Genomic DNA, 144,179 nt, shown 5'->3' with positions numbered 1-144,179 from the left:
TGTTGGGCTCTCCCATCCTCAAGGTCAAGGTGTGCCACATGTTGTTCTCCCACATGTGCTCCTCACATTCATAATTAACAGACCAAATAAGACTAAACTTTAACACAAAAAAGTAGAGGTGGAAGGAGTTCTACAGTTTGAGGTCACATAAGCAGTTCTGCCCTACTGGGAATAGGCAGCCTTGAAAGAGTTTGACATGAGCTGCTGTCCCATGCACTTTTATAGTCCATCATGTCCAATCCTAAATAATTTCAGGCTGCTGATGGCCAAAAAGCCAGAGGGAAATCAGTCCTATTTGCGACAGGCATGTTGCAAAGACCTGAGCAAAATTTCACAGGTTAGTGTAAACTGCAATTGCACAGAAGACTGAATTTGTTTTCAGCTCTCTGTGCTCTTAAACGTGATTTTAAGGAGTGCATGAACATCCCCTCTGTAAATGAATGATCTCATAGTAAAGGGCATGTACAGAGAATTGTTTGATTAGAGAGAGGTTTCAAGGGAAATCAAGAACAGCCAATATATGTTTCCCTTGTTCTGAGGATAGCTGGAGGTCATACTGCAGAAAGCCCAGACTAACCTCAACCAGCTGAAAAACTGCCTGTGCTCACCCCAGAGAAAAGATGGTCCATGGATAAACAACTTACCATCTAACCCAACCAAATCTCAGCTTCTTTTATGAATCAGGACACAATTTAACCTCGCAAAAATATTTTAGCATTATGTCTTGAGAAACTCTTCAATCCACCTGAAGACCAACTCTCAGGACTCCCTTCTTTCCAGCTGGATGATAAAAAGCTGTACCCATCACACACATGGATGGAGAAAAGCTCAGGCCTCGTGTCCCACTTGCAGCAGAAACAGAGCCAGCGAAGTCCAGACAAATGAGAGTCACCCTGGGATGGGGAGACATGAGGGTCTGTCCACTGAGGGGCACAAATGATTCATGACAAATCTGGTTCATGACCAAGCTGTGTCAGGGGAGGTTTAGACTGGACTTTGGGAAAATTTCCTCATGGAAAGGGTTGTCCTGTCCTGATACAGCTGCCTGCCCAGGGCAGCCATGTGGATGTGGCAATTTGGGACATGGGTTAGTGGTGGCCTTGGAAGTTGCGTGAGAATGGTTGGACTTGGTGATCTTAGAGAGCTTTTCCAACCTAAGTAATTCTGTGATTCTATGGACTGGCTCCTGAATCTCGTGCACTTTTACATCTCCATTGGGGTCAGTAGATCTTATTAATGCAGCTGCCAGCTATTATGAATGCTCTCCTCCCCCACTGCTTTGGTAGGACATCAGACACCCTCAGAGTGACCCAAAACCCACAACACTCAAAGGAAAACAAGCACCTGACTTCAGTTTTGAGCTGGTCCCTTGCATAAAGGCTCAGCCACAGTTATACAATCCTAAGGTTTCATAAACTCAAGTGAAGCAGCATAGAGCTGAACAATAGCCCTTCCTTGTAATTAATACCTGTAATGTAAATTGATCCAGGCTGCCAGTAGCAGCTGCTGGGTAAATAAGAATCTGTGACACTACCACTGTCAAAGGGCCATTGGCATATGATGCCACGGATGTGAGTACAGGGAATAGAGGATCATTCAAACAGGAACACTTAAAATGTAACTTGTTCTCCTTGAGAAATGTGTGGCACTCTACAGGGAACCTGATGGGAGACATTTTTCTCAGATAAGTAAATGCAATCACTCAGGCATCTGCAATTGCTAAGTAGTGCTGCCATTCTTGGTAGCTCTATTTGGATCATAGAAAGTACTTTACTTTTGTTTTTTTGAGTGTGTGTGTCTGTTTTTTCCATTATATGTTGACTGGTTTTGCTACATATTATTTTCTGCATTTTTTGATAACTCCTCTGCTTTTCTCTTTAAATTAACCTCTTCAAAAATCACAGTCCTGCAGGGATTCTCTGGTTGGCCTGTGCTCCTCACCAAGAAAGAGGCTGAGTTTCCCCATAAGCATGATCTGTTTTGGTCCAAACACCTTTCAAATATGCTTGAGATGCCTCTTCAACAAAGGAAAAATACGACCAAAAAAAAGCAGTTCATTTTTCTCAAGTCCTAATTTATCTCACACATAGCACAGAGAAGATGCACGTCCCAACAGTGACCTCCAGTTCAAGGGAGGAAGGAAAATGCTCATGAGAAAGATGGGCAAGTTCTCAAGAAGATCAAAAGCTGAAGGTGCTGCAGGAGAGGGAACACAGAAGAAACTTGTTTGATTACCTCCAAAAACATTCCTGACTGTGACAGCAAATGGAGCATGAAAGCAAAGCATGAAGCTAAGTTTGGCAGCAACAGTGACTGGGTAGTTTATAAAGAAAAACTAAAGAAAAAAGGGAAACAGTGATTGAAGAGACATAGCCAGAAAGGAGAAGAGTATGGCACACAGAGCACTGCTAATGGGAACACAGACTTAGGAGAGAGTTACTAATCTTTCTTTACAGGCACATAAATCCACGAAGCCACATAATTATTCAGTTATCTAGTGGCCTAGAAAATATTCATATGTAAAGAGTAAATACCATTATTTTAATCCATTGGGGAAAAAAAAGAAACAAACCCCAAACAAACCCAAACCCAACCAAATTTAGGGCACATTACTTGTATGTACAGAGAAAATCATATCACAATCTCATTTCAGACCTTTACTGATCCAGAGGGAGGCAAATTAATTCAGATACATTTACATTTGCAGCTGACAGTTCACCACAGCACTCTGGGAATGTTTATCTTTCATTAATTATGGTTCAAGGGGAACTGCAACCTGAGATAGCAGAGCTAACCCTCTCCTCTTACAGATTCAGACCTACCACCTGGAAGGCTTCCAACCCTTCACCCGTGGCTCTGGCCCCAGCCCCGCTCCCCATATTCGCACGGGCGGCCGCGGGGCACCCACTGCCACTCAAAAGTGGGCTCTTCTCTCTGACAAAGGTGGTGAGAACAGATGCCCTTCTGACAAATGCCTGGTGAACCCTTTTCTTTCACCCTCGGGAGACAATCTTATTTGTATTTATCCTGTACGAAGCACAGAGTGAGCAGTTCATCTGTAACCCAAAACCACTCCTCCAGAAGAGCGAGCGCTCAGGACTTGCTGCCTGGCTGGTGAAATGCAAAATTGTTCCAGAAATTTCAGTGGAGCTGCGCTCTTTTGTACCAGCTGAGGGTTTAGCCCACGAGTCCTTTCCTGCTGTGAGACAGGTGTTGAACAGGATGGAGGAAATCACATGCGTTCCCTTGAATCATCTCTCCCAGGCAGGGGCAATAATAAATTCAGATAAGACGTTGTGTCATTTAAAGATCTATTAAGATTGAATAGTTGACTTCCTCCTCAAGGGAACCTCTCCTTAATTGTGTATTGCTTTCACTCATTCACTACTTTCTCCAGACCCTCCCTGCCTCTTAATTCTTAACATTAAGACTGTCCCTAACTTCTCCATTTCACAAACCAATTGGATGAAAAAAACAGCAAAATACTTCAGTACACACAGCCCCAGCAGTAACTGGGTGGGTTTTTGGCAGATAATATCTCCAGACGTTATCTCATTCCCCTGTGGCAGCCACCCTGGGGATGTCTGCATTTCTAAAATGCTCCCACCTACATTTCCTGTCAATGAATATTATCTGTGCACACTAGTTCACACACAGTATCTTTTAATACCTACATATCCAACATGCCAAAACTGTTTTAGAAGGTTGTATCTCAGTAGGGCAAAATTACTTAACAATTCAGGGTCAATTTGGTTTATTGCTGCAGTGTTAACTTCAAACAGGACCTCAATAAAAATAACAATACTTTGCCCTTCTAGAGCATCTGTCAACGCTCACAGCACTGTATTAAGGTTGGCAACAAACTGGTTGCACCAAAGGGTTGCTCCTAAGTGGTCGTGTCAGCACATTATTGCAAGAAATCTACTACCTGTACTCAGCAAGATGAGATACTAGAAAAAGCACAAGTTTCTCCTTTTTAGCACCAAACTATACACCTCTCTTTTCCCACGGACCTGCAGCTGGTGGCGGGTGTACTTCAGTTCCATGCCCAGAACCAAGCTTCCGGAAAAGGAGCAGTGCACTGATGAGGCCATCAGGAAAACACCACTCGTTTTCCTCATTAGCTCTTGCGGATAAACCGCTGACATCGCACCTGAGACTGGTTTGCTGGCTCCACTTTCACATCTTGATCGCCTTCCCACTCACGTTACAGGCAGTATACATCACCACATGGCCTACACGCTGATACCAATTTGAGTTTGCAAGCTGTCCTGGCTTTGTTTCAACATCATTAGCTTAAAACCACTCTGAAAAAACAGGCACCAGCTCAATAGCGATATCATACACATACAGCAAACTAGCGCAGAGTTACAGCAAGAGGGTTTGTTTGCTTCTTTGCAGAAATTTCGTGCAGGACATCACCAGAGCCTGGAAACACTCAGTTTTATGCAGGGGACTGCAGCCATGTTGCCTCTTCGGATAGCACTCGAGGATACCAGGGTAGGATGCCTCTCGTCTACATGTGACCATTTAATCTAATTTAATGTTGTCGTCATGGATCCTTCAGTATTCAACCAACAAGTGGAGCTTCTCCAAACAGTGATTTATCCCACCCTAAGCTGTCAGATCTAACACTGGAAGAAGAAATTACCCTCTGGAGGTATTTTGCATCTTCCTATGTCTCTCTCCACTGGCTATAAAGAAAACTCAAATCAGCTTAGACTGTGCAATTACTTTTCATATAACAAAATCATCTCAAAGCAACCCTGTCCTTTCTTACAAAGCACGGGAAAGCCAAGGTTTGGTTTTTTTTTTTTTTTTAAAAAAAAAAAACCACCTTACTTTTGGGCACATCCATGGGGTTGAGGCTGCCGACGAGGTCTCTGACATACAGTCCATCCCCATCCTCCTTGCTCAGCCAGTTGTTGCAGGGGAAGTAGAAGCGGAGGTGGGGTCTGTTCATGTCGGTCACGATCACACGGTCGAGGAACCAGCCCGCGTTCAGTCCAGTGTTGTCGTGCTCAATCCTAGAGGAAGAACAACCCTGGTTTTGGTGTTTTGATTAAGACTGGCCACTAGCACCGTAGATTTTGTGGAATGTTGTGTATTAGGCAGGGCTTAGAGCAACTATACACAGAACGCCTGTTTGTAGCCGTCTACCCAAAGTGTTTCAAAAGACTTACAGGAAATACAGGGTATTTTTTGCAGGGTATTTTAAAAGTAACAGTATAGTTGTGGATGGATATCGTAGGTGAATCTGTGGGCTGTTACCTGCAAGGGGATGCACACAAACGTACACAGCTCTCTGTGTTCAGCACATGCGTTCATTCACCTTGCACTTCATATCTAAAACATAAGGGACTCCCTTCCCACCCTGTATCCCTTCTGCTCTCTTCTCCCTCTTACTTTGTTTTAACCACCTCTTCACAGCTTTCTTTGTACTACTTATTAATTTTTAATTTTATAGCGGTTGGTCACATGGTGGTTAAACATTATAATCATCATTTACATGACACTAATTCAGCAAAAGTGGATAGCAAACCCCATTTACCTCCACTGGGACATAAAAACAGTCCTAAACGTTTTTCCCCATGATTGCACATGACAGAAATACAATTCTTGGTGGGGAGCATGGATAGTTATAAGCAATACCGTAGGTGATTTCACGCTTCAGTTCAAATCTTCGGCAGTAAACAAGCTTTTACCACCCCTTAACTTCACCTTGATGGGAGCACGTTAACGAATGATGAATAAAACATGGCAGTGCTAAAACCTCTACAGCCTGTCATCCGATTAGCACCTCGCAGAGAAGGTGCTGTGGTAGCAACTGTTGCGCAGGTACCTTATTTTCTTTATTTGTCCGACGTTATTGGTTTTCACTCGGAACACGTCTGTTTTGCTCCTCTCAAAGGCCGTGCTGCTCCTGTAATGCACATGCATCAAAAGCCGTGGTGAAAAACCAGCAACCTTGTCAGCAAGCACGCGTGGTGGCCTGACAGAGCACTAGTGCTTAAGGATGAAGAAGTGTCATTCCTAGTACTGGAAAGGCCTGCTTTTCAGTACCCTCTCTCTTGTGAGACGTTTTGGATGCTTTAAGTCCTGACACGTAACAGATTTTTTCCCTTCTCCCTTCTCAACCGCTAAGAGCCCTTATAGAAGCTGAGAATGGAAGCTTTGGGGGAAATGCAATATGCTTTTCACCTCAAGTTTCCCACTCCCAGGCACGTCCTCTCCTGCCATCTCGCCTCCAGACATCAAGCAGACCCGCTCCTGGAGTTGGAGCAAAGGGGGTCCACAGCCCAGCAAGTTCCCTGTGGAGCCACAGATATGCCCAGAGCTCAGCCAGAGAGAAAAGCATCCAACCACATCCAACTTTACGGGTCCATCTCCCATCAGTTTTTTAACAAGTTCTAAAACTTGCTTCAGCGCTTTCTCCTGTGATTTGCATCTCACCCAAAGTAAAATGATGGTAGGACTGGGAGTAGTTGGACTTTTTTGGTGAAGTGTTAAGCATGCTGTTTGTATTTCACAGGCACAAGTGGAAAAGCAATATGAAGTCTATTTGCCCAGGTCAGGGGATGTAGAATTTAATTCCCATTTCTGCCTCTAGCCTGCGGCGTGATCCTTGGCAAAGCACCTCCATCCTTTTCTAAGCTCGTTCTTTCCACAAAAACACTATGAATAACATCAAAGCAAAGCCCAGCCTTGCTCTGAAGACGCAGCCTCTCCCACCTGCCCTCCCTGGGCCGCTAAGCACGGCTACGGATGATTAAACACAGCAAAATCCAGAAGTCATATTAAAATGAACAAAAAGCCACAGCACTTCAGCAGCAAAAAGCCGCAGTGACAAGAAGCTTGTGCTCAGAAAGTTAATGAATATTAATACTCCCAGCAAGGAGGTTCGGTTTTGCTCCACATCACGTGTGCCTTGTTTACAGGTTATTTTGTGTTCCCCACACCCCCATGCCCAGCCTTCCTCCTTCTCCTCCTCCTCCTCCTATTCCATTCTGCTGTTTCAAACACCACGCCAGGAGCATCGCCCAAGTATGGAAAGGCTAAAATGGTTAACCTTGCGAGAGACAATTAAACCTGGCTCAGCCTCCCCCAGCCTGGCTGTCGGAGAGAAAACAGCCAGTGAGTGCGAGGCAATTAGTCTGTCAGGCTTGAATGAGCATCATAATGACAGCAGCTTCTCCCCGCATTGGCTCCCGAGATCGATGCAGTGCTGCAGGCTGCCACTGAGATGGCACAGGAGTATTAAGTGAGAATAATCAGCCCCAAGCTTTCAGTGCGCCAGTGGCTGCTGGTTTGTGACAGTCCCACCGCTGTGCTGGGCTCCTTTAGTTGCTGGGACGGATGGTGGGGAGGAAACCTCCTTTTGGAGTACATCTGAAAAGTGCTCACTGAGCAGATACTTTGTGCATCCTGAAATAGCTTGGAGAAGCATTGGAAAATGTGACATAGTCCAGGACTCAAACCCCTGGAAAGTCTTGCTGTCGAAAGGTAGGAAGAATTTGACAAGTCTCTTCCCTTGAGATGGACCTGCAGCATCAATAGTACAGAAAAAAAAAAAAAAATCCAATCCTTCCTTCTAGCGTGTTTCAGTATTGCCAATTACATGGGGAGAGAGTGAGTGAGGGAATATCTCACAGTGAGTGGCTATACTGAAATTTAGCCTAAAAAAAAGTAAGAGTGAGAGAAAAAGGGAAATTACAGCTGGGTCATGTCAGAGTCCGGTCCAGGCTAGGGCTTGGATAAGACGTTCACAGCCTGATTACTGTAAGGAGCTCATTACACAAAACAGTGCAGCACACTGCCTTGAACAGCCCAGTGACAAATAAAGCAGGAAAAAACCTGACTTGGAAATTGCAGCACTAAATTTCCAACATTCAGGCTTGACTGGATGCAAACCCAGGGACCTTAAACCATAAGCTTAGTTAGTCTAAGGATCTGCTGAATTTCATGTGAGCGCTATCATTAATCTGAAATACCAGGCCAAGGCAACAAGTGAAATATGTTTTGCTTGGATTTGTTATTTCACATATTTGATTGGCCTTCACAGCTCTATTTTCTTCATAGTCTGTTGTAGCGTTTTTTCCAATTGCTTTGTAAGAAACATCCAAGGAACTTCATCGAAGAGTAGTATATGAAATTCTCTTTTTTTTTTTTTTTGTATCTGAAGTTGTTTTCAGATTCTTTCAGTTGAATAATTGCCTGAAGGCTGCACTGCTCATAGAGCTGCAAATGTACAATGATTCAGAACACTTTGTCCCCTGGTTGGGTAAGTCACGCTGTTAAAAATCACCGCAAGAACTGGTGCATATTCAAGTGTAGTATTTATAAATCACTGCATCCCTCTCTTCTGCAGGCCATGGACACAGGCAACAGACCCAGTGCTATGAGGGTTTTGCTACTACTTGGTGTGTTGACAGCAAAAAATTCTCAATGATGCAGTTTTATATGCAAAAGTACATAAAATAAACATTTGTACTAGTAATTCACTTTTTTTTTAAATAAAGCTGAATTAACAAGAGCAGATCCCACCACCTAAATGAAAGTCACATTTGAAATGGAAATTTTGAGTGTTTGTGGAAAATAGTCTTCAATTCTGATCAGCTAAGAGCACCCTTTCTACTGCTGAGCTCTTAGGAACAGGGGGAATACCTGGGTACTGATCACAGCAGAGGCATAAAAATAACAACCTTCAGCAGTGATGGAGTAACCTAAACCAATTTAGCTTTGAATCCCTGCTTAACAATAATTTAAACTGCCTTTCCATTAGGTGTTTTACCTGAAAATGCTTTTTACACAGAGAACTGCCTGAAAAAGCACCGTGGATGAAGGGCTGCACAGAAGCACAAAATGTTATTGTGGATGTCAGTTCTAACAAAATTTTAAAGATGCTCCATTAAACTGTTAGAAAGAGTCAGTTTTTGGTTGCATCTCCCTGAAACGCTGCCCACAGGTCTGCCTGCTCCTGCCACTGATGTTTAGCAGCATTAGGAGGAGTTGGGTATCGGGGATGATTTCGAAGGTCGCACAGCAAAAACCATCCTGCAGCCTGCCACTCTCTAGAAAAAAATAAATGCCATTGGGTTCACCTCAGCCAAAGCTCATGGGAGATGAGTTTCTCTTGGACTACAGGGGGAGCAGCATACTTTTAACATATCATAGAATGAGATATTAAGTCATTTGGGTTGGAAAAAGTCCTCTAAGATCATCAAGTCCAGCTATTCCCCCAGCACTGGCAAGCCCATCACTAACCCATGTCCCCATGTGCCACATTCACAGGGCTTTTAAATCCTTCCAGGGATGGGGACTCCAACATTGCCCTGGGCAGTCTGTGCCAGGTCTGGACAACCCTTTCCATGAAGAAATTATTCCCAACATCCAACCTAAACCTCTCCTGGTGCAGCTTGAGACCTTTTCCTTTCATTCTGTCCCTTGTTCCCTGGGAGTAGAGCCTGACCCCCACCTGGCTCCCCCCTCCTGTCAAGGAGCTGGAGAGAGCCAGAAGGTCCCCCCTGAGCCTCCTTTTCTCCAGGATGAGCCCCCCCAGCTCCCTCAGCCCCTCCTGCTGCTCCAGACCCTTCCCCAGCAACACTGCCTTTCTCTGGACTTACTCCACACCCTCCCTTTCTTGTCATGAGGAGCCCAAAATTGAACATAGGATTCGAGGTGAGTTAGAGCTGAATTGAGAAGGACAGGAAGGAAATGAAATTTCTTCCCAAAAACACAGAATGAACCCTTGTCCCTCCCCATATATTTGCAATTGCTGTAATGGGCTCTCTCCACATCCTGTTTTCATGCAGCATTTCCACTTCTGTCCCTCAGGCAGCACCGTCTGAAAAGGTGGCAGGAATGAACACTAGGCAATCCCTGTTGTTTTGCTGGCTTGGAAGTACAGACAGCTTTGCTCATCCTCAGGTTGTCCAATGTACATTATAGGCTGGGTGAATCTGTGTTATCAGGCTCTGGATAAGATGGCAGCTTGCCAGAAGATGCAAAAGCTATCTGAAAAACGCTGACAATGTGTTGGCCTCATCCCCCTGTTCCTCCCTACACATCCACTATCGATCACTCCTGGAGAGAGGACACTGGCCTGTGCAAATTTACAAACAGCCTAACTGCAAAAAAACCCATACGTTCAAACCATATTTACTCTTAACACAGAGCTCCAATAGCAGCATCATTAACCTCCTTCTTGGAGCAACAAATACTCCAGGGAGTTTGGTCTGCAAATATTTAGCCAAGACTGCTGTCATGAGCTGACAACATCAGTCAGCGGGTGGCTGGAAATACCACGAGGCAGCACACGTCCAAAAACACTCCAGATGGAAAAGAAACCAGCAGAAAAGCACAGCCACTGTGGGTGTCTCTGTACCAAGGACATTATTGACCAGCAGAAGAAATCCTGCTTAAGCAGAAAAATCAGTGAAAAAAATGGTCCTACTTGAAAGGATTTGATTGGGTGAGATGAACTGCTCTGGGGTGTAGCAGCATGGTGACACCCAGGAATCAGACAACAGCCCAAATTCCTGGAAGCCTGTGTCTGAACTTCCCCTGAAACTTTACAGGTGCATTGAAACAGCCCTGCCTTATCCATAAGCATTACAGGTACAGATTTAGACAGCCTTAATGACAGACATCGGGTAAGTGCTCCTTCACTTTGTACTGCGAGGAGCAGCAGCATCTTAATACCAGTTTTTCATCTTTGGTGGTGTGATATGCATAAACAAAATAAAGCAGTGGTGTTTAATCTAGATAATCTTGGCTATGCTTTATCACAGAATTCTAGGATGGCCTGGGTTGGAGGGGGCCTTAAAGATCATCTTGTTCCAACCCTCCCTGCCATGGGCAGGGACGTCTTCGTTGTCTGCGGTTTGGTGCTTGTTTTCTGGAGAAGCTGTGTACAAAGCAAACACTGCCAGTGACAAGACTGCAAAGTTTCCTCATCATTTCCCGATATCAAATTACATTTTGAGTTGCATTCACTTCGCCAAACTTGGGGGCGAATTTTACTCTGCTGAAAATTTTCATCCCATTCCCAAGGAGAAATATTTTTAAATTTTTCACAAGAATGAGCTCATGCACTTTTAAAGCTTACATTAGTGAGTTGGGATAGGGGCAGGATTTTGAGCAAGACAGGATGGTTGAGTTTTTTCAAGGAGGACACCTTATACTCATCCTGTGGGGAAAACTGGGCATGTTTTACAGTCTGAAAAACGCTGCTGACACTTGATCAGCAGGGACCTAGGTCTAGCAGCTGAATTCCCTAAAAAGTCTGGCTATTTTAAGCAATTTGCTGTTTTTCTCTCAAAGGCTTGACCTTCCTTGTAGTTGTACCACCAGCTGCTACTTGCGTAGGTGCCGATGGATTCATACAGAGGCCAATTCTACAGGCTTCTGTATTTGGGTTGTTCAACGCTGCTATCTAAGTGCCGTCTCAGGTATTTTGTTCCTGAAATGCTAGACACAGGCTAGGTAATAAGCCTGAGCAACAGAGGGAGGGGGAAAAAAAAAATCCCACCTAATCTCTTTTTCAGAAGGGAATGTGCCGTCACTTAACACCGCCGTCCCAGATCATTAAGTCTTCAGAGCGCACTGTAAGTGCTGCAGATTTGTATGGGTGTAAATCAGAGCACAGTTAGATACATAAACAGCTTTAAGATGGGAAACATCCCGTGGCATTAGAAGAAAAGCATTGCAGCTCATCTCTGAAGAAGCACTTTGGCAGGAATGTGAGAATCCTTCCCCCACCCAGCACTTGGGGTTCATTTGCTTCCTAGCCTGAACAGGACCTTCTGTACCAACTATCTAACCCTTCCTAACTTATTATATTAACTACTCAGAGTAAATAAGCCTGCTTTCCTCTGTTTATTTACTTATCCCAGAGCCATTAAACAACAAAATCAGATCTTCTGCAGCTGGGGTTGGCTTAACTGTATCAGAGCTACAAAGACTACCATCCTCTAAAGACCATCACATACTTACTCTGCAATTCACATGTATTTGCTGGCATTAGGAACAGGAAAAGCTCTGTATAGCCAGCCAAGACCAGGTAGAAGAGACTGCCAATTAAAAATATTCAGCATCAGAAATTTAAAAAAAAAGTATTCCATTGTATAGTCCTTAAATTCAGTAAGAAGCCAGCTGTCACCAATTATCTTCCTTCCAGATTGGCAGAGCTGCTAAATCTTCTCTTTTTCCCCTTTTTTTTTCCCCTCAAAAGAAAAATCTCACCATGAATATTAATTGCAGTTGTCAAAAGCTGGACCAGGTAAGCCTGCCACTGAAAAGTGGCTTCATTAGCACTAGCAAGAAATATAGAAATTTGGACTAAACGCTGTGAATGAGCTGGTGGTGGCACTCCCAGATGACTTTTGTGTTTGTTCCTTAGCCTTAACCTGTTGGAAAGCACATGAGCATGGAGAGAGAAAATATTGTGGAGGATCAGCACTCCTTGTTCAGTGTTGGACCCCAGAGAATCAGTTCATACCTGTAGAAAAGGTCTTGGAAACTGCCAAAATGCCACCAAGCAATGCCTTGGTGTTCAGCCGTGACGGAGCCAGTGGAAAGAAACTCATTTGTGGTAGTGCTTTTTAGCTTCTGGCTGAGCTGTGGCTGGTGCAGGGTGGCAGGTGGGGAACTGGAGAATTGTGTGAGCTGGGTTTGAAAAGGGATTTCTCCAAGAGCTGCTGGGCCCAAGAGGCACTTCGCCAGCACCCATCCACCACCTCCAGCAGCAGTGTTACCATCCCCCAAAAAGGACAGACGGTGACTGCAAAAGTGGAGTCATTCCAGTCCCTCCCAGGCCCTAAAAACTACCTGACTAAACCTCCTTGCCTAAATAAATCACAGAATCATAGAATGGTTTGGGTTGGAAGGGATCTTAAAGCTCATCTTGTTTCACCCCCTGCCATGGGCAGGGACACCTTTCACTAGACTGGGTTCCTCTGGCCTTGAACCCTTCCAGGGATGGGGCAGCCACAGCTTCTCTGGGCAACCTTTGCCAGGGCCTCACCATCTTCATAGTCAAGAATTTCTACCTAATACCTAATTCAACCCTGCCCTCTGTAATTTAAAGCCAATCCCCCTTGTCCTCTCACTCCATGCCCTTTCTTGTAGGCCCTCTTTAGGTGAGCATGTTTTGAGTGCTGCCACTTCCAGAACTTATGTTCCTCCTGACAAGTCAGGACAAAGATTTGTGCCTTTCACAGTTACCTTATTGCTGGCCAATGTTAGAAACACATAATAATTCATGTCTTCCCTTTACCACGCACGACACAAAGACCTGAAATGTCATGTATTTCACTACCAGCACACAGTCACGAAAGAAATAAGAAAAACCTATTCTAACCAGAAGCTGAAATGGTAGTACCATCTTTAGGCAATGCATGATATTTTAGCTGTCTGTCATACATGAGGAAATGTAAGCTCCCATAAAATGTCATGCATTTGCAGTCATAGGTGAACTCGTGTAAACATTTAGTTGAAAGATGCATGAGATTCCATCCTTTTGCCATATTAACAAATCTCCACAACAAGTTTTGGGGGGCAAACTGACTACTTTATGGTTTGCATCATATTTATGAGACAAGACTGTCAAATAAGCTTGTCTGCAGACACTTCTACTTCCGGACTACCTTTTTTCTTGCTGTTCCTCAATGAAGCACTGCAACGTGCCAGACTTTGCTTAGAGACACAGAAATTTTGCTGATGTTTGGGAAACCCCCTGTGGAAAGCTGTAGTTGCAGTTCTAGCGGTCACCTCCTACGGGACCACGTTTGAGAGCCCTGAACTGCAGAAGGTTGCCTTCCCGTGCCTTTCATCCTTGCTTACCAACACCTCAGCCATCTGCTTTCTGCAGCAACAGGGACCAAGACCAAAATGCTAACCCAGCTCTGAACAAGCTCAGAGCGCTGCTGCTGCAACCTCAAATAATCCCTGCGTGTCCTTTCTTTTTTTTGTTTCACAAAGTGAAAGCGGTGAGAGCAGGAGGAAAGAGCAGGCATTAACCAAAGTGCCTGTACAACCAGTAGCTTGTTTAAGGCCACAGCTGATTGAGAAATCTGTTATGGAGGTCTCTTGACTTCTTCTCTAAAGGGCATACATTATATATATATATATTTTAAGTTAATATTTGCATTCTTTCCATAGCCACAAGCAGGTGACCACTTTCCCGGTGAAATGGCTATTTATGTAAATGCTGACCACAAGAAAACTCCCTGGAAAGCAGCTCTTGTTTTGATGGCTTTGCCAGACACTACGAGGCAGGTTTGGGTTCTAGAAGCTCTTTCCTCAGCGGAGCTGCTGCTGCTCCCAGCTCTGTCACTGACCTGCTGTGGTTCCACATCATCTTTTACCTCCTTGCCTCGGTTTCCTTCTCTGTTAAGCCAAGGAAAACAGAACTTCTTTTTGTAAGTTCGTTGGGAGGTTTGGATGAAAACCACAGAATAGAGACAAAGCATTTTGTACACGTATATAAAATACAATCAGGAAGCTCTCCCTGATGTTTCTAGGGATTCTGGATAATAAAACTCCTTTGCCTAGCTGTGATTTCTAAATTTAAAATATGGCAAACAGGGCTGAAATTTCATGTATTTTCTTTACCATTCCCATATCATTTTCTTTACAGACTCTCATGTTTGAGTTGTTTCACTGGGAAGAGAAGCTCTTTTGAGGGTAAAATTTAAAATAGCTGCAGGTACCTCTTGTCGGTGCTGTAGAAATGGAGAAAATGTGAAGTTACCGTGTGACATTAGCACAGGATCAATAACTTTGAAACATATTTTCAAGAAAACCAAAACAATAAGAACACTGAAAAAACTGATGCACACAGCCTCTCTTACACCCTGTGGAGAAGGGATTTCTGCTTTATCTTAGTGCAATTGCCTGGCTAAGGAGAAATTAGTACATGCAGAGCTGGGACTTTATTGAAAGTCATCTTGCTTTTATGGGAAATGAGCACCTGCTGGCCCTGATGCTCACTTCTTAAATTAAAAATTAAAAAAAAAAAGCTATTTAGAGAGACAAAAGTCTCTTAATAGGTTCTTAAATTATAAAATATTGCTTCCACTAAGTTCAGCATGGTGTTACGAAGCGGGAAGTTGCATCCACAGGATGGCATTGGCATCAGCTGGAGGAAAATAGAACAGGGCCACCACAGTGATGTTCAACCACAACAGTGGGCAGCAAGGCATACAGCAGATAGGATGGAAGCAGTCTAAATTAGGAGTCAGTTTAAATTCTTCCATTTCTGCTTGCCTCAGATTTCCTATGCCTGGGTGTGGGTGGTTACCTATCAACATTACTTCAAACTCACTGAGTTACTCTTTAGAATCATTCAAGGACATTTGTGTCTGTACCTGACTAGCATGGAGACCTCAGTGGGATTTAGGCATGGGAATGTAGCCCATCATGCCCACTCCAACAAGCAATGAATATTCTCAGCTCCTAAACCGGGAGGTCCTAAAATAAGCTTTATGAGAAGCAAATATCCCCACACCTTGCAAGTGTGAGTGTTATATAATATAGATTTCCACCTACAGAAGGGAATGCAGGTTTGCAAGGGGTTGGGTAAGAAACATGCAATGGCAAAAATTCAGATTTCCCTGGTGATCTCAAAATACCTTTTAGATTTATTCCCTCTGCATCCATCAGCATCATATTATGCTACATCAAAATGAAGTAATAGTCCCTGAAGAACAGACCTCAAAGATACAGATTTCTTTCCAGATACTCACTTGCTTGTGAGGTGGGTCTTGGGAGTAATCCCGTGTTCTCCAAAGAGAGTAACAAAGACATTGGCGTCTGTTCCTGCTCCCCGGACATCTCCTGTCACTGTCACCACCTCATAAACTGTGGAAGTAGAAAAGAAAGGTCAAGACAAGAGGAGAATGCCCTCACCCTATACGTTATAGGTACAAGTCATCCCCAAACCTGATCTGTAAGACAGAGATGGGCCTGTGCACCCACTACCCAAACAAACCCGTTTCTTGGGCAGGGCGTGGTCAACCCGACTGCTGAAAATCAGCACATCAAACCAAAACTGATGGAGATGCTTTATATGGGCAGAGAGGGATTGGGTAAGGACAGATTTTTGCTGCAAATAAAACACTTCTCTGTGAAAACGTTGCCTCCCCTACCATAATGCATGTGCACATGTTACAGATGAATTTATGTGAAGTGTTAAAGCTGTTGAGCCACTTTTGATTAATGCACATGTCAATGCAATGCACACTTTGCTGTTTGCTCGGATAGGATATTTGTATCAGAGCTGAGACATCACTACAGCCAGAAATTTTGCATTTCAGTTGTTCTGCAGACTTTACCAAAGGCAAAATGGTAAATCATGAGAAGAATCATAGAATGTTCTCAGTTGGAAGGGACCCACAAGGACTGTTGAGTCCAGCTCCTCCTCCTGTTCAGGGCAAACAGGGCAACGCCAAAACCCCACCCACTTCCTGAGAGCACTGTCCAAAGGCTTCTTGGGCTCTGTCAGCCTTGGTGCTGTGACCATTGCCTGTTCAGTGCCTGACCACCCTCTGGGGGAAGAACCTTTTCCTGATATCCAGCCTAAACCTCCCCTGCCAATAGGTAGGAAAACACTTAAATTAAAGTCTAAAAGCTCTATCTATTTATCTTTCCAAGTACTAGATTGAGTGACAACTTTATTTACACAAAAATATATCTCCTTGAGAGACAAACTACTTAAAAAGAGCCTTTTACTCAAGTGGCATGACAAGATCCAATGGCCAGAAGGTAGCATTAGACAGATTCAAATTACAGTCAGACACATATCTCTTAGACAGGATGATGAGTGAAGTTAGAACAAGACTTGAGGCTTGAAAACAGGTTACCTTTGTGAAGGACATGTCTTGGTTGGCTCAGTACAGAAGAAACTGGAAGAAACTGTAACACTTTGCCTGTGGCCAAAACAGCATCCTCATGGCCCTTTTTGGCTTCAGACAACATGAGGGACATTAGCTAATAACAATATTTCAGCCTCAGACCTGTAAAATGGAGGACAGGCTAAACTTTCATCATTTCATCCTGCACAGCCTGACTGCTAAGTATGTGATTTCTCAGAACTGATGCTGTAAAAATGTCCTTCCTGAGTGCATTAGAACTGTTACACATTTTGTTAGCACCCATCTTTCCCTTACTACATCTCATGTCTATTTTATTCACATATATATTCTATATATATTCAAAAGAGACAAAAAATGTATTGGAACTCTGGTTTGAGCATCAAATGGTTTTCCCCACTAACAGCTCTTCCCTCAAAACAGCACCAAGAAGAAATTTAATCACTGTTTCAACCAAAAAGCATGGAGACAGAGCAAAATCCAGGGCACTCCCGTAAAACTGATTGAAAAGTATTCCTCATTTCCAGCAGCTCTATTGCATTGAGTCAGGAAAAAAAAAAAAAGGCAGTATTTTGCTAACCTCACCTTTCCATTGATGTAAATAGGACAGAAAGGGGGGACATTATTGTAATAAATACAGTAAGTTGTGATGTGTGCTCGGCAACATTTTAAGAATCCTTTGGCTTGGCATATTTCATTTACGGGAAGAGGAGACTTGTTTTCAAAAAAAAAAAAAAAAGAGAAAAACTATATATTCTTGGGTTGATTTACAGACTATCATTGAGGCTGCAAAAAAAAAAAAAAAAGAAATCCACAGCTTGCACATGAGTGATATGTATGAACAGTGTTTTCATTTCACCTTCCTCCTGTTAGCATTCCCACATGCCAACGGGAGATGTTTGGCATAGCAGGGAGAGACAGACAACGTGTTTGCATTAGCCATTAACGGGAGGGAGATTTGTAATCCACCCTGCCCCGGTGAGTCAGCACCCTTCACTCCGTGGTTTTCAGCTGTATTGACTCTGCTTTGGAAACAGGGAGCTCACATTATAATATTGCTGCACTCATTTATAGCAGCCTTTTATGTCTGATCATCTCAAAGAGCATTACGACTTATCCGTACCGTGGAAGTACTTATCACTGTCAGAGCATCCTACAGGCACTGCCAGAGTGGTAGCTACAGATGAGCAAGACTCAATGCCTGCAGCAAAACATGCAGCAAAGTCTGTCGTAACTCAGTCCCTCTCTGCCCAGCATCCCTCTCCAAGATTCAACAACTGGACGTGGCACTCAGTGCCCTGGTCTTGGTGACAAGGTGATATGACCAATCACAGGTTGGACTCGATGACCTTGGAGGTCTTTTCCAACCCTAATGACTCAGTAATTCTAAGCTTTGATTTGGGGAAAGAGCCTTTAAAGCATCCTTCCTCCTTTCCCCACAGAGGCTCAGCAAAATTTGACCCTGTCTTTTCAGGGGCGAGGTCAAGTTGTGCTCTGCTTCATACTGGCAGGCCGGCATGTGGCTAAAAGCATTTTTCCTGTGAAAAGGCAGAAAAATCAGCCATCACAACACTCTGTAAGTTCTCAGAAACCTTTCAAAAGTTCAAGCAGATTTTCTAATGAGGTTTTTTTTTTTTTTTTACTGCAAGAGAAATGCTAGGACTTAACACGTTATATGTGCAAGCAGAGTCTGTCGTGTTATATCTGCCTATCAAGTGAAACCCATTCCTAAACTGGTCTGCTGCATCTCTACAGGTATTGACATCACCTCTTCTATACATCTAACCTTAATTTTTTTACAAAAGTTTTAAGTCAGATTGATCTACTTCAACTTTCCAACTCCAAACAAGTGAGGTGATGGGATACAAGAAAATTGTCTAAGATGACGCCATCAACAAGCCACAGTTTTCCCCCCACAAAAATCAAGCCCCTCATCTGATTTCCACAGTGGGAGTCTCACAGTTTGAAAAAACCACAACCCATGAGCACATACAACTTTGCACTTTAGGTTCACGATCCCAGACTCAGCCTCCAGGCAGCACAGTGAGCAGGTAGCACACGGATAAGCAGATTTTACTGGGACAGATGTGCTGAGCGCTGCTCCATTAGCACCTGTCATTACCAAGCATACGCTGCAGTTAGCTCCATTTTAATTAACTTTGCACTGAGTGGGAAAAGGAGGGTCTGGGTTGGTGACACCAGCACATCACTGCATGTGACAAGTGTCACATTGCACCTGTGGAGGTGGGGGAAAAGGCCCTGCTACCCCTGTAGTGCCCAGCACTACAGCTGGCTTGCCAGCTGTGCAAACAAATGATGTTACAGCTTTCCAGTGATGTCATGGATGCAGGGCCCATAATTTACTTTGCAGGAACCAAATAAGACTATAATATTAATATTGGTATTAACTCTTTCTGGAAAAGGCACCTGGAGACAAATGTAACTTATTTAACCATTTCCTTCGAATGTGTGAATGTTCAGTGGTCTGGATTTGGGATTGTTTCCTTTCTTTGAATGTCTTTTGTTTTTGATCAGCCCCTGAGATCTTATGGGGATCATATTTGCTTGCAGCATCTCTGCATCTTGAGGACCCAGTAGGCAGAAAAGGACACTGTGCTGGGATGAAGGTCAACATTTTGTACCCCAAGCCCCTTTGCTGGGAACAGCATCCATGACATAAGCCAACAAGAACCGTGGATTAGTGACATTTCTTAACCACCCCATGAGGTTGTTCCTCAGTATGTAGTGGCTTTGCTTTTAGATGTTTGACATCATTGAGGGTTATAGCAGGGAAACTTTTGTCTCCTCAGAACAATCTGCCCTCAAAGTGGAGTTTGGGAGGGATGGTTCAATCCCATTGACATCTCCTCCACAGTTCTAAGCAGACACTGCAGTGTTCTATCAGCTGCACACCTCAAGAGATCATGGTTTCCCCACCTTAGCCTGCAAGTATTGAAACATGAACTTCCTTCAGAGCTTTACAAATACCTTTTGTCTCCCATGATGTAAAAACCAACTCCTTGTATTCCTGCTGTTCTTACACACTGAGAGGTACTTTGGCAGAGATCTTACCCTCTCCATGGATGGATAGCTTTGCACCCACAGTGCCCCTATTTCCTTCTTGGTCGAACACAAAGTGCAAACCATGACATTACCATGGTTTCTCCATGTCATATATTGGCTCTGGTCATCAACCTCCCTTCAGACATGGAGAGGATGCCCCAAAGGTCTTCACTCAAGCTGCTGTGTGGTCAGCTCATTAGGCCAAATAAGGATGCTCCTGCCATGGGGCTTGGAGCAACCTGGCTCCAGGTTCCTGGCTCCGGGTTATCCCTGTCCATGACAGAGAGTTGGAATTAGATGGTCTTAGAGGTCCCTTCCAACCCAAATCATTCTATGATCCCTGCTACTCCTTTATGCTTTTCCTAACAGTGTTGGCTGAGTTTATCACATACCATGGGTAGAAGAGGCCCAAAGAGTGGCCAGCAAACAAAAGAGAGAGTACTGGATCCCAGTCTGAATATCATTTTCCTGCATGGGCCACTGCTCACAGGAGTACACCTACATTTAGGTGCTTTTAAATGGCAAATAACCCCACCCCAAGGTCAAGGTAAGTCTATTCTGAGTGCTCAGAACATGGCCAGGTTACAGTAATCTAAAGTGTTAATATGGGAACACTTGACTTTCAGCCCAGTCTCTAAATCTGGCTTCCCTCCCAATGGACCAGGCAGAGTCAATACAAAGCTTTAATACAGTTACTGATACAGACCCTTTTGTTCCAAATATTATCTCTATCAAGTGGAATTTAGTTCACTTATCTCCTCTGGTAGATATTGAATCCCCATCTGACTGCACTGTTCAGCTATCGAGCACAAAGGCTGCAGAAACCAGTGAAAGCTTCAGCAAGCTAAACAGGGCTGATTTACTATGCACTGCAATTCTGTTACTGCTTTTCTCAGGCATATACAAGCTCAATAAAGGAAATTACAGACACTGGTTTCTTTGCCGAAAATAAGCACTCAAAAATGGTCATTTCAAGTGCAAGATACAGACAGCATAAAATCAGTATTGAGTTACATTGCAGCATCGTTGGAAGAACTTACATCCATTTCCCTGCCTTGCAGAAAGAGCTGAAACTATAAATTCATCCATTCAATGGAGAAACGCTTCAAAATGACTGCCAAAATTATTGTAAAGCTGTAGAGACTGACAAGTGGAGACTGAGATCCTTTAGCCAAGAGCAAGCAAAATTCCCTTAGCTGCATAAGGAAGGAATATCTCCAGGGCAGAAGAGTGCTTTGGCTGATAAATTCAGGTTTTCCTGACTTCAACAACATGGAACTGCTCAGCACCAATTATGGCAGCGACTACAAGTCCTGTTCTCACACTTCTCATACGGAGAACTGAGCTGGAGCTCATGATGGTGCCTTAACTGCTGTTGGTAGGGAAAAAAATGAGGGTTATGCCACAAGAATGATTAAGCAGATGGAATAAGACAGAAAAGTTAGCAAGAAGTCATGGAAGAGTTTGATAAGGAAGAGGGAAAGCAGAAAACAGGTTTCTGAAGGGAGAGTATCAGAGGATGGACCAGGCTGTCCTTGGTGGTGCCGAGCAATGGGACAAGAGGCAACAGGGAGAAACTGACGCCTGGGAAGTTCCACCTGAACATGAGGAAGAACTTCTTTCCTGTGCAGTAACAGAGTACTAAACAGGTTTCCCAGTGAGGGTGTAGAGTCTCTTCACTGGTGATATTCCAGAACCATCTGGACACAATCCCGTGCCATGTGCTCTTAGATGGCCCTGCTTGAGCAGGGAGGTGGGACCAGATGACCCACTGTGGTCCCTTCCAACCTCACCCATTCTGTGATTCATCTTGAATATAAACCCGAATCAATACCAACTGCTTTGAAGCCATGGCTCTCAGAGCTGCTGTTGGATGCATCTCTGTAGCAGGATGCATTTAGTTCAGCAGCAGTAATGGATGTTTGCACTTCACTGCACTTCCAGTTGGGAATTCACTGATTATTCTCAATATTCACTTCATGTTGATTCATGCAAAGCACCAATCACTCTGGCTCCTACTGAAGCACTTCAGAGTGTGTTTGTCTTGGAGCACCTGAAGAGCACCTTGACATTTATGCAAAATACTTGGAAGCTTTTAAGGGTCTGTGCTGACTGTTACGGGTTATGTTTGCCAAAAAGATGCTCTATGCATGTGAACACACCAGTTAAATACTTATTATGGTTACAGTTAAGTCAGGACCCTTTGCCCACCATGAAGATGGGCCTCTGAAATCGGAGCCTGTTTGTTTTTAGCAAGCCACAGTTTGGGCAATAATCTCTTGTCATATAAAAAATGAGTCAAATTCTCCTCTCATTCACTCTAGGGCAAATCCTGGCTAACTCCATTGACTTGAGCGCAATGGCTTTGGATTCGTACCGGCAAAACTGTGAGCAGATTTGGGCCTCCCACATTAAGAGAGATTGCTTGCTTTTTATATGCTGTATGGAAAGCAGCTTTTGAGTCTGGCATGGATGCCAAATTAATTATTCAAAGCAAAAGAGAGGGATTTTTTCCACAAGTATTTAGACCAGTTGCACACTGTTACACATCTTGCTATTCATAGATTATATAAAGAATTGCAGAATTAATAGTATCTTGCATTTTGAGGCAAGTCACAGACATGGATTAGGGAAGTTTCCTGCAAACTTACTGCTAATACACACAAATTTCATTATTTTGAGCTCTGAAACATCATTTAGTTCTTAAAATACAAATCCAAAACTGAACACTGTCCTGCCCATTACCACAGGCAGAGTAGTTGTGGTTTGGAGTTTGTTTCACTTCATCAGCTATTGCAAAATCAACATTTCATTCTTGTGCAGTATAGGAAGCCAAACTTGATTCATCTGGTGCTCCAGCTATCACTTAAAAGTGCTTTTGCCTGAGCACCACCAGGAAAACCGTCTCAGTTCTTTGCTGCAACAGCAAAGTAGAATTAGCTTAAAATAAAATCGACATCTTTGTTATTCAAGTTTAAATTGTGTTGGAGGAAAACACTGTGCCTCAGGGGAGAGAAACATTAGCAGGAGAAACCTGTTCCATTTCTTTCATCATCTTTCAGAGGCAAGAAGGGCCTGCCAGGACATGCCATGTCTCTGAATCACAACTATTGACAAGAACATTAGGCACTGCTGTCCAATGGGAAGTGTATAACACAGCCTGGGTAAAATATGGAATTGATTTTATCTGCAGCACTGAACAAAGTGTATGGTAGAGCAACGCATCTGCAGAATGCAACGGGAAGCAATTCCCTGCTGTTCATCATGTCTGTGATTAGAGGGATGGAACAGCTCTCCTATGAGGAAAGGCTGAAAGAATTGGGATAGTTCAGCCTGGAGAAGAGAAGGCTCTGGGGTGACCTAATTGCAGCCTTCTGGTACCTGAAGAGTGCCTATAATAAAGCTCAGCAGTGACTTTGGACAAGGGTCTGGAAGGACAGGACAAGGGGGAATGGCTTCCTACTGACAGTGGGCAGGGTTAGATGGGATATTGGGATGAAATTCTTAGTTGTGAGGGTGGTGAGGCCCTGGAAAAGGTTGCCCAGAGAAGTTGTGGCTGCCACATCCCTGGAAGTGTCCAAAGCCAGGTTGGACAGGGCTTGGAGCAACTTGGTCTAGTGGAAGGTGTCCCTGCCCTTGGCAGGGGGTGGAACAAGATGACCTTAAAGGTCTCTTCCAACCCAAACTGTTCTGTAATTCTGTGATTCTATGTCACCAGACTCTAACAAGAATCCCCACTTTCTTCCAGTCATCTAGGCATCACAAGAACCAAGGCCAAAGGCCAAGGAGAGATGCTCTCCTTGCTGCCAGCCCCAACCCCCAATAAGCAGGCAGGACGAAGAGCAATTTCACCAAATATTTTTTTTTTTTTTTTTTTTTTTTTTTTTTTTTTTTTTTGCATATACACACCCAGCATCCTTGGCCTGGGGGCACTGCAGGCGTTGGATCCTGGATGTTCCCTGGCACAAGCAAGGCAAGGCATTTCTCACAGTCTGTTCCTGGGGAAAGGCTGAGTTGTTTTCCCAGGGAAAAACACACCGACAATAACACGTTTCAAAACTGCTTGCCCCCAGGACAGCGAATCCAGAAGGAATGTATTCAGGAGTGAACAGCTGGCGAAGCCACCAGCAGGTGAGGACTGGGTGGTACTGTGAGCAGGGACAGGCACCCCACGATTGACACACCGACTGCAAGCTGGGGGGTGACACAGTGCCCTTGGCAGCTCTCCGATGAGGAAACCAGCATATTTTGCTCCTGGGAGTTGATTTCTAGCTCTGTTTCAAGTTGAAGCTTGGCATAAGCAGGGACTGGTGCCTGTCAGAAGCTCGTTATAAATATAAGTTATGTGTGTTGCTTGTATTTACGTGTGCATTGTTCGATGACGTTACGAATTTGTTGGATGGGGTTTGGAGCAACCTGGTCTGGTGGAAGGTGTCCCTGCCCGTGGCAGGGGGTTGGAAATAGGTGATCTTTAAGGTCTCTTCCAACCCAAACCATTCTAAGACTCTATGATTCTATGAATTAATCATAACTCCCCAATTTAAGCATTCGAGATATACAGATTTATATATATATACACATACATATATATAGTTGTACTATCCAAATAGCACCTTAAAAATAATTAATTAATAAAATTAATTTATATAACCTATGACTTTCCCATCCCACACCTCTTCCTTCTTTACAAATATGCCCTAATTAGCACTGACAGTTCACAGAGAAAGTCTGAATGAGACACTACTATGATACAGATGAAAAGTGGAGAGCAACAAACTAATGCTGAAAAATACAGCAGGTCTGAACATCAGAGGGCGAAGTGCCCAAAAGACCTATTTTCCAATAACCACATTCAATTACAGCAACAATGCACAAGTACTTTGTGATATGTGTCTAGTGTGTCTTGGAGTACGTGTAAATCCATCAACAAAAGGCACAATTATTTTTTTCAATCTTTCTTTAAGTGTTTCCATTTTGTGTCATCGTGTTGCACAGCAGTGTCCAGCAAGGAAGAAAAGCCTCTCTGACAATGCCTGGGGTACTATCTGCACCCAAAAGGCATTGAGAATAAATAAATATTTCTTGGAGCAGCAATAGTCAGCCAAGAAGAGGCCTTAACCAGACAAAAATACATTGTGAACCTGGAAGTCATACCCCGGCTGCATGTCCTGGACAGCTGAAAGAGAAACAAACCCCCAGTAAATCACCACATCCCAGCACCAATCAGAGGTTCTTGACACCAAACCCACCACAAGTCTCTGGTTTCCTATTCAGATGAATAAACCACCTCACCTGAGGCTGTGGGATTGACCTAAGCAGGAATAAAATACTGGTTTGCCCTGGTTCCCTGCTTGTGCTTAGTCACTTACAGCTCAGTACTATTTTCTGCCTACACTTTCCATTCAGATTGAGGCACTGTTACCATTTTAATGGAACAGTATTCAGATACTAGTCCAAATTCCTGGGGACAGGATGATAAACAGCTTTGCAGAGGGCCTGGAAGATGTATATTTAACAAAATATAAATGGGAACAAAACTAATGATCCTTAAAATATCAATGCAGTCCTGAAACTGGGAATTTGATGCATCAGTGGAGGGAATTGCTGTACCTGTGAGCAAAGGCAGCTCCTCAATTCTCTTTCTGCAACCAGGGAATGAAAAACTACCCAAAAGCTTGGATAAAGACATATGAATCTCAATTAGTTTCTTAAGGAAGGAAAGGGGAAAAGGGAAAAGGAAAAAGGGAAAAGGGAAAAGGGAAAAAGGAAGAAGGAAAAGGGAGAAGGGAAAAATGAAAAGAAAAAAAAAATCCTCTAATCTTCTTAAATTATTCCAGTCTGACTAAGTTCTAGTCCTGCATCCTCTAAAGGTCACTTTCCTCAGAAAGGACACTTTCCTCAGAAAGGACACCTTAGATGCTACAGATAATTTAATCCACGCTGATGGGATACATGGGCTGGGGGGGTACACATCTAGAATTGAATATATTGATCTGCATTTAACATCTGCTTCTCAGTGAAATCCTGTTCAGTTTCTCTTCAGGTACTCTCAGATATTTTCTGTTCGAGACCAAACCCAAACATTCAATCTAAAAGGTAGCCACAGGCAATTAAGCGTATAAAACTGAGCTTATAAAACTGAATTTGCCATTCCATTCAGATTTGAGTATTTTGGGTGTGAGGAGAGCAGCAATGCTGGAAAGCTGCAGCTCCTGCTCTGGGGTGTGGGTTTTACAGGCATCAGCTGTGCCATGCCTTTGGCAGCCTGGCACCTACAGCTGTTCCTCAATGCTGTTTTTGGTGCTGCCAGCTGGACTGAGCCATCCCAAGTGGATCATGTGTGCCTAACAAGAATGAATTCTGCATATGCTTGGGGCTGCAAGGTCCTGCCTGGGCAGAGGGAGACGTGGGCGTACACAAGTGCTCACTCCCCCCAGCCCTGTGCCTGCACTTGCTAAACACACATCTGCAAACAAAAATTGACATTTGCAAGGGTCTAAACCTTCAGATACCAGCAAGAGCTTGCTCCAAAATCCTTATTTGCACTCATGGCTTTATGGTACTGACTTTCCGTACCAATGACTAGGGGCAGCCCTGCTGCAGGTCGATAGCTGTTCAGGGACTATGAAGAGCTGGTGGGATCCCTTGCAAAGCCCCATCTTCAGCATTTAATCACTGATTTCCAATTTGTAAGGCCCTGTTTCGGCATGACACCTCCAGGTGGGACTGCACAGCTGTGTGGTGAGGGGTGTCTAACAGCCAGGCACAAAGATTTTTGATGCCTACATAAAAACATTAACAAGTGCTCCTGAAAATACTCAACACTTTAGTATCACAACTAATTTGGTATTGGCTTGTTCTGCCACACAAGCTGAGAGTTCATAGAATCACAGAATGGCCTGAGTTGGAAAGGACTTTAAAGACCATCTTGTTCCCACCCCCAGCCATGGACACCTTTCACTAGAACAGGTTTCTCCAAGCCCTGTCCAAGCTGACCTTGGACAGTTCCAGGGATGGGGCAGCCACGGCTTCTCTGAGCAACCTGTGCCAGGGCCTCACCACCATCACAGGGAAAAATTTCTTCCTAATATCTAATCTAAACCTGTCCTCTTTCAGTTTGAAGTCATTCCCCCTTGTCTTATCACCTGCTCTTGGAAATAGTCCCTTTCCACCTTTCTTGTAGCTCCCTTCAGGTACTGGGAGGCCCTGGTTAGGTGACCTGGAGCCTTCTCTTTTCCAGTCTTGTACACTTATCTGACAAATGCTAAAAATTATCTAAACTTTTGAAAATTTGTGTTTCACGTGGTCGTTTGCAGATATGGAAAATGCTGGGAGGCAAGCAGGCAAGATCCACCACAGCTCCAAGGAGGGTTCAGCGTCGCCTTCTCTCGGTCGTGTGGTTTGCATCTCCCTCCAGATCATAAGACATGAAGTTGCTACTGGCAATTTCAAAACTCTCCTCCAAATGTTTTATGCCAGAAACCCAAGTTCATTTGAGTGGTGAGGAGGAATTAAAAATATCTGTCTTATTAATCAAAGCCTCGTCTGGGGAAGATCAGTGGGTGCAGGGTGCAGATGAGGTGATTTTGGAACTGATGATCATCTGTGATAAAAGTGTGAGAGACCTCTCTGCAGATCTGTATAGAGCACAGAGGAGAGCTGGTGACCACACAACACTTGTTCTCCTCCTCCACTCTGTTGCTAAATTACATTAAACAGAACTTAGCAATAAACTCAGTGTGTCCTGAATGCTTTCTCTGTGTAACCCTTTGCTGCAGTCGCCAAAGGAACGTGATGTGATAAATATAGCACAATAAATTGGATGGCACACATCAAAAGAAGTGATGAGCAGCTTGTATATCTATTTACAAATCAACAGTGGCTGTTTCTCCCTTCCATCACCGTTTGAAGCAATGTGTTAACAAAAACATGCATTTCTTGAGTAGCTTTCTTCATTTTATAATTAGTGTCAGCACTGCTAAGATCACTGAAGTCTGGCTTCACCCACTGAGCAAGAGGAACAAACCAGCAGTGTGGCGTGGAATCACAGAATCATTTAGGCTAGAAAAGCCCTCTAAAATCATTGAGTCCAAACATTCCCTCAGCACTGCCAAGGCCACCACTAACCCGTGTCCCCAAGTGCCACAGCTTTTTGAACACTTTCAGGGACAGTGACTGCACCACTTCCCTGGGCAGATAATACCCATATCTGAAACTCATTACGAAAGAAACCAGGTGTGAAAGGAGGAGAATTTTATCATGAGTAGATCAGTAGGACCCAAAAAAAGAAGACTGTTTTCCTCTGAAACGAGATATGCCTCTGGGTGAGCTACATCAAAGAGAGAAGCTTGAAGATCTCCTGAGTCAACACTTTACTGTGACACAGGACAGGTGGGAGCTTTCCACCATCAGCCACAGCCTGTGCATGTCTGGGGCTGGAGTCACCACGGTGGCAGCTACCAATTCAGCCAGAGGGAACACCCATTTAAAGGCATAAAAGCAAGTTTGGAAAAGGAAACATTTTCTTTCTTCCTACCAACATAGAGATATCCGCAGCTTTGGCAGGAGTGACACAGAAAAGAGAGAGTGACATTTCGTCCCTTCCTTTGTGATTCTATGACCCCAGACCTGAGCAGAAGGATAAACAATCATGCCAGACTCACTCTTCTCAATCACAGACAAGATCTGAGATATGAAGAGAAAGGCATGGAAGAAGAAAGAGAGAAGTTCCTGCGAAGGGTTGATTTCGGGTGTCAGACACCCACTCTGAACCTGAGATATCTGGCACGTGTAAAAGCTTTAATGATGGTTTGGGTAGACAGGGTGCTGTGTGGACCCTCTTTGGATACCTACTGCACCTTAAATCCACTGATTGCACTGATTAAATGTATGTTATGCTCTATTGTTGGCAACTCAAAACCACAGAATGGTTTGGGTTGGAAGGAACCTTAAACACCACCTTGTTCCACCCCCTGCCATGGGCAGGGACACCTTCCACTATCCTAGGTTGCTCCAAGCCCCAACCAACCTTGGCCTGAACACTTCCAGGGATGGGAGAGCCACAGCTTCTCTGGGCAACCTGTGCCAGGGCCTCACCACCCTCACAGACAACAATTTCTCCCTTACGTCCAACCAAACCTACCCTCAAAGCTTAAAGCCATTACCCCTCATCATGTCACTACAGGCCCTTGGTAAAAAGTCTGTCTATATCTTTCTTTTAAGCCCCCTGTAAATATTGCAAGGCCACAATAAGATCTCCCTGTAGCTTTCCTTACTGTACTGTAGAAGTAACTTTGCAAACACTTATTAATAAATAACTAATCTCATTAACACCAGGATCACAGGAATGGACAACAGCTGCAATTTAGTTAAAAATGCCTGCTATCTCTGCTTTAATTTTCTCGGACACACTATCGCCCAGTCACTTGATATCTTTTGTTTTCCTGTCCCCAGGAGCTGGATTTGCCTTGTTCCTCAGTCATCGATTGAATGTGATGGGGGATCCCTTTTCCTGTTTTTTAATACAGTAAGATAAAGAGAACATCAGATGACACAGGCACCACTGACTCTTTGCTGATAAAACATTTATAACATCTCTCTTTTCTTTTTTACAGCAAAAGGAATCACAGCTTGTGGACTGAAATATACCTCTACTGAATATTGACCAGTACCTAAGGCACTGACAACCTCAAAGCTTCTGGGAGGCTTTTGCAGAGGTTACAGGATTCTTCAAGGCCTGACCAACAACAGTCATTTCACCCAATGGTCCTTTGGGAGAAAAGCAGCAGCAAGCATCCTCCAACTAAGACACACAAAAAAATGGGCTTTTTTTGACTCAAAATAGTGAGAGCAGCAGCATGATGCATTGCAAAGGGAATAGCTGAAACTCAAGCAAGGGGATAGGGAAGTTTGCTCCTGAGCTTTTGCTTCTTGGTGCCAAATGGCACAGTAGAAAGATTTCCCTTGGAGGGAAACCTCAGTGGCTCATTGATTGTGTGAGTCCTACCCAACACCCTTCTCTCCCTGGCCCTCTGTTTCTTCCCTCACATACATGTGCAGTTCCTTCCATAAATATATGAAAACTGAGGGAGTGGCGCCACAGCTCCGTGAGGAGAGTCCATGACCCAAGTGGTTCACCCTGGGGACTTTTGGCCACATTTGGGGATTTCTTGGAGATCCCGGGGCAGTAACAATATTAAGTGTTGCAGGTTTTGGATCAAAGCTTTTAATTTCTGATAGGGAGTATTTAATTTCCCGGTGTTTCAAGCACAAGCTGTCAGCTTCCCTGCAAAAAATTGTTCACAGCTAAGAAGAATCAGAGAATCACAGGATGGTTTGGGTTGGGAGAGACCTTAAAGATCATCCAGTCCCATTCCCTTCCATGGGCAGAGACACCTTCCACTAGACCAGGTTGCTCCAAGCCCTGTCCAACCTGGCCTTGGACACTTCCAGGGATGGAGTAGCCACAGCTTCTCTGGGCAACCTTTGCCAAGGCCTTACCAACCTCATAGTCAAGAATTTCATCCCAATATCTAATATCAGAAGACCATGGAGAGATTATTAGAAACACTTGTTGAAACTTCTGTCTTTGAAAAGTGCAAATTATTATCCCTCAACTATAAAAAAATGTAGTGTGGATGAGACAGCCTCTCTTCCCCTTAAGAGCCATCACAAATGGTAATGTGCATGGCCTAAATACAGCATATATATTAGAGACTCACTTCTCCTCTGCTTCAGAGCCACTGAATCTTTTTTTTTCCCAGTACAGCCCTACAGTGCCATCACACAAAATCCATGAGTTATAGTCAACCTAAAGCCACACCACAAGTGTCAAGTGCTTTACACTATTCCTTAGGCTTGGTTCTCCCAGTTGCCACAGACATGATATGTTATTGCTCTAATTAACTGATGGGGAAACCAGAGTGCTGATAGGTTAAGTGTCTTGCCCCAGTCATGCCAAGGTCCAGTTGCACAGTTGCTGGTACCACCCCTCAGCATCCATTGCCTCTTTTCCACCCACTCTCTCACGAGGAGATAACCCTGCTGTGCCTGGGAGGATCCTGCTACAAGGGCTTTTAATCATAGAGCTACACCGTGGTCTTCTAATGAAACTGAGTGCATCATCTAAAACCTTAAGTCATAGAATCACAGAATCATTTAGATTGGAGAAGCCCTCCAAGATCTTCAAGTCCAACCATTCCCCAGCACTGCCAAGGCCACCACTAACCCATGTCCCCAGGTGCCACATCCACACAGCTTTTGAATTCCTCCCAGGATGGGGACTCCAACACTGCTCTGGGCAGCCTCTGCCAGGTCTGCACAACCCTTTCCTTAAAGAAATATCCAGTGCAAACCTCCTCTGGTGCAACTTGAGACGCAGCTCACCATGCATTGAACCAAGAACTGTCTGCGTATAAAACAAGCGGGCTGTTTGTTGTAGGGACACAGCATTAAGGTTTTGAGGCTACTATTACTATTTTTCCCAGCCTGTTTGGTTACTTAAAGGAGTGAGAGATTCAGTGTGCTGGACCTCCTGCTTCTGCATCAGTCCTATGTTCCACTGCCCGCTCATCTGGTTGCCAAAATCCCCGGCATGCTCCTAATTGAGCAGGACTGTGCACCTTTGCTGTGGATCCTGCTTACACAGGGCAAGTCTGCTGAGTGCAGCTTCTGAACAGCCCCACAATGCAAATATTAATTAGGAGAATGTAATTATTGCAGTAACACACACACGGCAACGTGATATTGTAAACTGAAAAGCTCCTACAGACACCTCACACAGATAAAATTCTTGTTTAATTAGAAATATTCTCCACACAGGAATAACTAGTGTCTGCACTCCAGGAAGGATCCCAGCAAGGGCATCTGCAGTGGCCAACAGTGCCTGCTAAGGAGGGGAAATGGGGAAGGATGGAGCTGACCTTTTTTTTTGTTGTACTCATCTTCTGTCGCATTGGAGGAGTCTGAATGATAGTCCCGAAGCTCCTGTTCATACATCTCCAAAAAGTTATCATCAACCTTTCCTTTCTTGGACTTGTCACCTTTCTTCTTCTTCTTCTTGTCTTTGCTTTTTTTGCCTTTCTTCTTCTTTTTCTTTCTGCGCTCATAGTCATCTTCATCCTCACTGCTGTACTCCCTCCGCTTTTTTTTTTTCTTTTTCTTTTTCTTCACTTCCTCATCAATCTCTGAATCCTCAGACTTTGGTTTCTTCTTGGTTTTTTTCTCATGACTTTCATCTTCCTCATCTTCTTCAGCCACCTCTTCCACTACCTCCTCTTCCTCTTCCTCCTCCTCTTCTTCCTCTTCCATTTTGTTCTTCTCAGTCTTTTCTTTCATGTCATTGTTTTGCACCCCTACACTTCTAACAACACTCTGGGAGTGCCTTAATCTTCTGCCACCTTCCCAGTTGCCAAAGTCCTTTACTCCTTCTCTCCCTGCCTAGGGCTGGGCTGCCCTTGTTACACAATTTCCTTCTTCCCCACTGGCTCAGTGTAGATATATCCTGGACTCTCTTGTCCTTCCCAAGCCACAGGTGCCAACAAATCACCACCTTCTGCCTCTTCCTGCCTTCCTTACCTTCCTTGACTGAGGCACCTTCCTCTCTCTTCTGCCTCTCCCTGTCTTTGGGTTTTCTCCTTTTCCTTATTATTATTTATTAATTGGTCTGTGCTGAGAACTTTCTCCTTTTTTTTCAGAGCTGCCTCAGCCTCTGCTCAGGGTCTATGGTATCACGATGTGCCAATCAAGGTTGTAGCTCCCTGGAAAATCGGCCAGGTGATGGCACGTGGTCAAGTTGCTTCTTGTCCTTCGCCTGCCAGCCCAGGTTGGGGGAAAACAAAGACGTTCCTGCTCCTCATAAAATGTAGCAGCTTCAGAAACCTCATGAAAAATTACTCAGTCCTACCCAGTCATGTGGTTATAAGACAGATGGGCAGGTGAAAAAGGAGACCCACTGAGCAACCATATCTCACTGGTCTGTATTTCCTCTCCATTATTCATGGTGTCAGGATCACCTTACTGATAGCAAAGGTCTCAACTTCACTTGTTTTTGGGGTTTTTTTTCCTTTTGACCAGCCAGGCCAGCGACCAGAAAAGACAAACACTCCCAGAACTTGTGTCTGGAGATATTGTGGCATAAGCAATGCACTCCTGCATCCAGTTCCTCCAGCCCATTACTGGGGTCTACCTCCAAAAATTGATAATAAATAAATACAACAGTCAGAAGAAGACACTGAGTGTGCTTTATACAAGGTACCCTGGTAACTGCCCATCTTGGCCAACCAAATAGAAATAAAACAGATTAATAGCTGGGCACAAGCACAAATCATAGAATCATAGAATCAGCTGGGTTGGAAAGGACCTCGGAGATCATCAAGTCCTGCCCTTGATCCAACCCCACCGTGGTTCCCAGCCCATGGCACTGATGCCACATCCAGTCTCACCTTAAACACCTCTAGGGATGGAGAATCCACCACTTCCCTGGGTGGCCCATTCCAGTGCCTCATTACCCTCTCTGTAAAGAATTTCTTCCTAATATCTAACCTAAACCTCCCCCAGCAGAACTTAAGACCGTGCCCTCTTGTCTTACTGAGAGCTGCCTGGGAGAAGAGACCAACCCCCACCTGGCTACAACCTCCTGTCAGGGAGTTGTAGAGAGTGAGGAGGCCTCCCCTGAGCCTCCTCTTCTCCAGGCTGAACAACGCCAGCTCCCTCAGCCTCTCCTGCCTGACTACTCCCAAGGGCGAATATTGAGGAGAATAAGTGGAGGATGGGAAAAATAAATGATGTAATATCGTGGTTAGAAGGGCACCTCAGCATAAAGTGTGCCCAGCACCCCACCCTGGGACATCAGCATGGGGCTCACTTGACATCTAGTAGAGGTGTTTCAATCCCACATCCAGAGGCATGTTTTAGTGGGACATAGGAAGAGACTTAGGAATCTTCAGCTCTCTCTTTTCTCCTGAACCAACGATGCAGTGATGGTCCAAGCCCCACCATGGTGTAAGTGCACAGCCACAAATGCTCAGCCTGGGCTGGTATCCAGAGGCTCCCACAGGCTCTCGTGTCAGATAAGGGAAGGACAAACACCATGAGATCAGATCAATCTCAGCTGCAGTAAAGAGCTGATGATTTAAATCATGACAGAATAAGAAGAGGATAGAAGAAAAATATTACTTCTTTCCTTCAAAGGTTATAGGCTTTATCACAGGAAATTAAGTTTAATTAAAAACTGTGTATAGAAAACCATACTGAATTTCTCTGGTGTAGAACAAGGATACATAAAGCAAGAAGGGCAGTCAGCCTGGCACTAAATCCCACTATTAGAAGAGCTGGATTCATGGCAGGGCTGTAAGATGGTGATAGAGAACCTCCTGCCCCACCCATTCTGTCTGTGGGATAACTCAGACCACAGCTTCCTCAGATGATAAATTAAATGTGATTTGCTTGATGGTTAATATATCCTGAGCACTGGTAAGTCAGAGGTTTCCTCCATGGTAGGTCTTTAATGTACATGATTTAAAACTCTTCCTAGATAAATCTGGGGGGTTTCCATGATCCAAGCTGGAAGGAGGGGATGGCATCAGTGTTGGGTGACCAGGAACACAGGGAACAGATGTTTTGATGACAGGATGTGGAGCCCAAGGAGGATAGCAACAGTGTTGCCCTGGGAAGAAATGAATGGAGAGGACCAGGCCAGAGGCTGCAGGGTTGGTGGGGTCTGCCCCTCCCTCCCTAGCAGGTGTTTGGCATTAGTTTCCAACAATTTGATGTGAATAATATTTTTAAAAGCACTGTATTTTTAATGGTCTCTGTTTGCTGAATGAAAATCTTTCTATTAAGCATTTTAAAATGGATTATTCAGGGACAGCTTCCAAGTAGGTTAAAGCACAGGTTTGGGATTAAACACCAGAATGATTTTTCCAAGCTCTTCAAATCATAAAGAAAATGAAATAAGCACTATATGTCCTTATGATACAGCTCCCACTTGCCAAAATCCTGGGACATCAGCACTGCAGGACCTGCACTGTGCCTGAAATAATCTGATTATTGCCAAGTCTTTATTTTCTGGAAAGCAGCAGAAAGGCGGAGGGTGCATCTCTGCATGGCACTTTTAAGGGTGAGTATGGGACTGTTGGCTCAGTGGGCACCAAGGGCACGCTGCTCCAAAGGCACTATCCCAAGGATCTCGGGGAGCCTGCAGGGATATTTGATGATGCAGCACATTTCTCCAGGCAGATACTTTGCAGCACAGTGCGTTCCTCTTACCTTTCCCCTACCTGGGTCAGCCATCAGCCCACAGCAGAAGTCACAGGCATAAATATTGCATCTTAAATTTGGGAGATGGATTTAGGTGTTAGCTGCAGAAAAGCCAGCCCTTTCCACCAAGGAAAAAATAAAAAATAATCCCACAGCACAGAATAAAAAGATGCCTTCAGAAAAAAAATAAAAATCTCAGGATCTCTCAGAAAAACAAAGCTCATATCTTTGTTATGCTTTCACAAGGTAAACAGTTCATCACACCAAGTCCCTGAGTGCTGCTGCTCTGAACAGCTCCAGCTCTATGCAGCAAAATGCTGACAGCACAGAATCACAGAAGGGTTTGGGTTGGAAGGGACCTTTAAATTCATCTTGTTCCAACCCCCTGCCGTGGGCAGGGACATCTTCAGTGAAACCTTATTACTCCGAGTGCCGTCCAACCTGGTCTTGAATGTTCTCAAGGATGGGGCTGCCACAGCCTGTCTGGGCAACCTGTGTCAGTGTTTCACCAACCTCACTAGGAAAAAAAACCCAAAACCTGCCTTGGACAGTAGAGCTCTTGGGGTAGGAGAAGTGCCCTTTTCCCCTCCTGCACTGGGAGATTCAGTTTTAGGATGCTCTGGGCTCAATTTTAAGATGCTCATGCTGGTGCAGCCCCAGTGAGGGCTGAGACCCAACTACATTTGCAGAAATATTGCAATTAATGTGTCATGTGTCAGGAAGAACAAACTGAGGCACCAAAAGCACCCGTGGGAGTCCAGGGTAGTTCTCCCAGGGACAACCATCCCTCTGAGGTACTTCCAGCCTTACACTTCACTTTCTCCTGGTGCAGCAGAGCAGGACCTCAAGTATAAGCAAGAAATAAATCACCTCTATCCAATGGGCTAAAGTTATGGGGGAGAAGAGACATTTGCCATGTCTTATACAAACTTTGCTCCACACGCTTCCTTTGTCTGTCGTTTTATTTTAATTAAAAAGAAATGTGCCGAGAACACTCTGGCTCTCTTTTGTTCTTTTTGTGAATAACAGCTGGGAGAAGAACAATGGGGTTTATTGGTGCATAAAGAACTACTAGGAAAGCAACCAAGCTATTGGTGAGAACCATTACTTGAAACTGTCAGCAGTATTTATATGGGTTTATACTCTTACACCTCATTCAGCAAGTGCTTTCCCCAAATATTCCATCCCAAAAAGGCTTAGGCCAGAACCCACCAGATCACCATGTTCCAGGGGGAATTCTTGAATTAGAACAGATTTGGTGGAGTACAAGAGGTCAAAACCTGGCTTTTCAAGGTCCTGACTCACCTGATTCCTTTTTTTCCTAGAATGTTAAAGCCTGTACCATGCTTAACCTGGAATTACCCATTTTTATGTAATGATATTATTAATAATACTAATTACTACATAAATATTAGGCAATGCAGGAACAAACCGTTTCTTTAGTTCATTCTCTTCTATGTCAGTCCTATTTTGCACCTATTACCATAAAATCCAGATGTCCATGCCCATTTGCCATTGCGACACAGCTGATATATCCCAAAGAAACATTTGTTCCAGTCTCCTTCCCAGGGCAGGTGCAGGGTAGCCTCCTGTTTCAGAAGTTATTTTTCAACACATGCTGCTCTGCACTTGTGGTTAGGGAAGTCTGTCATCCTCTTTGCACAGTCTGGGGCAATTTAAAGAAGAAGTTGTTGTCTGCATGCATGGTCTGTGAGTTTTGATGCTCTTTCGGTGACCAAAAGAGACGAGGGCAAAGAAACTCCCTGCCAGGGGCAGACAGCAGGCACAGGTCAGATACAGACAAAGCAGTTTCCCAGCTGCTTTATGAAGCAGCTGTTTTGCTTTCCCTCCCCTATTGCTCCAGTGGGAGGTAAAGGTTGGGGTATAATGTAGAAAAAATGGGTAACTTTGATCTCCAGTTACTAGAGCTTTGGGCGAGTTTGAAGCACACAGTGCTCTACCCAGGGCATCTGCAACACCAAGAGCACAGCCTCAGATTTCATAATTTTTGCTGTGCATGTACTTGCTATTAAAGCAGGCTCTACCCTTATCTCTGAATAGTTTCTTGAAAATACTCCCTGCAGCCCCAGCATGTCACATACTTACAATATACACACAGCCCACCTCCTTTGGAAAATAAATTTATTTAATGCCACAGGAATAAATACCAAAGGATTGCTCTAACGGAGACATTTCATTTCTCTGCCATGCACATGAGTGATGCACAGGATTACACCAGGCTGGGCAGAGGAGGTGCTGGGGGAGCTGCTTCCCAGTGTTGCAGCACCAGTCATGACAGGTTTAATCAGACCTCACAGTGCCTACAAACAGCTTGGCTTTTCGTTCCAGTCCCAGATGGCTACTCGCTACATTTTTTTAAACATTTTTTCTTTAAAGTCAAATAACAAAATCTGCATTGCAATCCCACCAGCCCAGCAGCTCAGCGAGAGGTGGTTTGGGGATTCTGGGGTACAGAGAACAATCCATCTCGGGCAGGCTGGAGAGGTTTTAATAAGTCCGTGGGTTTCAGTGGGAGCTCCCTGCCTTCAAGCACATGGGCATATCGGCCTCTGCTGGTAAAACGGGGTTTAGTCAAGAGAAATATTTCCTAGCAGAACGCAGTGAGATGTTAAGTGTCCCACAGAGAGGAGCAGCAGTCCCTGGTCCCTGGGAACTGCATCCATCAGCCGGGACATTCTTAAAGACCCTGAGGCCTCGAAACTGCAACGACTGTAGCTGTCCCAGACTCAAGATCAGGGAAACTGCTTCACTCAAGGTTGTAAGAAAAAGCCTTGAAAACAGGAATAAAGCATGAAGGCTCTCTAACAGAATTTGCCTGGGTTAAAAAATTATATTTATATCTACATATCTATATCTATATCTCCGTTTTCTTTAAAGAGAAGTTGATTGAAGCTGGGATCTTAAATCCATGTTGACACAGGTGTTTGTGGGACTTTTTCCACAGTGCAGAATGAAGCCTCCCCCACTGCCTGAACAAACAGGCATCAGAGCACAGACCCCTCTGGCATCGCTGGCACCTCCTGGAGCAAAGCTGCACCACCCAAGATGGAGCCACTCAGGCAGGAAACAATACCTATCCATCTTCAGGTGCCAGAGGAGCTGCAGGAGCACAGAACTCAGTGTGGGCTCAACAAAGTGGAAAAAAGGTAGGTTTAGGTTAGATACTGGGAAGAAATTCTTTGCTGTGGCTGCCCCATCCCTGGAAGTGTTCAAGGCCAAGTTGGACAGGCATGGGGCAACCTGGTCTAGTAGAAGGTGTTCCTGCCCATGGCAGGGGGTTGAAATGAGATGGTCTTTAAGGTCCCTCCCAACCCAAACTGTTCTATAATTTCCCAGAGGTCTTTTCTCTTTTTAGATTTTCAGTAGAAATAAGGAGTGTGATGCCCTCATCTGCTTTTCCCTGGAGCTGCAGTGCCTCCAGTCTGAAGGCTCCTTCCAGAGCTGTAGGATCTGCTCCAGATGCCCACAGCTGGCAAGTTATGCATGCAGTAATCTATTAAGGTTTATTCACAGCCATGAATCATTTTAGAAGCCATAAGTCTGAGAAAATGCATCTTGATGCTGTTAGTATAAAAGTGAACCCTTAAAAGAATAAATCTGGTGAAAGAGGTGCTCTTTTTTAAATCAATTTAATTCACGAGGTTTAAGCACTGCTAAGAATTGATTAACAACAATTAAAAACAGATTGAACTGTGATCATGGCTATGATTATATGTCCTTCTAAATTCAAGCTGAGCCTACATGTACCCAGCAAATACAAGCTCAAAAAAATGTCTCTATTTGCAGCTTTTTGCATAAAAAGAGGGGTTCTAATGCTGCGAAGTCAAACTCTGTCATCAAAAGTGTTGTTCAACAGGGATTTGAGCAGAATGTAATCCAAACTCCCTTCAAGGGTGTTTATCAACATGAAAAAATGATAAAAGAACTTGTTACATTTTCATCTGTGACTCCAGCTGCCTTTTAGGAAAGTGATAAGAAAGTAAGACCCACAGAGATCAGGAGTTTCAAGTGTACAAGGTATAACTCCAATGCTTGAGGGACTAAACTATCAGCTAAACAGCTTAAAGGACATTATTTCTGTTTAAACCAGCTGTGCAGGCAGCCCTAGCTAAGGCATTAGCTACAATTACTGACACTGGACCTGGTTTCCTACTGAAGAGCCTTTTTCCTTAAAGACTAACAGTTCAGGTCATGCTGATTTCAAGAGAATGAGAGATTCAGCCCCAAGACTGCAATTCATCTTTTCCTTTTGATCATAATATATATTTGGACAATGAAAAGTGGGAAGAGGGATTCTGAGAACCAGCCACTTCTGTACCAAGTACTGAACATCCCACTGATGAGTCTTCTTCCTCACCTTGTGCAGGGTTATTTTAAGTCTCCTCCAGGACAGATCAACCTACCTGCTTGCATCCTAAAACTTCCTGATATGCCCGTTCTGCCAGAAGACTAAAAAAAATCCAGTGTTTCTTAAAAAAGCTGTGACTCATATCAGCTTTAAGTATTTCAAAGGGACACTGTTCTTTCCCCACGATGAAGAGCACCACAGATCTCAATGAGGGGCAGCAGCAGAAGTGACTAAGTGGTAGAGGTACGAGGAGAAAAGCAGCTTTCTTCAGGCACGTCAGCAGGGGTGAAGAACCCAAAGAGTTCAGTTCTGCAAGGTATTGAGCGTGGTGAGGTTTAAAACGTGAATTGAAAGGCTGATGTCACTGGAACCAACTGATGCTTGAAGCACCACATGAGTCAGAGCAGGTCTGAGCAACCCCGAGGGCTTTGCTCCTGTCCCAGGGACACTCAGCATGGCACTGCTGCTGGCATTCAGGTGGCTGCTCCTCCCTGCAGAGCCCCAGCACCACTGTTTGCTCACAGGCCAAGGAACCACCCACAGCACCAGGCCCTGCTTGGTTTCTCCCTTGCCAAGGCATTGGGACAGCTCAGAGGTGGGAATTTTTGCCCGTATCAAGTCATTCCATACCACCCTGTCAAACAGTGGAGGACAGGAGCTATCCCAGCCCAATATCCCCAACACCCCAAGTGTCCCCCTTCTCACTCCAGTACCATCTTTCGCAAACACAGGCGGACACAACTATCCCAGCACCCACTGCCCCAGCCCTAATCTTTTTCCTGCCTAGCTGAGGGCATTTTTCTTCATCCAGAAGAATGTTCAAAGCCATCCCTGACCTCTGAGATGTGTGGTTTTCAAACCTGTCCCCAGCTTGGGTTAACAGGCCCACATCCATCCATATGTAGGGCTGCCACTTCCACTGGGGAGAGGAAATTTGATGGGAAAAAGGGAGGGAAGGTGGCAGGTCCACACTTTCCTGCTAATTCTTACCGAAGGATCAAGCTGCACTTCCATCCATCTTCTCGCTGCATCATGAGCAGCACACATTTGGCTACATTGATCCACCACCTGCAGAGGTAATCATCATTTTCATTAACCTGGATGCTCTTGGGACTAGATCTTCCCCCCAAAAAAGTGCTGTAAAACAAGTTAGGACCCAAAGGGCATGTTTAGTGAGCACTCATGTGGACAAGTTTTCTGCAAATTGACCAACCTGTTCCCACCTGGGCACTCTGCTCACAGACAGACAAGGAAAGAGATTCTCCCTTGGATTAAGAATAAATATACCTCTCCCTTTGAAAAGCATATTAATTAATGGCATTCATTAGGGAGGTAGCCAGGAAACTAGGTAATTTAATTTCTCAGGTACACAATGTCAGGAAAGATAATGGGCCAAATGCCAGTGCTGCCAACAAGGTGAAACCTATTTCATTTATTATCTGAGAGGTGGGGCAGTCAAGCATGAACATCAGGGTGTCACTAGAGAAACCAGATACACTAAGCAAGTACTAAATTATCCAAATGAGTCCATTATATCTATTGCTGTCGTGCACCACCTGAGGGAGATAGGAAAGCTCTCCCAGCACACCAGGGATGCCACAGGCCTGTGCTCTCCTGCACGTGAGAAGCTTCGCTGGCCTAGGAACCACATGAAGAGACAAAAATTTTAGAAGAGAAAAAGAAAGAACAGAAATTTGCTACGGCAAATCATGAGTACACCCTCACATGGGAAGTGTATCCGGCTCTAGGGTCCTCAGTCATGGACCTCTTCTAGCAAACTCAGAAGAAGCCACAAAAATTCTCTGTTGTGGTGGATACCCCACCCCCGGAAACATACAGAGCCAGGCTGGGTGGGGCTCTGAGCAGCCTGGTCCAGTGGAAGGTGTCCCTGCCCTTGGCAGGGGGTGGGAACTGGATGAGCTTGAAGGTCCCTTCCAAAACAAACCGTTCTAGGATCTGGACTGTGTTTGGGAAAACAATGGAAAAATTGGGCCAGGTTACTTTCTTGCCATCATCTGCATTGAAAGTGATGGAAACAATCAATCTTAGTCACTTTGCTGTGCGTGTCTGGTTTTCTTCAAACATATCAGAGAACTTAAAGACAAAACAACCCTTACAGCAAATAGCCAAGCCCAGAAGCTTTGCCACCCTCTGAACGGGTAATTTCAGGCTTGGGGAGATAATGAATTTCTTACAGCACTTGTCCAGGCTGATTTAGCAAAGCAGGGATATCAATATGGCAAAGGAGTCCCATGTCACCCCCTTCCCTGGCCACAAGCATTGACCATTTGCACCACTGGCTGATGAAGCCTTTCCTTTCTGGGGACCAGGCATGTAACCCCACAGCACCAGTGTCAGCAGAGGGAGGCACCCTGCCAAGGCAAGGAGGCTTGTTTTGACTTAGCAAGGCATGGTCTTAGCTCCAGGAGTGCTTTATGGGAAGAGATTATTTTTTTAAAAAATTACATATTTCTTTTAAAATACAAACTCAGAAACGATCAGTCTAGGACATCAAGACTCTGGAAAGACTTGAGCTTCTGGGGAAGAAGTAAAAATCCATCCCCATTCTCAATTTTAGAAGGTCTAAGAATATTATACATGTAGCCATCTACTAGTTTCCAGCCCATCCTGAGGAATCCCAGATGATGCTCTCACAGTGCTTTCAGCAGACCTTGCTGTAGTCAGGGAAAGTGAGGCTACTTCAAAGCAAGCAAGTACAGGGCAGTTTCCCTTCCTTTTCTATCCCTAAAGGAATGTAAACGCATTTTTTCCTCTCCCCTTAATGATAAGCCACATCAGTACATGAACTTCTGTGACTGACATCATTACAGTGCACCACTAAATTCTCCCAATTCATAAAAAGGACTGTACTACAGAACTATATCCAACATGGGAAATATATTCTTTCCTTTAGGACAGGTTTGAAATTACTTTGGGATGTACCTAACCCCTTCAAAATTGGAATTTTAGCAATTTCGCTGAAACCCTGCTTGGTTTTTCTATTCGGAAACAGAACAGAAACCTTTTCCAGCACATACCTCCAAGGGAAAGCATTCCCACTATTCGAAACAGCATTAAGATTTAATACAAACAACACAGTAATTTAGCCTTTTAAAATTCAATAATGGCTCCTCTGATTTGACATATAGTAAAACTGATTGCAGAACTACCATTAAGTTCAGTGATTTGGCTTTGAGCTTCCTGACAAATTCAAAATTACAACCAAATCATACAACATCATTTATTATGAAGTAGGCTGTTATACAGTAAATTAAAATCAGAGCTAATGAATGTTTCTACAGCTCTGTTTATTTAGAAATTACACAACTAAAGAAGACCATTTTAATTTTTTTTTATTTAAACGTATGGACAGGCTACTAAATCTAAGTACATTTAAAATTTAATGCAAGCATTGAATCATAGAGCCATTAAGGTTGGAAAAGCCTCCAAGGTCATTGAGCCCAACCATTAAACAGTATGATCTCAATGAGAATTTTTTGCTGCCAGTGAAGCCAATACCACTGCTGACACTCCATAGCAGGAATAAGTGTTTGCAGAGTTGAGATTCACAGTTGATGACAGTAAATATGCAGACCCCGATGCATGTCCTCCAATGCAGCTAAGCTTTCAGGGGATTTCATGGAATCACAGAATTATTTGGGTTGGAAGGGACCTTAAAGCTCATCCAGTTCCAAGCCCTGCCATGGGCAGGGATACCTTCCACTGTCCCAGGTTGCTCCAGGCCCCGTCCAACCTGGCCTTGGACACTTCCAAGGATAAGACAGCCCCAGCTTTTCTGGGCACAACTTCTCCAATTTCCATATCAGATCTACGTGTCAGATACCAGAGAAGCAGTAATGATTAAAGCTCAGCTTGTTGTTGAATTTGGGGACATTTGCAGCAAATGTGCAAATTCTCTTAACTACCTTTGCTCTGTTTCTAAAAGAGAAGAATCTAATTCAGTAACCCCAGAAGGACCCAGACACACAGCTCTTCAGATGCTGCCAAATTACCTCTGAAACAGTCATTGAGTTCCTCTCCCACATGCCCACAGCCTTTCCTCAAAGCCTGCTAAAGCATCACTCAGCCTCCCTGGGCTGCCTCTGAACCTCCTGTCCTGGGGGATGGAGAAGCTGCCTGGCCCAGCTGCACCCCTGCACATCCTCAGGCAGAAATTTCCTAGCAGCAATGCCCAGACACACCTGTGTTCTGCACCTGAAGTACTTTCTGTGCCTACAGATGTTGTTTTAGCTTTCAAGATAGTCGTTAGCAGTGTATCCAGTACCAGAGAAGCCTTTGCACACTCTGTTCTCAGATAATAGGGAGAAAATTGTCTTCATTTGTAATTCCATAGTTGCTCCGCAGTGACATTAGTGTTTCCAGCTGAGACTGAGTCTCTGCTGTGCTGAATGCTGCAGAAACCACATGGAGAGGGAAAGTCCTCGCTCCAAAGGATCTGTGTAGACAGGAGAGACACAGAGCTGATAGGAAAAGGGCAGGAGCGTGGCCATGAGCACCAGGCAGGTCACCACAGCCAAGCTGGGGACAGCTCCTGACTCCTTGAGCTGCCCTGCTAATCCTAAATCCTCATCAATGAGTCACCAGCAACAACATGTACCAAACCCCAAAAGTTTTGGGTGTTGAGCGAAATGCACCAGCCATTGATTGACCACAGCTGAAAATACTGTGCATTAGAAATCAGAGAGGAGGGAGAGGGAGAGCTAAGAACAGGTGCAAAACTTATGGAATTTTATTTCCTTTTAAAATAAAATTTAAAAAAAAAGAAAAATCAAAGCTTTGTTTTTTCAATCCTGTACAAACATTGTGTTCCCTTCATCTTGTCACCCTTTCAAACACTAATCAACCCCAGAAAGCTTACAACACAGGCAAAGGCAGAATTTCCAGGACCTGATGTTAAGAAGGCATCAAAGAAAATCTTCTGCAGTTCTTTTACAGACTGGAAATATTATCAGTCCTACAAGCCCCATCCAAACTCTGACATGGGATTTGAAGTGGTACCTGTGAGACTGTGTAAACACATGTGGGCTGAATGGGTTTATTTCTCTCTTTATTCACATCAAATCTCTGAGTCACCCTGGTAGCATTGTCTACCTCTCATAAATACCACCCTCGTCCTCCCAGAGCTCCTTATCTTGGAAAGGTATTAAGGCTTTGCAGCACACATACATAAAGGAGTACTGAAAATCAACTTCTGGCCAAACTTTCTTCTTTCAGGTATTTTTTTTTCCACCTCCATTCTTGTATCAGCAATAAAATTATCACCACCAAATTTTATTTTTTTTTCTAAGAGAATTAGTTGAGAAGACTTCTGCCAAAGAGGATTAGAGACGTTGTTACAAGCTGCCAAGAAACAAGAGTGCAAGCGTATATACGTGTGTCTGGGCAAGGATAAAAGTAAAGTAATTGCAGCTGAACTTGCCTAGATAACAGCAAACAAATACAAAACTTTCTATTAAGCTGACAAAAAAAAAAATGAATAGAAAAGCTGCAGAGTTAACAAGGATGCAGACCTAACCCAAGAAATAGCAATACTCTTATCTGTCTGTGCCATGGATTTACTCTCACGCTGTCAGACTTGATCTAGTTATTTCCAGCAGGACTCACTGCTTCCTATTCCTTATCTGAATACAGCTGTAAGTAGCTGTACACATGCAAATAAGTTTCCTCAAAATGCACCATGCCAGCTCCTTCCACAGGTATCCTCAATTCCCTTCCCCAGCATCCTTGGTGTTATTTGTCCATAGGTGACTCCATCACAGCTGCACAGGGACTCTCCCTCCTGCAACAGTGGGCAAGAAGAAAATGCTCAGGTCATAGAATCACAGAACAGTTTGGGTTGGAAGGGACCTTAAGGATTATGTTATTCCAAACCCCTGCCATGATCAGGGACACCTTCCACTATCCCAGGTTGCTCCAAACGCTGTCCATCCTGGCCTTGAACACTTCCAGGGATGGGGCAGCCACAGCTTCTCTGGGCAGCCTGTGCCAGGTGTTTCAGCACTTCAAGACAAAACCTGCTTTGGCTACCTGCTGCTGGCAGAACGACCAACAAATTCTGTTACAGCACAGCCAAAGAGCAAACCAAGTTTAACACTTTTTTTGCACTAGCACTTCCCATGGTAAACAGCTGGATTTTGGTCTGGTGATTCCAGGTCCTACTGCTCACACTGAGGCTGGTCAGACTGGATAGCAGCATTTATACCCATAGTTGAATGTTAGGGCTTTAAAAAAGCAAAGCTTCCAGGATTGGAAAATTCAACATAGTTATAATTAAAGTTCACCATCTCCCCTGGAAATTATCTCTCATGTCTGAATTCAGGTTCCACCAATGTCTTTTATATTGACACCTTCCACGTTGAAGCAAGACTGACTTCGGGTGCCCAGGTAGGCACTGGCACACAGGTTCCATGCTGGGGTAAACTAAGGTGCTAGACTTTTCCATTTTCAGGCCAATTTCCAAGCTTGTCACTATTCTTGTTTGAACTCTGTTTCCACGTGGACACTGCAGTAGGAGTTCATGGTTAACTCTCTTTCACACTTGTGGACTTGTTTCATGTCACTGTGTGTACTGATAGATCATCAGAGAGATTTTTTTCATTTTGTAATATGAAGATTAAGAGCCAAAATCACCTAACAGAGTATGACTCAAACCCCAGCACACTCAAAAAGTTTTCACACCTGAGAAGGTTTTGTGCCAGCTCTGGAATACTTTGCACACAGAATCATTTTGTCTGGAAAAGCCCATTGAGAATCAAGTCCAGCCATTCCCCAGCACTGCCAAGGCCACCACTAACCCAGATCCCCAAGTGCCACATCCACAAGGCTTTTAAATCCCTCCAGGGATGGGGACTCCACCACCACCCCGGGCAGCCTGTGCCAGGACCTGATAGCCCTTTTAGTGAAGAAATTTTTCCTAATATCCATTCTACATCTCCTCTGGTGCAACTTAAGGCCATTTCCTCTTGTCCTCTCAGTTGTCACCTGGAAGAAGGGACTGACCCCCACTTGGCTACAACCTCCTTTCCTCCAGACTAAACACGTCCCCTCTGCTCTGTGTTGTAGCACCAGATACTCAGACACCAAGAAGCAAACAGGTGATGATTTTTTTCATGCTGTTAGTTTTGAAATTAGGTTTCTGAAACTCACTGTTTCAAGGTGAACCCTCGATATCCGCATAAATGATCATTAATAAGCACTGTGATTCTAAACAGCTGAACTCCAAAGCAAAGAGGAGAATGGCAGTCACCTTCCCATGTGCTAAGAGAAAAGGACAACGTGACAGGAGCAGAGAGAGCTGGGGTAACGTGCATATAGATATATATGCACACACACACAGAGCAAACAAGCAGCCGAAGCCCTGGCACAAATAGAAAGGAGGTAGTAACCCAGCCCAGCCAGCACTGCCTTTGCAATGGGCTGCAGCACATGAAGGACGTGAAATACCAAAGCAGATGCACAACATCAAACAGATGAAATAACCTGCCACAAAATACATATACATATATATTCACAAAAAAGGACACCTTTACAGGAGGAGGTAAAGAGGGAAATGTCATTACTGCGTGTCTGTGATCTGGGAGTGCTTAAAAGTCAAGTCACAAATTCCATTCAGATCTCTGCAGAGAAAGCATTTGTGAAATTTCTTTTATTCCCTTAACAAAGAAATTGCACAAGGCCAAAATTTCCAAACCTCGTTGTGCTACAACAAGACGTATTTTGTGCTGTTTTCACCAGGCCTAGATAAGTGCAGCTCCCATCCTCTCATCCTGCCATCAGCAGGTCTGGTTCCCAGCTTTAGTTTCTCAGGGGTGGCTTTCTGTGACTTGGCTTGAGACTTATTCTCATCAACCCATGAAAATAATTACCTCCTTCACTGTAACCCTGTCAGCAGTCTCCCTGGAGCCAGCACATGCCAAACTAAGCAGACTTTCAAGTGTTAGAGAGATAAAGTTCACTGCTGCTTCCTGTGTGGGTAGGGTGATGCTCTTTGCAGCACATAATGGTGTTGGATATAGAACCATGCGATAGTTTGGGTTGGAAGGGACCTTCAAAGGTCATCTAATCCAAATCTCCTGGAATGAGCAGGGGCATCTTCAACAGGTATGAAATGCTACATCTAGATATGCAGCCAGTTAATGCATTCAGCTGCTTAACCCTGTTTAATTTTTTTCCCCCATTTGTGGAAATTCTTTATGTCAGAAGGTTTTCTGGGAAACTTCCTCACACATCCCTTGACTGATGTTTTCTTTGTACAGAGGCCACCAGTGCCTACTGGTGTCACTGGAAGAGCAGCCTGTGCACTCCTGAGGGGCTCTTGGCAGAGCTAAGGACACACCTCCCCCTCATTATCCCTTATCACAACAGGGAACAGTCTTCAAGACACTTAGCACCCACCAGAAGATCCCTGCCCTGGAGGTCACTGATTAGAACCATGCATCACTGGGTCTCCTCCATCCCCTGCCTGGGCTCCTTCCAGCAACACACCCAAGATGGGCTTAAAATTAAGCCTCAGGGCCCAAACCAGGGATTTCTGTGGTGACGTTAAAGCTGTCCAAAGAACAGGGCACTGCTCCAAAATTCAGCTGTACATTTTCTCCAACACACAGAAGACAAATCGTGAGCGTGTTTGAAAGACACACTTTTTCTTACGTGACCCTACAAAGCAGAATAATTAAAATATGTAGTTGATAAACAGCCTGTGAAAGTATAATTCTTTCTGGGCTTTCAACAAGTTTTACTAGCACACCATTTCGTATGAAAATTAAAAGAAATAAGGCAGAGAAAGCACAAATATTTCCTCACCCTCTACCATTTTGCCGTAAGGATTTTCAACACAGCTCAACCCTCATTGCCAGGGTCAGAGCAGAGAATGGTTTGGTTTGGAAAAGACCTTTAAGGATCATCTAGTCAAATCCCCCCAGATCTTCAAGTCTGCGTCAGTCTGCGTTATTTCATTTAAAATATTAATAAACCTCCTGTCTCGTACTGCAGCAGTCTAACCTATGCACCTCCCCAGTCATATGGATTTGGAGAAGCTTATTATAATCATAAGCTACCAAGTCATCATTTAAGTTTTTAGTTCCTCATTATTAACTTATGTAAATTCATCTCCTTTGAGGGTGAAGCTGTGGCAGGGAGTGAACAGGGCACTCCATTACTCTTAACCCCAATTTATGCATATTCTTACAGGCATCTTCCACCTGTGCTAAAGAGCAGCACTAATTTTTGATGTCACCTGTCTTCTCCTGCAGATGATAATGTGAGAAGACTTAAAAAAAAAAAAAATAGTGCTCATTTAGTTTTTTTACCTGTCTGCAAATCAGTGGTATCAGGCTCAAAGTAAACAGAAGCTGCCCAAAACCTTTTATCTGCATTTTTTAACTACTTTCTCCTTACAGAGATAAAAGATTCTTAAGGTAATTATTTTTTTTCCTCTCTAACTACAGCAGGGGAAAAAAAAAAAAGTCACATTATAACTTTTGTTTGTAACTCAGCATTGTTGGGCTCACTTTCTGCATACAGATTTTGGGGTAGAAAAGACAGAAAAGTGAAAACCATTACCCAAGCACACCCACCAGCAGACTGGAGTCTCTTCCCCAGTCCCATGGTGCCTGTTCTTATTCTGGAAGCGCTCAACCTGTTCCCTCCTTCAGCTCCCAGCTGCAGATTGATAAATGAAGCCACTTAAGGGGAAAAAAGGTTCTTCCCGAGGTCTTGGGTGCCCTCAGCAGAGGAACTCAGCCAGGAGGGGAGTTGGGGTATTTAAGTGCCAAAGGGAGTCAGCTGAGAGCCCTGACAGAGTTAATAAGGGCTTTAAAAAAATATGAAGCCAGTAAAGACCTATCAGCCTCTGAGAGATGGTGGGGAGCTTATAAGAGAGTGATAACAAAATAATAAAAATTCATGAAAATAACTAATTGCCCACTAACCAGATTTTCTGCCATTGCAGATGCACCTCTAATTTCCTTTCTCCCATTTAACTAACTTCGTCTTTCTTTGTATGCTACAGACTAGATCCATTTTATCTTTTCTACAGAGGAGGAAAAAGCTTGCAGTTTCTGACTTTCAACATCAAAGAACAGTAAAATCCTCTTCTCAAGGCACAGACCAGGTTTGTTTGATGAAGTATATCCTATACAATTGAGAATATTTAGTCCTGAGGATAAATAGTCCTTACGATATTTTTGTGCTTTTCAGCATTCGGACCTGAGCACAGATTCCCTCCCTCTTTGCCAAGCACTTTCTTCTTGGAAAAAGGAACAAAGGGTGACTGGGGAGAGCTGTACACGAGGTCCAGCTTGACCTGCACTTGACCAAAGGACAGGTGCTTTGCAATGGGAACAAAATCAGGTCAGTGCAGGAGTCTTAGGAAATTGTGATGCAGAAACCCTGCGCTGAGGACACCATCTGCTGTTCTTCCTCAGGTCACAACTCACCAGATGCACTTTCTTTTGTAGAACAAATAGTTTTCACTGTAATTATAATGCAACATAATTGCAGAGCCGGTTTAATCTGGATCCATCCACCAGCAAAGTGATATTTCACAAAGCCTGTTTGAAAGAGCAACCTTTAAGGCTTAGTACTGAACTTTGAAGGTATTAAAACATATCAGCCCTGTCACAGGGTGCTACAGGGGTGTTAGGGGGGGTCTCAGGGTGCTCAGGCCCTATCTGGGGTGTCACTGCCAGCCCAAAACACAGCATGGACCAGCAGGTCCCAGCCAGGCATGTCCACCCTGCAGCACATCATTCCTCAGAGAAGTAACTGAATTTACACCTTGTTTCAGTTTGCATGCCCCAGTTTTCCGTGCCAGTGTGTATGTGAGCACATCCAATGAAGCATATTGCTTTATTGGCTTTTGAAAAGTCAAAAAGACAGACATTGAAACAAATAATGGAGCCAGTTAGTGAACTCAACCGCTTCAAAGAGCTGAAGGAACAAAGTATTGGAAACTTTTTGTGTCAGAGGTTCAAAGCCTATTGTTTCAAATATGAGTAATAATTTAAGGGGGTGATGGGAGGCATACTGCAAGAGTCAGTCTGAGTCAGACTTTGGAGTTTAATAAATAATAAGATATATTGCAACATGGATTTTCTAAACAGAGAGAACAAAAATAAATTCTTTCTCTGATTAATGACTGTTTTTTAAGAAATGAAAATGTGCCAGCTCTCTTATATTTGCAGGTTACTCTGACATAAAGTGGAAAATAACTTAATTCTACTTCTGAAGGTATGGAGTGATTCAAGTGTTGGGCAGGGAAGAAGAGACAGAGGGGTTTGCTGAAAGGAGAATAAATGAGCCAGAACTTATCAAATGGAAAGCCAGCGTGTGTGTGCGTGAATAAAAGATGTGGACTTAATTAAAAAAAACACCACCACCAACAACAGGAATAATCAATATGACGAAGAAGGTCTTTTCATTCCTTCAGGTGCAAATACGCTCCAAGCATATGGAGCAGCTCCAAGCACATGAGACCAGCTCCCAGTGCCAGCCTGCCCACCTCATCCGTCTGATCCTGGATTTCCTATCTGGCAGCTGACCAGTGGTTTGGGTTGTGCTGTTTTTCTAAGTGTTTTTCATATAATTCTCATTGACTGTGATAGGAGAGGAAAAAATGCAACTTGTGTGCTGCATTAACATCCTCATTGAATAATAAAATTATTCAATGCTTGTGAAATTTTTAGGGTTTTTTAAATGTAGTTCATTTGGCACCCCTTTGATCTGGCAACACTCATCCCTCCTGGGTATATATATGCAGCACCAGAAAAAACTCCCCCAAAAGACAGAAAAGTAGAAAAAGTGGCAGACTACCCCTGTTCAAACCAGGCAGAGGCATTGGTGGGGTGAAGATGATGTTTCATCACACGAGCAGTGAGGCTCAACCTGAGCTGTTGAGTTCAGAGAGCAGAACAACCACCACCCTCATTTACACAGAGCTCCCACCTAAACCCAGTGCGAGCAACCGGCTTGGGGATAATGTCTGAGGTCTTTTGGCATTAAAGACAGACTTTCTGCGTGGTTGAGTGAGGGAATGAGCACAGGGAGGCAAGTGTCTGCCTGCACAGCCGGGATGGGTGTCCCAGCACCACACTGATGGGCACACAAGTGCTGTGAGAGGGTTCTGACATCCCAAACTGCCTCACATGCAGCCAGAATTGTGTTTTTTTGAGCAGTCTCCATCCAACATGAGCATCAGTGGACTCAAGGCATAGTCAAACACTGAAATGGTGATAGGGGTGATGGCCCTTTGGGTGCCTTTGGGGCTCCACGATTAGAACAGATGGAGATATGGAATGGTGAAGGATGTGCCCTTGGGAAGATAAAGGCAGGGACAACAAGCTTAGAGAAAGGAAAACAATGCACAGGTAGTGAGCAGGGACACTATGACCTCAGACTTGCACAGGGCAAATTATAAACAATGTCTGGGAATGTCTCTGCTTGGCACTCCACTGCTTTCTTTCCCTGGACTGTTCTTTGCCCAGGCGGACTATATTGATATTTTGAGTTAGATTTTAAGCCAACAAAGCTCTCACACTCCCCTCAGCCCACTCCAGTTTGTAATTTCACTTCGAAGAAAATCAGAGTAATCTGAAATCACACACTAATGGTTTTCTGCAGGGTGATATTTTTATGTATATGATTTCTGGACTGTGGTTTGCAAAGGTATTAACCAACTCTAGTGAGAGTCTGAAGACTTATGTTGTCCCAGTCACTGTTGCTCCAAACATCTGCGGTGTGCATGTCTTGCTCTGTTTTCCTTCCAAGCTCTTCTCCTGAAGAAACACCACGGAAACCCTTACGACATATTTCTGTGTAATAAATAAAGCAGCAACATTAATAGTTAATAGTTAAGTACTTATTAACCACCTATCAAGATATGGCAATAAAGTAAATTAATACTCCAGGGTCCTGATTTGAATCTCACTTACATTGGTGTTCCAGCACTAAAACTATTGGTTTCAGTTGGGTCATTTACAGACGAATAACGGAGGTCAGCCTGACCTTGTGTTGCTCCAACAAATACCTTACAGCAACAACAGATCTGGAGTCAGAAGGAGTTTGCAACAGTAGCATGGTGTAAATAATACATGGATATTAGAAAAACAATTAGGTCCCAATATCAGAGTCCATATCATGGGCACAAACTGCTCTGCAACACAAGCTGGCTCTGTGAGGATGAGTGCCCTTCCTAAATTACAGCCTTACAGATCAACTGGATATTCGCTGGTTTTGGAATTATGCAAATAAGCAGACAGCTCCAAGCTTAAGGGGCAGCAGGGTTTTTATTTTATTTTTTTCAAACAGGTCTCTTTAAGGACACAAGTTCATCTTTCAGGGGAAACGAAGCCTAACTTTGGCCTTGGACAGGTGCAGGACGATGTCTCTGCTCAGCTCTGGTACCTCCTGGCTGATGCAGAGCAGGGAGAAGGAAGGCAGGATGAGGCACTCAGGAGAACTGCAATCAGTCTGATGCCATTTGGGGAGCACAAAACCAATACCTGGTTTAAACTGGTAAATTTGGGGGGCGTTTCTAAACACAAGGCCTTGGCAAGAAGCTCGCATGTAGGGTCCACACTGGACACATCTCAAACTGGGAGAGATTAATGTCATGCTAAGTATTGTTGCTTTGAATCTGCAGGAGGTACAGACTCAAATTCTCCCTGTCTCTGCTTTTCCATCTATAAATTGAGAGTCTGAACAATATACAGCTGAGTTCATTAATGCTCCTCAGGCTGTTGGAAATCAATGGCCAAAGAGACAAGTTCTCACCTCTGTGTTTGTCAGGGTCTTACCACCTTGGGATTGTGTTTCAAATGTCCAACAAGGAAGATCTCGACCTCAGCTTTAGAAAAACCCAGGCTGAGCTCTCTACTCAGCAGAAAGCTCATTTTTCACTCAAAAATGATGAAATTTAACACTCTGAGGTGAGCCACATTCAGTTTTCTTGCACAAAGAGTATGATTGGACTTAAAAAGAGACAGTCAAGGCTAACAACTCAACCAGACCCATCTGAGTCTTTGTGATTTGTGGATGGATTACTGGGAGCCTTTAACAAACAGCTGTCCTTCATAGCAAGCTGCTTTAAATAGCCACAAACATGGTATAAAAAGATACAATACAGAAAACAATAGTTTTTAATCAAAATAATCTCGCTTAGGATAAGGGGGTGGGGCCAAACTATTTTAATATCTTCTTTGATTGCTCAGTGAATGTTTGCTTTTCCTGCTGGTTGTGAGTATAGAGTTAAAAGTCAAAAGGCTAATAGATGAAAAAGTTGTTAAGGCAGAGATTAATTACTCCGCAGAAACGAAATCTTTTGCTCTTGCTGCTAGAAAGTTTGCTAATCATAAAAACACATTTTTCGAGCAACAGCTTAGCAATACTTACCAAAGATTTGCACTATGGGTGGTCAGAAATACTCAGGACAGGATCTGGAAATGAGCTGTGCCACAAGGAAACACAGTTGGTGAGAGTTCAGTGCGTTAAAGACCCTGCTGAGGACAGTCAGCATCTGGTGATCTAGTTGAAAACTGGCCCAAAAACTTAAATTATAAGAGCTTACAGAGATGAAAATACATGTTACTTTTCCAGAAGAATCATGGAGTTACATTGGTATGTGCCTTATCAGCCTCCTCCCTGTGACAAAGTTTAGCATCAGCCTGGCAAAGTGCCTGCATGTCCACTGGGATAATAAAATGTTAACAGAGCATCTATTGGGCTTAGGATTTGGAATAAATAGTGCCTTTTGACATGATTTCTTATAGGACACGTTGTGTAAGTGCCCAGTCAGTGTCTGTCAGTCTCTCCTTTCTGCCTCCCAACTCCTGTTTCAGTCAAGGCATCTTCGTTAGAAAAAAAGGTGGCTCAAGAAAGACCAGGAACCTCCTGGGGCAGTTTACAAAGGTGCCAAGAAAAATTGTCTTTTAAGTCTTCTCAGTGGCAGGCAGCAAGGAAGGAGGTCAGACCAAGCCTGGCTCTGGGGCTGCTCTGAGATGGTGCAGGTGATGTGCAGGGGCTCTGTCAAATCCTCCTGTCTCCCTTCTGCTCCTGGGAAAAAATGAAGAAAAAAGATCCCCCAGAACATGAAGACTGCTGCACTCGAAAGTTTTTCTGGAGTTATATGCTCTGACAGAGCCACATCCATATCATCTTGTAGAGAAATCAAACAAGATTCCCAGAAAGAGGCAGGAGGAACAGTGAGATTCATCCTACTTCAACAAGGGAAGGGAGCTGGTGGATATAGCAGTTTGTACCACACTACAATATTTAGATATTTAGATTAGATATTAGGAAAAAATCTTTTCATGGAAAGAGTTGTAAAGCATCGGAACAGATGGTCCAGGGAAGTGGTGGAGTCAGGATGCCTGGAAGTGTTCAAAAAACACGTGGATACATGGCACTTGAGGACATGGTTCAGTGGTGAGCGTGGTGGTGGTGCTGTGTTGATGGTTGGAATTGGTGATCTTAAAGGTCCTTTCCAACCTTGATGATTCTTTGATTCTATATTCCCTTCGAGGGGTTTTGGCTGCAAAAGCCACCCACCCTAAATCTCAGCAGGAGGGAGAGCACAGACATGTCGAGCCACCTGGTTATGGGGGCTCCACACACATGAGGTGCACAGGGGAAGAAGCCACTATCCCCCGGGGAATCTTGTTCTGTGAGTGGCAAATCTGGGTCCCACCACCCATGGGACCTACAGTGGGGGCGAGATGGTCATAAAAGGGCCATGAGAGAGGTAAACAGAGGATATTCAGCCAAATTCCCTCCCAGAGACATGGCTATCCTTTCTCCAAAATATTTTGTCTTTGACCAGTTTTATCTACAGGATACTTGGACTATCAGAGCTGGAGAGGGAAAAGGAGAACATCTCCGGTTGCAAGGACAGGATGCATTAGTTCTGCACAAGGATCTGCTCCTTTACGAAGGATGATGGTGGTTAATTCTCATTCTCACCACCACTCAAAGAGCCTATTCAATCCATTTCTACATAGGGAAATACTGAATTCCATCACTATTGCAAACCTTTCCCAAGTGTTGGACTTGAAGTTTCTGAGATGACATTGAGGAGACAAATCTGAAACAAAAAAAGCCAAAACCCATTCCAAGTAGACAGTACTTCATGAAACCTATGCAGGAAGTCAAAAATGTCATTAATCTTTTCAGGTGAAAGGGACACATATTCCTTATTTATCATCCTGTGCCACATGCTCGTGGAAACATCCAAAGAGCAGGGCATTAGGGACTTTTGTTTTATCGCCTGATAGCTTCTGGATCGAGCAGCAAAGATGGCAAATTATTTGCAAAATTATCAGTGCCTTGGCACTTCTCAAGGGAAACAGCGTGCTTAGAAACATGGGTGTAGCCAAGATTGACTTCCACTGCATGAAAGGCATTTGCCTGCCTGACCTGACTGCAGCCCACAGCATCATCAAGGGCTGCTGAGCAAACAGAGAGTGAGACGAAAACGCTGAAGCTCCAGGCATCAGCTCAGATACCTCAGCAGCATTTCATTCACCTTGTCTGGTGAATGAAAGGATGAACTTCACTTTGCAAAATTTGACTCTAAGCCCAGCAAGGCAGAAAGGCTGTTAAAACCAACAGTGTGATGGTCCTGGCTGTTAGCACAGCTGACAACATCTATTCCTTCCAGAAATAAACAAAAGGCACCCTGTAAAAGGAAAAGAGTGGATTTTAGCCCTTATTATTTCTAAAGATGCAATAAAACTGATGGAAAACTCATTTTTGTTGATGAGTTTTGTCATGCTTTATCAGACCAGTTAACCCTGCCTAGCAGCACACCTTGCATCTGGAAGACCTTTAGTATATCAGCATGTCTGTAGGTCTCAAAAGGCAGCACCAAATTCCTGGAAGTCAGTGGGATTCCAGGAGTCCCTTGTCCTTCCCCTGCAGGACCAGATATCACAACAGCAAGGACCCTTGTACGACCCAGAGGTTGTGTTGTTGTCCCTGAGGTCTACAGGGACACCAACCTTCTACATCCCACCTTTACCAAAATACTCACGCTCCCTGAACTTGCTACCTCAATAGTTTTCAGGTGTAGAAAAAACGAGTGGTGACTGACCGTCTACACATAGGAAGCTTTGGCATCGACATCCTTGTAAACAGAGTGTCTTCTCCACCTAAAAATGTACCTGTGGCAGCACTTATACACACTTAGTGCAACATTTTCCTTCTCTGTGATGGGCAGTCGTTTCTTTATGGATTTAAATGGTTCATTCCTCTAGCCAGACCTACCAGGATGACTAAAAGATGACTGAAGCCATAGAGCAAGAAAACAACTAGGTGATAAAATTACCTGACTGCTAACACTTCACCACACAGGAGAAGATTTGGGTTAGCACTGCTAGGGAGGGGGGAAAATAATAAAAAGGAAAACAGAAGATAAATAGGGATACCTAAAGCTTTCATTCTGAGACAGGCTGCCTGTGATGCCTGTGCTGGGAGAAGGGTGGTCAATATCTACCCTGGCTCCATCTGGCAGATCCCACAATCCAAAACCACCTTTTTGGGTGCCCTTGGGAACTCACAAAAGCAAAAGGAATCAATTCATCGTGAACACAGAGCTAGAATCTGACACTCAGTACCACATAGAATTGCCAGGGCCAAAAATACAAGCTGGCAATACCGTTTTGAGGGAATACCAGCAGAAGGGCCATTTATTATTTCCCCTGTTTCTTCTGCTCTTTCCCTAAGTGCCCACTTCTGGGCACTGTCAGACTGTGGTGAAGCATCTCTGTAATTCACTACAGCTTTTTATTGAGACTTTCTCAGAGCCAAGGCTGCAAATGCCACTAAGGAAAATGATGGATGCTGCAGGCTTTAGGAAATGAACCATTCTCTGATTGCTTGCTTAGCCGAGCAATTTGCAATGTGATAGACAGAAATTATATCATCCAGTGTCAATTTGTCTATTCATTTTTCCCTCTCCACATGTTTCCTTTCCTTGATTGAATAATCACTAACAATAATCACAAGCAGCTGGGGGAAGGAAGTACATCCATCAGTTTTAATGTCAGCAGGAATGAGAACTGATTCCTCCAGCATTCACCACAGCTCTGCATCTTCAAAGTCATTTACGTTTTCCTTATACCAGCACTAATATCCAGATTGCATTATCTCTATTACCTACTCCTATTTCAGCTTATAATCTAGGAACAATAGAATGCCAATTGGGAAAATACCCAATTTCAAAAAAATAGAGGGTTGTTTCATCTGCTATTCTGTATTGCTGCAAATATTTTTACATTTATGTTTTAATTCTCTTAGAATATTGATGGAAATGTAAGTTTGTAAGACTGAGCCTGAATAAGACAGAGCAGATCCAAGGAATATGATTTTATATGAAGGATGAGGACTGTAAAGGACAGAGCTGTTAGGAAGGCGTAAGTAGGCAAATCCCTGGGACTGCAGAACTTTTCAAAGGTTGTCTCTGCACAGATTGCTACTGTCAGTAAAAAATTACCTTACTGTGCCCAGATATTCTATAGGCAACAATCCAGAATATGCACTGAATGTTCAGTGATCAAAATACCAAATTTTCAATTTGTTTCACTTTATAACCCTAAATATACTTTTACATATTTCTGAATGATGCTATATCACCATATAATTCCACAGTGGTATTATATAGTTTTATGAACTCATTTCTATCAGCTGAGCTTCCAACTCCCTCCCTGTTCAGAGACAGGGAACAGCAGAAAATACAAAATTAGATTGAAGGCACAACAAGTGGCCCAAAGATTTCCTTTCACAGGAAACTGTTAAAGTGGTTTGTTTATTCAATAGAATTAAATCATCTTTCAAACACAGTGACACAGACCAAAAAACAAAAATACCCTGATTACTGTTCTAGTTATGGCTTACAGCAATTGATAGGCTTTCTATTACAACCATAGTACAGCCACAGAAACAATAACAAGCAAAAGTTACAGGGTGTAGGCTTGACAACAGAAAGGTGAGTCAATGGATTAACATCAGCATGAAACCAACATGACTGCCTGGATTTCTCCACCCTCACTGTCACCACCTTATAGAAATAAGAGACATGAAACAGCTTTATTTTCACCATAACCCAAGCTCCCCCAGCGCGAAGACACGAAGTTTTACTCCAGTATTCCCGAACTAAGGATTTGTTTTCCACCAGGTGAAAACCAGGGGCATATTCAACAGGCAGCAGCTGTTCAATGTGATTTACATGGGCCAAATGCAGAGGTTTGATCAGGGACCTCGTGTCTGACAACAAGGAGGGCCAAGAAATGGAGCGAAAATCATCATCACGTCCTGTCCCAGACAGAGCAGGGACAGTCAGTTTTCCTTGTCTTTAAGGGAACAGGCTCCAATGCACACATAAGTGTGTGTCACTTGGCCAACACAAGGTTAACAAATAGGGACTAACTCAATTCTGCTTGTTTCACAATGCTAAAACAGGGAATAACCAGAGTCTTCACAAGCCACTTGGAGCACTGGAGATACTTCAGTGTCTTGGTCCATCAGACAGTTTCAGGTAGAACAGACAACTAGCCAACAGAGTATCTGATTTTTCTGGCTTAATTTGTCACTGCTTTACATGCTAACACATTTTACAGTGATTAGTACAGTTAAAAACATACATCAACTTACCCAAAGATCAAACACCGAGAACATTTATGGCTTCTAAATAGAAAGTCAAGCGTATTTACATCTTTCAATCCTTGAAGTGCTGAGGCAGATTTGTCTTTCTTTAAGCTTCCCACTGTGTCCCAATCCCTCATTTCTCATGTTTGTTGTATACTCAGGGTTTTGAGGAGCATTGGAGGCGCTGGCACCCTGGGATCCAGGCTCTCTCACCCTAACCCCTGGCGTGCATCTGGATTTCCCTTAAGTTCATTTAAAAAAAAAGCACTTTAGTAAAATTTTCAATTGAATACAATTTTTTTTTTTGTTTTGAATACCGTGCGGACAACACAGGGATGCCCAGCAACCTCACCCACATTAGACAGGATGATAATAAGACATAAAATGATAATAATCTCTGAGGGTTTTTGGGGAGAAGCAAGTTATTGGCTTGACCTACAAACATTGAAGACCTGATTTCTCTTTCTACTGAAGCCAAATGCAAATGTTGTGCTGGCTTCAAAGGGAACAGGCTACATCCTGCCTTGAACACATTCATATCACTGATGAATTCCATGCTGGTATTTTAAAGCAAGCAGAAAAAAACCCCTATTTTCTTGAGGCCTGTGATTCTCATACATACAGTCGGGTACAGAGGGCCCATGTGTAATTTCATACAGCAATTTACACTACCACGATGAAGTGCTTTGCATAGATGAGCTTGAAAAGATGACTTGATAAAATCTGGAAGGGAGAGTGACAGTCACAACACTTCTGCTTCCAGATGAGCTTGTTCTTTATGCACACTAAAAACATGGTATTGCTACTGCACCATATCTAAAGTATACTAAAAAAAAATGTATCTAAAGTCAAGTGAGTAAGAAACAAGAGGCTGCTCTTTCTGCCCGTGATTAGGGCCTGTTTCTGGAGTACATCAAAATTTCCACACACTTCTCTGGATTTCAGAAAAGGCCCTACACATAAATACTGACCTCTTTATTCCTAAAAACCTCAGCTCACTCCAGAATTTCCCAGGGAGCTTGGCCCTTCAGGGATTGCAGAATTTTACCCTTCTTCTCATGCTCGTGAAAGCACACTCAAATGCCCATTTCAGAGCTCTCCACGTTCACCACCCAAGCGGACAAGTGGACAATCCTCAGAGGATCAAGAAGGGCAGATTCTCTATCGTGCCACGTCTCAGTGTTTATCCACCTCGGTTTCCCTCACACACAAAACCAGAGATTGCTCCTTGCTGCCAGGGAGAGCTGAGCACGGGCAGTCCACCCACACAGCTGCGTCACTACCAGTGTTTTTGCCTTCAAGGTCTGAGCAACATATCTACTGATTCACCAAGCCCCCACAGAGTGGACTATTCTTAGAGCTGATTTCCTTCCGTTTCCTACATCTGACCATCTTGAGTGAACATCACCATTAATTTATCATCAGTCAAGCCTGCATGGGGGCAGATTTTTGGGGGACTGGAGAAGCTACCCCTGATTGCTGCAAGCTGTGAAGCTTCATCTATCATCTCTGCCATGGTATTCCACATTCCATGTTATTCAGAGCACTAAAGGCTCTGGACCAGAGTTGTACCTGCAATCTCCTATATTCCCTTCACGTTGCTTTTCCCGCTGACCACAGACCTACTCCCCATGGTGTCTCTCCTCCCCAGGATCCCAGCAGGAGGAGCTGCCATGGCGTGGCTCTCCCTTTGCAATTCATGAGCTGGCTTTGACAACCCTGTTGCAATCACAGAAAATATGCTAAAATATTATAATGACCCTATCACCATTGAATCCATTCTGTCCAACAGCAAAGCTGGATTTCATAAATCAGAAGCAATCAGCTAAACTGTTCTGACTAAATACTTCCTTCCCTTTGATGAAAGCACTGGCAGATTCATAAGCTTCCTCTGTTGACCTGACAATAAAGTCAAAGCAATCCTAGCTATGTTTTTCCAACTGGATTTGTATTGCCAGTGTGTGCAAATCTCAGGAACTTCTTATGAGATTCTTCTAAATATGAGGAGACGGGGATTAAACTGTCATATTTCCTCCCTCCCTGTCTCAGGTTTTATACCCTCGTCAACAGAGCTGGGATTACGGCTTGAGCTTAGGATGTGGCAGCAGACAGCTGACAGACTTTCTTCCTGGACAGATCAGACTTTTCTATGGGGGATTCCTCTGGGGCCTGAAGCCTTTTCTGTGGGAAAGCATGACATGCTGTGCATGTCCTTCACTTGCAGCAGACACACCTGACAGTCACTTCTTATCACTCAGCTGTCCCCTTGTCCAAAGGTTAACACTGGACATTTGGAGCTTTGACCACATGGGAGAAGGGAAAACAAAATGTCCTTAAATTCAGACAAATCATTGATGTCAAAGAGTATTTTCTTATGCTCAGCGCACAAAAGAATGATGGCAGAAAACAAGGAGGGTCCTTCTTTCTGCAAAAGCCCTTCTGCATATGGCATTTCTGACAAATGCCATAGTTTTGCAAGCACATTTTTTAGCAACATCTGAAAAATGAATCAGAAAGTGAACATGTTGCAACATGCATTTCATCTCAAGGACTATTTTATATATATTTCTTTAATTATCTCACTGGCTTGCCAATCACTCCTTATATCTAACTATACACCTATGTACACCTTCACAGACATGTCTGGGCCTGCTTCTGCAGTCCCTACACAAATAAAATACCCACTCATTTGAGTGGGAGCTCTTTTCAGATAAATGTGGCAAGACTGGGCCTTTGGTGCATACGCGCGAGTATCCTGCACACGCTTTTTAAAATCATTAAAAAAATATAGTAGCTATAGATTTATAAGCAATCAAAATCTAAACACAGTAAAACTGCACTTATTACAGTGAATTTACATTGCTCATTTGTATGAAGCAAACAAAGGAAAGGAAATGTCTGTGACCCTGTAATTACAGATGAACTGTAATACAAGTTTTGCTTGTCCTTTTGTCTGTCCAAAAGGATTTATGCAACCAAAAAGAGGGATTTGCACCATTTCTGTCAACACATGGGTGCTTCTCAAGTGCTTTCCCATCTTTTTTGAAGTATCTTTTGCAAAGTGTCAGACTCCTTTCCGTTGATTTTGTTCACTTCGATCACCACAGTAAAGAAAAAATCCCTTACTAGAGAAGGTAACCTTAGCAGAGCAGCAGCAGCAAAGCAATCCTGAAGTCACTACCAGTCCCAAACTCAGGCAGGATAAGGAGTAAGGGCTCTAGGTGCCAACTTCAGTGTCATTACTGTTGTCATAAAGCTTTAATGCACAGCAAGACGGCCAACCCGCAGGGTGTCATTGCTCTCTAAATAGCACTTTCATTACAGCACTTCATTGTCAAAGCCCTTTGCACACAAATTCACAAAACACAGCGAAGACAACGATCTCTTTTGCATATGAAACCAAGGAAACCGTTTCACCCACAGGTTCATTGGTGCGCTGCCTACTTCACAGGTAGACCATACAGGGATGTTCACTAACACACAGTGTTACTCCAAGATCGAAACAACGACACCACAAACACATAAAGCTTAAGCACTGTTCCTTCACCCGCCCCTGGCTGGTGTATCTCAAGTGAGTTCCGACACCTTTTTCAAGGATATGCGTTACTTTTAAGGTAATCAGACCTCTGGAGTGCAGTGTAAAGTTTAAGTAAATACACCCTCACGTACCATCCAGGTCACTGCTGACCAGTAGGGACTTTTGAAATGGTGACCATCAGCTTTCACCTCCTTTGTGATCACTTTGTCTGTAGTGTGAGCAAGTTTCACAACTCTAAGCATGGCACAGGTGCTTTTAAAAGAAGCTTTGTGCATTCATACATTACAATATCCAAGTCCAGATTTGGATTTAAACCCTCTCCCCCACACCAAAACAACAACAACAAAAAAATAAAGTATCCCTCATACAGAACTTTAAACTTAAAATCCTTGATCATGTATCTTGTAATCTACGTCAGACAAGACAAGGCACTGGACAACAGCCCAAGTGCTTCAGACTAAGAACTAAGACAGGGAAACTCTGTTCATTTAACTATGCCAACACGTCTGAAGCAGCAATCCTTACCTTCCTGTGTGTGCAGTCACACCAGTAGGAAAGGGCAAAAACCAGCAGCGTGCTACAGCAAAATAAACTTCAGCAACCTGTAGCACCTTTTCTGCATCAGGATTTTGCCAGTTCAACTGCAGCAGAAAAACTAAGCTTGGCATAAGTGACAGAGTTACACTGATAACATTTAAAGAATACACCAGCCCTTTTACTATCCTAGTAACATTCTCAACATACATAAATGCCATGTTAAAACATTTGACATCTTGAGATGCATAATTTTAAAATAAGCATCATAATCTAAGCCACAAAATATCTTCTCTGTGTTTTAGCTTCATTTCCTGACATTACTTATTACAGATACCTGAAAATGTTAACTCGACCTGCCCAGTGACTCAACATTCAGATACTCTTACAAAGTCTTTAATAAAAATCAATGAGGAAATGGTTTTTTTTCTATCATATGCTGTGATACTTTAACCAAAAAAATCAACTTGTAAAATATAAGTATGTAATCTCCTTGCTATTCAGCCTGAGAAAACCTTGCAGGAGTGTGAAGGAGCACGTTTCCTCAACAAGGACTCCAATCTGAAGCTGAGATGGTCTCTACAGGAGGAAGTACACACATTACCCATGGGATAGCTAGAAGGAAAGCATCACAGACAAAGAGAAAGAAAACACGATCAAGCATAGGAGAACAGAAATATATGACACAAGAAGGAAGAAGAAAGAAACTCTAAAACAATATCACAATATGATTCACACAATTACCTGTTGCTGTGAATGGGAGTTTAACATTCTGTTCTATCCTGGCTGAAAAAATTCATAAAGTGATTTTGTTTATTCCTAATACATCTATTTGCTATTTTTGAACAACACTTTGTGACAATACATAACAAAGACCTTAAGTTATATATCCCCATTAAGCTATACTGCTAAAGAGTATTTTCAAAAACCTAAATGCCAGAGAGCAGTGCTCTCAATAAAACCTGACAATGCCCCAAGGTACTCGATTCAGAAACCTATGTAAAGTCGTACAGTCTACTCTGAAATTCTCCACCACTGATTTTCCTCAAAAGTTTGGTGCTTTTTTTGATAGTGAAATGATAAATATATTAATGTGCTCTGTTTATCCCTAAATCTATTGGAAATGTGCTTCTTATCTGACTTGCTTTCCAGGGCAGTGTGTACCCTGGGGCACAGGAGTTTTTCTCCTCCTACACTATTACGGACCCAACTCTGCTTTCAGGAAAGATGCTGGTATCCTAGATCCTATGGGATGCAATGCCTTGAGGAAATTTATATCAAACAATTATTGCATAATCTCCATGTGTAATAAAACTTCCTACACCATACATAGGCATCGAGTTCCCGTTACACTTTCCCAGTGTCCCTGTCAGCTGCAGGTCCCCGTGTGAACCCGCAGGATCCCCTTGCTGTGCATGTGGAGGAAATTGAATATTTCTGAGGGCATGGCGTGAAAGCCGGGTCGGGGCTTCACGTTGTCGTAGTAGTGGTGAGTTATAAAAATCCCTGAGGGGTTCATGGGGAAGGCCCAGAAGCCGAAGAGGTGGACCTCTTCGCAGAGCTCCAGGGCAGCAGTCACCAGGATCAGCCCGGTGCTGACCCGCTTGGCCCGCACCCCTTGGCCGAGCCAGTAGCGCGAGACGTTGATGAGATACTGGGGGTGGAAGTAATAAACAGCCTGCTGGGACTCGAAGTCGTCCAGGACGTATTTGACCCGGATGGACACGTCCGTGTTGCGGGTGTTGTAGAAAGCCGGCAGCAGCACGGACGCGTTCTCGTACACCTGCAGCACGTCGTAGAAGGGCTTCCTCCACTTCTCCAGCTTGTGGAATCTAGAGGGGGGAGAGGGTGTGAGGGACGGTCAGTCAACACCCAGCACAAAACCAAACCTCCAGTGGGCTTTCGCCACAGTGTTTCTGATGCAGAGGTAATCAAAGTGATGTTTCGGTTGCCAAGGGGAATTTGTTTAGATCTGTAGCTGCGGCATCAGTGTGAAATGTAGGGCAAAAATTCAGGGGATGAAAAAATTCATCCTGTGCTCTCTTTTGGCTATAAATTAATTAAACAGCGGGAAAACCTTGTAGACATTTCTGATCATGTCTCACTTCTCGTTTTATTGTTAGACATATGTCATTCTTCCAAGGTGTGGAGCAGCTGGATGGTGCACTATGCAGTGCAGAGCTGTATAGAAACACCAAAGCTAGCAAACACCAAAGCTAGCAAATGTCTGAAATGTCTAACTTTAACATTTAAAAGAAATACAACATCAAACAACTGATTTTTTGTTGCTTGAGAAAAGAAACACATTCCCCCATAAGAAAGCAAAGCAGTAATTAGCCCCATGGCCCCAAACCTGTCAGCAAGGTGGCAATAGGTTATTAACAAATTTTAAATTGAAATCACCCAGCCAATCCTGGCCACAAAGTTTAACTGGCATTTCTTTAAAATGTATGACAATGTCTGTTACTTTATTTACTTGATGATCTTTAAAGTCTTTTCCAGCCTTAACAACTCTGATTCTATAATTTAAGTTGCTAAATTTAATTTAAGAGTCTATAATCTAGTTGCTTCCACCTTGAATGTTTCTAAGATGTTTGCCTGGGGCTTGCAAACATAAGACTTCCAGGGAAAGGATGCCTCTGTTGTTTTAATTTTAGCTGATGACCTTTCCTTTTCTATCATCAAAGTGCAGGTTTAAGTGTTTAACACGTTTCTACAAGTTGTTACTTATTCCATATACTGAATAAATTACATGCAGAATTTAATGTATGATTCATAGCATCAGTTTAAAGTAATATTTGGGGGAAAAATTCTCCATAACAGTCAAAAGAGATGAAAATACAAAAAGCAGAAACAACCTCTCAGTGATTATACTGGGATTGACAGTCACGACATCCGTCTTTACCCCAACATCCATGAAGTATTTCTCAGATATAGGAGGCAAATTGCATCTATAAAGCAAAGAAATCAGTAAGACAGTTAAAAAAATTCCTTGAACCTTTTCAGGACTAGAAAATAGAATTGATTTCAGCATTTCTGCCAAGCAGCAAATATAGAAGGAGATTGAGAATTGAAAATTGCATCAGAACCTGTTGATACCCAAACTGTGCAGTAAAATAACAAGTTCTTGAGGGCTGTATGAAGACCCCTTCTCTTCTGCCAGCCTGTGAAAGATGATCCTTTTTTGCAGATGTAGCCAATGCTCATTTTGCTTCCTTAATAGCAGTTTACCTATTTACTCTAGCATTTTAGGATGAGAAATGGGTTGAAGCCTCAAGGCCAATCAACCAGTAAAATCAAAGGCTTGCTCAGCAATAGCTGTTTTCAATAATTAATAAACTATATCTATAACATCGCTTTTAACATGCTTTGGTTTATACCTAAGAGGATTTAGGGGAAATGTTCCACAAGAGACAAATCAATCCAGTCCTAATTAACCCAAAAGTATCTGCTTCCCTTCCTTTTGCATTTATAAGCATCTCCCAGCGAAGTGCAATAGCAGGAATTCTGACTGTACAGGTTCACCACGGGACATCAAACCTATTAGGAGCAAACTTGTGAAGATTTGCAAACCTTGATTTTGCCCAGCTTCCTTTCACCTTGGCCTTGTCCCAGATACATCATCTCACAAAATTTAGAGCATCCCTCAAGAGATGCTGAAGTTACTGAAACACACACACATGAACTATCACACAGGCTTGACTTCCACAGGAAGCACAGCTGAATAAAAAAGCCTCAGAGACAAAACATGTGGCCTGACAAGTAGTTTTACACCCATTTTAAGCTAGTGTAAGGTACTGACATTTTGAAAACTTTTTGAAGTGAGCTACAGGCCTCAATAAAAGCCATCATGGTAAAGATCCCTACATCTCAAAAATAGTGCTTGGTTCACAAAGTTCTCCATATTTCTGAAGATCGTGGCTGAACAGGAGAAAATTGTGAAGGTATTTAGGGTAAGAGATGCTTAGTGTTTTCACATTACCACAGTTCAGCTGTCAGGATGATTTCTCAGTCAAAGGGAGAGGGCAAGCACAAAAATCCTTCAAAATCCTTCTGAGACTCAAGAGGTTCACATCTGCCTTCCAGAAAGTCCCTCTTTATCAGGTCAGAGAATTTTTTTTTAGCTATCTTTCTCAGAGGTAGTGTTATTTCCAGCACTTTTCTCTGCTAGGTCATGCAACATTCTTCTAAAGTCCTCCAGCATCCCCCGTTCCACCTAGCACTGGGCACTGTGACCATTTGAAAAAGGGTTTTCAAATAATCAGCTTCAATACTTTTAAACAGTAAACTCCCACCAGGACTAAGAATGACTGATTTTTTTTGGAAGTGGTAATTCCTTATAAAAACTATAAAGTCTGCATAAACTGTATTTTTTTTGATAACACTCCAAAAATTCACCCCAACAAAGACAGCATCTCTAAATGCACCCAGTGTTTCCTCACTGGGAGGAAACAGAGCTCTGCTCTGGCCAGTAGATGGAGATAGACAATAACTACTAGTAACTGCAATTCTTGTGCATATTGTATATATTCTACTATACTACAATTAACTGCTTTCAGAATTCATTTCATAGAACAATCTGGGTTGCACCCTGCTGGCCACAAGCTTTCTGACAAGAAAAGATTCCCCTAGGTGTCCTGAAGGTGTTGCTGAGTGTTAATCATGCTCCTTGTGAAATATTTCAAAGAATTATTTCATTGGTGATCAAGATGACGATTCCTGATAGTTTGGTGGACTGATGCCTGGAAAGCAGGTGTGTTCAGACCCAACCCTTTAGTTTAAAACTGAAGTCAGCAGATCTTGAGTTTTAAAACACTGTCACATCTTTGTGCATAATCCACGTATTTTGGAGATAGATAGTGAACCAGGGGTTTCTTTTGCACTAATAGTGATGTATTTATTCATATTTCAGTTCTACCTAGACCTCTACTTAATTAATTACTATTAACAAATACAACTCAATTTCTAAGTTCTGTAATCATCTGCTCTTTATTTTTTTATCAGTTTTGGTACCGTTCAAGGAAGAGTAACAGTGGTAAAAAAGGGACTTTCACTAGAAGCCCTTAAACGTAAATTATGAGACTTTTGATGTCCATTTTTCTGCTTCAGCTTAAAAACTTGTCATCTCCATGTGTAACATGCACTGCTCCTTTCTGATATACTGAGAGCTGTGATCCAACACAACATCTACAATAACTATTTAAACTGTGTAGGGTACACCAGGCTTTTAAGAAGCAAATTATGTGAAACTTGAACTGTTCCACAGACTCTTTTTTTTTCCATCAAAAACTAAAACAATAATTTTCTATAAAGTTGGAATGAGGCAAATGCAAGGGTCTGAAAACAATGAATACTGAAAGTAGGACCTGCAAAATTTTGTAACTAATGTGATGTCAAATTAAAATAAGACTGCAATGAGCCAAAACCTGACCTAATTTTTGGTGGTGTGAAGTCAGAGAAATTAATTGTTTTGTTCACAGTTATTCCAAACTGACAGCAACACACCCAAGATCAGAAAATAGGCCAACAGAAATAAAGAGATTGTTCTTCTCTCCAGAACAGGTCGTGAATCTTTGAGCTAGCGGTCATATGCCATGACCCAGCCAAAGAGCTTAACAGGATTTAGAAAGGGATTAGTCATGCATATGAATAATAAAAAAAAAAATAAAAAAATCTTTCTCATATATATTAAGGATTATAAAATTGCTGCTAGGCTCCGTTATCCAGGACCAGCAGTTGAGGGACATCCCAGTTCATGCAAAACCTGGATGACTCCACATATAGAGGGGAACACAGCAGGAAGACACTCAACCGTCGAAGTTATTCCAGTGTCTCTGCACACCCTGGATTGATTATTGATTACTGTTATTGATAACCCCTGTTATCCAGCACCTGAGCTCTGCGCCAGTTCAGAAACACAATTCTGAGGCACGTGAGCTGCTAGCTATTAACATCTGGCCAAGCAATAGAGGCTGGGCCTCTGTTTCAGATCTGCCCCAGTAAACCATGGCCAGGTTCACGGGACACTGCTCATAGGCTAATGTCCATGGAAAGATAAATCCATGGCCTGAGTGACAGGGGCCATCCTGAAAGAGGACATCAGGCTTTGTCAACAAGTCAATTATTAACTCCATGTAGTTGGGGAGAAATAATTCCCTAAAGCATAATTTTTAAATAAATATGGTGAGCTGTTTTGTTGGGGTTTTTTTTTGAAACATGGCCTTTTGTGCCAGAAGCAGGCTTGATACAGCCGATTCAGCAAATCCCCTGTTTCCAAGTGAGAAAGAATAGCTTTGGATTGCTTTATTTGTCATTAGAACAGGCAAGAAAAGAAAAAAAAGAAAATTGGAGCAGTGGTGGTTACCGAAACACGAAGTCTGCGCTGTCAATCTCCCGGCCACATCTGCTGTTCTTCAGAATTCCTCCATTCCCAACCACTGCACACCTCTTAAACTGGGAGCGGTGGTACGGCATGTCCTGCAACAGCACAGCAAGGAAACAGTTAAAAAGCCAAAAAACACGGAGGAGGCGACAAGTCTCTTTTCTGCTTTTTCCTTTTTTTTTTTTTGGTGCTCCTTGCTGCAGGTGCATTGATCATAGGATGCTGACACTGGTTCTGGGGTGCAATATTCCCGTGCTGTACGTGAACGGATGGGATTGTTTGCTGTGTGATTCGAGACAGCATGGGCCACTAACCCAGATGAAAAAAAGAAAAAAAAAAAAGAAAGAAACAATAGCTTGCTTTCTTCCTAAATTGAATAATGGAAGGAGTACTTTTAGGCACTTGCTTTCCCTTTTTGGTTTCCACACGAGGGCATGAACCATGAATTAGTGAACCCCAGGCATTGTTTTCTGAGCTGCCTGCAAACTTCTCGCTCCTCAGGCTCTATGTCCTGCTTTTGAGAAGTCTGCACACAGAGTTCCAGAGCAGCCAGGAAAACACAAGAAGTCTGACAGCCACTACAGCCATTTGTCAGAAAACAGCCCAAATTTTAGTGCTTACTACCACAAATTGTACTAATAGTATTAATGGTTATGAATTAACATTTGTATTACCAGCACTAGAGCCTTTGGTCAGACACTTCTTTGGACTTGTTGTAGGAGCATCCCTCGTCTTTCTGTAATCTTTGGGCAAAATTCTGCCCTCACACACAGACATGCAGCTGCTGCTGGAGCCAGAGAGAGTGAAAATTCACATCCTGGGAACAAACTGGGCTGCTAGGGTGAGAGGGCTGTGATGCAGAGCCTCGCCTCACTACACCTTATGAATATGTAGAGATGTGCTTATATAAGCATGAGAGTGCTCGTTTTGGTACATACATATTTTATCAATAATTTCGTTACCGCGAACTACAGAGGGATGCAGTGGTGGCTTGACATTTCTGGGTGATTATTCCCAGGATCTTTCCACGGCATTCATAAGCCATGAGGCAAAAGGGCATGCAATTACACCTGCCTGAGAAAAGCAGCAGCTGTCTGGCAGAGAGGAAATATAGAGCTGTCTGCGCTTTGTGCAGCAATCTCTTAACACAAAATGCCTCAGCAGCTCTGAAAGAGAAGTCAGAAGCCAGGTGTCTGTGCTCAGCACAAGGCTCCTGCCTTCCCAGTGTTGCTTCTGTGTTTTCAGCCCTTTATCATCTATATTTGCCACGCTGCAGCCCTGCTCTAATGCAGTGGGGTGGCTTTGGCCACATAGGTGCTGCCCTGTGAATCCCAAAGGCATTTTGGTACATAATAAAGCCTCCAAAGCATCCTCAATCCTACCTGGATAAACACAACAGCAGCTATAGCACACTCCTAGCAAAAGTGTAGGCGTTTAGTCTTTCATGCAATCAGCTGCATAATCAGGCAGGGTTTTGAGGATAATACTCCTGGACTTAGATGTGCCTGTTTTTTGCATGTCTCCAGATGCCAAAGTACTTTCCTGGATCCAAGCCTTTCCTCTGCTTCAGCCCCAGTCCCCCATGTGCACATTTAGGTAACGGCACTACCCTACCTCTTAGCAGTGCTCAGAAGGCAACTGGATTAAAAGTGGTTAGACCCTGAAGGGCAAGTTCAATGGCACAAATCTAAGCACTTAACCTGAATGTTTGTCTGATTTCATTTATCCCCTCCAAATACCCCACTGTAAATTGATGAGGTGTGCCCATGATAAATCAGCAGCCACATAAGCCCATTCCTGTGCATCAGTCACTATGTGCAGTGGGAATTGCCCACTGCTTATAACCTTGAATGGCCTTGAGGTCAAGGATTACTTGCTAAAAATGTTTTGGCTAATCCTTTTACATTTTATAATTTATAATTTATTATTTGTATTTTTAAACAATATATTTAAAAATTGTGCAGCCTGTTCACGGATAATCTGCAGATGAAAATAGGTTTAAAAATAGTCAATCTTTTTGAATATGAAATATAAAATAATCATGCCAAAAAGAAATGTGGGTCTACCCCAAATGGTGTATTTATTATACATGAAAATTGTACTCTGAAAAGTTCTGACCAGTGAGTATCTCTTTATTCAGCTTTCTTAGGTCACTTCATTAGTTACTTTGCTCCTAGATCAGCAACAGTCTGCAGGAAATTGTATATATTGCAGATGACCACTAAAAAAATAGGATGGTTGGCTAAAATATTGTATGAGAAAGAAACATTTTCAAAGTATAAGCAATGAATTTTGTAGAAATGTCAGTCAACTGCTAAATGCTTGGCTACAGGATAGTGTCTAGTGCGGCAAGTATAGTGAAGCTGATTCTGCAAATGGGCAGAGGCACCTTTGGAAACATTTTGAAGATTTCTTGGTTGATATGGAAGATTCCACTAGTGTCCACTTCATATTTCAGTTTAGTTCCCAGGGGAGTGTTTTTCTGGGTGGTGAACAGAAAGGCAGGGGCATTGCAACACCTCGACAGAGTAGACCTGTGAAATGAAAAAGAGAGAAATAAGATTAAGGAGCTGAAGGCATGATAAAGGATTTGCAATTGCTGTTACTCCTAAAAAGGGATTTTTCAGCAAAAAGAAACATTTTAGCTGTAGGAGGGGTAAGATGGTGCTTTGCTGGATTTTCCTTCAGCAAATTTTGGATTTGGTGAAATTTTCCTTGATTGAGAAAATTATGGGGGGGAAAAAAAAGAGAATAAATGAGACGTGCATCTGTCTTTCCTAATCTGTGGGAAATACATGTGGAAATTCTGCCCTGTTCCAGGGCAGAAGGTGAGCTTCTGCCCCCAATATCCTGGGGACACCACCTTAAAAAATTAGGCCTTTCTGCTTTAGAGATCTTCCACACTTTGCAAATTATATTCTCATCACTGGGCAGGAAATGCAGGGGCTAAAGAGTTTGTCTGGGGATGTGGATGTTTGGCAGGGCAGGTACTTAAACACAGAAATACCTGAAGGCACTGCCCCACTTACCAGACTACTGCGGGGCACAGCAAACTTTGAGTGCAAAAAAAGCTTTTAAAGGTCTTAGTTTTGCCTTTGGTCCAGCGTATGTGCACCAGGAAGATGTTGTGGCTCTGATAGGTGGGTGGGTGCCGGGCAAATTGGTCATGGCTGTGACTCCAAAATCTCAGACAAATGGCCAAAATTTTCTGTGTCTCTGGGACAAAATCACAGGTATTCTGATGCAAACAAGAACCGCATGAAATCCCAAAAATGGGAATTATGACATGAGAGAAAAAACATTCAGCTCTGAGCCCTTTACCACGTTTCTTATGAAACTTAAATAGGAACAGCAGCTTTCCAAATTAGGTTCCATTTCTTAGCTCCCATCTTTCCCTGAAAGCTTTTCTTCTATTACTGGTGGAACTGAAAGCCCTGACTTCAGGTCCCTCTTATTCCAGAGACAGTTTATTTCCCAGTCACTGCATTTTGCTCTTTTAATGAAAAATACATGTCATGGCAAATGCACAAACATGAAGACAAAGCCAAATGGCTCTCAAATAACCTAGATTAAATACCTTGCCTCTAGGGTGTGTGGCCTCATTATGAGCTGAAAAAATAACCCAGTCTTCTTTATGGGCTCTGTTACAAGCACCAGAAAGCAAATACAGAATTATGCAAACATTTCAGTGATGTCCAATTACTATTATGTACTTGACTCATGTGGAATGACACAATATGATGATCAGATCAAGGCAGCAAATGAGACTGTATAAGTCAGTGAATAATCTCTAACAGCAAAATTACTAAATAATTACAAGCAAGTATTGAAATTAAGTTGTGATATTTGGGATGTGAAAAAAACTCTTTATTGATTCTGCATTAAGGAATGGAAAGAGATGTTGTTCCATGATGACCAATTGGTTTTCCAGCGTCACATTCCTTAATGCAAATGTCTGATATCTGATGGAGGAAGAGACTCAATGAAATTGTTTTCCCTAGTCTTCAGATATAAACACTAGTGTGATTTTTGTGCTTCCTCCCTCCCTGCTGCTTAAGTAGCTACCATTTAACTTCTGTTGGATTCTTCCCATCTCACCAGATGGTCCAGAACTGGCAAAGTTCAAAATCCCACAGCTCAGAGCTGTTATACCTTTCAGCCTCCTACTAGCCAACCTCCAAACTCAGAGACTTTGGTCTGGATTTGAGAGGCTGCAGTTCCCCCACACACTCACACACCGAAGTCTCTGTCTCATTGCACAGAAATGAAATAGGCTTTGAACACTTTCTTTGTTTTGTTTTGTTCTCATGACTACCATGATTGGTGTTCCTGGAGCCAACTCCCAAGGGCTAGGTTACATCTAGGTGCCAGTGGGGGTTTCTGACGTGGCGATACATCAATCTCTCCTCTTTTTCTCTTCTCAAAATCGATTCTCTTTTTTCTCTCAGTGCACAGGGAGGAGAGGAGTTCTTTGTTTAATGTGCTGGTGTTGGTGGCCTCAGACAGACTGATGCTCCTCCTGTCCTGATGGTCTTTATACAGTCCCCTGCCATTGCTCCCACCACTGCACTCCTCCCATACCTCTTCACACCTCAGCGTGTTCCTTGCACTCTGGGAACAATCATTACTGCTCTTACTCCAAGCTGTCTTTAAGATAATGAGCTGTAATCTTGAGTGGTTCCTCTCTTCAAAACAGGCTCTGATAATTGCCCACACCAAGTAATTTCCAGGAAAAAATATAGTAAAATATCCGTAAAAAATTTATGGGCGCAGATCACATTGGAAAACCTCCTGTGTGCCTGGGACTAACAATGTTATTTTTAAAGATGTCAGTGACTAACTCAGCACATGCATTCTCACATTCTCTCATTAACTCCTGACAGCTATTTCCTGGAATCATGCAAAAGAATTTAGGATAGAGCAGGTGGCTTTATTCTAAACAACAGCTCTGAATTGTACCAGTGGCTTACAGACTTAACCAGTCTCTGCAATACTTACTCTGAAAGAACGTGTTTTGTCTAAACCTACACAAATATGGCACTTGAATATATCAATATACAGCATTCAAAAATTGTTTTGGCTCCTTTCTACTATTTCCCTCACAAGATCAGTTTCAAAAGCTGTATCTTGAGAGGATCATGGGGGACCTTCAGCAAAGACAAACTCACAGGAAGGAAGACAGAGTTCTTCAGAAACAAACTGAGAGGTCTTGGGAAACACAAAAAAATATGTAGGTAGCCTGTGAATAATAGCTGAGAAGCCAATTAAAAAAAACAAAAGGAAGTCATAAACAAGGTCCGACAACCTTGTCAGACACCACAGAAGATGTCCAATTTTAATATTTCATCAGCCAAATTTGAAGTATCAATAATTCTAGCCTTCCAGATCACCACAGAGTTAGGTTGATGTATCAGGTGCAGCCATTAAGGCTTGTCTCCATCCTCACTTCTGCCTGAATCATACCTGTAAGTCTTTCCCCTACCAAATTCCTTGCCTTTCCTTGAAGACTCTTCCACATGACAGAAAAGCATACTTTTACCTTGCTGTTGACATTTCAAAAGTAGGAAAAAAGTCCATATTTATTCAAAAGGATGGTACCCCAAGAGCTAGTGTTATAATAGTTACTCTTGTTATCCATATGAAGGTTTGATCTCTCTACAGGAAGCTAAACTCAAACTGAAGTATATTTTACTCAGTCTCACTAATGTGGACCATTCTCACTTGAATAAATTGGCTTCTGTGACATTCATCTCCCATTTGCACATCTGTAGGTTCTTCCATCTGTCGAACAATTCAGTTTGCTTCACCCTAAAAGATAAAATGAAAAGAAAAATAAAAATTCAGTTTATTAGAAGGGCTTCTTTTCCTAAAACACCCGCAGGCAGGGTACCATGCTGTTGGCTTTTGACCAGTCAGCCTAGCTGGTACAAAATGTGTCATTTTTACTTGTTTTTCTGCTCAGACATAGCCACTCTTAGCCACATGTACACCGGTACTGATGTTTGGGAGTGATTTCTGTTCCCTGATTTGCTTTCTCAATTTCTCCAGGATAAAAAAAAAACGCAAAATTGACCAAGAAGCACCTACTCTACCAAAATCTGCTGGGAAGCCAGTGAGGGTCTGGCAACTGGGTTTGGATGGTGGTGGTGGGGAATTGCATCTCTCAGAAGGGCCCAGGAGGGGGTATTGGGAAAGAGGATACATTAGGCCAACTATGCCTGAGTTTCAGAGAGTTTAACTTAATCCATGAGATCCTACAGCATGGCACTGTAGGTAAACTTATTTTCTGAACTGCAAGAGCACACACGTGGGCATCTGTGATGGTAAGAGGACAAGAAAAGCTCTTTACATAAGGAACTCTCCCTCTTCTTCTCTTAATCAATGTACCTGCAGTCACATTAGAAAATGAGACTCCTATTTCTACGGGGCTGATACAAGATGGCATATTTTTTGGTGATATCACCAATTCCAGTCACTCCTACCTTAAAGCTCATATATAGCCTTCTGTATTTGGACAACAGAGATAAAGAAGGCCTTGCAAATATCTAGAGGGAGGGAGCAACTGCATAATTTTGCTAAGAAATTTGGAAGTCTGTGATTTCTTCTAGATTGGTAAGTCTTAATTAGTTCTCTTCAGGCTTGAGGGCTTTGAATATTTGAATAAAGCAAAGAGTTTTAAGATAATTATATATTTAGAGTGAGTAGAACTTAGGATTTCCCAGGCTGTGGAAGTTACAGGAAGGAATTAGGTCATATTGTACTTTCTGTAGCCCACCAGAGCACATTAACTTGGAAATCTTCCATTACCATAAGGTCTGACTCTGGAAATGTAGCACATTAGAAGCAAGAACATCAGTAGAGCCCAGCATAGTAAGAGAGCTTAGTGTCAAATGGCATCTACTGTAGAAGTAAGGATAAATCCATCTGAGCAGGAGCCCACTACCTTCCCTGGGCCGTTGGATAAGATGAAGAAAAATGAGCAATTCCCTGTGCCCTCTGATCAGCGTGCAAAAAAAAAAAAAAAAAAAAAGGCAACTCAAAACTCCCCATCTTCAGCAGAGCATTGGCAGAGCTGTGGCATTCTCACCCCTTCCATTTATTTTTAAGCACTGCAAGTCAGCAAGCAGTGCGAAGTGTGTTACTCGTGTATCCTTCATCCAGTACCAAACACAGAAGGCAAGGACATAACCTACATTTTTCTGTGCTCAAAGTCAGTGGGGGAGACATGTCCAAAATCGTGCAGACCTGGAGCAACAAACTGTATTTTCTGAAGCCTTGACTGCAGAATGTTGTGTCCAATAGGTTCCATTGGCAAACTCACTTCCCTCCCTCCCCCTTCAGTTCCATTGCTATGGCTTCACAGACACGTCTCATTCAACTAATTTGTTTCCTGATCTGCTTACAGGACCACAAAGCACAAATTATAGGGTTTTTACTGTTGCTCGAGTAACATTTTCCTTTCTACTGAGGTTTATGCAGTTGTGAAACTCTCTGCAGCTTGAGGAGGTCAAAAATACAAATGGTCTCAGAAAACATCTAAGTAAATTAATAGAGAAGTCTGTTGTCCACTCTGATTACTGAAGTCTGGACTCCATCTGCCACTCCACAAGTCCCCATGCCAATATTTATTATCAGGAAGAGCTGATCTTTTTGCTTGCTTTCTTAGCCTTCACTGCTGGCCACTGTCAGTGATAGACCCTTGAGCTAGAGGGACACTTGCTGTGAGTCAGTCTGGCTGTTCTTACTCTTCAATTACTGGAAATATGGTATTACAAACACTGTATTTGACTCCAAACAACAACACTGAGTCTGACCAAAATGTCTCAATGTGTGGGAAAAGCCTCCATTTTTTTCAAATGGACCTCAGGTCAAATCCAAATGCTGCTTGCACATGTAAGAGAATCTCAGGAATCCCTGCTGAGATCCCTGTTGATGGGATCTCCTGAGCCTTGCATCTTTCAATAACGTCATTATAAGTTATCATTTTTCATATACTGCCTGAAAAGTAACCCTTTTTTAGCAAACTTTGGTTCATACTTACATTGACAAAACCTTCACCTCAATGATGTCCTGCCGTAGTTCCAGGCATTTGGTAGAGTTGTATTCCAAAGGCCCTTCATAAAACTCAAAATATCTGAAGAAGAACAAGGAAAGATACCATAAATAAGGCTTAGACTGGAAGTCTTGTCTTGCACATCAACAAAACTTTGCTGAATATTGTCATTTATGATTTTTGCCTAACTTAAGACTACACTGCCTGGCTCATGGGCAGGTTATTCCTTCACAGGAGACCACACATGTCATTGCTGATTGTAGAACAGTCACTCATGTCCAGTTTGTCCATCCCTACAGGAGTTCATCCGTCCTGTGGTTCCTGTGACCACCAAGAAGGACCAGCTACCCTTTCCAGCAGTCAGCACTTGGCAGCTGGAACTGATCACTTATGGAACCCTGTTTCCATCTTTCGGGTGCCCAAATGTGCTAAGAGATGAAAAAAACAGTACCATAAGTGTTGTTCTTGGGTGGAAAGCAAAGTGCTAATGGTGTATCCTGTCTATGGAGACTATTCCATGGCAATTGAGCCTTTCATTAGGATTTAGTCTTCTGCTACATTTGGAGGGGAAAGGAGCCAGGGATTTTCTTCTAAAAAAAATGTTTGAGAAGGAGAGGATTTGAATGCTCAGACACAGTACAAACAACAGTGTTATTCTTAATTAAAATATAAGTATAAATCTTTACTTTTTTGGTTAATTTTTCTGCCTTAGACGTTGGACTGGAGTGAAGGGGAAACAAAACACAATGGTAGCTACTCATGTTTAGGGGCAAGAGAAAGCTCGGGCTGTCCAGGGAATTCAATGAGTCTGTATTGAAAGAGCAGACAAGATTTAGGATTTAAACCAAGCTCTGTATCAGTTTCACCACTTATCATTAGGCATCTGGGTTAAAACCTCGTTCCTAAAGCCTGCACATTCCCATGCAGCAGTTAAGGGGACAACTAAGAAACAAGAGAAGATGACCAGGAGAAAAAGGTATTATGAACAAGGCTAGAGCAAATTCTTTTGATGGATCCTTGAAAATCTTGTAATTCGTGAGTCCCTAACTATCCCAAACTATCTTTTGAATTTTCAATAGGAAATAAAAACACAGTGTTCTTGGAAGAGCATTATTTAAGCCACAACCGGAAATGCAATGTTTTGTGTCATTGTAAAATAACATCAAAATTTGTGTTTGACCCAAACATATGTGCTCAGTTCTGCATCCTTGAGTAGGAAAGCCTTGTTAGTTTCCTCAGTAGTTCACCTTTACAGTTAATATTAGAATTTTCGGGGATCCAAAATTGATCTGTTCTGGAGAAGTGCTAAGCACTCACATCTCCATGGGGAACTGTAAAAAGAGAGACTGTCCAGGCATCTCCAGCAGGGCCTCCAAAGGCCAGAGGCATCTAAAATCAAGCAGCTTCTGAATTTTGCTTTTTAAGTTAATACAGAAATCAATGTGATAAAGCAAGGAAAAAAGAAAACCCACAGAAAGGAGAAAGGGACTATAGTGTGTGACTGGAAAAAGTCCAAGAGCCTCCCAAAGCAATCTGCTGGTAACTGGGAACATTTCTATCCTGTCAAATGCTGCTTTAGGAAGTGTCTCCTTCACCTCTACCTGAGGTTTTCACTACCTCAGCTTTGCTAAATCCCCAATCAACCAATTCTGTGATCCAGTGAGGGGCAAAAACCTTGAAAATAAAAAGGGAAAGCCCATATTTAAAAGGTAGCAGGAGGAGAAAAATGAATTCCTAATAAAGAAGTAAACTGATTACTGTCAGAAAAAAAAACAAAAACACAATAGCTCATCAATCTTTAAAAAATGTGTCTCCTTGAAAATGTGTTTTCCTAGTCTTCAAGGCAAAAAAAAAAGAAACTATGAGTTTTTTAGAGGAAATTATGTATTTAAAGTGTTCCATAATCCATGACAACTCTGTGAAAAGACTTCCTCAGCCTCCCTAAGGGAGAACTAACATCAATCTTCACCTGGGCTCTCACCAAAAGGCTTGGGCTCTCCTTCCAGCTCAATCATTCACCTGGGCATGGAGCATTTACTACGGAGCAGCTGAAATCCACTGCACTGACACAGCTCCTGTAGTGCTTTGTCTTGTTGGGATGGAGCTGAGAAACTTGTAGGTTTTGAAAGCTGCTTCAACTGAATTTGGATTAAGAGCTCGCCTGCCTACCCCAGGCCAAAGCCCTGTGTGCATGTACTCCAGGTAACTTTCCCAAACTAAACCAAAGTCTCTCTCTAGAGAGGACTTGGTACTGGTCACAGAGTTTGCCAGGGCTTAAGGAGTCCCCTTTGGCTTTTAGTACAGGCAATCTTTTCATCCTTCTGAAATGCTCTTTTTTTTTTTTTTTTTTTTACTGTCTTTTGCCTTATCAATTCTTTAGTTTGGTTCTTTGAGTCAGACAAGGCTGGGACCCTAAATGTGCGTGTTCTACACAATAGCTAGAGGCAGGATACACCCCCCCACAACACTCAGCACGTTACACACCACTGCTGCTTCTTAAGATGTAGGGGGGATAGCAATGTCTATCAGTCTCACCCTTGCCTGTCACCTAACACTGGATTTCAGTACCTTGCATGTGCCTCAGGACAGATAAGAACAGCAAAAATCTAGATTAGCTTGTATTTTTATCTCTCCTGTGCACTTCTGGCTCTGCTGCTAAGTTGGAGAACGGCAGCTCAGATGTCAAGCAGCACATGCTGTCACGTGGGAGCACCACAGCAGGGGAAAGCTGGCTTCAGCCTGTGGCACTGGAGTCAAAGACGTCGTTTTATGAAATGGAGATGAAATTTCCTGTGTCCCAGCCATTCCCTTTGATCGTTGCCTGTTTACGCAATCCACAAACCAAAAATAGAAATGGGAAAGGATGTGTTACCGAAGTGGTGGAGGGTTAAGGAGGAAAGGACTGGGTAAAAAATAAACTACTTCTGGATCTGAAGGGAAATCAATCCATGAGGCAGCACTGCATTTGTAGTAGAGGTATTCCATCAGCCCACAGCTTCGGAGAGCACAGGACTGTCCTGCAAGTCTCTAACTCTCACCACAGCTCCAGATTCCCCTGGGAGTATTGAATTCACCCTTTGGCACCTCGTGGAAGTGCAGAGGGAGGATATGTGGAAGAAGCTGGATGACACACTGCAGATGGGACACCTCCCTCCTGAGGAAAAGGCAGGGGACACTGACAGCCGTGTCGTTCTGTGCTGAGAGGGCAGAAGATGCTGCTGGCCACGGGGTGAGCTCGACTGAAACTAACCCAGTGTGCCCAAGCCACTGAAAAATCATTATCTGGGCTGTCCTTCATAAGCCCTGAACCACACTGAAACAGGCAGCCAGTCACTGAAGCCTCCTTAGTCTTAGTGCTGCTGATGCTGCAGCAGTGAGGTTGCAATCATTAATGATGCTGCAACATCATTAAGGATTTTTCAAGGCAGTATCTGGTCAATAAACTAAGAAAAAAAAAAAGAAGATTCCTCTTCTTCTCCCAGGAGTGTTCATGCTATTCATTTGCTTCACAGCAATTCCCCTCCTGCTACAGACAGGGAGGCAAATTAGCAGAGGCAGTTCCCTGGAGCACCAGCCAACCTCTTCCCACAGAAGTGCTTCATGTTGTTCTTCCCTGGAATACAGCTTTTGCACAACACCAGGCTCTAACACAAGGAACATGGGTTCCCTCAACCCCCAGAGATGCCCTTTAAACCCAACTCCTCCTCTTGCCAGGGTCTGGTCCTGCTGGGAGTGTTTGGAGACCAGGCCCCCGTGCTTTCCCACAGGAAGCATCACTCTCACCCACTCCCTGGGCTCTGAGAGCTCCTTCTGCCTATTAACTCCCACTCTAAAAACATGTAGTTCCCTGTGAAGGAAGATGCATTTGCCTGTCAGAAAGCTTAATTAGCCCAAATGGAAACCGTCCTCCCCACCATCCTCCTCGGTCTGATCTCCAGCTAAGAAGCAACGGTGTAGTTCAGTTTATTTTGATTTATGCTCTTGATTAGTGCCAAATGACAAACCTAACTACACTACTTACTCCTTTTGCTACAGGAAAGGTCTATGTTTCAGCTTTACACAAATGACAGTCAAGTTTTATGATCCATAAAACAGAGCTGATGTCACCACCAGAATGTCCTCTCTCTTCACTGGCTTCGCTTCCCCTGCTGAAATATAAATAACTTTTATCCCTCAAAGGTCACAAGTCTACAGGAAAACCAATGCAAGAATTCATGGTTCTTTGCAGTAGAGAGCCCAACTACAAATGAATCACACCAAACAGCACAGTTGGAGTGTCCTTTCTCAGGGCACTAGTGTGTAGTGGACACCACACACCACTCACTGCTCTGTGTGCACTCACCTCGATTGTATCTTTCAAATCTACAACACTTTTCCAGGATCAAATCCTGGAAACACCACACAACACGAACACCACACAAGCTGCAAGTGCTCAGAGGGGATGGGTGTTTTATGGCTCTCAGAACTGAGTGCCTGGAAATGAGATGCTATTCACTCTGTAATTTTCCATTTTTGACTGAGACTTTCTTCTTTTCTAACCTTCATGTCCCCCATTGCAACCTCACTTCCAGCTGAGCAGTCTGCTGAGCTCGCTGGTGAGAAACACATTTGGTTTCTCAGCACACCAGCTAACTCTTAGGTCTTTGATCATCTGCAGTTGGGCTGCAGCTGCTTTGATCAGAAGTAAGCTTTTCTTGATCACACTACATGAATAGAAAAGCTCAAGACTTCAATCCTGCCTTCAAATGACGCTTGGGTTGAGACACTGATTAGTCTGATATGTTGAACAAAGGTTTGAAAATATAATTGAGTGTAATGGTCAGGCATCTTTTAAACAAGATTTGACATCTTTCCCCCCACAGAATCTGCCTTCCCATTCATTTTTCTCGCTCCTGCAGTGCCAGTTCTCGACATTGTTTGCCGTGAGGCTGCAGAGCATTGCAGGAAGGATTCCACCTACCCTGCAGGAAAAACAAAGATCTTTCCAAAAATATACATTATCCAGTGACTAAGAAATGAGAATAAATGAACCAAGCCCTGCAGGCTTCCACTAAATACTTATTAAGAGTGCTGTCCAATTATCAGTGCCTGCTCTCATCAGTATGGGCAGATCCACAGCCAACCTCGAGTCTAGATTCACCTCCCCTATTCAGGAACCTTGCAAGTGGGCCAGAGCACATCCCCCAAAGCACATGGGGACTCATATCTGGCAAGGTCAGCGTGGAAACTTCAGGCTCCCCACGTGGAGCATATCATGGCTATAGAGGCTCTGGAAAACTCACCCAGAGTAGAATACAGTAAGTGCTGACTTTACCAGAGGCCACTGTGAGTGAATGACCAAATCCCTCTGGCCTTCGCTTCTGTTAATATTTCTATGTGGCAACATCAGAAACTACAAGATTTGGTCAAAAGGTTTAAGGGCTTGACATCAATGCAGTGATTTTTCTCCCTCAAAGAGTGCTTCCTATCACTTCACATGGCCTGTTCTCCCAAGATTACTTTGGGAAGGCATGATCCCCATTTGGCAGGTAAAGAAGCTGATGTAGATGTTGATTGACAGGATAGTCCATGGCAGATGGGAACAGAGAACTTGGACTCTCTTTTTGTAGACCCTACCTAAACCATAATTACCACCAAGAAGAGGAACAGTCTGATGGAAATCATAATGACCTTTCATACCACACCTTGCAAAAGAAAATGCCTGTGGATGTACCAATGTTAAACGAGATCCCTCTGCTCTGAGAATTGGCAAGTGAAGCAGAACTAATTAAAACTTCACTAAGGCTGTGGCACAAAAAATCACATTGCTGCTTGTGTTGTTTCTGCTGTTTGAGAGCCTGAGTTGACTTACCTGCAGCAGGATGGTGCTTGAAAAACTGAGCTGAGAGAGAAGAAGCTGTGGGCTCAGTGGAGGAGACTGGAAGAGCAGTGGTTTTCTCTTATGCAGGTTGATGAAAACATTTGACTGTGTCATCCTCAGAGACAACAAATATCAAAAGAGATGTTTCACATTCCTCCTGGCTACCACCTGCTGATGACAATGTCACTGGCAATAACTGGTTTAAATCCTTTACCATCTTCGTCTCTAGTGCTAGTAGATGCATTAGATGTCTAACTGATCATGAACCTTCAGTATGTGTATGTAGGTAGGAACAAAATATGTCACTATAAACTGTGTCAGGTAAAAAAATTAAAATGTAAGCAAGAGGAAATGGCCATACACCTTCCTATACATTGTTGTGGTAATAGCTCTTCTGAACTACTGCATTCAGTTCTGACATTTCATCTTCGAGGGTTCAAGATGCTGGCAAGAGTTACAAAAGGACCTGTGGAAATTATATGGATTCTAAAAAATTATGAGAGGCGTATGACGCCTGATCTAAACATATGGTGACTGAGTAAGGAGATACTGCACCAGGAAGCAATTACTAGTGGCAGGAAAGTTTTCAATACAGTATAGCAAGGAAGCCTGGAAGCTAAAGATAGAAATGGCATCTTTAGTTCAGGTTTTCTTTCTAGAAGAACCAGAGTAATTAAAATTCAGGAGCTGGAATTCCTGTACAGGGGCTCACTCTTCCCTGGAGATTCATATAGCTGAGGTTAAAAGCTATTGGTTCATGAACCTCCTGATCATCCACTTAGGATATTTTGAAATATCCTTAACAAGGTCATAAGTTTTTCTGGGTTTTGATAATGGTAACAGAAATGTCGATCCACCAAGGCAAGAGAGGTTTACCAAGATACCCTGCCTATTTTCCAAATTAAAAGATTTTTACTTTCAGAAAACCAAAAGTGCTCCCACTGACCAGCCCTAAATTCCTAAGTTTGATCTGCACAGAGGAGGAGTGGCTTTAACATTTCTGTCCTTTAAAGCAATCCACTGGTGGCTTATTGAACCTCCTACATCATCTTAAAAAAGTGCACCCATCCACCCAACTGTCGTGCCTCAGAGGTGCTCCTTTTGTGCACTCGTTATTTAACCTGGTCCCCTGACTTCATAAACATTTTACACACCTATGCAGCTAAGATGATAGCTGTCATACCCCGTGGAGGTGTTTTTCATCACAGCCACGGAAGGTCCTGGCAAACTGGCACTGGCTGCTCTCTGCCACTCTGACCTCCTGTCTTCATGTCTCCACACACAGATCACCTGGGATTGCTTGGCTCTGCTGCCCAGTGCCACATTAGAAGTGTGAACTGACCAAACATCCACTCCTGGCAATGCCACGTTGTTCCCTTCCAATCTGTCCACTCATTTGAGACACAAGCCTCTCTACAATTTCAGGCTAACACACCACCCAGTACAGCTCCACTGCAACAGCCGTGGATGTAACAGCAGGAGCTCCAGCAAAACAAGCCCTAAATGGCACAGCAAAGACCAGGCTGCCTCTGCTTATCACCTGAGATAAGCCCACCTTGCTGTCCATGCTTTGGACTCAACACCACTACCCCCTGTGCTTCCTGGGTCCTCTCTCACACAGACTGCCACCCCTCTTCATTCAGAGGTTTCCCCACTGTGCAATGAGTGAATGATGTACTGCAGAGAACACTGAACTGTAGTTTTAGGGACACTTTGGTGCTTCTTTTCTTTCACCGTATCAAAACAACGCTGTCTGGTGACAAGCAGCAGTGGAGTGTGCTGCAGGAAGCCCTATTTTACCAATGTCATTTCAAAACCCTCCAATTTTTAATAAACTGCTGTGTGGCTGTTTTAATCAAGCCCATTTCCCATCACTCTGACTGAAATAAGCTGCTGATGTTGTTATCCATATGAGCACCTAGAAGGCATAACAAAACTCATGACAACACTTATACATCAATAACATCTCAAAAGCCACATTTTGGCTTATTGTTGCAAGCAACTGCTTCTTTTTTTTTTTTTTTCTTACGGCTCTTCAGATTTTAATATCTTTTTATGAGAAACTCAGCAGTGTGACTTAAGGAACATCCTCAGCTGAGGATGAGTCAAAGGCTCAAGCCCTTACATTCATTCTTGTTATATGTGTATTTGATGAATCCAGTTGATTTTACTTTCTATTTTGGGGATAAAGCCTCAGATTTGTCATACTAGAGAACTGACAGGCCCAAAAGTATAAAGATCACATCTCCTCTCACCCATCAAAGGTTTCTGTGGTCTCAACACTGGAGTCCTACTTTAAATCTTATCTTCAGCTCCAATAGACTGAAGAGAACAACATAAACCAGCCAATATGACAGATAAATCATCGTATCATTAAGGCAGCTTCTTAGCAATGAAAAATCCTTTAGGCATGACAACTCACAATCCCAGAAAATTGCAAAACATTTTATAAGGAGAACAGAGGAATCAGGGCTCTAGGAAGTGGTTGTATATATCACTTCTCATAAACTTCTCATCATCAGATAGAACCCTTTACCTGATTCTCCACAAGGATGCTGCAAGATTTATAACACTTAGCACAAAATAAAATGCAAAAGATAGAAATATGAGTAATGGTTGATACATAATCAAAAATAAGATGGTATTCAACAACTGGTTGACATTGCATCTGAGTGGGTGTTTCAAAGTGCTGCAGCCCATTTAGTCCTCCTTCATTTGAAATCCCTGTGGCTTTGGGGAGTTCCTGAGTGTTTCACTTTTACTTCACTTTTACTTCTTGCAAGAATTCACAATTTTTTGCCACCTAGAAGACTCAGCAATCAGGGTGGTGAGGCCCTGGCACAGGTTGCCCAGAGAAGCTGTGGCTGCCCCATCCCTGGAAGTGTCCAAGGCCAGGTTGGATGGGGCTTGGAGCAACCTGGGATAGTGGGAGGTGTCCCTGCCCATGGCAGAGGGGTGGAATAAGATGAGCTTTAGTGTCCTTTCCAACCCAAACCATTCTGTGATTCTATCCTAGTTAAGGAGTGAATCAATTTCTACTGAAATCAGCTTCTACTGAAATCAGATAACACACTAATCTTCATTTCTGTCTTTCTTGATCATTTTCATGTAACATTTAATCTTCACTGTTCACTGGTTTTGATATGGCCACTATTCTCATGAAGTCTGGCTGTCTTTCAATTCTAATGCACTTATTCTTTCAGTGTGCCTTTGCTTTGGAAGTCCTTCATTTTCATCTAACAAATCACTCCTACAGAATGAGTTGTCAGTGTCTCTACATCCTCTATTAAGTTATGTAATTAAAAGATAAAGAGTAGTTCTAGAATATGTATGGGTTGATACCACTATGCATGAATAAACATGTGTCTATATATGTATATATAAAAGATATGAACTGATGGAAAGCATATTAATATATATTTCAATCAATAACTTTAACCACCAAACCTTTGACAAGGAGGTGTTAGCACACAGTAACCTGCAAGCCATGCAGTGAAAGGTATTTACTGTGCTTATGCTGACATGTAATTAATTTTGTGCACTTCAGACATCTCTCTGGAGCCCTGTAAATATACACAAGTAAAATCAGTTCAGTAAAATGTAGTCTGCAAGACTTCCATTCAGTGGAAAGAATTATTCATTAGAGTAAGGCTTGTTTTCAATTTATATCAACAGCCTGAAGTTGGGTGTCAGATTAAGACTCTCAGGAGATGTCTAGTGACAACACAGTAAGCAAGGTGATCAAAGATAAATAGTAAACAACTTTTGACATGCAGGAGTCACCACACAGTCTTATCTCCACATTTATGAGGTACATTTTTATCTTCCTGTATTCTCAGCTTTCATACAGTAGACAAAAGCATGAATAACATCTATAACACACTTATGTATGAAAATGTGTTGCATCCAGAGTTACCCCTAACTCAACACCCCCAACTTTCAGCTCCACTGTCATTAACATTGAATCACGGAATGTTCTGAGTTGGAAGAGACCCACAAGGATCATCAAAGTCCAACTGCACAGGACACCCCAAGAATCCCACCTTGTCCCTGAGAGTGTTGGCCAAACACTCCTCGAGCTCTGGCAGCCCTGAGGCCGTGACCACTGCCCTGGGGAGCCTGTTCCAGTGAAGACAGAGATGTGTGCTGTATCACATGACACAGAATGTGACATGTGCATTTTTATTGATATTATAAACTTTTATTGATGTGATAACCTTTTAAGTTTATATCTACCTTCTGCAGTTTCGAGCCTGCAGTTTGAGTTTTTTGTGTAAGAATCACTTGCATCCTCAACCTCTTTGTCCTTGAAGAGGTTGAAGAGACTGAGAATAGTCCTGTGGTTCAGAACCTCACAAGGATGTATTTTGCATTCAAGGGTTTTGGTTCCCTGTCCTGCAGTCAGTGATGGTTCAATTGCCTCCGTCAAAGGTGTCTTGAGTGGGAAATCTATATTAATTTATTTTCTCAGGCCTTTAAGAAGATATGTGTCTTTGTGTCACATTTAGTTCTTTTATATGCCAAGTGCCTAAACTGAAGACTTCGTATATACAGACTATGTGTGCATACACTAAAAGTGCAAAAAAAAAATAGAAGATAAATAGGTACATACATACATACATGAACCTTTTTTTTCCCTTGCTCTGAGTGAAAAACTTCAGCCTAATTTGGTTCTTTTTACAAGGAGTCTTAACTAAATAAATTAGCAGAGCAGCAGACAACACTTGTACAGGATCACATTACAGCAAGAGCCTTAACAAGAACTGCAGCATTGCTGCAGTTCAGTGACAGGATGATTTTTGGCAGATTAGACTCCGTAACGTCTGCTTGCCTTTGAAATGCCATCAGCTCCACAGGTCTGGTTGTGTACGGTTACAAAATGATAATATTTTGAATGAATAAGCAATTTACTCAGAGTTTTATTTATGCATGATATTAAAGGTAAGGTCCTTTGAATTATTGGTGGGTTTTTTTTCTCTATCTTACAGTCTTTCTAAGATTTCCCTGCTACTTATTGAAATTGATACTACATGTGACAGGATTTCTAACCTCTACAACTGACCATGTTCCAGGTAGATAGCCCAAATACTCACCCTACGCCTGTGCCTGAGTTTATGCAGATGGCCTGTGATAGATGTGGAGCTCTTTGAGCACAACTGCTGCCAGTTTCCTGACTATGCACATGACCCTTCAGACACCTGATCCCATGTCAAATTGCTAAGTACAAAAAGTGTAACAGCACATCAGTGCTTCTCATGTTTTCAAATGGTGTAAACAGAGGAAATACTCCGGCCTTATCTTGACAGAACACTTTTGCTCTGCTAGGCCCGGAAAGAATGCAAGTTAAACTGTGTTTTCTTAGAATACATGTTCTATTATGAAGACCAGATTCTCCAGTGTGCTCTGTGTGCATCAGTAGTGACACGTTGTGATATTCTCCGTCCAGTGTTGGGACATTCTCCCACTGCCACATCTTGACACACAACACTGGTAGGGGAATAGAGATAGGAGAGACCAGGACACAGAAGTCACTCTCCTGCATGAATGCTTATAGCATATTCCAAAATGTCCCTTAGGCCTCAAAGGGGGAAAACAGCACAGCAGCACTTGGGCACCCCTGAAATCTTCTGTGCTATGAGCAGCAGTGCCAAACAGCCGAAGCACACTGCAAATCCCATTTTTCATACAGCCTGTGCTCACATTTATGGCTCATACAAGGAGAGAAATATCTCTGTAGTCATTCCCTCGAGTGTTGGTACCTGGTGCCTGTGTCACTGCCACTCTTCACTGCTCCGTCATCCGTGAAATTAAAGGTGCCGGTCCAATTTGCCAATTCCTCTCCATTCTGCCAGCTAAACTGCAGCCCTCTAGCAAGAAAATGAGGCAGTTGATATTTGGCATCATTCATTAGGTCAAGTCTATCAGCATGAGTTCTCATGTCCTATTTCTTAACGTAGAAATGTGACTATGACACGTTCACCAAAACCAATGAAAAGATACCAAGAAGCACACGATATCACTTTACTAGTGGCAACAATTAATTTTCACTTCCCATAGACACTGAAAGTCCTTGGCTGAAAAGAAAGTCAGGCTCCCCATCCAAATTTGAAGGCTCACTATTCATCTGTGCTCAGAAACAGGATACATATGTGTGGAGTGGAGGAAGGTAGAAATTTCATTCCAAAAGACACAAGGCCAAAGAGCTGGAGATGTGGAAAACTGCTGCTCCAAATTTCAATTTTACATCTACAGTAGTTGTTAAATGTGATGGACACTGGGTCCTTCCTCTAATTTGTTGGCCATGCTAGCAAAGGATTTGTCACAATATTTTGCTTCTTTTCCCTGTTTGGACAGAAGACATTTTTTTAAGCCAATGCACAACGTAATCATCACAACTCTCTGTTTTCCAAACTTCCACAAATTCATTCCAAGCTCCATGATACCTGCAGTCTTCTGGAAACTACACCTACAGTTAGGTAGAAATCTAAAAATGCTAAAGAAATATTGGACAACAGTCAAATTCTCCCCCTAGCTCAGAAGTCAACAAAACCGAACCTTTCAGATTGTTATTTTTAGACTTCTCCATTTTAACCCAATTTCATTATTTCAGAAGCCTGGCAACAGAGTCGTGAACATTTGGTACTGCCAATACTGAAAGTGAACTTTCAGCTGAATTGTGTGGAGATGGCCAGGGAATAATCTTCCAGCACACTTTGTCCAAAAGAAAGGGCATCCAGGACCCCTGTAGTTTTTCTGGTCAACAGGGTTATTACAAGGACTGGAGAGTCTCTCAGAAAACATCCACCCTCTGGTCTAATTGGCAGCGGTATAAGCAAAGGAAATCAGGAAGGAACAACATGGGGCGTTAAAATATGCCCATGGGACTCTCATGAGGTTTAACAAGACCAAGTGCTGGTGCTGCACCTGGGTTGGGGCAGCTCCTGGGATCAATCCAGGCAGGTGATGAACAGATGGAGCAGCCCTGGGGAGAGGGTCCTGGGGGTGCTGGTGGGGGAGAGGCTGGACATGAATCAGCCCAGAAACCCCCATGCCCTGGGCTGATCCCACAGTGTGGGCAGCAGGGGAAGGGGGGATTCTGCCCCTCTGCCCCCTCAGGTGAGACCCCTCTGCAGAGCTGCCTCCAGCCCTGGGGAGCAACAGCACAGGGACGTGGAGCTGCTGGAGCAATTCCAGAGGAGGCCACAGAGATGCTCCCAGGGCTGGAGCCCCTCTGCTCTGGAGCCAGGCTGGGAGAGCTGGGGGTGTTCACCTGGAGAGGATAAGGCTGCAGGGAGACCTGAGAGCCTCTTCCAGTGCCTAAAGGGGCTCCAGGAGAGCTGGAGAGGGACCTGGGACAAGGGATGACTTCCCACTGTCAGAGGGCAGGGTTAGATGGAAGGCTTATTGGGAAGAAATTCTTCCCCATGAGGGTGGTGAGGCCCTGTCCCAGGTTGCCCAGAGAAACTGTGTCTGCCCCATCCCTGGAAGTGTCCAAGGCCAGGTTGGACGGGGCTTGGAGCAGCCTGGTCTAGTGGAAGGTGTCCCTGCCCATGGCAGGGGATTGGAATAAGATGAGCTTCAAGATGATCTTTTAATCCCCTCTCAACTCAAACCAATCTTGGATTCTGGGATTCTATGAATCATATCCAAGTGTGTATACATTATGCTACAATGGCTACAGGGTAATTAAGTGCTCTGGATAATCAGGGAGCCCCATACCTTGTATGTTGCTCTGGCAGTTTTTAGTCAGCTGACACTGCTCAAGGTACAATTTCTGAGTATAATACTGGTGTGAAGAAAACAGGAGAAAATGACTAAAACACCTTCACTCTGAGGTTTGTTGAAATACACACTTGTGATTATCTCCCATGCACCACAGTCTAACACATTTTTTGCCACACTGTAACTGGTATAGAAACATGCATCCTTTGAATGTATATCTTTGTATAAGACATCTAAATATATGGCCTTAAAAATATCTTATAATTGCTAAGGGCAACTCTAAGTGATACATGGGGAGAGAAAACAGAAGTGTGGGAAAACCAAGTTGGAATCATACTTTTTAGTTTGATTTAATTTACGTATTTGAGGCTCAGATATTTGCTTGCAAACTGAAATAGAGAGCATTAATTCAGATAATTAGCTGGTGTTTGTGTGTCCTTCAGAGGTGAACTCTCCTAAAAGTATAGCCAGTATTCAAGCAGATTAAATGAAGAATTAAAACATGCAATAAAGTCCTTCCCTTTTCTCTGTCTTTACTCCACACGTAACAGCTGGAAGGAAATCTAAGTAAATGCCCAAAGGTGGAGGGGGGTGAATCTGTCCATAAAGCAAAACAAACAGTAAATTACTCTTGAATGCCCTCCTCTCATCAAGCAGTTTTTTGGGAACGATGTGCACTGCAGCAGGGGTACCAAGTTTGAAGGAGGACATTCACATTTTGGGTAAGATCCAAGAGGAGGTGGGAAGACTAACGCTGAGGAATGGCAGATATGTCTTATGATGACCAGCTTAAAATACTTGGCTTTGAAATGGCAGGAAGGGGGATCTAATTAAGGTACAAAAATATCTAACGAGGGCAAGCAAGGGTCTGGGTATGACACCTTCTGTGGTGAGGGTGAAGTAGAGAGCTGTGAGCTGAGCTTATAGAGCCAGGAGAAATCCAAGTGCACAGCCCCTAACCAGGCAGATCACACAGGGCTCTTCTTCCAGCAGGTACTCCAGAGATTAACAACACACAGGCTTATAGATACACAAAACACACCACCAAAGAAATGCTGCACAGCTTCTAGGACCGTGTGTCTCACTGTGAGTCTGTAAGGCTGAGAGCAAGCTGCTGCTCTGCATTTTCTGCAGTGGTGGTACAATAAACCTCCTCCTCATGGTAAGAACAACTTCCATGAACAATGGTTTATAGTATTGGGACTGAGTAGAAACCAAGGATGAGACATTTAAAAACACTGACCTGAATTAATTCTGTTTCTAACAAGATTACTGAGAGCTTTACCATTGATTTTGATCAGCCTTGAGTCGGGAGAATTCAATTTTTAAAACATAAAATGTTCTAATCCTCTCAGTTGTGAATTCTAAGTGTCCATAAAAGCTGCCTGGACAAATTTGCAAACAGTCTGAGAAAATAGAAAAGAGACTTGAACTGCTCCATTAGTATATTTCTTTGGCATATTACTGTAGTTTAATTCTACCACATTCATTCTCAGCACTAACTACATTTAAACTGGTAAACAGAGAAGAGGCAAATTAATCTTCTGTGAATCAGAATTGCAGCACAAAAGCACATGCAGGATGGAAACACAGAAAAGGAAGAGAAAAAGCAGCAGAGCATAAAAAAGAGGGTAAAGAAAGATTAAAAGAATGGGAGGAAAGCTGAGGAAGTGACTCAGACATAGAGGTCTACTATGCGATTGAGATAGTTCATGTAAAACAGTTTAAAAAAAGAAAAGAAAAGCTAATTTTACACCTGGAATCATTACCAATGATTACCAATAGTGGAACTTTGCCATTTGCTCAATTTACAAATTGTGATAACTTCTAAATTTACTATGTTTTCCCAACGTGTGATGCTGATGACGACTTTATAAAAGATGTAATAGCCAGAAACACTCTCAGTGCAGAGATGCTATGTTTTGCCCATTCACTGCAAGGAAATTGCTCATCAAGGAAGATGGACGTCATTTATGGACATCATTAATCACAGAAATTACCCCTAACAAATAGGAGCATGAATAATGTTGTGCCTTGCGTTGGAGAAGCTCAGTGAAGTTGGATGTCTTAGCAACAAAAACCTGAGTTCCAGGTAAATGTCAAAGGAATATTTTGATCCTAATTGGTAACTGTAAATGTTGAATCAGTGTGTGGCCAAATAAACAGTGGCGTAATGTAAGAATAGCGGGAGGGGGTGAAAAACCAGAAAATTAACAAAGCAGCAGTAATTCTGAAGGGCTTGTCAAAACCGGCTGTCAGGAAACAGCAGGATGCAAATACTAAAAGCCTGTTGCTGCAAACCAAACAAAAAACAACTCCCACACAAGCAGAGGTTTTAATAGCCGAGGATGTCAGGTAATTATGAGGTTTTTGAACTACGAGGCAGGAACCAACGTGTGGATGGGTTGCAGCAAAAAGCTTTGTATCCATCCTGCTCTCACACTGAGATCCCACCTCAGGGGGGGAGGAAAGGAAAGGTGAAAATTCAGTTTAGACCAGAAGGCAAAGCTTTAAAAGGGGGCCATTCTACAGCTAATAAATGAAGAAGACCCAAAGGGCTTTAAGCACAGCTGGAGGTCCTGTCTGGTCTCTGTCCAGAGAGCAGTCCATGACCATGCATGCAGCAGAATTTATTCAGGGAAGATCCATGGGCTTTCAGGGCATAAGAGCAGTTTGAAGCAAGCGGCTGAGTAACACAGTGATTGGCACCTCTGGGTGACAAGGACAGAGTGGCAACGGGGGCATCACAAAGGTGGTACAAGGACAGAGCACCTGCCACTCCAGTGAGAACCCATTCCCCAAATACCGCCAACTCATCCCCTTTAATCCCAGCCAGCAGGCTATTTCCACTCATCTTTCAAGGTGACAGCTACCACTATCCTCGTCCAGTATCCACCAGAGGCAAATTAAACCCCCCAAAAAAGTAAAACCAGATAGAAAGTGATGTTGTCTTATGTCAGTGATGCTAAGCCAAGACCTGACTCAGCCTGCTGGCCTACACAAGTGGTCAAGCAAGGGGAAGAAGAGAAGTCTATAGCCTCCTTTTTAGAAGGGGGAAGGAAGATATGAATGTCTGCAGGAGCAAGGCAAAATACTTCATTTTCTTTCTGAGCTCCCTCTGTTTCTTGTCTTCACTTTTCCTGCTCTTGCTTTCTAGCAGTTCTCATATTCCTGCTCTGCATGCATTCTCCCTAGCAAAGAGGCCATTAGGAGGTGACAGCAAATTCAGGTTTTGTGACTCCACCTTCTGATTAAGTTATAAGCTAATGGTATATACATTCATTCCATATATATCATTAGTAATTTTATAATCTTACTTCTACAGGGCTGGTCATGGTGCTGCACTTCACTGTCACACGTTACTCAAACACATATCCAGTCACTGCCCTGACAACCAGACAGTCCAGGCCATGTAAAGGCTTCCTAAAATCACTGGGAAATCACTTGCACTGTACCTCAGTTTCCCTCTTTCGTAATTCTTGTGCCCTTGAAGAGGAGGAACTGAAGACTTTAGTGTTAAATGATCGTGCTACTCTCTTTGAAAACGGAAAGTGATGCCCCCAGCCTATTAACGGGGATGTCACAGAGCTGTTGGAAAGTCAGATGGTTAATCCTGCCAGAGATCCAATTCCTTCTTTCTGCAAAATAGGGAAACTATGACTCACTGTTGTCCACAGGGTGTACGGAAAATAAAACGAAAACAGTGGTATGCACGAGTGACCTGCAGATGAAAGTGATTGAAAACACTCACTAAAATGGATCAGAGAGTAAAAGGAGGTTGGGTAAGGGGAACATCAGGAATCTCCAGGGTGACAGACTGCTGCACAAGTGAAGACAAGCACAGCAGCCAGCAGAGATAACAGTAAGAGGAGATTTGGATTAAAAACAAGGGTCCCTTTTTATTTTGCACAGGCCAGAAACAGCAAGTTTATTTACACTGCACTTGAAAAGACCTCAGAGGTGCTCAAAAGGAGTAAAGTTACCATGAGGTAACAGTGAGACACTGAGATCAAACCCAGCCCAGCAGAGTCCAGTCAGATTAGCCTCTGTGTCCAAAACCTCTTTCCTGATAAAAGGGCCAGGCTCAGTCCCTGAAGACAATGAAGTCAGATGACAAGGTAAATGCTAACCTGAATGATTTAATATCACTTCAAACACCCCAATCCATTCTGAAATAAATATTCAAGGCACAGCTGTCTAGAAAGACACAGCACAGATGAAAGAAAGAAACATAAATCTGTCTGTAGCAGTCCAGGTCCAATTCACCTGTGCTATATAATACCAGAAAAATACCATGTGTCCATTGGCTTCTTTCAGTTGGGAATCCATGGGCACAACCCTACTAGGCAGGGCACAAATAAGTAAAACATTCCTGGGGCCAACTCATGTCCTTGAGCAGGATGCTGTCCTTTTTATGTGAGTCCATATGAAAACTCACATTTGCATCCAGTGGAAGCAGCATTGGATCTGACCAGTCTGGTCTAGAAAAATAGTTATTTCTCCAGTAAAATTAGCAAAATGCAAGTGTTAGTCTGGATACATGAATCCTTCTAGTTGCTCCACTAATAGAGATCAACCTTTGTCTCAGTGACCTACAGCTTTGCAAGTTGACTGACAGTGGGTAATTACTGAGCTGATCACTTGCCATCTTACTGGGACAAGATTATTAAAAGGTTTGGAAAATGTTTGAAAATACATGGAAGAGCAGGAATAGTATATTCACAACAGAAGGAAGAAATGAAATAAAATAGGTCCCATGAAAAACAAAATACGGATCGAGGATGTGGGAAATGAGCACATCTGGTTACACCACACACTTGGCCTTACATTATTATACCAGGGACAAGTTTGGCTCTGTGTGTTAGAGGGAAATAATAGTATTAAAGTGGTGGAGGAGTATATTTTGACTAGTGCAAAAAGCAAAACTGAAAACATAGGTGGGAAGCTTCTGGATTATAATCGTTATTAGAAAGAGGTTTTGTTTCATGTATCACATTTCTCATTTGAGTTAAGCCTTGCTTTAGATATTCACATGCAGTGTCTGAAAAACTCGGTCCAAAATCACTTCCCAAGAAGAATAAGACAGACTCAACACCACATCCAACTAGTGGGCTTTACAGGGGATGAAATGTTGACTAGGACACCAAGAACATCAAAGGATGCCTTTCAAAGCAATGCAATCTTACCTTTTCTCATCTGTGGCTGGAAGACAAACGTCTAAGGAGTAATAGATAATCTTTATAAATTCTATTTGTAATAAAATATTAAATGATTAAAATATTATTGTTTGTAATGCTTAGGGGCAGCACAAAACCCACAACAGAATGAACTGATGGTGAGGCGCATTGTTTTCAAGAAAAAAACCTAACGAACTATCAAGCCCCAAACACAGAGACTCACAAATGTTTTCAGATACCAACAAATTTTTACATTTGAGATGGTATCTCACTGCAAAGATGCCTGATGCAGGCTGAGTACCACAAGCAATCTCACCACAGCACTAGAGATCTGACTAAACTAATTGCTTTGCATCTCAAGTACTAATACACTTAGCATCAGGTCAAGTGTCCCTACCCTACCCTGAGGATTCATGCTGAAAACAATGAAGAAAATACCATTTAGAGTCAATGACTGTGTACCCAGTACCAGGCACAGGAATAGGCAATGCTCCCTCTCTCCACGCACTGAAGTGGATGGCACAATCTCCTCCTACCACTTAGCAAGCCCTCAAAAGTATTGATGATCTAAGATGTTCGGCTAGGACTGTGAAAAGCCTAGCTTTGGCTTATTTGTTCTGATGGAAAATGCCATGCCACTGACAGAGGCTGCTTTTAAGGTTTTTCTCAAGAGAACTAAAGCATAAAACCGAGTAAATAAAAAGGACATGGAAGGACAGTGACTATCTGCAGGGCTGATGAAAAAGCAAAATGTATGCAAGCAACAGAGGGCAAAGATGCCTCAAAGAAATAAGAGGTTAAGTCCACAGTTTGCCTGAGGGAGGCATGGACTGCTGAGCAATGAATGCACTTGAATTAAAAACTGAGAAATGAAATGAAAAAGCAATCAAGGGTAAGAATGAGGCACAGCGAAAAGTAAGAAAATACAAAGCCTTGCACAGTGATTATGTCTGAACCAAATCCAGCAAGTGTAAGAACCATCAGGAATCTCCAATCAGGTCAAAAACAGAAGACCAAATTACCAGGTCAGCAACACTGGTCAGTGGCCAAGGATGTGATCCCTCTCAGCTGGGGCTGTGGGGGACTCAGGTGTAGCGCAACCCAAAATAGGAGCACTGGGATCCAGGTTTGGTTTCCTACAAAAAGAGGCAAGACTGAACCTTGCACCTGCTCGCACACATAGATGCCAAGAAGGTGATTCTCTTCAAAACAACATAAAACAAGTTGATGGCAGGTTATAACAGAAATGTCAGAGGGGTTAAAACCACTTTGGATGAGAGGATGTTGAATGCTGGGTATTGGTAAAACTGAACCATTACTTTGTCATACAGAGTGGTTTTGCTATCTTAAAAGCAGACCTGAAACATAACAGTCCTAGAAGTATGTCAGGTCTAGAAGGAGCAGGGACCCAAACCCTGTCTATTCGCTGCATCAGGGCCATAGGGAGCACTGCCAGGGAGCACAGGAGAGGAAATAACATACCCTCACACTCTGGTACTCACACTCTGTACACTGGTACACCACTTTATGCTTTCCTTTAAAAGCAGATTAAAACTCTGGGTCAAAAACTCCCCCTTCTAAGTAGCAGAAGGAAAGACTTTGTTTTCAGGAGCATTGCCTAAAGAAACAAACAGCAGCAATGAGAATAGAAATGGAATGACCAGTGGGAGGGTGACTGCATCCAGCTCTGGGATCTCAGCACAGGAAGGACATGGATCTGCTGCAGCAAGTCCAGAGGAGGCACCAAAACGATCAGAGGGATGGAGCAGCTCTGCTGTGAGGAGAGACTGAGAGAACGGTGTTTGTTCAGCCTGAAGAGAAGGCTTCAGAGTGACCTAATTGTGACTCCCTTCCAGTACCTGAAGGGAGCTGACAAAAAAGAGAGAGAAACATTATTACGAGAGCATGGAGTGACAGGATAAGGTGGAATGGCTTAACACAGACAGAGGACAGGGTTAGATTAGATATTAGGAAAAAACTCTTTGCTGTGAGGGTGGTGAGGCACTGGAACAGATTGCCTGGAGAAGTTGTAGATACCACACTCCTGGAAGTATTTAAAGCCAAGTTGGATGGGGCTCTGAACAATGTGTCCTTGCAAGGTGTAAGGTGTCCTTGTCCATGGCAGGGAGCTGGAATGAGATTGTCTTTAAGGTCCCTTCCAATCCAAACCTTTCTGTGATTCTATCATTCTATGACTTCTCAGGCAGCTGAGTTTATCTGCTCCCTGCTTGTTCTGCCCCTTCCATCCCATTGCCATCTCTCCCCTGATCCTGTGATCCCCAGTACAGGCTCTAGAGCTCCTCTGACCTCTGGGGAGGTGATTCAGCTCCTTGTCTTTGCCAGGGTAGTTAGGCACAACAGGGATGCCTGCACCCCAGTCCTCAACGCCTTGAAATGCCCTTGGGAATACCTTGTAGAAAGATCCGCATGGCTGGATTCTCAGCGTCTCCTGCTATGCCAGATTAGACACAGTCACTTTAAGGTGATGGCCATATTCTATAAATACACATTTTTTTTTGTGTTATGTGTAGTTTCAAGACTTTGCTTTGTCCTGAAGTTTGCAGTGCTCTTCTCTGAAAAAAAACCACCCAAAATCAAGACCTGCTTTGTAGCTTTGTGAGGGATTCATCAAGGTGACTCACAGGATACATGTCATTTCTCTGGCATAACGTTTCCCTCTGGTTAGAATTGGAGGCACAGAGCTACCTGACCACAGAGATGACTCACTAGGTGACCTTCAGCTTACGTCTCCTGGGGGAAATATTTCAATGAAAAGAGACTTTTTACACTGGGATAGATGGTCTCAGGTTATAGTTAACACCTCCACAGGGTCTTATGAACAGTCCAGAGGAGCACAGGGCAGGAATGGGGCAGGAGCTCTCAGCTGACCTGAGTTGGCTGTAGTTCCTCAAACAACCAGTTTAGGACAAAATACAACTCAGGGCACATGCAGCCTCTGCAACTCCTGCTGTTGCTGATATAAGTACAACATGATCTTGTGGTACAGGACAAATGATCTCTCGAGGTGTAGTCCAGGTTTATTTTCTGTAGGTTTATTCTGTGTGTTTATTCCTTATTTGCCCATACAGTGCAAAAAATTATCATAAGCTATCTTTCTTATGTGATAAGGAAAGTGGTAAGAATGTCTAGGAGTTGATTTGCAACTGTTGAATAAAAACTACTTCAGATGTACAAAAATGGTGGTATTACCTGAAGTCATGAGACTCTGGTATTTATTAGGGCATACACAGACGTAAGAGCGATGTTTTATTCTCATTTAAAAGATGTAAAGCTTTCAAACAATGCAGGCTGCCTGCATGGGAAGGTTTTCTGCCTCTTGCTGTGTGATTCTTAGAGACATTGTATGTACCCCCTCTGGCAGGCCCCAGGGTAATCTATGTTTAGAGTCTTTAAAAGTTTTGAAAGTGTGTTCTCTTCACTTGGCTAAAAAAAAAAAAAGTAGTTTTAAAGGTGCAGTTTCTCTTCTTCAGCTAACACTCTAACACTCACCCTTTAGAGAAGTCAGGCTGGTAAAACACCCAGAATTTAGCGAATTTTTTGCCAGTAGAGTATTGGCATATAGGAAAGTATTGCTCTGATATTTTTCCCTTGCCAAAGGGAAGGACTGTTCTATTGATGTCTCCCATGCTACAGGTTGGGAGATGAAGACAGATTTCAACATTTTTTTACTGTAGTGGCAGTTTCCTGATGTAATCCAGGATTATTCCCTGCTGGCCAAACAAGAGCTGACAAAAAAGGCCAGCCCTCAGCTGAGCATCTGATTCAAAAGAAAATTCAGCTGAAAGGCGAGCACTGGAAAGAGGAGTCAATACCAAAGCAAGAGGCAGCTCTGGATTTAAGTAGAAGTCCACAGCATTTAACCCAGTTTAGCAGATCAATGCAGTGGATTTTTAATCATCACATTAATCCTAAAATAAAAATAATTACCCCAGAGATCCGTATTAAAGTCCCTTAATTATATCTCATTTCATCATCCTTTTTTACTTGGGATCAGAAGCTACAGGGACCGGAGCTCCCCGATGTCATTCTCCAGCTTGCAGTTTTTCTCTCTTTTGTTGGGACTTCAACTGCCACTACAGGGATGAGGCACTGGCCCTGATGAAAGCACTCACGTCCATCTCACTTTGGGGAAAACTGAAAAAGGGCCCCCAAAAAAAGGTGGGCAGGATTCTGCTTTCCAGTGACCCCTTTATAATATAAACAGCAAAGGAAGGAACAGAGAACATTACGCGGTGGGTGGAAAAGGTGTGAATGCCTAGAAATTCAATCTCTGCATCCTCCCCTTCTTCCCGCAATGCCAGGAGCTCATCAGTATCCCATAAGGAGAAAGAGAGGACTTGACCGGAGGCTGGACCCCTTATCAAATTTCACTGAGCAGAGTTTATTTCCTCTCCTGTCCGCAGTCCTGCCACCCCCACAGATGCTTTGGGAACACGGCCATGGGCAAACAGAGACCATGAGCCTCCAGGGAACCTCTATGGACAGTCTCAGGTGGGATTTTGTGGCGATCAAACCAGCCCATTCCCTGCTTTTAAGGACATCTGGCATGGCACAGCTTACAGCCAGCTTTCCCATCTTTCTCCCAGAAAAGGATGCCTTTCTCCACTCTGCTTTCTGGGACCAGTCCTGAGCTTATGCTGTCCCCTGCACTGAGCCCAAGCTGCTTGCTTTAGGTCAGATGCCCTCTGCCTTGCTGGCCTTTGCCCATTTCCACCATCTTCTTGCAGAGAAAAGAGCCACCCCGTTGTTGTATTTAGACTTAAAAAGCATTGTACATTTACTGGAGTAGCAGTTTTCAGGTTTCTCTAAACACACCAGGGAATTTCTTCCCTCTGCCTTGGGAAGAGGCCTGGGGGCCTGTTGCTGTTGCTGGTGTTGGGATGCAAGTAAAGGCCATCACCAAACAAGCAGCACATGGAATCCCAGCGAGTAAATGGCTGCAGGTTTAGGCAGTGTCCCCAAGATGCAGCTTGTGGCAAGTGGCACCAGAGATATAAATATCCCACTTCAGCTCTGCAAGGATCCTCTCCAAAACCACCAGCTCCACCGTGGTCCCTGAGGGACCAGTTATAACCTGTCCAAGGAACCTCACAGCCAGCATTGGCCTCTAGGATGGGACTTAACACCAGAGGTTTGTGAAATAAAAGAGTAATTAGAGGTTACAGCTACCCCTGCATGGAGCAGGCTGGAGTCAGACTGCCTGGGAGTGGTCACCAGAAGGTACTTCAGGGCATTTAGACTGAGAGAGGGAAAGGAAAACTGAAAAAAGTAACTTCATGATAACCTTATGGCAACAATGCAGGCTGCTACATAAATCACCTTTCTGTTGTCAATAACTGGCAGCCTGGGACTGCCATGTCCTGCATTCTGATTTCCATGAAAGATGGGAGCTGCCATTTCCCAGCTGAAAGGAGCTGAAGTGCTCTTTCCCTGCTCTGAATGAGGGGAGGGGGTGAAGCCCTCTTTGAGACTCTCTCACATGATTTAAAAAAAAAAAAAAATTAGAAAAAAGGAAAAGAAACAAATGACTACAAGTTGGAATTATAAATAAATAAGCAATAAAATAAATAAATAAATAAAGAGTGTTTTCCAGTCCAAGTGACAAAATGCATGCACATGTCCCTGCTTGAGCCACTCTGATGGCAGAGGGCTCAGAACCAGACTTTCTCCTTTCAATCCTGGGAATTGGACATCAGTCTTTTTTCATTCCCTGATGATGACAGCAGAGGCTCCCAGGGCACAAGGCAGGACAGAGACAGGCCACAGAGATCACTCACTGGAAGAGTTTTGGTTGCATCTTCTCATCATTTTGTCTTTACTCTGGCATTTTTCATTTCAGTTTGTGCTTGGGATTTATTTCCCGTTGCTCTGATCCTGTTTCAGTCACTTGACTTAGAAAAACAAGGATTGCTAGGGCTGCCAGACCTCCAGCACAGATGAGAAAAACTGAGAAAATAATGCAAGATGAGACCTCAACTGGCCATAAAGTCACACCCTCAACACCAAGGCAGCTTGATACTACCTCTTTCTACCTACCAGGTTCCTGAAGTCCCCAAACATGGAGATTTTATACCTCCTTGGATAACCTTTTTCTTTAAAAGTTTTCCATCTGGTTAAATTCAAATCTTTCCTGCTACAGCCTACGCCTATGACTTCTTATCATGTCATCAGTCTTTACAGACATGTATTTATTACCTTCCACCCGTCAGAAATAGTTTGGGGTATTTCAAGGCAGTTATCATATCTCCCCTCCTTTTTCTCCAAGCCAAACAAAGATGTTTTCTACACCTCTGCTCATTCTTGCTCCTTCCAAACGAGAAAGTCACATCTTTCTGGAACTGAGGTGCCCAAAAAGCAGACAGAGCCCCCAGTCAGGGGGGTTGTGCAAGGCACACAAGTTTCTCTGTGGATAAACAACACTCCTGTCTATACATATTAATATCATGCTTGTTTTTCCCTCCCAGAGAGAAACGTTTGCTGATTTGCCAGCATTTTGCTTGCTCTTGGCACAAGGCAAACAACTACACGGGTTGCAAACAAGGCAAGAACCAAACCATTGATCTCTTCTGGCAGAATGCAGCTTAATTCCAGTAAAAAATTCCACAGCAGCTGCCTATACTACTGAAACCCATTTACCTCAAAGCATGAAAGATACACATTCCTCTTCATAAAATCGTACAAGCTGTAACTCCTCAAACTAGATTTAAGTAAAACAAACTCTGCATGGGTCAAGGTTAAACACTTAGAGATCCCCACTGGTGTTTGCTGTGAAAAGAGCAGTACCATTTTCAGATGAAGGACTGATGTGCTCTACAGCAGGGCAGTCTCAGCAGCAGTTCATAGATATAAAATAATGAGAAAATAAAGCGCTCCCTCAGTTATTTGCAGGAGTAATATTAATATTGCCACTTTGACTTTAGGAATTGCATCTGCATGTTTGTTTCTAAGGACATTAAAATCTAAGCAATGAGCATGCTACCTTAACTCAACCCCCCCCCGACCCCCAGGTATTTCAGCCAGAACTTACACAGAGTGGGAATCCCGTAAGGTAGGACCTGATCAGGAGCAAACACTCAGGTGGTGCAAGTCACTTTAAGGTAAATGCAACCTATATTTTTGCGACAGCTGAGGATTAAAATATAACCTAAGAAACTCACAAAACGTTGTATTCTGCCTGACATTCTCCAGCATTCATAATCTAAGACATTACAGATGCCAGATGCACCTTCCTAGATAAGGTGTTAATGTTGTCAGCACAACACCGGGAAGTGGTTTGTACTGTTATAATGGTTTGGCTGGAGCTCTGTAGCTCCCACCGGTCCGATCAGACAACTTTTCCTGTTCCCCAGAATCCCCCCTTACCTTTTGAGATAGTTTCCCCCATAGAGGATCTGCTGCAGCAAGGTGACCACAGCAAAGGCGCAGATGAATATGAAGAACAAAGTTCTGTTTCCCAGCAAATCCCGGCTTGACGAAGGGTCAGTGTATCCCATCCTTCCTAAAAGCCACTGAAGCTCCACCGGGTAAAATTCAGTTCATTGCCGCCTTCATGCCCTTCTTGCTGGGAAGCGGAGTGGAAAGCTCGCTGGCTTTTCTGTGAGCAATCCAAGGACAAGGTATCCCATTGTTTGGCCCTGCTGCCCCTTCCTTGCCCCTTTTGGATGTTAGCTCCAGGACTGTGCGTAATGGCTTGCTTCCATGGTAAAGTTTCCAGGAGATTCAGACGTGGGTAACATCTAAAATCATCTCTCAGAGCTCTTCCAGCGCAGGCAGCTTATGCTGTGAGAGAGGCATTCTGTTCCCTCTAAGCCTCTCTTGAAAACCCGCTGCTAGCAATTATCTACTTCAATCCCATTTTCATATTCCAGATGGGGGAAGCTGCAAATAAACCAGAAAACTGCAGCCAATGGCAAGCACGGGGCTCCGGCAACCTGCGTTGGAAACACATAGTCGTCAGCTCTTCTCCGCTTCTGCTCAGTGATTCCAATGAAATGTGCTCACAAGGAGACGTGACTGGGGCGTGCTATTATTGAACAAGCATGTAACAGTCATGAGGGTTTCATTCAGTCCCCTAAAAAAAAAAAAAAAAAAAAAAAAAAAAAGAGGAAAAAACCCAGAAAGAAAGAAAGAAAGAAAAGGAAGAGGCAGCAGCAGCAGCAATCTGGTCAGGCTATCAGGAATGTCAGGAAAGCTGCATTCTGTGCAGCAGCGTGCTGTCCCTGCCGTAGCATTTGCATGCGGCATGCAGTGCCTTCAGTCATACACCACTCACTATTTGGGCTCCTCTCTTTCCCCTGGTTATTCCTCTAGAGTAAGCACAAGCAAGGTCACTGTGCATCCCTTCAAGGACAGAGCTCTCAGCTCCTGCATGCTGATTTATTGGAGGCTCTGAGTAGCCTCACAGCCGCAGAGAGGGAGCCTGCCTCTCAGTGCGGGCTCTGAGAACCATTCATTTAAAGAGACAAATATTCTGATTGTTCCTCCACCAGGAACAGTTCTCTTTTGAGAGGGCAAAGCAACAAGACCTTGTCCACGGCCATCGTAACTCCTCTAAAAATCTCCCCATTGTCAGGAGAGGCTCCATTCAGCTCACAGGGAAATCAATGGGAGTTTTGTTGTTCATTTCACCGGGAGCAAAATCTGCCCCCGACCCTTGGCTTCTTAAAACAAGTCCCAGCGAAAAGCTTTATCCATGAATGAAACTTCCAGACTAGGAGGTTGTTTTGCCCCAATAACAGATGGGAAAAGGGTTTTGACAACAAAATGGGGGGGGGGGGGGAAATCCTTTGAGTAAGAGAATAGGAAGATTTTTGTGTGAATAAATTTTCCAACAGTTAAATCAGTGTATGCAAAGTGTTATAGTGTACCAGCAGCCCAGCTGTGTGAAACAGCAAACAGAGATTGTTCATGGACTTTGTTTCAGCGGTAACTGGTGCTGCATGGGAAGGAGGGCCAAAGGTAACTCTGTGCAACCCTTTCAACCCAGATCCTGAAGCCAGGGCAACAGCAACCTAGGTGAGACAATCAGTGGCTAAAGCAGGCTTTGCCTTACCTAATTTTAAGCAATGAAAATAACACCAGTGTATAAGGTAGGAACCTGGTCACCCTGAACTCCTGCAGGCAGGAGACCAGTCCTTTAGACATCCCTGACTTTGCAGAGAATTTGTAGGGATCCAGCCCCTGAGATGCCCTTCTTCAGTCCCTCTTACAGCTCCCACACCTCTATTTCTGAACCCTGCTAAATGCTTCAATTATCACCTGTGCATATCAAAAGATTGATGATCCCGGGTCAGATCAGAGTTTATCCAGCCCAGAGCCTTGTTCCTGGCAGTGGCCAGTGATGGATACAAAAGCAAAAGCAGAAGTAGAGGGCAAGGACACACTGATACTTTCTTGGAAACACTCTCCTACCATTTTGTGATTCAGAGTTTCACAGAACCAAGTAAAGAAAACCAGTATTTAGGTTAGAAAAATAACTGAGTTGGATGCAATCATTTGTATTGTACTAGGAATAATACCCATACCAGGGGACTGCAAATTAGACAGCAAAACCAGTTTGATTCCCTGTTGTCAAAGTCATCATCTCTAGGGCCAAATACGATCAGTTTATGTAAGCCCATATAATATGAGATTGTTTCCATACAGGAACTGTACCATTTAGATGGATCTAACCATATACACTTCTAAGAAACAGAAAATCAGAAACAGCCATCAGAATCTCAGTCTGAGACTCCACAAGCCTCTATACAGGCAGACTTGTATGGAGAAGCTGAGAGACAAGGCCAGTAAGGTCAGATGTGAAGGAAAAGGAATTTAATGCTTTGAATTGTTTGATTTTTACTTGTAGCTTTGAAAGTCCTCACAGAGAAATTTTCCTCAGTTGCTCCAGGAGTTATTTTACAATAAGGGCAAAGTATTAGAGAGTAGAATTTGGCTTTTTATGACCTCCTATGGGTGTAATGCCTGTCTTGCAGATTCTTATATCACCTAGGTTTTGGTGAAAACACTCTGAGCCTTTCCTCCTTTATTCCCCTCTATCCAAAGGGATTTTTTTCTTGACATCTCTGCTGTAGTGCACCAAATTCCTGAGCTGAGCAGCCACTCTTTCTCCTGGACTGACAGCCAGCCTGGGCTGCAGCAAACAGCCCATGTACTCTGTCAGTCTTTGATTCTCTGTGTCCTCTCATCGTTCTCTGCTGTATCACAGCTGGCAAGAAGACACAGCACCTGAGAGGCCTGTGAGCAGGAGAGCTGCAGACCTAAAGCAAAAAGCAAAGTAAGAAGATATCCATTATAAGTGTGAAGGGTTTTCTGTGCCAGATCTCGCACAGACTTCGTTCCTGATGCCACATGGAAAGAAATCTGTTTGCTGCCTTCAGCCCAGTATGACAACAGCACTGCAGAACTGGAAGCAGAGCAGCTCTGTGCCAGCATAAAGGAATAGGATGCCTATTGACAATTTTTCAAACGGTGCTCAAGGTTGCCTACAATATTTGTTGTGAGTGAAACAGTCATATGGTTCATGCAGAAGGGCTGAATGAGCAATGTCAGCACTCATTCTCAGGGCCCTTGGAGAGTTTGACTTGTCAGCTACAGGCCTCCTTGAAAGCATCAGGCCTCTGAAGAGAAAAAATTAATTTTTTAGAACAATTTTACACCCTGCACCTAAGCAAGCAACAGGCAACAAAAGACCTACCCCCTCCAGATTTTGAGAAGGGTTGGAAAACACCTCCAAGAGCATCAAATCCAACCATTCCCCGATCACTGCCAGGTGCACCAACAACCCGTGTCCTCAAGTGCCACATCTACACGATTTTTCAACACTTCCAGAATGATAGACACAAGCTCAGAAAGGGTATTCCCATACTGGTTGATGGAGCACAGACTTCAGAGGCTAAAGCAAAATGGAACCGCTCATAGCCTCGCTTAATATGAAGCTGCCAGAAGCAGTCAGTCTTACACGTGTCTGGCCTTTATTTGTTGCATGTGAGCTGCTTGCTAAATATCATCAGAGATAATCTGTCACAAGAAACTCCTCCAGCCTGAGCAGGGAGACTCTGAGTCCTCTAACACAAACACAAACGTGCTCCTTACAGTGACACCTCCCATGGGAGTCAATCATTTTCTCTTCAGTCCTAATGAAGCAGTTCACAGCTTTTCTTTTGAGAAGAACTTGATATTAAGTCTTACACACAAAGAAACCAAGGCCGTGTTACCGAAGCTCTACACAAGGAAAGATGAATCGGCCAAATGGCAAAACCTGGTGAGAGTCAGACTCTACTTCTCCTGGGTGGGAAATAAGCACATGTCATCTCTATCTCTATCTCTCTGCTGAAAGGACAATGTACAGCCCTTACAACCAAGCTGTAGTTTGTTTTTTAATGCAAATGAATCAGAAAAATTCATCTCTTATAGGCAGGTCTGATTGGGAATTTTTTTAAGTACCTTTCACTGAACCTGTCATTTGAATTAGTGTTTGACTGATCATGCATTCTAATTTCAGCTGAAAGCAAGGGCACTTAGTGCTTGGGATATCAGGATCTGTCTCTTGGTGGTTGAAATCACAGAATACATAACTGGACATGTTAAACTCACAGAATTGTACAGGTGCAGAGTAAAACAAAACATGCTTCACACTCCCCATCAGGGTTTTTTCTCTCCCTGCGTGCTCAGCCGCTCTCCTTTTCATCACTGACTAAAGAACTTCACACTCAGTATAGCAGAGTACTACCGGCTGCAAATGGTTCGAGTAGAACATTTTTCACATCTCATTTTCCCCCCTAAATTAAAATTAAATCATGTCTATTTACAGTTTCTACAATGTTTGTGTAAACTACTAGATCCCTGACTTTGCAAAGAGCTGGCACATAGGTATATGACTAGAAGGTTCTGCTGAATATGAAACTCATAAACATATGCTTATCAATATTAATTCTTTTGCAGATATAAACCATGAATTTATTAGCATAATCTAGTGCTTAACACAACGTCTAGTCCCCCATCACTGCCACAAATCCATATGTCTTAAACTGAGATATTGAAGGCAGATGAAAGGATTCAGCTAAGATGTAAATATTTATTTTCTTCTGAGCTGGGTTAAGCCACAAGGAGATGACAACAGCTAATTTGGCACCAGGCTGCTTGCTACCTGTGGAGGTGCCTGAATTAGAGGAAGTGTCCTGAAGATAACATATGGTCTGTACACTGGATATACATTGCATCACCTATTGAATCACGGCCAGTTTCCTTCCAATTATGGGTCATATAGGGGGAAAAATGTCCCCATGCATAAAACATCCTTTTTTTGTGCTGCTGACACCATCCCCGTGTGGAAAAGGAATGAGGTCTTCCCCAAAGGAATGTCATCTTCCTCTCACTGGTAGGGAGCTCTGATGCAGAGGCTTCCATGGCTGTAGTGCTGTACATTTACTATTGACAGTTCCTTTGCTAAAATGTATAGCCAAGTGCAAAACCAAGCTGGGCTCAATGCTAGGGAGAGCTTTGCTTTCCCAGGGGCATTTCCCGATTCCTAGAAAATACAGGAAGTTTAGTGTGGTTGTTACGATCCTGTTCAGGCTCACAACAACAACTCTGCAAATAGCTGGGAACAGTGGAAGCTCATTTGCTCTGCAGGGAAAAAGGCACAGGATGAAATTTCGTTTACAGGAATCATCTGCTAAAAGAATTACTTTGATTTTGGAGCACTGCATGGGAGCCTCAGATTTTGCAACAAATCAAGAGGACTGAGATGTTGGTAGAACCACAGAGGAGTCCAAGGGTTTCCATGGCCAACAGTTGCTCTCAGAGTAGGAACATGATCCTGCCTCTATCCCAAGCACGTCATAACTCCCACCTAGTTCATCAAAACCCTGTTTAAAACCTTCAATTGAAAGCCTGGAAAGCGCTGGAATCAGTGCCAGCCACTTTACAAGTTTAATGGCAGTTGAAAGTTTGATATTTCTTTTTGATGAAAACATTCCAGCATTAACACCACAATGAACAAATATTTCCCATGACCAGAATAAGGATTGTACATCATCTAATGCCAAAAATCACAATTAATAATTCTTTGACTATTTTAACAATGCATTTTACAGCAAAAATAAAAATGTTAATCTGAAATATTTTAAAAAAATCTCTAGTGTGCCATATGAAGTCATTTGCAGAGACAAAGGTTAATTTTCAGAGACAATGTAGCAGATTTTGTAATAAGTTTTGCTTTTTCAGTGAGTAGCACTAATTAGAATGGGGGTAAACACGAAAAAGAAACTATCCCTCTGATTAATCAGCTAATTAAATACTTCAAAAATTTTACACTACACTTATAATCAAGATGTAGAAGAGACCTATTATGGAAAATTATTTAGGAAAAGTTACCTTTGCCTTTTTATCTCAGTTCTGCATTGATTTTGTATTCGAAGGAATTAATTATATTCCTCTTGAATTAACCATCAGCTTCAGTTCACATGACCTTTCAAGCAGCCCAGACACTCAGTTTTTGAACCCTTCCTCATGATGTCCGCCTACAGCACCGATAACATTCCTAACTACACACTGTAGCAACCAGTGTTGTCTTGGGTAGTCTGCCTGTTCACCGGAATTATTCCTCTACCCAAAGCCAATATTCAGACACATCCATGCTAGTCCGTGCTTAGTTCAGTCCATGACAAAAATTATAAATTAAAAAAAAAAAATAAATCTGGCTTCCGTGATCTTCAAAAATCCCCATTATTCATGAAACATACATTATTTTGCTCTTCTGTCACTGTGGAAATGCTCACTGGAATCTGGACAACCAACCCAAAGAACAGAAACCTCTATCCCTGCAGTAGTGTGACCAGGCACATCTTTCTTCCCGTCCCGTGACAGTGTGGATTCAACTTTTAAGCCCTGCACAGTGTCTGGTCTGACCTGCATGTGGCTACAGAGGTGTCTGTTAACAAAACTGGACACCCTTTCAAATTCCTTCCTTTGGATCTTTGATCTGCCGTGAATCCCTGGGTCTTGTTTGCCTGTATTAGGGTAACAAACGAAGACCATTCCTGGAACAGCTGGACACTGCTGCTGGGCATTAGCAGAGCCACTTCTTGCCACCAGCATTCATAACTTAAGCAGGCAAGAAGGGAAGGTGAGAGAGGGATTTATTAGCAACCCCCTTGACAGAGAGCAGGAATTGCAATTTAAGAAGCCGTGTTTGACAGCATGCAACTTGCTCAGCTTGCAAACATGTGCTGGGATGCAAAACCAAGGCAACCATAGTCCATTTGGGTGACAAACAAGCCTGGGAGTCTAAGGGGAGAGACGGACAGGCAGGTGGAGAAATTCATCCATGGACTGGGCCTGGATCCCCCGTAACCTCTACCAGCAACTTGAGGTTTGCTGGCTCTAAACATAAATATCACAGCACTGTCACAGGCAGTGCTGACTTGGGCAGAGAGATGGAGGGCCATAGTCAAACAGGTATTTAAGCATCTCCCTCCTCTTGAAATTTTGGGAGTTAGATGAAAATCCCTGTTCAGCTTTTGGCTGCAAGTGAGTTGTCTAGGCCTGTAATTCAAATGAGGATTTATAATGAGATCTTAAACTCAGCTGAAGCTTGGGTAAAGCCTGGGGATTGCCTGACCTGAACATGGCAGAGCGTTTTGGGAAGTTGCAGCTACCCAAGAGCCCCAGCATGAGCCTAAAAACCCTTCCCAGGCTGAAGGCAGAAGTCTGTGCCTTCCCTGCTCACACAATCAGAGATGCCACGATCACAGCTGACGCACTTTTAAAAGCATCACTAGTTACCACTAATGAATGATTGTCCACTCTCATATCCTTCACAAGAAAATACCAAGAAGAAATCTCGTAGCTGAAGCTTTTTACAAGGGCCTGGAGTGACAGGAAAAAGAGGAATGGCTTCACATGGACAGAGGGCAGGGTTAGATGGGACATTGGGAAGAAATTCTTGACTGTGAGGGTGGTGAGGCCCTGGCACAGGTTGCCCAGAGAAAATGGGTCTGCCTCATCCCTGGAAGTGTCCGAGGCCAGGTTGGATGGGGCTTGGAGCAACCTGGTCCAGTGGAAAGTGTCCCTGTCCATGGCAGGCGGTGGGACTGGGTGAGCTTTGAAGTCCCTTTCAACCCAACCCATCCTGAGATTCTATGATTTTATGATTCTATGATTTTCTGATTTTATGATATAATATTTGCTATATTCCACCCACTTCTCTCTAGCACAGGACCACTAGTACAGCCTTCTATCCATCAGACAGAAAGTATTTCACATTTATCCACAGTCTTCTGTAGTCATGTTGACCTTTTGCTGGAGAGCCTGCAACAAGTTATTCATTTAAATAGCTGAGTACAGTCAATTGCTTGTGGTTTTTCTTTAAGAACCTAAAGTGGGGAAGACAGAATGGTAGTTTATCCACAGCCATTATCAACCTCCAACACAGGGAGTTGCAACAGCACCTGGCCTACAGGATCCAGTGCTGTACCAGCAGATATTAAGGAAATGTCTCTGTCAGGGAGAGACATACCCAGGAGAGCTCTCCTCTGAGGAGAGGGAAGCACAGCATGGCATTTAGCTAGATTAGGTTTTAGGGTGGCTTTTTTCAGAACGTTCACATCACCATCACCTTTATTTGAACTTCACTTTCAATCAGCTTTTTTATTTTCTTCCAGGTGTATCCAGCTGCTCCTCTGGAGCTAAGAAATTTGTGCGTGGGTTTTCTTCCATGCACTGTGGGCAGGAAGGTATGTGGGAACTATAATTCAGTCACTTGAAATCACATGTAGCTGAAGTTTGAAAGGAAAATAATAATAAATGGTTCAGATTGTCAGGCTCGGTGCAATTCTCAATCAATTAAAGCTTATTTTAGCATCAGGGCAGTTTATTTTTATAATGTTCTCCTGGTATTTTGATGCTTTCATGTTACTGTGTAGCTAAAAGGTCTTGCTGGGAACAAATTACTCTTGGTAAAGCATTTTCTGAAGTGCAATTTTAGTTTCTGTCATATGACAATAAACAATATCTACATGAGCAAGCAGCAGCAAGAAAATAGCTAGTGGCAGTGAGAGAGCAAGGCTTTGGACCTGGGTAACAGAGGAAGATAAACAACCATGGTTTTGCTGTGTTTGAGACCTAAATTTGAGTTCAGAGACTACCAAACTATTCTTCATTACATACGACTTTCAAATGTGATTCAGTGTGTTGAGATATTCAACAGTGAAAACTCACCAGTGAAGATATTCCTACTTGTTGCCTTTTTCATCATCTGTTTATAACTAAATATTGCATCTGCACTTTTGATCTTCATTTTGTGATGTGATTTTGGCTCCCATTTCACGCACGTGGATGACACAGGAACACCCAAACCAGCATTCCCAGTCCTCCTTTGCAATCCACGCTGCACTTCACAAAACGAACCACTGTGTCAGATTACACTGAAAGTGTCACAGGTCCAAGAACTGGCTAACTGATAAGGAGAGCTCTTCCCTGATGTTACAACAAAAATCATAACTAGTACTGTTAGTGGGTCCTTGCAGTCTATGGAAGTAGCTGGCAAACAAGAACAGTGCTGTGAGTTCACCTCCGTTGGAATCACAGGCGAAACATTTGCTCAATAACAGGGGCAATAATCACACTAAATTGTACTTTTTTTTTCACTGTGACAAAGAGATTAGGGAGGATATATACTGTTGGATGCTGTCATTATAACCTGATTCAATTTTTGCTCTAAGCTTTAACAGGGAAAGAAATTAAAAGCAAGGTAGAAAGGGTATATGAAGAGTGACCCTTACCCTTTTTTAATTTACAGATTTCTAGACTCCCAGTTTCTCTTGAATTTCCTCCTTTAGGCCTGGGGACATCCCTCATAATACACTGCACCAGGTAGAAGTTTTCCACTGACTTTTCCCAGCTGGAAAAATTCATCATTTCAAATACAAAGCAATAGGAAACTTAGGGCCTTTCAGCACAGCACAGCACAGTCATCTAATTCCCTCAGACAGTTCATGCTCAGGTGCTATGCTCTCTCCTTGGATACCACTACAGCTTTTCCTTGACAATCCAAGGAAGTTGTAGCTGAGGTCTACACACAGAGTGTCCATTTCTCTGGGGAAAGGAAGGACAAACCTTTTTCCTCAGCATTGCTCCTTCCAGATGATGAAGCAGAACTAGCTGGCACTTCAAAAATCAGTGTTTTCACAACAAACATCATGCTGTGGCACATGATCTAATCTGGATGGTCACCAGCTCCACAGGAATACACACCTTGCTCTGGGCCACACACCTGGCAAATCCCTGCAAGTTCTGACCAGCCCTACACTTAGATTCACCAGCTGCTGCCTGGAGCCAGCACATCACCCTTCCCTAAAATACACAAAAAAGCCATTAACTCAGCATTTCATAGCCACTGCCCTTCCTTGCAATCTCCACTCTCCCATCATGGCATGTCTGTGCTCCAGAATTTAACGTGTTCCTGTTAAAAGTATTATCTTCCCAGCTGCTAGTGAAAAGTTACAGAGCTACAAAAAAGTTGCAGTTCAATATCCATCCTGGCTGATTTCAAACTACAGCTCCAAGTGCTTCACTCTCCATTGGTTTTAATAGGTTTCTAATGTTAAATGTAAGAGCTTCGATTAAAAAAATTGTTAACAGTTTTGTTACTTTTGCAGAACATAACACCTTAAACTTTCTCCCAGTACTCCAAAAGCCAAGTTCATCCTAATCCTCATTCAAGGGGGGACACGAGCTCTATCTTCAGCTGATTAGCTGAAGGTTTGGTTTCAGAGCTCCATATTTTACCAGGCTTTCTTCATGACTGCAGGCAGAGCTGCACCACAGTGCTGAGATCTCCAAGCTGGCTCGGGAAGGCAAAAAGACACTTCTGCAACAGCATGGCTGCTTTCAGCACTTGAACTGTGATTTCTGCATGGTGGGGAGAAGTCATCTACCACTTTATCAGCTCACCTCACACTCCATGTGCAGTGCAGGTGAGTATCTTTGCCCTCCTTGGCATCTCTTCCCTCGTTTCTGAACCAGCAATCGTAGCATTTCTCAGCCTTGCAGCTGTATTGCAGGAGTAACAAGGACAACTTTCCAATTACTTCATAAGGCAAGAAAAACCTCCTCTGCCTTTTAACCTATGATTTTATCACTCTGAGGACCACAAGAGCAGGATCCATCTGAATGGGCACAGGACTCACTTCCCCAAGCAATTCCACCTTTTACATCCCCCTAGATCATGTAAGACAGACAAAATCATACATAGCTCATGGGAACCAGGAAATCTTGGTCTTAATGGCACTAAACATAGATGTACTTGACTCCCACCACCAGTGTATGTGCCTACACCTACAAAAATCCTCCAAGCAGTTAGCTGAGATTTAGTCAACACACTCTATGGAGAAAACAGTTCTTTTAATCCCAAGGGATCTCAAAGATGTGTCAAACAAATCACATCCTAAAAATGCCTTTGGCTTTCCTGACTATAATGGGAGTTTGGGATGACCAGTACAGTTGAAGGTGGGATGGCAAGAGGGCCAAGTGTGAAAATAGCACGGAAACAAGTTGATGTCAAGTAAATAACATAAAGAGTTGAGTTATGATTATTTTCTCCTTAATATTTAATCCCCGGAAAGTACCTATATTATATCAAGTGAAGTTGTCACAGAAAATCACATTTTCTGCAGCCTTATACCAGGGAAGGGGGACAAAGCCACAGCATTTCACCTGGTTATACTCTGGCCCTCTTATTTCTCTCTCATAGCTACTGTAGATGATCATCAGCAAATGAATAAAACATACTTTCATGAGAATGGAACAACATGTGCCAGCTTTGCTGCTGGCATTCTGCCCACATGACTAGCACTCCCCTTTGCTAACCCTTCTTCCCACTTCTATTATTAACCCTCCTCTCACAGACAGAAGGAAGACAAGGTAAATCTGGGATGTTTCTTTTTCCCCCAGTAACATTAAGAAATGGTCTGGGATGCCTAGAGACCGGGATTTACATTTCAAGACAACATAAGAGAATCAGATACTTTGTAATACCATTTCTCATAGAACTGAAAGAATTTCAAAAGCAACAATAGTAAAATAATTTGAAACTGTTAAAAGGAAATGCCCAGTTACATGGCATGCAGCTTTTGGAACTTCCTGCCTCAACCCAAAGTCCTTACTGTGCTTCAAAAACTCCTTTGATGACCCATGCAAAGGGTAAGAGCATTGACAGATTCACAGACTGGGTACAAACACTCCAGAACCACTTTGTGAGCCACTGAGACCTTGCTCTGCTTGGCTATTCTGTAATCATCTGCCAGGAAGGTGGGAGATAGGGACAGCTTGCATGACCTGAAGCATTTATTATTCAACATTTCCTTATTTTCATACTCTTCACTAACATGCCTGACCTCCAGGTCACCCCACAGGGATGACAGGGAGTGATGACAGGAATATAAAATGAAAAAAATACTCATGTTTGCATAATTCGGCCCCTGGAAGAAGCCTTAGAGTGAAACTGAAGAATCTAGAGATTATTAAGAGACTCTTCTGTGGTTTTTAGGTTATGTTTCACCCTTCGGCCATGTCACTTGCCTACAGAATAAATAACACCTGCTATGGCAATAACAAATACAGCTTACTGGGGGCAGAGCTCCTGGTGCACTTCTTTATTTGCTAAGAACACTTCAAGAAAAGGAATTTGAATGCCTGCAAAGAAACCTTCACTTGCTGCACCATTTGCAGGGTAGCAGAGAAACCCTCAAACAACAAGCAGCCAATGACTGGGTAAATGCCAGATTTCACTGAGTTGTGCCAGGGACGTATTTGGCCATGTATTTTTTGTTTGTACATCCCCCATAAAGTTGAATCATCAGGCAAATTCTGCTTAATCAGAATCTAAGCCAGTACATGCTGAAATCAATGGGAGGCAATCTTGATTTCCAGGGGAGGGAGCAGAATCTAAATCACTTTATTATCAATTCAGTCTCACTTTTTTTTTCTTTCCTTTTTTTTTCTTTTTTTTTTTTTATGTTCTTACAGCAAAACGTACTGCTCAAGTGGTTTTAGCCCATCCCTGCTACCACCAGTAATAGAGATCCTTAATCCAGCAACTGGCCAAGCACCCACAAGCTTTTAAAGCCCTAGGGAGAGCTTACAGCAACCCTGGGAAGCATCCAATATCACGCTGGACTGATAAACAGAATAGCTATTTCAAGCTCTTTTTCCCTATTTGTTACCATGCTGGATAAAAAGGCATTAACTAATTATTTTAATTGCACTTTTTGTAGTATTTCTCATGGGACCTGGACTGCAGCTGCCTCAGCTTGATTCCCATCTGGCTGGGGGATGGGAAGCTATTATAAAATGTGCTTTCCCCAGAGTGAACAGGGCTTTCTGCTGCAGCTGTCTTTGTGGAGGTGGTGGAGCTATTGGAAACAGGTGTGTTGTACGTAAACGCTCCCTGGCTTGAAAATACCTGGTGGACTCCAGCAAGAAAACTTCAGTCAGCTTCACGGGAATCAAACCCAGCCAAACTCCCACCCCGCCTTTTTTTAGTGGGGAGGCAAACACACAACCATTACTTTAAAAAGAACGAATGCACCTTTGTGGGACTGATGCCTTGAAAAAAAGGTGTTTATGGATTTACAACACGAATTTTCTTAGTTTCTGAGGGCAAAATGTTCACAGCTTTTTGGAAGAGTCATGATCTCACCGGTGACGGATTACCTGCAACAAGATTCAGATCACTTTTGGAAAAATAAGCTCTTAGGAATGGAGCAAAGGAAAACACCCCCACAGAAACCTGATTAATCAAGTACAATTGGCAGCAAGCGTAGAAGAGAGGTTGCCTTCTTTAGGAGACATTTTTTAGTGCAGGTGAGTTCCTGCTTGGCTCCAAGTGATGCTGTCGTGTTTTCCCTACTCCTGTTCCTGTTTCAGGCCTTGTGAAAGGCTCTCTTGGAATCTCAAACCCCACATGTCCCTGACTCATTTTTGCTTGGGCTACAGTCTTTTACAGGTGCTCTGTGACAACTAAGAGGGGAGGTAATCGGGATTTTCATCCCAATTTCCCCCCAGTTTTCACCCCAAAATCCTGCTTGGGTTAAAGATGAGCTACATCACATAAAGGTCACCAAGTCGGGTGTCAGGCATTCCCAGGAGCTGGTCAGATCCTCTTCTCCAGAAGTTCCACAGCAACATTATCTCCTGAACATGCTGCTCAGCACCTCTTTGTTCTCAACTCTTTCAGGGAGGGTAGAGGGTGGCAATTCCCCCCTCACACACAGAACGGGATAGCCAGAAGTGGGCACCACTACTTCCCCGTGTCTGATGTTAGGGAGTTAACTTTTCCCCGCTGTGTTATTTTAGTTCATTTTCGGGAAAAAAAAAACAACAGATGTACCCAGGGACCAGGAAAGGAGCTTTGGGAAACATTTCTGTTTTTTCACTAAACAAATTCTGACAAGCCGAACATCCAAAGTACAACAGCTCCCTTCCCCTCTCTGACCTTTGCCTCCCAGCTTGGGGAGGTTGTCAAAGGCCTCCTCTCCTCCTCTCACATTTTCTGCATCTGCAGCCTGGTCTGTGCATTTGCTTGAAAGATACCCCGGGGTGAAACAGCATCTCCTGATTTGGAAGAGACTGAATTATATAATTATTTTGTATTTTGGGTACAGATGAGGTTTTCTTTGACTCTCCTACATCTGTGCAACTGGTTAATGAAAGTGCAGCATCTGGTCTAATAGGCCCTAATTAAAAAGAAAAAAAAAATATGATTTTCTCAAACACTTCCAACTAGGTGTTCCAGACTACATTATTTTATGGAAAAGTTCATGGTGTGCTGGGGCAGAATGGTGTTTTAATGGCTGAAGAAAACATGAAGCTGCAGCCTTAAAAGCACTACAACCTGGCTTAAGCTGGAATACAAATGGAAAAATCACACCTGTCCTGTTCTCATCTACCTCTGTCTGCTCTTGCCCTGCCCCTTCTCTTGCACAGCATTAGTATTGCCATGGGTTTTTCATGATTAACAGAGAGGTAATCCAGTTTAGAATAAACCCAGAAGAAAAACAATTGAAAAAGGTTAGCTTCCCAGCACACAAACAGAACCCCAGAACGACAGAAGAAGAGATGCTAGAGAGGAAGATAGAGATGAAGGAGTGAGAAGGTTGGACTCTTCTGTCAGCTGAAAGTGTTTGCAAAATGGTGGCCTGAAAAAGTGACTTGTGGCATTCTCAAGCAAGCCCTGCTGAATCTTTGGGCAGCACAGTATCACATCTCTATCACATCTCTCTATTTTTGCACAGCACAGGCTGATTTTCCAACGAAACCACCCCATCCAAGCAGGCAGGAAGATAAAGATGTTTCACTCAGGTGGCCGGGACAGAAAGCCCAAGAGCCATGTGGAGATGGAGGATTTCGACCAGAGGAGAGCTGCTGCCTCACCCTGTGACACCTCAGGAGAAGGGCTTGGCCTCTGTTTGCCTCAGCTGGGAAAGCTGGTGGGGAGGGACGTGCGGGTGCTGTGGCTGAGCTGGATGTTGCGTAACTGAGCTGGATGTTGTGTAGCTGAGCTGGATGTTGTGTAGCTGCTCGTGGGCAATTATGTCCAAAGTCACAGCAGTGATGCTAGAAAGCTCCAGGCATCTCCACCAGATTTTGCTGGCCATTAATCCAGCAGAAGGCTGCTAATGGCATCTGATCGCTTTCCTTTGCGCTACTGCTATTTAAGGCCACTCTGAAGGGCACAAACTCTTCCCTATTATACAATGCAAGACTCGGACAAAATAATAACCCTGGGCTGCAGAGAATGAGTTCTCAAAATGACAATAAACTAACAAGATGTGAACTTTATTTTTTAAGTCTCCAGCCACGGAACTGAAAAGGAATAAACTCTTGAAAAGCAATAAACTCTTGAAAAGCAAGGATCTCCGATGACAAATGAAATTTCATCTAGTTAGAGTGGATGAAGAATTCATCCACGACACTTCCACTACTAAAAGCCTTTAAAACAACACTCTGGTTATGAACCATACCCACTGCAAAGCTGTACTGCACTGCAGCTCCACCCAGCATCCCTGCACATGGAGAAGTGCACAACATCCACCAGGAAGTTCATAACATGCCAGTGTGCAGCAAAGATTTTCAATATGGGTCAGAGAGGGATGTGCTTGCTCAGGAAAAAGGGCATCCAGCACTGTTCCCTCACTTCATCCATGCACAAAGAGCTCCTGGAGCAAGTCCAGTGGAGCTTGACAGAGATTGGGAAGGGAGTGGAGCATCTCCCTGACAAGGAAAGGCTGAGGGAGCTGGGGCTCTTCAGCCTCAAGGGGACACACTGAGAGGAGACTTCATGTGTGTCAGTGCCTGCAGGGAGGGGCCAGAGGATGGACCAGGCTCTGCTCAGGGTGGGGGGTTCAGCAATGGGACAAGAGGAATGAGCAGAAACTGATGCCCAGGAATTTCCACCTGAACATGAAAAAGATCTTCTTTGCTGTGCAGTGACCAAGCACTGAACAGGCTACTCAGACAAGGTGTGGAGTTTCCCTCACCGGGAATAATCCAGAACCATCTGGACACAATCCTGTGCCACGTGCTCTGCAATGGCCCTCCTGGAGTAGGGGACCAGATGACTCACTGTGGTTCCTTCCAGCCTGAACCATTTGGGATTTCTGTGAAAGAGAGGACCAGACCCATCAGCCCCAGCTGGGCAAACTTTCAACACCTGAAGATGGTATCAAGCTTAAGAGTCTTCCCAGTTCTGGGGCGATAGCTTTTAGTGTGGCTATGCAATGGCCAGCCCGTTCTATGGCACATTATTGTGGTTTGTCCCTTCCAGAAAAGGTAAGACACATCAGTCACTGTCTGATTTGAAAAGGACTCACACAACAACCAGGAGCCACTGACTTTGACTATTGCTCAGATGTTGGTCTGATATGGGAGGGTAACAGACAAAGCTTTCTCAGAATCTGGAGAGTCATCTATCACAAGCAAAAACAGAGCCAAGCTATTGAGAGAGGCAAGGACTTTGCTTATCTTGACACCCAGGCAGCTCCTTCCAGCCCCGGGGAAAGAGGTCATCTGACTGAGAAAGGATGGTGAGCACCACCACACAGGTTAGTTAATAAGAGATGTTGCTTCACTGCAGATAAAGACAGTGATGTTGAAATTGTGTCACTCGGCATGTGACACTGCCTGCCTTCCTATCTGTCCCCAGGGTCTAATCTACAATCCCAGTATGATCCCTCCTGCCCTGCATAAGGAAAACTCCAGGGGAGAAGGTGTAAGAGGCTGGGAGGGTACTTGGAAATCAGAGGCACAAACTCAGTGACATGAACCAGCCAGACTGAAAAATCCCCCACCCTATGGAACCACTCCACTACAGGACAAGGTTAGGAACAACGGCTCAGCTCTGTCCAGATCTCCTAAAAACACACTGAAAACACATTTTAAATCACCTAAAAAATGGTGGGTTTTATACAGGCTAGTGAATATCTAGAGGGAAAACTAACCAGCTTGTATAGCGAGTCGAACACAATTTTTCATTTGGCTTGCAATCAAAAGAAGATGAAATTATGTACCAAATCCTACCTGCACAAGTACACGGGACAGCAGTGTAGTTGAGAGCAAAATTTGATTGGAAAAAAAAGGAGTGAACTGACCATTTCAATCCCTGCTGTAAGCATTCCTGATTAACGCCAGCTGATAGTTTTAGAATAGTAGGTCTGAGGATTAAAGTCTTATGTAGGCTGAAAACACTACGTCACATCTCTAAAATTACTTTTCTTAGTATCATTTAATACTCTGCATTCTCTTAGGATCAATTGTTAGGTCCTCATTCACTAATGGGTAACCACCTCAAATCTAGTTATTATTTAGGGTTACTCACTCGCTCTCAGTCTTCTGTAAGAGATTGTGCCTCCAACTGTGCTTCATCATATTTTTTCATTTGTACTCTTCAAATGCTACCGTAATGGTTTCCCTGGGAACCAATGGAACGTCCTACATGTAGATTAATGAGAACTACAAGCCCTGTTCTTGTTTTACACTGATAATTCTTAACGCAAAATAGTAATGCAAAGTCCATTCACTCAAATATTTTAACTGTAAATAACACAGTAGACTTTCAGACTACCATCTGACAAAAAAATTGCATTAAAAAAAATGTACTCAGCTCCTTAATTTCATGATCCCAATGTCCTCTCTTTACATGTTCAGCTTCCAAAGGTCAGGCACTAGCCTGCTTTACCTGTCTTTGCTCTGTTTACTGCAAATAGTAGAAACTACATTTTTTGGATGTCACATTTTACAGAAAGATTCTTTTAAAAAAGCTTATTACATTAGAAGTGGCAGACAAAATATCTGATTAACACTCAATCTTGATAGCATTAAAGACGTATTCTGTGGTTTTTTCTGAACTGAAGTTTTTAAAAAATTAAATACAGCTTCCTTTCTGGAAGAAAAGTGTCCTGGGCCTGCTCAGAACATGTGTGTGGTGCATAAAAAACCAGAATTTGTCTGATTGAATGTTAGCTCTCTTGGTGATAATCTGTAGAAAAGCTGTTCAGCAGACAACTGATATGACCAGCAGATGAAAAAGGGCACCTCCAAAGAAAGTTCCATTTCTTTTTCAGGTAGGTACTGAGGCAAATCAGCCCTTGGGTGTGCTCCTCTCTCCCCGCTGACTTCAGAAAGTGCTTAAATGACTAATTTAGATGTGACCAGCAGATCAAGGGAGGAGATTCTCCCCCTCTACTCTGCCCTAGTGAGACTACAACTAGAGTGCTGCATCCAGGTCTGGGATCCTCAGCACAAGGAAGATGTGGGGACCTGTTGTAGCAGGTCCAGAGGAGGCCATGGAGATGCTCCAAGAGCTGAAGCTCCTCTGCTGTGAAGGTAGGCTGGGAGAGATGGGGGTGTTCACATGGAGAAGGCTCCAGGGACACCTTATTGTGGCCTTCTAGTGCCTAAAGGGGGATTATAAAAAATATGGAGAGCAACTTTTTGCAAGGGCAGAGTGTGATCAGAAAAGGGGAAAGGTTTTAAACTAAAAGGGGAGAGATTTGGATCAGACATTAGGAGGAAATTCTATCTCAGTTTTGTTGTAAGGCAGCAAGAGCTGTCTTCTAATCATGGAATCACAGAATGGTTTTTATTGGAAGGGACCTTAAAGCTCATCTCATTTCACCCCCTGCCATGGGTAGGGACACCTTCCACTGTCCCAGATTGCTCCAAGCCCTGTCCAACCTGGCCTTGGGCACTTCCAGGGATGAGGCAGCCACAGCTTCTCTGGGCAACCTGTGCCAGCGACTCACCACCCTCACAGCCAATGATTTCTGCCTAATATCCCCACCTGCCATGGCCAGGGAAAATTTACTGAAGGTTGTAACTTCTGGACATTCTCCGTTCCTACATTCCACTGGGAGAAAGGTCTACCCTAAACTGTGGCAGTCTGCTCAGGGAAGTTCCAAGGAAATTCCACAGTTTCTCCTAGCAACCTCTTGTAATGTTGAATGAATGCTCCCACGAGTCCACTTAATAAATTTGCCTTGAAATTCTACAAAACTTAATTAATCTGTTTCAGGACAGATTTTCTTTTCTCTCTATCTATGTAATGCTGCCAAAAAATAATCAACAGTGAAAATCTCATATAAAAAAATAATTCAGTATGTGGCCCAGAAAATCCAGTGAGTTTTGAGGCCCAGGACCACAAGCAATTTGCTTTCAGCCCTAACTGAAGCCATTTTTTTCCTTTGTCAGATAAAGAAAAGTGCTGCAGATGGTATTCATTTACCTAACCAATAATACCTCTCATTTTGTTCTAAGCCTTAAGAGATATCAAAAGCTTAAATGAAAAGAAGCAGGAGCCATGCCACTTTTGCTGAGCTTGAACTGTTTTGCAAGGAACAACACTATTGGTTTTCTGGTGATTTTAATCCCAGGCCAGAAGCCACCAGAAGATGTGGATTGCTCCAACATACAACACAGCAATATTTTTTTTGATTCACCGTAACCAATACAAACTTCTTGAGAAACAGATCTACTGAGGTGTGAACTGGTATTTTTATTATTAGCTGTCTAAGTGTGAAGTGTATCAGTTTCAGCTGCAGGTCTAGAAAGGTGCCCATTGCTAAGAAATTCCACCAGCTGTTGTCTTATTTCCAAAATTTAGTTACCCATTGAACTTGAGGTTCTTGGTCCATATATGGTTACCTTTACATGAACAAGTACAAAGGCACTGAAACTGAATGATACTCACTTTTCAGAACAGAATGTTGCAAGCTTGAAATGTCATACATTGCATCATTTAATCAAGGATAGACAAAAGCCCCTTATTAGGACCCTGAAAGGTATTTCAGAATTGAAATACTAAAAGTAACTGTAAAATGAGCATGATTGAAATATAAGAAAGGTCTTTAACAGAGAAAATAGCAGTTAATAGTTAGGGAACTACTACAGAATATTGACTCCTTGCTGGGATCACATGGAAAATACAGTCCCTCCAACAAAGATGATCACATGCAATTTTTACTTGTAAAATCACTTGTAGGATATTGACAGGAGCAGCAAAACGGAACTGATAACTGAGCGCACAGTTCTCACACTGCCAGTAAAAGCAGGCCAGCAGCTATTTCCTTCTCAGATCTCAAGTTGGGATATATATATAACTGAGTTCACAAACTGGAACTGCTGATTGGCCCAGTCTTAGAGCTCCAAAAAGTGACGTTTTGCTAAAGCCACATGAGTAGCTAAGAATGCAAAAATGCTGGCTGTGGTTAAACTTGCCACAGAGAAGGGTTCTCTTCTAACTTAAAGGGCAAAGACAGTAGTGTGAGATTTCACTTCAGAGGTTGTACTTCCCCTCCTGTTCCTGAAAAAGGGAGGTGGAAGCTCCTCAGTGATTCTACATCCTCACTTGTAAGGCCAGAGAGACACAGTGAGATTTATTAGTGAGCTCTTTTTTTTTTTTTTTTACTAATTAAAGCTAATTTTCCTAACAGAGACTGTATTGACAGTTATGATCAATAACTTTAAATATTTTACTACGTGTCTTAATACCCAAACAGCAAGAATCACACTACTGAGAGTTTTGTAAGGCAAATGCATCCCAATTCTTTAGAGAATCATTGCAAAGTTAATAAATGAACACCAAGGGTTAGAACTGACGACGATGAGCAAAGGCAATAAAAAGTAATTTTCTCAGTCTATGACTCTGAGCCCCATTAGAGCAATTCACCTGTCCTGCATCACCTCCTCTGGCACCCTCTTTCCCAGAAATGAAGTATTGATTACATCTCCAGTCTGTCACTTTCTGTGACCTAGTAAGCCTCCCACATCCCAATTTAAAAAATAGTTTCCAAGTAAAAACTGGTCTGAAAAGGACATAGAGGTAAAATTACCAAACTGATGCTCAGAGAACTCAACTAAAAGGGATTCTAATTTAATCCTATACCAGTATTGTCTATAGCACCAAAGCTCTAGACAGGTAAGCTTGAGCTGTAAAAGCCACCTGGCAACTTTACTAGAGCTTAAGGTTGTCCCTTTCTTCATGCATGCCCCCCCCAGGTGTCATCCAGAGTATCCTATCTTCCCATTTTTCCAAGTTTTCTTTCCCATGCAAATCTTGGAGGTCTGAGTCTGCATGTACTCCATCATATCCAGCGTAGTCAGGGATAGATCTGCAGCTATCACACAACCTTTTAATGAAAATTCCCTGGATCTTGGGTAACTGATGTTATACAAATGCAAGTACTGGCTATTCCCATTTTCTCGCTTTTCTTGACAAGAGGACACTGCTCTTTTTCAATACTTCAGAAACATACTTGTGCCTGAAATATGAAGTGGACTCCTAAAAATAAGTTATAATTACAGTAAACATAATAACAGCCAAGAACAAAATCACTCTGCAAAGACAGAGATTCAGATTTGCAGGAAACCAACACTGGTGGTCAAAAACACCTGTAATCCTTAAACGCCTTTGTCCAAAATAGTTGCAGCCTTTCAAAACTATGATTCATTCACATATTGATATGCTTTAGAAATATTAGAGTCATTCTCAAAACAAGTGTAGGTGCTTCTGTACACTGATCTGAACCAAGCTTATTTGGGCCCTGTCCAAAATTTGGATCATCTTTGAGCAAAAAACTGAGTCGTTTGGTTACTGTTAATTTAAAATATTATGCCTAATGACTCCATCAAATCCCCCATTCTCATATACCTGTGGAAAATTCTTTTGAGAAGGGAGTTAAGTGCATAACCATCCTGGCCTCCTGCCAAACAGTGCTGACCACAGGACTGGTGTGTGGCTGGAAAGTTGTTTAGATCTTCAAAACATGGGTGCTGCATCATCCCTCTGGAGTGCAATTAATTCCAGCTACTGCAGCCTGTGTTTGTGATAGCTGTTTTTTGCCCATGAAATGAGCTGCATTTTCTCTGTTGGTGTTTGTCTGATCTGGTCTGTCTTTTTTTTTTTTTTTTTCTGGAATCTTGGCTTTTATCTGTTTTTTCTGTGATGCCTCAGCATCTCTTGAAAACCTGGCATGTAATTAGAGCGTGTAATGCCAGAGAGGTGCAGTGCTGCCATCAGCCTCCCCTGGATGTGATGGAAAAATTCATTATTGCTGCCTCTCAGCATACTGGTGGATAGTGGATACTAGATCCTAGATAAGAGATTTACTTGAAACCAGGAAACAAAACCCTAAATCTCTCTCTTCAAGGGCAGAGCCAGTGTCACAATTGTAGGGTCAGATGCCAAGAGAGAGGTTTCTTTTTCTCCCATTTCCACCCACACACAGGATGATGTGCCCTGTTATTTTAGTTTGAGGAGGTCCTGTGTGACCTGCAGCCTCAGCAAACGCCCTGATCACTCATCCCTAAAAGCTCATGCTCGTACTCGAATGAATGTTCGTTTGATTAACTCGGCAGCATCTGCACAATGCTCAGATACCATTTAGGTAGCACAGGAGAAAACACCCTCCAACCCCACAGAAGTCAAGTTGAGGCAAATCATCTCTGAGTCAGATTTAATAGGACTTAATTTGACTTCTGATTTGTTTACACTTCATCACACAGTCAGTTTCCACTATGATCCCTCTTTATATCCTGCTTCTGCAATCTCACACCATTCTCTTAACATAGGAAAATACAATCAGAACTATTTAAATACTCCAAGATTTTTTGGCGACTTTGTTCCCTGCAGGTGTTAACAGCTTGCTAACAGACCTAAAGGAAGCGATCTAAAGTAAACATGAAGTTCAGCAGCTAATTGCAGGAGATCTTTATCTTTCAATTCCCCCCTCCCGTGAAACGCATGCATCTTACGGATGTGACATACCTGTCTCTGAACTCTCTTTTTTTTCCCTTACAAATGTACTTCGAAAAGAAAAATCACCAATTGAAAACTAATTCTTTTGTGTTTGGAGTTGATTCACAGTTTTTAACAAGGCTTTTAGATTAGCGTAGATCACCAGATTCCCTGTAAAGCCTTGCACGAGTGAACAGAAACGTGCTGAGGAGAGAACAGCACACACCATCTGCAAGGAATCCAGCCAGACCAGGAGAGCAGCAGCAACCAGACGTTGTGCACTCCAATTGCCCCTTATTTTACTGTGATTGCTTATTTACCTTCTACAAATGCTGAGGCTGCCCTCCTATTCTGGCAGACCGCCCCTTTCTCCCAGTTTCTCCTCCACTGCCACTCATGGACTCCTGCTTCTCTCGCTCTTTGGATCGTGGGCTGTCCCCCTCTTTCACCTCCCCGAAGCATCCAGATCCAGCCTTCACCTCTGCATCACAGGCAGCTTCCACCAATGCTGGGTTTCAGTTTCCTCCTGATGTCAAGCTTCAGCCCAGCCCACGGCTCTTGCATCATGAGCCGGAAAACCCTCCTATGCTCCAGACTTTTGTGAGGGATTTTTGCAGGGAAGCAGCAGTTTTGTTCACCCTGTAATTTATGCCCAACTTCTTTTGCAGCTTTGCTTTCTTATGTGACAAGAAACAGCTGTTTGTGTTGGGGGAAGCCTTTTTCTTGAGCTAAATCCATGCCTTTTCTGGAAACAGATCTTTCAGTTGCTCCAGTGGCACTGAAATCCCCCGAAGTCAATAAAACTTCTCTAAGGAATGTTTTTACCATCAAGCTTTATTTTCAAATCTGCAAGAAACATTGAAACGGTCTTTAGAGGGGCTTATTTATCTTAAAATATGAACATGATTCTAAATCTTAAATCCTAAATCGATGCAACTTTTTATAGGTATGAGTGCTGAAATGCAAAAAAAAAAAAAGAAAAAAGGGAGCAGGAGACTTATTACTGGCATAGTGTTTAGTTAAATGCTGAATCTACAGGGTAATCCTGCAAACTGGCTCAAGAGTAACTTGACTCAATCACTGTCCTGTTGGGGCCACTCACGTTGAGTACAGTGGTAACACAAAGCAGCTTCAAATTTGCAGAATCTGGGGTATCATCTTAATATCTGAGTGAGGCCAGGACTGCCTGCTACTGTCTGTTTAACACACAGCACAAAGCAGCTTTCTGCTCCTGCTAAAAGCCTCCGGGTAGATCTCCAGTGAGACTGAACAATAACAGCAGATTGCTGATGACTTCTGGAGCAGCATTCCTGCCTTATCAACTCGCCATCAAATTTTACACCGCAAATCACATCTGAAGTTTTAAAGCTGGGTAAATGTGCGAGCTTGATTAGGGACACTCATATAGAAAAGAAGTTACAAGAAGCTGCATTGCAGGACTTCTCCATTTCTGGTACAATTCTGTAGCAGATCTCTGTAATTCTCTCATAACTTAGGAGTTTACTTGACATTCCCACTTAAAAAGTGCTTTCCCCAAGCTCTGAACAACTCACTCTGTTTAAAATAAACCAGCACTAAATCTAGAGTTTAACTCAGTGAAATTAATGACTTTACCACGTTCCAACTTTCCCATCGGCAGTCTAGAACTCCCAAACCAGATATATTTTCAGGATTCCCTAGGATAAATGGGGATAGGAGGGATAAAATATTTCTCTGCCACTCAAGTATGCCTCTGATGGAGAAGTGTTGGTGGTCATAAGTAGCTCCCAGCACCTTAGTCCTCACAATACACTCAGAGTCCTACAGTTTATGGGAATGTTGCTCAAAACCTCTCATGAAAGAGCTGGCTTTTTATCAGAATTGTTGAATGTTTTGTGAATTATTTTTTTTAAATCGGAATTGTGAATGTTTGCTATATATGTTTCTCCCTGTGCTTTTATTTTTTTACAGTGCTCCCACTCACAGAAATATGACTTCACTCTTGATTTACCACCATCACCAGACAACAGTGGGCTGGCAGGAGATGGACAGAAAGGATTATAAGCTCCTCAGGGTGACATTTCTGCATTTTTTTCAGAATTTTGTTTCATCCCACGGAAGAGGCAGTGGAAAGAAAGAGTTGACAATGCTTTCATCCGATCCTAAGGATCAAGCAGAAACGGTAAGTTCAGACTAAGCATCTCAGCAGTGGCTTTTCACAGAGAGTTGTATCTCAGGGAAACAAAGCAGATCAAAAGGCATTGACGTTAAAAATGTTTCAAAAGTGCATGCACACTGAAGAGATCTGGTGCGTAAGAGGAGTGACAAGATGAGGTCCTACTGCTATTGTTATCGACACAGCAGTGTCCACTGACACCTCTAGAAAACCTTGCTACCTTCTTTTGGTCTGGTTGTGGAGCAGTACCCTGACCACAGAGGAAAAGCATTAAAACACAAAATACAATAAAATTAAGATCTCAGCACATGGGCACTGCTAATAGAGCACACACTTGCTGTCAAAGCAAGATGATGCTGCCATTTTGCTGCTAATGTCACAAATGACATTCCCATAAATGTTGCCAACTCTGCTCTGCTCAACATTTGCGAAGTAAGAGCGAGTTTTTTTGTGAGGAACACAGCAATGACACTGATGAAACCCAAATCCTTCAGTCAGTATATGCAGGTGTCAACAAGGGCCCTGCAGCAGGGCAGATAAACAAAGGAATGGATGCTCCACGTGCCACTAACGAGAGGTGGATGCCCACAAGTCACTGCTGGGAAGCACAACTCGGATTCCACTTTATAACAGAATCTGCAATATTTATTTAGCATTCACTTTGCATGAGTTTGTTCCCATTACTTTGCATTTTCATCTTCCAGGGACAACAGGTATGAAGGAGATTAGGTGAGAAAAGCAAAGGAAGAAGAGAGATGGAAGCACAGCTAGTTTTCAGAAGTGTAGTCAGCAGTTCAGTATTCCAGCCCTGTCACTTACAGCTGTACTACAGCCACGCTGCAAAGCTGGCCTTGATTACAGCCTTGCCCAAATACACATTCACAGCTTGCTTTCAGCCATGCTGGCAGACACATCTTCAGGTTGCAAACACCCCTGTTTGGATACCACAATGCAGAAATGCAGTGTAGACATGCTTTCAGTGCAGGGAACCTTGTGAATGGTCGGTTTTTCTGCAAGGGAATTTGTGCAGATAAAAATCACAGAGGTCAAAAGCCTAATAGGATTTTTAAAATGGACTGGACAATGCAAATACCCACAGTTATGATAGAGATATGATCTCTAGAGATAACAATCATATATTTTAGGAGACATAAAACCCTTCTCCAGCTTTGGAATAGAAGCCAGCCATGAAACTGCTTATGATCACAGATGAACTTCCCTGCACAGGTTTCTTATTTCAAAACTGCCAAGTGCCCAAGATTTATGCCTTTTTCCTCGGAAGCCACAAGCAACAGCCTCACTCAGAAACTGCACTGTATGCTGAAATAAGATACTGAAACAAATATAACCTCTCCTGCTTTTTTTCTATAATCTCTGATTTCACACCTATCCGAAGCATTTCATTGCATTCTGCAGAAATTAAGGCCCTGGAGATGTGAAGCTCACAGTGCAGTCCTAGACATGCATGGCCAAGCACAGGAGACCAGGATGACAGGAACTCAGGTTTTGCTAACACTTCTGTGGCATCATGCCCCGAAGAGTGTGCTAAGAAACTTAAACAATAAACAATAAATCCTGAAATGCAATACTTTCCATGCAATCACCTCCAAGCTCAGGAAGGAAGTCCTGAGACCAAGCCAGCTGCACGTCTGCATTGTTGCAGGGGAACAAAAATTGGCTGAGGACCACCTCTGTTTTTCTTTGAAGCTGCCAGTGCTTCAAGATAGGGAGAGATTCCCCTGCCTGGCATTTCGGGGTCCTAAGGTTTCCATAAAGGCTGTTGAAATCCAAGCCTCTTCAACACTATAAAAGTGGTTCAAACAATGAGTGAGAAAATTTTTCATACCTCTTCTCTCTTTCTTGTGAGATTTTTTTCTGAAGTGGCACCTGTTTAGAAAACAGAGGAGCACTTTATTCCTAGGCACAAACAGAACAGTTAAATATATATTAGAACAGTCATGTTTGCCAGAGAAGACAAGAGAAGGAAAATTCACAGTCAGAGCTGGAATGTTATTGTACCATATGCTTTCCCACAGCCAAGCACAACAGGGTCCCTGCACAGTCCTTGCCTTACTGCACCCTGTTGTATTTCCACCTGGAAAGACATATGGCAGTGCCTAGGACAGAAAATGTTCCTTTTTCTTTTTCTTTTTAATTTTCTTTTTCCCTTTTCCTTTTCCCTTTTCTTTTTCTTTTTCTTCTTCTTCTTCTTTTTCTTCTTCTTCTTCTTCTTCTTCTTCTTTTTCTTCTTCTTCTTCTTCTTTTTCTTCTTCTTCTTCTTCTTTTTCTTCTTCTTCTTCTTCTTCTTCTTCTTCTTCTTCTTCTTCTTCTTTTTTCTTTTTCTTTTTTTTTCTCTGATGTAAATGTTATTTCCCAGCTTTATAGGAACATTTGATTATGACACATGCTCAGGCCAAGGATAAAAAAATGTTCCTGTCTGTTCCCACTAACGACAAAACCCAGTCCATCGACCTGCTGGAATTACGACCAAATGAAAATTTGAAAGAATGGCTTGGATGCTACTTTGTCTCATGCGTCACTGACAAAATTGCCTCCTCTGCAGGAACCTGATGCCTCACAGTTATAGCAGGGACACTAAAAAGTACAAATTTTGTTTTTTAGCTCTCAGGGTACACTGTGGGAGATAAAAATCATCCTTCTGCTTATAAAATGAAAAACACTGCTTTGTAGAGAACTGACCATGAACAGATATTCAGCACCACCACAGTCGCTTTTACCCTGATTACAGTCAGTTTTACAATGCCATTTTTTACTGTGAGAACATTCATCATTACAGCAAACTGCTTATGACTGCTGCTGGGTGAAGGAAGTAGTTATGCTAGAAGATGGCAGTCCCTATAATAATAAGAGACTACACAAAAAGCTCTTATAACTACCCTATCATCAGAAATATGTTAACAGTGGTGTTATTGCATCAGTAATGCTTTTTGCCCTTTTTCACAGTAGCTTTAAGAGAGGTATGTTGGATCACTTCTGCTTGAAGAGGGCTATACTTCAAAAAATAAAAACAGTTGATTACTACAAGCATCACCACCCCACACCACCACTGGGTATAAGGGGAAGGTGGTGAAGTTCTGGATTTGCTTCACCAGCCTGGATTAATATGACAATTGTGGAGGGTGGTTCCATCCTCCTATAGTGAGGATGCCCCTCCTCTGGCCACCCCAAACTGCAGCTTATCCCTGTGCCTCAAAGGGGCACATGTGCCTTTGAAGGCTGTAGCCAGACATTGAGTTTGATTGCCCCAGGCAGCTGATCCAACCGGGCTTTCAAGTGACAGCTCCTCCAGCCCAGTTTTGAAAGTGCTGGCAGTGTTTTTACCAATGTATCACAGAATCAATTAGGTTGGATCTCCAAGACCATCAAGTCCAACCAGTGCCCGACCCCCAACTGGTCCCCCAGCCCAGAGCACTGAGTGCCACGTCCAGGCTTTCCTTGGGCACCTCCAGGGATGGGAACTCCACCACCTCCCTGGGCAGCCCCTTCCAGTACCTGATCACCCTTTCCAGGAAGAAATTCCTCCTCATGTCCAATTTAAACCTCCCCTGGTGCAACTGGAGGCCGTTTCCTCTTTTCCTGTCCCTTGTTCCGTGGCAGCAGAGCCTGATCTCCCCTGGCTCCCCCCTCCTGTCAGGGAGTTGCAGAGCCAGAAGGTCCCCCCTGAGTCTCCTTTTCCCCAGGATGAGCCCCCCCAGCTCCCTCAGCTGCTCCTGCTGCTCCAGACCCTTCCCCAGCTCTGTTCCCTTCCCTGCACACGCTCCAGCCCCTCAATGTCTTCCCTGGATTGAGGGGCCGTGTCTGCTGGGCCTGGCTCAAGCTGGGAGCTTTCAGTCTTAATCAGTTCATTTCCTGAGTAATAAAGATCCACAGATTCCTCAGATACTCCAAACCCCTGTACCCGAGGGTTCACCGGAGGCTGCTTGTTCCCGGTGGAGCACCTTGGAACGTGTTTGCTCCTGCCTGGGCTCTGTCAGGGTGCACCCACAGCCCCTGCCCCTCGGCCTACACCGTCTCCTTCAATCAGTTTCAGAACACATCCTGCTCACAGATAAGCAGATGTGACCTTTCCAGTGCAATTTGGCAGATGTTCTCAATGTACCAAAGTTACCACAAAGCTGAGTGGTAGCCCTTATTTAATTCACTGCAGAAAATCTGCCTGCGTCCTTCCTGAAGCAGAAAAACCCTTAATTCCTTATGCTTTCCTTTCCTTTTCATTCTGTTTTTTTGCAGCCAGAATTGAACAAACACTACAGCTAATCCTTTTTGAATCTTTGATAAAATATAACCAGTTCTACATTCATATCACCATATTATAAATTAAAATAATCATACATAATTAGAAAATATATTGTAATAACAAATTGTGACAAAGTAAGGAAGCATTATTAATTTCATTCATAAGCAGGGACCTCTTGGAGAATAAATTATGTAATTTTTCAGTAATGTCTTTCATTCATTTCTCAGTGAAGTCATATACCTTATTTATGAGGCCAGCCCCAAACTCTAAGTGAACTCGATTGAGTTACCTACTCATTCTTTTGGTTTGGGCAGACAAACTAGTGTGTTTCACTACCACAAATGGTCACACAATCCATTTCGGATTCTCACACGATGGTCTTTGTTTAGGTCTCATTTTTACAGCTTTTCAAAAACAGTCGTTTGGGGCCAAACTATTTCCAGTGACAACAGCAACCTCGTTGACTTAAGGAGAACAGAATAAAGGCAGTATTGAGACAGCACTTTTGAAAATCATATGTGCTGGTTTTATGTGTTAGTATTAATTCTGAATACTCTTGCACATCATCCAGTGAAGGAGCAGAAATAATAGGGATAGTCAAGGGTTCAAACCCGCAGGGTGCTTGAGGTTGCAAAGTTAAAAAAAACTGTGGCAACAGATTAGGGAAAGTTCAGTGCCACCCTGGAAAATTCCAAAAGCTGGCAGTAAAATTATTCAAAAATTGTTATACCATACAACTACAGCTTACTACTTATGGGATTTTCATTTCAGACTCCTGAAAATACAAAAATTTAGGCTTTTTCTGCTCCTTACAAGGTTTACTGGCATCAGTTCCACAGAACACTGTGTTGGTCAGGTTCCTTTTTGCTGCCGTGAGCACATCCATCACAGGCCTTTATTTGTATAGAAATACTGTAAAGGAGGAGATTCATAGGAATATTTTGAGTATTTTTGAGGTAAATGTTTCAAGTATTTTGAGATCCACCACTTCTTGATGAAAAATCTACTGAACCGGTCTCTGTTATTAAGTGAAATCACCAGTTGTAGAGAAACAGCTGCCCCATCAGGTATTTTACAACAGGGAAAGATTTTGTTGTAGAGTGGCTTAGTAATAAAGTTGGGAGTTTTTTCTTCTTGTTACTAGAAATCAGATCAAAATAGACAATCTATTGAAACATGGATAAACTTTCTGTCTTCAGAGGAGCCCTCAGAGTAGTTAATGGTAGGTTTAAAGAAACGTAATTGGTAAATAAAATAAATGGGCTGCATATTGATCAAGATTAACTGCAGTGTTTTAACAGTATTAATACTGCAAATGAGAAATTATTTTAATCGATACATTTGATTTACAAACAAGCTAAGTTTTTAGCTCAGGTAGTGTCTTCCTTATCCAGGCAGGGTTCAAATTTGAACTGTTCAGGGGAAAATCCTATGTACAAGCAGTTGAAGGCAGACTTGAGTTCCTCAGGTACCCTTGGAATTCTTGAGATCTCAGGCAGCACTTACATGGAAACTATGGATTAATGATAATGCCATGGAGTCATAGAATGGTTTGGGTTGGAAGGAACCTTAGAGCTCATCTCATTCCACCCCCTGCCATGGGCAGGGACACTTTCCACTGTCCCACGTTGCTCCAAACCCCATCCAACCTGTCCTTGGACACTTCCAGGGGTGGGGCACACCTGAATTAACACACTCCTGAGAAAAGACACATATTATTAGCCTGATGGGCTTTTCGGCTTTCAGGTCAGAGCTGGCCTTCTGCTTGGCTAACCTGGACGACAGCCAGAGAAGGTCCTGCCTGTCTACACAAGTCCCTGTATAAACAACCATTGGTAACACCCACCCTCTAAACCACTGAATGTTATAGAAATGGGTTTGGACAGACAACGGGACCGTTCGGCTCAGTTACAGGCATGGAAACCCAAGTACTCCATGCACTGCAAAGCAAGGCAAATCTATCTATCTGAGCTGAATAGAAAGCAGAACCTAGACCAAAATGAGTCAGGAAATACATAGGAAAAACAGGAAACACACAGGGAAAGCTTATGCACGTGTATGAGGATCCACTGCAGAGCAGGGTAGGTGAAAATGCACAAATAATTCTGAGAAACAATGGAAGTGGGAAATGGCATCTCCTGCCACACAGGTATTAACTAGCATGATATGTTTTTTATTGTTCCAACATATCTTTAATGAAAATGATTCTGGCTCTTTGTGCCCTCACTACCATGGTGGTGCAATACTGGCTACAGTCTGAACCAGCTTCTTCTCATGAAGCCTCCGCTGCACTTTAACAAACCTTCTCTTTTCAAAGTTTTCCAATCCTCCAAAATTGCCAATCTGCTCTTATTTACAGTGCCCTGAAAAGAACAATTCAACACTTACAAAAAATCATTTCTGATTCTCACAGGCATATCCTGGCATATGAAAAAAAGACAAAGTCTACGCAGAAGGTGGGTACAAAAATAATGTACCACTTCAATTTCCATCCTGCCCTTAAAGTGTGTGCTTAATGGCACACAGCCCTTTCATTCTTCAGGCACAATTTAGGTGATTATATTGAATGTTTTTTTACCGGAGATAAAAGCAGAAAGGGTTCAGTACAACACTCTCCACATCCACGGCTGAAGGTGGTGCTATGGACGAGAGAATAAGGACAGTAGTTGCTCCAGAAACACAGAGCACTGTGCTTTTAGTGAAAAAAAAAAAAAATGTGGGAAGAGAAATGGTTAGCATCTGTAAGAAGATTTTTCTAGGTAGTGTATAAGCTGAAAGATACTTTGTGCAAGAGCTGTCACTTTCAAATGGAAAGGAGGTCATATAAAGAATAAAATACCCATGAAGATGGCATGCCAGTAAACACAGTAAACACAGTAAACACTGTGTGGTTTCTTCAGGCAGCCTGTTAACTTGCAAAATTTTCAGCAGTTCTGTAAGGTTTATTTTCCTGCACAGACTGGCATAAATTGTAAAGGAATAAAAAGACAGAGGAAAATAAATTTGATTTCAATTATATGTAGAGGAACATGGCTGAGCACCAGCTGTGCAAAATGGTCCTAAAATTGTGTATTTGCATGCATGTAGACACAAGGAAAAGCTGGTTTTGTCACCAGCCACCAAGTCTTCAGAAAGAACTCTCCTTGCAGACAGAGAACTGTGAACAGAGCTGACATTCAGGCTGCATAAGCAAGTCCCTGCAAGTGCTGCTCAGCTCTTCAGAACAAAACAACAGCACTTTTCCTCTGTTGTGACACAACCAGGTTGTTTAAAGGAAGCTATTTCATATCTACTTTCACAACTTCTGGAAGATACGCTTAAAGAAAAATGAGCCTTCGGGTAGGAAAAGCTTGACAGAGAAGTACCTGATGAATATTTCCTCTTGTTCAGGGAAAAGAGATGAATAGAGCAGCATTTTTCTTTCTTGGCCAAGAGAAGAACTTTGGTCAAATAGATTATTTTGTCTTGAACACAGGTACTGACCAGGCAGCAAACACACTGGGCTTATGGCCAGCTCAATGTGGAGTTGTGAAGTGTCTGGACAAAGGAGATCTGGAGCTCTTAGATGTAACTTTTCCTCTGTTATGGTATTCATTTGAGGAGCATGGTGCAGCTACTACCTGCATTTTAATAAAATGAGTAATGCCCTTGAGGAAACATGTAATTCTGAACTCCTGTCTGCACATTTATGACCACTGAAATTGCTGTTTAATAAAAAAAATACAACCTGCAGGCCAGAATTTCCACATCCCCACATTCTTGCCCCTCTCTGAGTGCTTGCTCTTGCTATTTTATTATCTTAAACATAATTAACTGTATTAAACTTTATCCAGTTGAGCAAAATCCTGCAAGTTCTCCGTGGAGCAGAAGCTCTGTCGAAAGTAACAGGACAGCATTTTTCCACGCCCAAGGCTGGCAGGGGTTTTAGAAAAGACCATTCAATCTGTATGGCTGATACAGCCAGAGTGTGTTATATATAAATATATATACACATACGTAGTTCTTTGTATATAACAATATGCTTGTTTTGATATTCGTATTTTCTGACCTTCAGTTCTTAGGAAGTATTACTGTATAAATTTTCCCTTAGTTTGGTCCCAGAAGCTGGTGCTTTTCCGTGGAGACATTCACATACTCACTCTGTGCTTGACAATTTAATTACCTAATATTTCTAAGAGACATTTTCGGATGAAAGTCTGTATTAAAAATGTGAAGTGCTGTTATTACTTCAGTGCCTTCTGTGATAGTGAGTTATTTTTAAAGGGACATGATGTCATCTTTGCGTTTCAACAGGGAGCTGATCAGTCATTTAACTGATTTTTAAAGGTAACTAATGAGGGGTTACAGCACTGAACCTGACTGCCTGCTCCAAGCAAGAAATCAAAACTACACATCCTCAGAGGGAAAACCCAGTGGGGGGTGGTCCTTGGAGCAGAGCAGTGAACACCGTGACTGGCATGAGGCTGTGCCAGGAGAAGTTTAGGTTCGATGTCAAGAAAAGCTTCTTCCCCCAGAGGGTGGTCAGGCACTGAACAGGCTCCCCCGGAGAGTGGTCTTGGCCCCAAACCTGCCAAAGCTCAAGGAGCATTTGGACAACGCTCTCAGGGACAGGAGTTGGACTGGATGATCCTTGTGGGTCCTTTCCAACTCAGGATGTTCGATGATTCCATGTTTGAAAAGAACTAAGCTTTGAATCAGTGTGTTGTGGTAAGACTCATGTTCCTCTTTCCCTGCAGCTGGAAGGGAGAAGACACAGAGCTCCCATCACATTGCAGGACACAATGACTTCATCCCTCTCAGTTTCCTTCACCAGGAGCTGGTATTTACAGTCTGCTTTTACTCTGAGGAACCCTCCTCTCCTCCTGAGGGACCGAGAGGGGATTAGCACGATGGTCGCACTCGGGGCTCTCCTGCATCTCCACATCTGTGCAACTCCTCCAACTTGTGCTGTAACATGAGTTCCCAGCCACGGGAGAACGAATGAACCCGGGATACCACCGTCCCTGAGGTGGGGGTGCCACTGCCTCCCTGTGCCCTCCATCCCCTCCTGGTACCCTGGGACCCCAGGAAGACAATGGCACGAGGTAGCGCTGGTGTTCCTGAACGCATCCTTTTCTGCCCACCTGTGGGACTCAAGCGCTCCCTGAGCTTACTCATTTGTTTTTACCCCTCCCATCCTCATTTTATTTCACCAGAACGGTTCCAGGGAGGGTGTTGCTGGTTCTCTCTCTCCTCCTTTTGCAGGTATGGGGAGTGCTCCTGGTCAGCACAGGTCACGGATTTGAACGTTCCTGTATGTTTTGCCCACAAATGTGTGCCGTGAATTCAAGTGTAAGGTTTGGGGTTAAACCCTGAATCATCAGTGTTTAGAATAAGAGATAAAAGCACTGCTTCTGATGAAGTAAAGCCTATGTGTATGTGTGTGTGTGTGTATTATATAGTGCTGGAAAGCACTCACCTTGAGGAAGAATCACAGCATCACAGAATCAATGAACTTGGAAAAAACCTCCTAGATCCACGGTCTGACCTGTATCAGATCAGCATTTTCTCAGGGAAATCAATAAGTTAGAAACACTGCAGGGTAGTTCTTTTGGTTTTCTTTTCATTTATTTTTCCCCTTAGCAAACCTGCCCTATTATTTTTGAACAGGTTGCCCAGAGAAGCTGTGGCTGCCCCATCCCTGGAAGTGTCCAAGACCAGGTTGGACGGGGCTTGGAGCAACCTGGGACAGTGGAAGGTGTCCCTGCCCGTGGCAGGAAGTTGGAACAAAATGATCTTTAAGGTCTCTTCCAGCCCCAACCATTTTGTGATTCTATTATTTTAAATCACTGCGCTTCTGGTAACGTTTCACCTGGTTTGCATCTTGTTTTATTCTAGTGAATCAGTGATAAACAGATGCTTGTACATATTTGCATTTCTTGATAATTTATGCTATCAAAACATTTTCCTTTTCTTTCTTCTTCTTTTTTTTTTAAAATTCTTGCAATCTTTTGTTGTATTAATATTATTTTTTACTGAAATAGACATTCTAGTCACCAACATCAGCTTCCGTAAGAGTTTTTATTTTTCTTTGGTTTTCAGAATATTTATCTCTGAGGTGAAGCATGCACTTCAATACAACAACAAATTTAACATCTTTAAGAGAAAGAGATGCCCTGCAGAAGAGGAAGGAGTCTACTCTGGAGGCATTTTTGGTAGCCAGGGACAGACATCGCTGCACTATGGGCTACCCAAATAACGTAATGCACAAGTTAAAAGGAGCAAGGTCATTTTCTGCCTGTACTGGCCATGAAACTTTTCTTGGCGAAAGTGAGGTTCTGTTTGCAATAAAGGGGTGATGTTTCTCCCCCTTCTACAAATATTGGTTTGAGCTCACTCGTTCTGGCTTGCTGGAGCACATGGACAACCTTAACTCCCCTGTGGAAAGCATCTTATAGCAAGATACCTGTGATCTGGTTGCTGCCTGTCACAGCAGACGAGAAATTCTGTAACAGTTCTTTAATGAAAAACACTTAAAATGAAAGGTGCTGTTAATTTTTAATCCGACTTCGTGTTTTCTGTTGTATTTATGACCAAAAAAACTGTGACACCAGTGCCTTTCTCTCTCACAGAGCAGCAAGGTCTGTTTTGGCATTTGTGTAGATGAAGTAGTAAATAAAATGTTTGTAAGTAGATAGCATTTATTAAAACATAATCCTGAAGTTCCTGACAGAAGGTCTGGTAGAACATTACTATTACCACAGGAGGACATCCAGGCCTGTTGGAGTAACATGTCCACGACCTTTACATTTAGAATTAGCATAAATGGAAACCTGTAGGAGGCTTAAAATATGAGCAAGAAATAAACTACTGTGGTCATCTCTGCTCCTTTGTCCCACAATAAAAGAATAGTGTAGCCTGTGTGTATAAATGATTTGGAAACCTGGAGACAACGGGAAAAACACAGGTTTCATTTCAAAATGTGGCATCTGTGCAGGTTAAATGTCAATCAGAAGTGAATTTCACTTGTACCATTAAGAAACTGTACAATTAGCTAAAACAAAGAGCAGGTAGGTATACTTCTCAACACCTAAGTATTTATTTGCATTGTGAAATAACTGTATACAGCAAGTTCTGGCATTATACTTAGTTGTAGTATTAAATGTAAGTATTGGTTTTAATTGTTTTAGCACAGTACAATTTAAAAGTGGGAAAATTATAAAAGTAGAAAAGAATGGCAGGGGTCCTGTTTTCTCTAAATGGAAAAGCCAGAGATCAAAGAAATATTTCAAGGTCTCAGAAGACGTATGTAAATGTTGTGTGAATGAGACATCCTAGAATGTTCTAGAAAAGAAATATCACTGCTTCCTCATTAAGCTGAAGAATAACTCAAAGGATCAAATTCAGAAATGAAGTACCTTCGTGTGGGGTGGGTCACTGATGAAAGCATAAGCACACACTAAAAATTGTCTTGTTTGTACTAAATTTTCTTTATCAGCAAAAGAAGGCAGGTGGGTTGGTTGATTTGTGCAGAGTTTGAAGTAGGAAAAAAAATTGTAAAAGTGAGAGAGAGTAAGAAAATAATACATTTTGGGGTGAAGAGGGCAGGCTGCTGCTTAGATATTTCTCATCTCTGAAAAGAACTTGGCTACTTTAATAAGAAGTGTTCATTTTTTTAATGAGAACCAATTTTTGAGAAAATATATAATGCAAAAGTTGAATCTGAAGTTAGTATGAGAATATGCAGCAATACATATATCAGCAGTGTATCTGTTCTTTAAAAAAAAAAAATCCTGTTTTGTTCCTTACATATAACTATAGGTTTAGCTGGGCTGGGTTGTTTGGGTTTTTTTGTTGTTTGTTTGTGGTTTTTTTGTTTTGTTTTGTTTTTGTTTTTGGTTTTTGTTTTTTTTTGGTTTTTTTTTAGTTAAGATCTTATCCTTGTGTGAAGACAGGTTCCCTGTGTTCAGATGTGCCCAGCTGTGTTGGAAACTTCTGTTGGTGTAGCAGTAGAAATGCATTTCATTTTATTTCTATGATATTTGCAACTCCAGTGCAGACTAGGAACACATTTAGGTGTTTCTCGAGGTCTATTTTTCTTCACTTGAACAAGTATGAACTACTGATGTAGCATGTGATTTTTGTGTTTGCTTGTTTACTCTTCCCTATTATTTTTCCTCCCAGCTCTATCCTTTTCCCTGCTCCTGTGAAGCACTTCCTGCTTTAAAAGGGATTTACAAGAATAGCCACTCCTGTGATTTACAGGTGACACATTACAGACTGAGGCAGGCTGAGATTAGTGACATCTCACCTGCCTTTGCTGAGGTGTCATGTGCTTAATAGAAAATCACCAGCACCTCTGGGGGTCAAGATTTCTGTGGGGTTGTTTTTCTTTCTTTTCTGCAAGTGAAGGAGGGGAATTATTCTTAGCCAGAGGTAGAATAATTATGGAAACAAGAACTATTTCTTTCTGTGATATAATCTGCGAGAGGAGCTCTAAAAATTTTGGTATATTGGTATATGAAAGGAGAAGAGCCAGGCTTTTCTGGAAGCCAGAAACATTCGGAAGGGATGAGCCGTTGTGTCTCCATAGGTGGATTCTTCACTACCGTGGTAGTCAACATTTTGTGGTACGAAGTCGGAGCTGTGTTTTAAGTCATGCCTCCACTCCTCATACTTACACAAACATACCAAAAAATGTGGGCAGATATTTGTAATACTAAGCTTAAAGGTATGAACAACTTCGTTTCCTCTTTAGATTGTGAATTCAGTAAAAGTTTAAGATTTCAGATCAACATCTGTATGCTTTTAAAGGAAGTGATAGCTGATTTTCCAAACTTTTTTCCTCCCACTTCCAGGTGAATTTCATAGCAGACCAGACCAAATCAACCCTGTCATACTATGTGCTTCAGCCACAGCTGAAGAAACCTGATTCACAGACACAAAGAAAGAAGAGCGAGAATCGAGTGTACGTAAGATTTTGTTCGTATCTTTCTTCTCTTCCTTTCGTTTTCTTTAAAATCTGGAGACAGAAAAAGGGTTTTCTCAAAGCCTTGCATTTTGCCAGATTTTTTTTTTTTAAGCTGACACGTGAATCAAGCTGGGCACTGCAGAACAGAGGCTCCCAGTTTTCAGAGTGCAATCTGGGCAATCTGGGAGTAGGGCTTTTAGGTGAGACCCAGTGACTGTTTGTCCTGATTCTCATTATGGAGAAAGATGCTTTTGGAAACCTTCTCAGCAGTAACCTTAATTTTTAGTGGATTTCTTACAGAAAGCCACTGTGATGGGTTGCTTGTCATTACTATCACCTCTGCTTTTGATGTCTGCAACTGCAAATGTAATAAGTTTCAAAGTGATTTGGAGCATTACTCTGCAAGTGTCTTACAGTGATACTGTGCTGTGACTGCTATCTTAAGGTGTTAATTTTGAATAAGGATTAATTACACACAAAGCAGAATTTTAGGTCCTAAGAACTTTGGAAATTGAAATATTGAAGCCTTCCTGGGGCTTTCCCTTGAAGTACATTAAGCATTGGCACTTAATGTAATAAGTAACAGAGCAGGTATAGTTGCCCAACCAATGCAACTTTTAAAATCAGCAAACTATGAAAAATTATTATTATTATTTTCTTCTCTTACAGGGCAATTTCTATGCATTGCAAAGTCTCAGATAGCGACTTGGCCTTCCTCAAACAATATAGGGGTGGTTTGGGTTTTCTTATTAACTTAATTGACTCCCTTGGACACATCAGTTTCTTCTCTGAAGTCACAGCAGCTCTCTGTGTCACTGATGGTGCCTTCGCTGAGGTTGACTGCTTCAATTAGAAACTGCTTTTCAGTTAGAAAGGACTCAGAGTATTTTATATTCTTCTTCTTAAGAAAAGGAAAAATCATGATGGAAGAAGCTTGTTTCTCTGAAAGTTTAACTTCTAACGATATGAACTCTGATATGCCTCCTCAGCCCACGGCATTTCCTGTGTCTTAGGGCATTATATCCACCCCATACCCAACTTTTGGGTTGAACGTAGAGTAACTGAGGAAATAAAGACAACTTTTCAGTGAAATCCTGGAGAGTGGAGCTGCCTGTCTCTCTTCTCCTTCCATCAGAAAACAGAGCTCTACATGCAACTGAGAATGATGGGTTTGATACCACCAAATTCCAAATTTGAGTTTGCCAGTCACCACTCTATCAAGTAGACTAGAGATCTTCCCTGTATATAATGCAAGTGCTAATTGTGCCTGTATTTTATCAAGGGGTTTGTGTACAGACAGAGACTGTTCTGGGGCAGGGTATTGCAGAAAATGTCAAACCACTACTGATGATGAATAAAATGGACCATGGTGTGCTGGAATTGCAGCTGGAGATGGAGGAACTTTGCCAGTGTACTGTGGAAGATGTCACTGTCATCATTCCCACACAGGGAGAAGGTGAAACTGGGCCAATGGGTGATATTATTGTAAAGAAAACTCTAAAGCTCTGCTGTGGCTGAATTCTTGTTTTGGAAACTGCCAGCCTTGATAGGAAACAACAGCATATATTTATAGCAGTTCAGATCCCTGCAACCTGAAGGAGCCGTTCTTCCATCCCCTTCCAGCCACGCTGCTCCACACTATTCCTTTGGGGTTGTTTTTTCAGACCAACCAGCTGGGGAGTGAAAGCAGGAGGACAGAAGTCACAAAGCAGATCATCCTTTAGTGATGCTTTCTCTCTGACAAAATGTGTATACCTCAAGCCACTTTCTCAGTGTCATTCAAACATCAGATGTCAGACATTTGCCTGGGGCAGACTGCTGAAGGGAAGCTGTGGGTCTTTAAAGCCAGAACATTGGCTTTCTGTGCCCCACTTTGCTGCTTGTGTCACTCACACAACAAGAAACATGGCCTTTCTGCTGTCCCTGACTGATAAGACATTTAATTTGTTCTTTTCTCATACCAAGATGCAAGTGTCTGTTTTTCTACCAGTAATTGTATCATAATGTGCTGGATGTCTCT

At 43.0% G+C, this 144,179-nt stretch overlaps 2 protein-coding genes across 5 annotated transcripts in view; both read right to left on the bottom strand.

The window, feature by feature from the left end:
• LOXHD1 (lipoxygenase homology domains 1) overlaps positions 1 to 4,978 on the bottom strand; it is a 126,765-nt gene extending 121,787 nt beyond the window's left edge. The window contains exon 1 of the mRNA XM_017819740.1: positions 4,843 to 4,978. Within this exon, the coding sequence (XP_017675229.1) occupies positions 4,843 to 4,963 (121 nt within the window). The 5' untranslated portion in view covers positions 4,964 to 4,978. The remainder of the gene's footprint in view (positions 1 to 4,842) is intronic.
• Positions 4,979 to 57,988: 53,010 nt separating this feature from the next.
• On the bottom strand, positions 57,989 to 127,288 carry ST8SIA5 (ST8 alpha-N-acetyl-neuraminide alpha-2,8-sialyltransferase 5). 4 transcript variants are annotated; one of them, XM_017819819.1, is made up of 9 exons: positions 127,117 to 127,288; positions 103,867 to 104,575; positions 89,344 to 89,451; positions 77,713 to 77,805; positions 75,393 to 75,479; positions 72,061 to 72,205; positions 69,654 to 69,766; positions 66,148 to 66,240; positions 57,989 to 65,121 (listed from the first exon to the last, which is right to left on the bottom strand). In XM_017819819.1, the coding sequence occupies exons 2-9, from the start codon at positions 103,995 to 103,997 to the stop codon at positions 64,659 to 64,661; spliced, it is 1,233 nt and encodes a 410-aa protein (XP_017675308.1). In that variant the 5' UTR covers positions 103,998 to 104,575; positions 127,117 to 127,288; the 3' UTR covers positions 57,989 to 64,658. The 4 variants fall into 4 exon arrangements, with proteins under 4 accessions (XP_017675308.1, XP_017675309.1, XP_017675310.1 ...); XM_017819820.1 differs by lacking the exon at positions 127,117 to 127,288 and adding an exon at positions 104,777 to 104,876; XM_017819821.1 differs by lacking the exon at positions 127,117 to 127,288 and adding an exon at positions 104,777 to 104,839 and having other exon boundaries at positions 103,867 to 104,435.
• Positions 127,289 to 144,179: the final 16,891 nt, after the last annotated feature.

This window comes from Lepidothrix coronata, unplaced genomic scaffold (genome assembly GCF_001604755.1).
Source record: "Lepidothrix coronata isolate B3197 unplaced genomic scaffold, Lepidothrix_coronata-1.0 Scaffold77, whole genome shotgun sequence".
In the NCBI taxonomy this organism is placed as follows: domain Eukaryota; kingdom Metazoa; phylum Chordata; class Aves; order Passeriformes; family Pipridae; genus Lepidothrix; species Lepidothrix coronata.
Note: the sequence above shows the minus strand (reverse complement) of the source record. Positions and strands in the feature narration are given on the sequence as shown.

Coding starts and splice junctions, on each gene's coding strand:
- ST8SIA5 (XM_017819819.1), bottom strand. CDS start 103,997: ATGGGATACACTGACCCTTCGTCAAGCCGGGATTTGCTGGGAAACAGA. Junction 66,241..69,653: donor AGCGCAGACTTCGTGTTTCG/GTAACCACCACT, acceptor TTTGCTTTATAG/ATGCAATTTGCCTCCTATAT. Junction 65,122..66,147: donor CCCAGTATAATCACTGAGAG/GTTGTTTCTGCT, acceptor TCCCCCCTCTAG/ATTCCACAAGCTGGAGAAGT.